Raw genomic sequence first — 141,675 nt, forward strand, 5'->3', positions numbered from 1 at the left:
TCCCCTGAAACCAGAGTTACAGACAATTGTGAGCTGCCATTATGCCAAGGGCTAGAAATTGAACCTGGATCCTTTGGAAGAGCAGCCAGTGCTCTTAACTGCTAAGTCATCTCTCCAGGCCCTACATACTGTTTTAAAATTACATTTGGGGTGTGTGTGTGTGTGTGTGTGTGTGTGTGTGTGTGTGTGTGTGAGAGAGAGAGAGAGAGAGAGAGATAGAGAGAGAGAGAGAGAGAGAGAGAGAGAGAGAGAGAGAGAAGAGACATCAAGGCCATAATGAGAAGACCAGAGGACCTGGGTTCAGCCCCAGCACCTACATCATGGCTCACAACTGACTCTAACCCCAGTTCTAGGGACTCTAATGCCCTCTTCTGGTCTCCGTGGGCCCTAGGCCCGTGTGTGATGCACATACACACATTCAGGCAAGACACCAATATACATTTAATTAACTAATTAATTTTTTTAAATGTAAGGGAAGGTAGTGCCTTAGTGTTTCCTAAAAGAAAGCTGAAAATTAATGAGCTTATCTAAGAAAAATTTAGTATAAAGAACAATAGAAGACCAAATAATATAGAAAAAGATAGGGAAACAATTAACAATTAAGTAGAAAAAAATGACTCCATACAGAGGTGAACAATAATCCAAGAATAGGGTCTTACAAAACATCATACACTATCTTAAAATCTTCAGGGAAAAATCTTTTTTAAAAAAATGATCAAGCCAGGTGTGGTGGCTCACACCCTTAGTCTCAGCACTCCGCGATGCAGAAGCAGGTTGATCTATGTGAGTTTGAGGCCAGCCTGCTCTGCAAAGCATTCCAGGCCATCCAGGACTACACAATGAGATGCCTTCCAAAAATAAAATAAAACAGTATACTACAAATGCAGACAGCTATGTTTTAAAGATAGAGGTACAAAACTAGAAATAACTTCAAGCCACGAGTCTAAAATTTTCTACTAGAAATGTCATTTGCCAAAACTGATAGTAGAAAAAAAAATGAAGAAAAAGCAAAACACACAGAGAGAGAGAGAGAGAGAGAGAGAGAGAGAGAGAGAGAGAGAGAGAAAGCCTAATTGTGCTATAACTATTGAAAGTCTGGGCTCAGCAGGGCATGGTGGCTGGCGCACACCTTTAACCCCAGGGGAGGCAGAGGCAGGTGGATCTCTGTAAGTTCGAGGCCAGCCTGGTCTACAAAGTGAGTCCAGGACAGCCAAGGCTACACAGAGAAACCCTGTCTCGGGGGGGGGGGGGGCAGGGGGGGCAGGGGGAAACCATCTGGACTCATCTGTAAGAGCCGAGTCCCAGGCTTCCCTTCGGCGTAGAAAAGGGGGAATGATTCTCCACTTCCTGTACAGGAGCCAGGGAGACAGAGCAGAAGTGCAGGCTGCACAGTGAAGGGCAGAGAACGGGCACCTCAGCTTCACAACCCTGCAGCCAAAAGGAGCCGGAGAGAACTGCAGGGTAAAGCAGCACCAATGCACAGAGCTTTCAGATAAATATGACCCTCTCCTCTCAACCCTGCTTTGCAAAAGGATGCACTGTTACTCTTTTGTGGCTGCAGTTTGTGCCTGTGCATGCAGTAAAAGCTACACGCAGGCTCAGACGTTCCCTTATGCACTCTGCACAGGCACTGTCTTAGCGTATTTCTGACTGGTGTCTTAGGCCATTCATTCTCGTAGTTGCTATAGCACAATACCTGAGACCAGGTAAATGATAAAGGACGGAGAGTCATTTGGCTCACTGTTGCAAAGCCATGGTGTTGGCATCCTTGAATGCATTTCTTGCTGCAGCACCACCTGGCAGAGAGCATCCATCCCATAGCAAGACACAGAAAGTCACTTGTCTGGTCTCTCCCTTTTCTCCCTCTTTCTTTCAGACAGGATCTCACATGGCCCAGGCTGACCTTAAATACACTATCAAGCTGAGAATGACCTTGAATTTCTTTTGGTTTTTCGAGACAGGGTTTCTCTGTGTAACAGAGCCCTGGCTGTCCTGGACTCACTTTGAAGACCAGGCTGGCCTCGAACTCACAGAGATCCGCTTGCCTCTGCCTCCCAGAGTGCTGGGATTATAGAGAAACTGGAACCTGTTTGGTGCTGGGGATGGACTCTGGCCTTTGTGTATGTGAGGAGAGAGCTCTACCAACCGACCACATTCCCAGCCCCTCCCCCCCTTTTCTTCTAAAGACATTAATGCCATTATTGAGGGAGAGGCACCTTGATGATCTTATTTAATTCTAAATACCCCTAAATACCATTAACATAAGACTCTGAAGACTGTGTTTTCAACTCATGGATTCTGGGACTCTGTAGTGACTGAATAGTTTACAAATAATACATTTTATTTCCCATGGTTACTTAGACTGGGACCGTACAAGAGTCAGGACCTAGTAAGAGTTTACAAAAAGCACATTGTCACTTGTGTCTTCACACAGCAAGAGACCAAAAGAGCAAACAGACACAAGATACCTCAGAAGCCCTTTCAGAAGGATTATAATCCTGTTTACCTTCTACAGGGCCCCACTGAGCACTCTCACATTTGCAAGTACACTTCAGCATGAATTTTGGAGGGACATAAACCTTAAAATCATAGCTGGTATCTATGGAAGGCTTTCTCTTTGTTGTTTGTCTCTTTGTTTAATCGAGAGTAATTATTGCACACACACACATACACATACACACACACACACACACACACACACACACACGGGGGGGGGGGGGGGACTTGCTACAAAGGTACAGAGACAGCATCTTTCTTCACACAACAGTTACCTCCAAGGAACCAGAGGACTAAATGTAAGAGCTGGACTGTAAAACTATCAGAATTTTCACAACCTTGGGTTGGTGAGAGCCAGAACATTAGAACTATAAGCAACGAAAGAAAAGTAATACAATTGTACCTCATCAAAATTGAACAAATTTGTACCTCAAAAGTGCACCATCAAGAAAGAAAAAAAAATTAAAGGAAACAAAACGAAAATGGTTCTGATGGCGCAGACCTGTAATCCCAGGTACTCATTAATCTGAGGCAAAAGGATTGCCAGTTCAAGGCTTGCCTGAGCTATAGCATGAATTCAACACCAGCTTAGGAGCAGGAGAGATGGCTCAGTGGTTAAGATCACTGGCCTCTCTCCCAGAGGACCTGGGTTCCAATCCCAGCACCCACATGGTAGCTCACACTGTTTGTAACTCTAGTCCCAGGCGGTCTAATGTCATCTTCTGGCCACCATAGCTGCCTCCATAGCCACCGCTTGCACATGATGCACAGACACATGCAGGCAAAACACCCATGCACATACAATTTTTAGAATTTTGATTTTTTGGGGTTTTCTCTGTATAGCCTTGGCTGTCCTGGAACTCACTATGTAGACCAGGCTGGCCTCAAACTCAGAGATCTACCTGCCTCTTCCTCCTGAGTGCTGGGACTAAAGGTGTGTGCCACCACTCCCTGGCTCAGAAGCAAGTCCCACAGCCGAACATTAGGTGCAATTCTGCAGGGAGTCCTGCTGAGGAGGCAGAGGAAGGATTGGGGGATCCAGAGGGGTCAAGGACACCACAAAAACACAGCCCATGGAATCAACTGACCAGGACTCAAGAGGACTCACAAAGATCACAGAGCTTGTATGGGTCTGACCAAGGCTCTCTGCCTATACGTTATGGCTGAGTAAGTAGCTCAGTGTTCCTGTGGGATTCTTAAAAGTGGGAGTGGGGCTGTCTCTGACTCTGTTGCCTGCCTTTGGAACCCTTTTCCTTCCACTAGGTTGCCTCATCCAGCCCTGACGTGAGAATATGTGTCTGGTCTTACTGTAGCTTGTTACTGCCATATTTGGTTGATGTTCCTGAAAGGCCTGCTCTTTTCTGAGGGGAGGTGGATCCAAGGGAAAGGAGAGGTGGAGGTGGGGGGTAGTGTAGAGGAAACAGGGAAAATTGCAGTCAGGCTGTAATATATGAGAGATGCATAAATAAAAAAGGAAAATGTTAAAATTAATAAATCTCAAAAAATTTTGCATTCACGTTCTTTTTCTATTTTCTATGTATGGGTGTTTTACCTGCCTGTGTGTCTGTGCACTGTGTGCATACAGTGCCTGCAGCCCCCCAAATTCATTTAAAAGAAAGAAAGGTCAAAGAGGAGGCTGAGGATATAGCTGAGTGCAAGAACATGTCAGAAGGCCTGCCTTCGACTCCTAGAACTGCAGAGAAGGGAAAGAAGGAAAGGAGGAGAGGCGAGGAGGGGAGGGGAGGGGAGGGAAGAGGAGGGGAGGGGAGAGGAGAAAAGGAGAGGGGAGGGGAGAGGAGGGGAGGGGAGAGGAGGGGAAGGGAGAGGAGAGGAGGGAAGGAGAGGAGAGAGGAGGGGAGGGGAGGGGAGGGGAGGGGAGGGGAGGGGAGGGGAGGAGAGGAGAGAGGAGGGGAGGGGAGGGGAGGGGAGGGGAGGGGAGAGGAAAAGAGACAGAGAAAAGATGACTCAGAATAGAAATATTTGTAAACCATGTGCTGGGAAGAGCTGATTCCACAGCTTTTTCAGAGAACTTGATAAAAAGGGAACACTCTTGTGTGCCTGCCCAGAGCAGACTTGGCAAGATCTGATCTGGTCCAGGGCTGGGGCAGGACCTGGAAAGAGTTAAGTTATTTGTGGTTCCTGGGAACCTGGCTTTTCCTCCTTGAAGAGACTGAGGTTATTTGTGGTTCCTGGGAACCTGGCTTTTCCTCCTTGAAGAGACTGAGGTTATCAGTCCCCAGGCCACCGTGTGCTCAGTCTGTGATGCACTTGAGACACCCTGTGCTCCTTTAAGCAACACTGCTCCATTAGCTTCCTGCAGACTTCACCCACTGTATGACAGCTTTGTGCTGACACTGTCTCATTTCCTCCCTACAAATCGTATATAAGATGCTGTACTTCTCAATACATATGCTTTTAATCCCAGCACCTGGGAAGCAGAAGCAGGCGGATCTCTGAGTTCCAGGCCAGCCAAGGCTACTTACTCAAAGAAACACTGCCTCAAAAGACAAAAAAAAAAAAAAAAAAAAGACGAACAAACAAACAGAAGATCTCCGAACCCCAAATCCCCCAAACTTTGCTATCTTCTTTATTCTCTGACCCCCTGGTCATTCCTCTCAGGAACCTGTCACTGAAGAACAAGCTGCTGGTCTCGGTCAACTGTGTGTCTGAGAAGGGTCTAGAAGCTATATATGTGAGGAACTCTCTATCACAACTCAATAATAAAAGCATAAGTTAGTTTGAAACTGGGCAAAGGATTTGAAAGGCTGTTTTCCAAATACAAACAAGGCTGGGTGTGGTGGCGCATGCTTTTAATCCCAGCACTTGGGAGGCAGAGGCAGGTGGATCGCTGTGAGTTTGAGGCCAGCCTGGTCTACAAAGGGAGTCTAGGACAGCCAAGGCTACACAGAGAAACCCTGTCTCAAAATAAACAAACAAATGGTCCATGAGCACCTGCAAAAGGATGCGTCTCTTGGAGACCTGCCAATATGGGCAGCATTAGCACCAGGACTGTGAAGAAGACAGCAGGAGTCATCCTTGAGAAGTACTACATGTGTCTAGGTAATAACTGCCACACCAACAAGTGCGTGTGCAAGGAGATCGCCATTATCCCCAGCAAAAAACTTCAAAACAAGACAGCCGGCTATGTCACACATCTGATGAAGCGATTCTGAGAGGTCCTGTGAGAGGTAACGCTATCAAGTTGCAGGAAGGAGAGAGAGAGAGAGAGGAGAGAGAGAACTGTGTTCCTGAGGTCTCAGGCCTGGACCAGAAGATCATGAGGTAGATCCTGACACCAGGGAAATGCTCATGCTTCTGGACCTCGACAGCCTCTCCAACCTGCAGGTCACTCAGCTACAGTTGGGATGAATTTCAAAATACCACGTGGAGCCATTTAAATCTGTTCTATCATATTTTCTTTCTTTCTTTTTTTTTTTTCCGAGACAGGATCTCTCTGTGTAGCCCTGGCTATCCTGGACTCGATTGTAGACCAGGCTGGCCTTGAACTCACAGAGATTCACCTGCCTCTGCCTCCAGAGTGCTGGGATTAAAGGCATGCGCCATCACGCCCAGCTGTTCTGTCATATTTTCAATAAACCTGAAAACAAGAAAAAACAGTATACATCTCTTAACTGAATGAAAAAAGAAAGAAAGATAAAGAATGAAAGGAAGGAAGGAAGGAAGGAAGGAGGAAGGGGACATGACTGGTCCTAAGGTATAGTGGAGGAGAGCACAGCCAGAGGCCTGGACAGCTGGGAGATCACAGAGTGGACATGGCTGGACTGAGCTGGGCCATTGGTGAGAAGGGAAGGGAGAGGAGAGGAGAAAGAGGGGAACCAAGTGCGGCAGCCAGGAGACCCAAAAGAGTAGATGAAAAAGACCAGATAGAGCCGCGCGTGGTAGCACACGCCTTTAATCCCAGCACTCGGGAGGCAGAGGCAGGCAGATCGCTGTGAGTTCGAGGCCAGCCTGGTCTACAAAGTGAGTCCAGGACAGTCAAGGCTACACAGAGAAACCCTGTCTCGAAAAACCAAAAAAAAAAAAAAAAAAAAGAAAAAGACCAGATAACCAAAATGGTTGGATTATATAGGGAAGGGCAGCTGGGGGAAGGGCAGCCCAGGGCCTGGGTGGAAAATTCAGGGTAGCAGACAGTGGGGCATGCAAGCCAGGAGGGCCTTGTAACAGGTAGGGACCAAGGGACGAGGGACGCTGTGAGAACTTGATGGCCAAGTTCGCTTTGATATGATAAAAAGTCACCTCAGCCTTGGGGAGGTGGGGGTTTTGGGGGTGGGGGAGGGGGAGGGTAGCTGAGCTCTAACATTAGTGATTAGGGAAATCTATCATTCCTGGGAGGGCAGCACAGTTAAACAGTCCAAAGGGTGGGGACCGGTGTGGGAAAGCTGGAGCCCTCACACACTGCTGGTGGGGACAGAAAATGCTTCAGCCGCTTGGGAAAACAGTTCCTACAAGAATAAAATGGGGCTGGGTAGTGGTGGCGCACGCCTTTAATCCCAGCACTTGGGAGGCAGAAGCTGGTGGATCTCTGTGAGTTTGAGGCCAGCCTGGTCAACAGAGTGAGTTCCAGGACAGCCTGGGCTACATAGTGAGACACTGTGTCAAAAAAAAAAAAAAAAAAGTTATCACACAACCCTGCAGTTCTACTCCTAGGTAATAAACTGAAGGAAATGAAGACATATGTTCACATGAAGAATTTTGTACAGAAATGTTCATACTAATGAGTTAGTGGGAAAATATGACCATCAAATGATGCATACAGTAACAAATGTGGTTATGCTCATATGACCATATATCATTCAGCCATGGAAAAGCTGACACACGCCACAACATTAATGAGCCTTAAAATTATTTGGCAAAAGAAGCCAGACAGGAACAGCCATATTGCATGGTTCCACTTATGTGGCAATCAACACTTTAGTTAAGTTTCTGTTGCTGTGATATCAAGACCATGGCCAAAAGTAGCTTGAGGAGGAAATGGTATATTTGGCTTCCATAGCCAGCATCACAGTTCTTTGAGGGAAATCAAGGCAGGAACCTGGAGGCAGGAGCTGAAGCAGAGGCCGTGGAGGAGTGCTGCTGACCTGGCTTGCTCACCATGGCTTGCTTGGGCTGCTTTTCTAATACAACTCAGGAGCACCCACCCAGGGGTGCCACCTCCGACAAATGGGTCTAGGCTGGGCCCTCCCACATCGATCATGAACTAAGAAAAAGCACCACAGACTTGTCTACAGGCACTATCTGATGCAGTCATTTTTCTCAAGCGAGGATCACCTTCCCAGATGCCCCTCAATCTGTAGCAAGCTGACAAAGAAGAAAAGAAAACAAACAAACAAAAAGCAGCCAGGGCAGTAAGAAAACCCAGAGGTGTAAACCAAGTTCATGTGTTAAAGAAGGGTGAGAGGTGACCGCCAGTGAGCACACGGTTTCTTTTGGAGAGTGGCAAACATAATTCTATAGTCGGCTATGGAGGTGCACGGAGAGCCCACTGACCATGGCAAAAGCCATGGGTCAAATGCTTTCAGTGGGTGTGTGTAGGGCAGGGGACTTGCATCTCAACATAGCCAGAACTTGTGTTTCTGAGGAAAAGCTATGCTGGTGCACTCTTCAGCACTGTTTCAACTGACAAGACATACAGAAGCCCAGAGCTGTTGGAAACATGGGTGTCACCATGGATTTTATTGGAAACCCCCAATGGGAACTTTTGACACTCATGTCTTGTCATTTACTAGGGTTTTTTAAATATATAATTTAATTTTATCTTATATTCATTGGTGTTCTGCCTGCATGAGCTGCACGGGGTGTCAGAAGACCTGGAACTGGACTTACAGACAGTGTGAGCTGCCATGTGAGTGCTGGGAATTGAACCTGCGTCCTCAGTGTTCTTAGCTGCTGAGCCATCTCTCCAGCCCCTGCTAGAAGGATTCTTTTTTGGGGGTAGGGGTGTAGCGTTGGCTGTCCTGGACTCACTTTGTAGACCAGGCTGGCCTTGAATTCACAGAGATCTGCCTGCCTCTGTTTCTCGAGTGCTGGGATTAAAGGCGTGCGCCACCACCCCTGGCTAAAGGAGTCGTAAGAAGACAAAGGTTTCCTCATGGTTATGGTGATGGTGATGATGTCCGTGATTATAATATGATAGTGATAGAGATGAAGATGATGATGGGATGGTGATATCAGTGATGTGATGGTGGTGATGTGACAATAGTGAAGACAGAAGTCATGATCATGGTAATAACAGAGATAGTGATTATGGTCCTGAAGGTGAGACACAAGGCTCCTCACACGCAGGGCAAGTGCTCTACCACTGAGCTACATCCCCAGCCCCCCTCCCTTTGATTTCATAGGTCAAATTTGGAACTACAAAAGAGCTAAAAACCCAGTAAGAGTTAAGTGTCTGGTGTAACTGGACTGAAACCTATTTGGATTCATGACTCGTTTCCTACAGGCTGGCTTTTTTTTTTTTCAGGTTTCCACACCTTTCACACACTGTCCTTCCAGCACGGCTGGGGACTAGATGTCGCTCAGCTCAGCTTTGGCAACCCAGTCAGGCCACCTGGGCAAAGCACCAGCATGAGACTGGACAGTTGCAATCTCTTGGAGAGTGAAACCAGGTGCTGAAAAGGCATCATAAACCCAGGTGAGATGTGACCATGTGGCCCCGGGGGACCTGTGGCTATTTGTTCCCATCATGTATACATTTAGGGGTGTTAAGAACTACCTGCCACTTTGCCCACTTTTACCCACCTCATAACCAGTATGATATTTATTTTTTTTCTTTTTTTTCTTTTTGCCCCCAGAATGTGCCTGTGAGTCACTCCACCCATGGAAACCTCCTCCCCTCTAACCTCAGGCAAAGCAGAGTGGGCCACACTCTGTCATTCTCTCCCATCTCTCAACAGTACTGGCTTGCTCAAACTAGGGCCAGGCCTGGGGTGTGGGTATGGACAGGAAGTGGGCACCGGCTTTAAGCATCTCTCTCCACTCCCCAGGGAGGAGGGGGCAGTCACATGTATTGAGAATGAGTGGCCATCAGGGCTGGTTCTAAGCACTGTACCTCATATCCATGTCCTGTCTCATGGGACGCTGTGATTATCAACACTTTGGGATGAAGAGCTGAAAGGTGAAAAGGCTAAAGCATCTTGCTAGCCACTTGGGCCCCAGACCACTCTCAACCCCTCTCCCTGACAGCTCCCCTCATCTTTGACACTCCAAGCGGAAACAGAGGCCAGTCAGTTGGCCTGTTGGACCACAGCAAGAGTCCCACACCCCAGTAGGGGCTCAGCAGATGAGCTCCCTGGCTTTCACAGCTGACTTCCTGAAGACTGTCACAGGCCGGATGAGGAGGTGACAACAGGGTGGGTGCTGGTGGGAACCTGTGACCACAGTCTGGGGGCAGGGCAGGAAGCAGTAGTGACGTGACCCTGACAAGGGTGGGCCTGCCTGGGGATCGATAGCCGCGCCGCACCATTTTAAAAGGCTCCATTGGCAATTGCAGTTGTCCCCTGAAGCCTGCGGCGTCCCTGTGGGACTTGAGGTAGGGAGAGGAAGGATGGGAAGCAGAAAGGTTGGGACACCCGGGGAACAAGAGTTGGGAAGGTAGAGCCTAGAGGAGCCAGGCGTGCCAGTACCCTGAAACAAAGAGCCTTGGGTCTCTGGCGGCCTTCAAGCCCATCTCTAATTCCTTTATCCATTTTGTGCCCACTCCGGGGCTCATGTGGAAGTGAAGACGGGCCACAGTCTCAGAGGCTGTTTTAGGTTCTGGCAGTCAGAGTCCTTAAGAGATGGCAATGGGCCAAGTGTGGAGCACTATGCTTGCGCCCTCCAGGAGGCAGTGAAACCCTGTCACAAACGATGCAGGGAAGGGGAGGGGAAGGGAGGGAGGGGGAGAGGAAGGGAAGGGAGAAGAGGAAAAAGGAGGAAGAAGAAGCAAAGCCTCATAGACAGACTCCCTGACAACACAAAGAGCGCCAGAAGGGACCTGACGTCTGTGGGTCAGTCAGGAGTGTGCTGCTCTCTTAAGCAGGGTGGCCAGAACGCTTGACAGGACTTCCCCCTTGCCTGTTTATCTCTCAGCTCCACAGGTCGCCTAAATTCTGCCTCGAAGTCACTGCTTTAGGTGGAGCGCGTGGAAGGCTTCAGGTAGGAGTGCGGGGTGTGTCCGCTCGCCTGGCTCCCTCACCTAAGACCTTATAGGCAGAGGAAGAAAATGACCTCCTCCGAGGGCCTTGGAAGGAGCCAGAGCAGCGACTCTCAACCTGTGGGTCTTGACCATTGGAAAACGTATTTCCGATAGCCTTAGGAAAACTGCTAAGTAGCAAAATTACATTTATGAAATAAGCAAAAATAAATGTATGGCTGGCGGCTCCCATGGGAAATATGTGGTTTCTGAGGGTCATGACCGATGGGTTGAGAGATAGGAGCTAGGAGATGGAAAAGCAGGCCCCTGAGCTACCTCAAAAACTAGGAAGAGCCTTCCAGTCAATTGCTGCTCAGCAATAGGCAACAGGTAGGTGCCTGCCCCTGCCATAAGTCCGAAAGAACTTGGCAGGCAGCGGACGGGGCTTGCAAGGGCATACTTTAAAAGTCCCCCACACTACAGCCAAAGGCATAGACACAGGGCAGCCGTCTGTCTTCATAGGATCAGGGATGGTGCCTTTCCAGGCAACTCAGAGCAGCCGCACGGGATATGTAGAGAGAGGAAGAGACTAGCTGCCTCTCCGTATCTGTGAGGGAGAGACAGCAGTCTCAGCACTAGAACCAGAGACAGGCAGAGAGGGTCAGCATTCGCTAGGAGCCATGCCTGGTGCCTCAGGAGGATCCTGCATGCAGGGCTAACCTGATCTAGAGATACTTTAAAGCCATGCCGAGCTACTTAAATGAAACTTTGTCTCAAAATAAAGAAAAAGAAAGGAGTAGGGTGTGGCCCAGTGGCACAGCACTTGCCTAGCACGCAAAAGGCTCTGGGTCCATCCCTGGATAGGGAAGGGAAATCAGATAGGAAAAGGTGCCCTGTTCTAGGCAGAAAATGACACTCCATAACCTAAACCTATTACAGGTGCACTGCGCCTCTGTCTATGATTGCAGCCACCACCACCAACCACACCACCCCTCCGTCCCAAAAGACAGTTGTCCAGGGTCGGGGCCTTCAACCTTAATTCTCACTACGTCTGAGAGTAAAATGTCAGCATGGGGCTCCTCCTGGCTCTGTGACTCTGGGCTATATGTTTAATCTTTCTGAGTCTCTCTGTACAATAGACCAAACCTGTGAGAGCTACTCCAGCTCTGGCATGCAGTCTCTAAAGAGATTTTCAGTCTCTCTCCTGGTGACCCCCCCACCCCACCCCCACCCGACATCGTGCCTGAGAGGTCAGTATCCTTCAACCCTGTTCCCACAGCTTTCCAGAGCTCACGGCTCCTGTGCCCACAGCTCCATGGCCACACACCTATTCCTCCTGGGCCTTTTCCTGCTGCTGCCACAACCTGCCCCTGCTCCCTGCTACACTGGCACTCAGTCGGAATGCCAACAGAAGCACAAGTTTGTGCCAGGTGCGTGGTCGGCTGGGGAAGGTGTAGATGTGACCACCCTCCGCCGATCCGGCTCCTTCCCTGTGAACACACAGAAGTTCCTGAGGCCTGACGGCACCTGCACCCTCTGTAAGAACGCCCTGATGAAAGATACTACACAACGCCTGCCCTTGGCAATAGCCCACTGGCGGCCTCACGGCTCAGGCTGCCAGCGTAACGTGGCCAGAGCCAAGGTCAGCTCCACGGAGGGCGTGGCCCGGGAGGCAGCTTCTAACATCAATAATGACTGGCGTTTGGGGCTGGATGTGAACCCCCATGCCGAGGTAAACATACAGGCATCCATGGCTGGCTCCCACTCCAACGTAGCCAACTTTGCAGCCGAGAAGGCCCATGAGGACCAGTACACCTTCAATACTGAAACAGTGCAGTGTCAACTGTACAGGTAAGAGTTGGAGCAGTGGAAAATAGTGGGGCACCCTAAGGGGCCTAGGCACTCTGAAATAGCACAGTGGAGTTCATCCGCCTGCCTCCCAGTGGGTACACCACATCCTAGTGGCTCCAGAATCATTGCTTCTCAACCTTCCTAATGCTGTGACCCTTTAATACAGTTCCTCATGCCGTGGTGACGGACCCCCCCCACCCCCACCCAACCAGAACATTATTTCATTGCTACTTCAAAACTGTAACTTTGCTTTCCGTTATGAATCGTAAAATGAATCTGACATATGACTTCTGTGGGGGCCAGGACCCACAGGTTGAGAACCACTGCTCTAGGTTCACTTCTGTTGCTTTGATAAAATGGCATCACCAAAACGTTCCCAAGGAGGGTTAGGGCTTATTTTAGTCACATTTCCAGTTTACAGTCCACTGCAGTGTGAAGCCAAGGCACCAGGAGCCTGAAGCAGCTGGTCACAGCATCCCCACAGTTAAGAACAGAGAAATGAATGCGCTCACGCCTAGTACTCAGCTAGCTGTCACCGTTCTTATACGGTCCAGGGCCCAAACAGGAAACGGTGCTACCCACTTTCAGGCTGGGTCTTCCCCACATCAATTAAGGCAATTAAGACAGCTCTCCACAGGCAGCACCACAAGCCAATCTGCTCTAGAGGATCCCCCTGAGATGCTCTACCCTGGTGACACTAGACTCTGTCAAACTGACACTTAAAACTAACCACTGCACTAGTCTTTAGGTGCCAGATCCTACAGCCCTATCTATCATCTATACATACATACATACATACATACATACATACATACATACATACATACATATATACATACTACTCTATCATATATATATGTATATATATGTATATATACCCGTCTGTCAGTCCATCCACCCATCTATCCTAGCTGTCTGTCTATCCATCCACTCACCCACCTACCCACCCACCCACCCACCCATCCACCCATCCACCCATCCATCCATCCATCCACTCACCCACCCATCCATCCATCTACACACCCATCCATCCATCCATCCATCCACCCACACACAAACCCATCCATCCACCCACACACCCATCCATCCACACAACCATCCACCCACACACCCATCCATCCACACAACCATCCACCCACACACCCATCCATCCATCCATCCATCCATCCACCCACCCACACACCCATCCATCCACACAACCATCCACCCACACACAAACCCATCCATCCATCCATCCATCCACCCACACACAAACCCATCCATCCACACACCCATCCATCCATTCATCCACCCACCCACACACCCATCCATCCACACAACCATCCACCCACACACCCATCCATCCATCCATGTTAGGCCTCCTCTATCCACAAGCACCCACATCAAAAAGGGGGATGGAAGCAAGATAGCTCCTGAGCCCTCGCTTGATGACATTTAGGTGCAGGCAATGAGCACCTAAACCCTCTCTCCCAGGCATTGGCAACCTCCTATAGGGTCCTTCCTGGGTAGGGACAGAGACAGGAGACCCTGAGGTGTCCTCCCTCCTCCCTGCATGGAAACTCAGTGACTCCGCATCACCAGCACTGGTTTCTCTGTGTAGCCCTGGCTGTCTTGGAATTCACTCTGTACATCAGGCTGGCCTCGAACTTACTGAAATCCGCCTGCCTCTGCCTCCTGAGTGCTGGGATTAAAGGTATGTGCCACCACCACCTAGCATTTTAAATATTTCACTTATTTATTGATTTGTGTGCTTATTTGTTTAGTGTGTGACTATGTATCTGTGTGTCACAGCAAGTGTGACGAGATCAAAGGACCACTGAGGCTACTAAGTGGGATCTGGGGATCAAACTCGGGCTAATAGGCTTAGGAGCAAGCCTTACCCACCGAAACACATTACCCCCCTACTCCACATGCACATGTTTTACATTTTTAGCTAGCATATATTAATTCTAAATAATTTCACTACATGTATGTATTTTGATCACATCCTTTCTCATCCCAACACTTGCTGGCCCCTTCTTTTTCCTAACTAGCCCCAGTCTACTTTCATGTCTGTGTGTATGTATTGGGGGAGAGGTCTTGAAGGTGCTACTGAATCAGGAAAGCACCCCCCACTAAGCTCACCTAATGCGCTCTCTCCCTACAGCTTTCGCCTAGTACAAAAACCCCCGCTGCACTCCGATTTCAGAAGGGCACTCAGGGACCTTCCCCCCAACTTCAACGCCTCGACAGAGCATGCTTATCGCAGGCTCATCTCCTCCTATGGCACCCACTTTATTACCGCTGTGGACCTAGGTGGCCGCATCTCGGCCACCACAGCCCTTCGTACCTGTCAGCTGACCCTGGATGGGCTCACAACTGATGAGGTAGAAGACTGCCTAAACGTGGAGGCCCAGGTCAGCATCGGAGCCAAGGGCAGTGCCTCAAGTGAACTCAAAGCTTGCGAGGAGAAGAAGAAAAATCACAAAATGGCCACCTCTTTCCACCAGACCTACCGCGAGCGTCATGTCGAAGTGTTCGGTGGCCCCCTTGATTCCACCCATGACCTGCTCTTCGGGAACCAAGCTACACCTGAGCACTTCTCGGCCTGGATAGCCTCACTGCCAGCCAGGCCTGCTCCGGTAGACTACAGCCTAGAGCCCCTGCACATGCTCCTGGAAGACCTGGACCCGAAGCGGAAGGCACTGAGACATGCTATCAGCCATTATGTAGTGAGCAGGGCTCGCTGGCGGGACTGTAACCGGCCCTGCAGGGAAGGCCAGCGCAAGAATACTCATGATTCATGCCAATGTGTCTGCCACGATTCGAAGGTCACCAACCAGGACTGCTGTCCACGCCACAGAGGCTTGGCCCATCTGGTGGTGAGCAATTTCCGGGCAGAGAATCTGTGGGGAGACTACATGTCAGCTACTGACGCCTATCTGAAGGTCTTCTTTGGTGGCCAGGAGCTCAGGACCAATACAGTGTGGAACAATAACAATCCCAAGTGGGTTGGCCCGTTGGACTTTGGGAATGTCCTCCTGACCACGGGGGGACCCCTGAGAGTACAAGTCTGGGATGCTGACAATGGCTGGGATGATGACCTTCTTGGTAGTTGTGACAGGCCTCCCAAGTCTGGATTCCATGGGGTGAGTTGTGGCCTGAACCATGGCAGTATAAAATTCTCCTACCATGTCAAGTGTTTGCCCCATCTCACTGGAGAAACCTGCCTGCAGTATGCCCCTCAGGGGCTTCTTGGAGATCCTCCAGGAAACCGCAGTGGGGCTGTGTGGTAAAAAAAACAAAAACAAAAAACCAAACATGCCTGAAAGCTGGATATAGTGACGCACGCCTTTAATCCCAGCACTTGGGAGGCAGAGACAGGACAGGCAGATCTCTGTGAGTTCGAGGCCAGCCTGGTCTACATAAGCAACCAAAATAGCATGCCCTGAAAGCACCTAAGTGCTCAGATGAGTTCTCCCAGGGTGATCCACCATGGCTTAATATGCAGTGAACCTTTCACTGACGTGGCTAAGTTTATACACTAGAGCTCCCCTGACTCTACCTGCCCACACTGCCTCAGTCTCCCAATATCCCCAAGCCTGGAAGCTACTTCTGCAAAGCATAAGCACTGGCCAGAAGTCCATCGGAAGGCCAGAAGCTGTCTCCACCTAGCTTTAAGACCCTCGCTCCTTGGCAGAGCAAGGTCATCTGTTAGAGACAATCCCTGTGGGCCAATTCCTGTGTTTTGTTTGTCCCTCATTCTGCTGCTGACAAAGCAAGACCTATGTCACCAAGCACATGCTATGACAGAGGGCCTATAAACGTGACGTGATGGTAAGCATGCTGGTGGCAATGTGGCAGAGAAGAAGGGACAAAAGATGCTTCAGAGATAGGCTTCTATGCAGTTTTATAAAATGGGCCTTCAAGTGCTGTAAGCGTCCTGGGTTTGTTGGTTTGTTTGTTTTGTTTTTTCCTTCTAATTTTGCTGGTTATGTAGGATCCTCAAATACTTTATCCTCTGAGACAAGAAACAGAAGCATAAAACCTGGTAATAAATACTGATGAGCATTCAGTTTCTGGCTGAAAGACAATGTGGATGGTGGGGACTGCGGGGACCTGGCAGGGGACCTGGCACGGGACCTGTAAGTGACACCACGGGGTCTTCTTGGTTCTTTTATTTGCACGTGTGTGTGTGTGTGTGTGTGTGTGTGCGCGCGCGCGTGCGAATGCGCGTGCATGTGCCTATAGATGCCACAGCACACATATGGAAGTCAGAAGACAACATGCAGGACTCAGTTCTCCACTCCCATCGTGTGGGTCCCAGATAGCAAAGGCAGAAATGTCACTCAAGCCGCCCGACCTAACAGCAAGCACCTTAGCCCACTTCTCACCAGCCCTTCTCACTCCTCCTCCTCCTCCTCTCAAGATTTATTTTTATTTTATGTGTATGAGCGTTTTTGCCTGCTGTGTGTGCGCCTCATACCCGAGGAAGTCATAAGAGGCATCGGAGCCTCAGGAACTGGAGCTGCAGATGGTTGTGGGCCAGCTGCTGGGTGCTAGGAACCAAACCTGGGTTCTCTGGGAGAGCAGCAAGTGCTCCAACCACTGAGCCATCTCTCCAGCCCCTTCTTCTCACGTCTTAAGTAACCAGGAGCCTCAACCTGACTTCCACTTTACAGAAACAAACTTGCAGACACAGTATAAGACAGAGAAAGAAAGGGAGTGTGTGCATGTGTCTGTGTGTGTGTACGTATATGTCTGTGTGTGCATGTGTTTATGTGTTTGTGTGTGTGTGTGTGTGTGTGTGTGACATATGCACACGCTGTCCCTGGCCCAGGGCTACCCATCAGCTTCTAAGAGAAGCAATCTGCAGAGGTTAAGTGCTCCTCTACTTCACAACTTGGAGGAAACAGTGGTTCTAACGGGGTCCAGCAGGTCAGGATCTGATCATCAAGCACAGGCAAGATCTGTGGCAGCTTCAGAACCATGGCAGGACTTGGCTATAGATGTGTGTGTCTATGGGTGCATGTGTGTATATGCATGTATACATGGCTGTTTGTAGTCAGAGGGGCTCAGAGGAACCACACACAAACCCTGAGTGGGTTTGAAAGCCCCAACAAAATAAACTGTGAAGTACATGTAAGATCCAGAGACTCAAACCTCAATCCCTGACATTGCAGTAACCCTAAATCCCCAGCAAGTGGAAGGATCACAGGATCTAGAACACGCCTTTAATCCCAGCACTTGGGAGACAGAGGCAGGCGGATCGCTGTGAGTTCGAGGCCAGCCTGGTCTACAAAGTGAGTTGCCAAGGCTATGCAGAGAAACCATGTCTCGAAAAACCAAAACCAAAACCAACAAGACAGAATCTAGAAGCCTGCTGAAACCACTGTTCTTACATGTTTCCTGTCTCAGCCACCACACAAACAAGAGCACAGGAGACCTTGCTTGACAGCCTGACAGGTGACACTATCTGTTGCCCTGAAGGGAAATAAAGGTGGTTGGGAGCCAAACCCCATTGAGAAAACAGATCTGCAGAAAGCAGGTAGGGCAAGGACTCACTCAGCAGGCCCTTTACCATGCCTCAGTTTCTCTCAAAGGATAATCTGTGTTCTTCTCCTTTCTCAGGACTGCTTGAAGGGCATCACTAGCCTTTGTAGGCTCAGTAACCCTGAGAGGTCATCCTACCAGCCCTCCTGGTTTCATAGAGAAACTGAGGTCAGGGGAAATGGAGACCGTTGTTTGAAGAGAATTTGGGGGCAGGATTTTTTTTTCTCTTTGTTTTGTTGTCCGACAAAGAATTTAACGGTGGTCATGACATTAATGGCAGAAATAAGACCGCCAGGTCTCAAACTTGACATGTGGCCTAGAATGACCATGACCTCTAGTCCCTCTGTCTTCAGGATGCGCCACAGGCACCCTCACATCAGTTCTATCTGGCCATTCGCAGTGACTCACCAACCACACATGTGCTTCCCCCACTTTGCCCCGCCCTATAGCGGGACTTTCTTGGACCCACCAGCGGTTAAATAAAGACTTAGTAATACTTAAAAGCTTAGGTCTCAGCTAGCTCATCCCTACTCTAGCCCACGAACCGTCACATGGACAGTTCTTTAGCTCTCTCTCAGCCCCGCAAGTCAAGTGAATTCTTCTCCCAGAGACCCCCTCTCTGGAAGTTCTGCCCAGTCATTGGCTGTCGGCTCTTTACTAAAGCCACATATTGCTTTAGGCAGGCGGGGGAGGAACAAATATTTACAAACTACGAGGTGGCGATGGGCCATAGCTCTCTGCCTGCCGTACAGAATTAACAATTGAATGTACAGAGATGCACCTTCCCACGGTGCACTCCAACACTACCCCACCTATCTTCCCATTCCTGCTGCTGTTTTCTGAGATCACGGCCCATGGGTGCTGCATGGCCTCATAGCCCTGTTATTGGACCTGCCTCTGGGGAAACCAGCTACTGCACACATTGGCCATGTTGCTGCCATATTTTAAACCCTTCCTTGAGGCTGGGAGAGGTATGCCTGTTGGCAGAGTGCTTACCTGGAAAGGATGAGGCCCTGAGCTCAGATCCCAGAAACCATATGAAAATGCTGACCTTGTAAGTAAGCCCAGTGGTGTTAAGGCAAAGGCCGAGGGTCCCTGAATATCATGGCCAGCCATTTCAGCCTAACTGGGGAACTTCAGGCCAATAAGAAGGCCTGGGTCAAAGAAGTAGATTTTGTTTCGGGGGATGACACCAGGCATTGTCCTGTGGCCTCTACACATGCATACACAGATACACATGTGTATGCATGTACACAAATGCATACCACGCACACACCACATACATACATACATACATACATACACACACACTCACATATCCACATATCCACATGCACTCACATTCATGTACACGCAGCACACACAGACACATATGCATATACACACACATACCATATACACGCATACACATGTATTCACTATACACATATACATATTCACACATATGCATGCATACACACATACCACACACACTTGCACACAAACACAAATACACACATGCATATATACACATGTGCATACACACGTGCATGCACACACATCCACACACATGCATACATTCACACTCATACATACACATGCATATACACACACACACATACACACACACACACACGAATACACTCACACACTTCATTTTTATTTTAGGTGTGTGAGTGTCTTGCCTACATGTATGTCCATGTACCCTATGCATGCCTGATGCCCACAGAGACCAGAAAAGGGTGTAGGGTGTTAGAGCCTTTGGAACTAGCGTTACAGACAGTTGTGAACCACCACGTGGGTGCACCTGACCCAGACATGTACATGTAAACTCACCTCCAGTTTGTTCCTGGTCCTCTTCAGCCCCCAAGCTGCCTGATACGTTCCTTCAGGATTGCCTTCCACTTAGAGCTGTCCCTGCCTTTCCAGGTCAGGAAAGTCCTATACCAAGTAGGTGCCAGTGATGGGCACTGTCCAGAGCTGTGGCAGACCAAGGTCATGCACATCGAGAACCTTATTGGAGGTTAGGATTTGGGCTACTTGCACAGAGACAAGACTTGGCTGCAGGAAGGACTCTGGAAAATAATCAAGGAGCGACTTGAACAAGTTAAAAGACCCTTACCCCCACTCTCCCCACACAGACCAGCTACCCAGACTCTCTGGTCTGACACTGAGGCTTTTTCAACTCAATCAACACACCCAAACCACATAAGTCTGCTCCTCCAACTCCAGGGGTCTCAGCTGTGGTGCAAACTGGCTCAAACAAAGATTTCTACCCAGCTCTGGAGCTCAGAGGGTCTCAGCCCAACTCGCAGTCTGTGGCATCACCTCATCAGTCTGCGTGGCAGCTACTACCATCCCTGGGCCTGGGAGACACCTGAATCCCACTGCATCACTCTTCCCATAGGCCAGCCCTCAACTCCAGCTAGCCCAGACCAGAACAGCTGCTGTTGTTCTGCAGGCTAAAACCAGGCTTTGTTGTTCACTGTGGGGCCTCTATAGCACATCTGGACTCACTGTTAATCTCCCCCAACATCTGGTTCTTGGTTTTGCCTTAAAAGAGCAGTGACGTCAGCTTTCTGACAGAACCTTGGGCTTTTCTCTGGGAACCCCAGCCTCCCTATGACCATGAAATAAGGCTGACCCCAAGGAGGACAGCCTCATCTCTCTGTCCTCACCGCTCTCAAGATTCAGTCCCACTGGGCCCCAGTGTCCTACAAAGGGCAGAAGGCAGTAATTGAACAAGCAAGGAGCCCGCCACCACCCATGCCTAGCCCTCCCCAGGCTGGGTTCTAGGACACCGTATGAATTCATTTTGTAAAATGTTTTTCCAAGCTGGAGAATGGGAAGAGGGCCCTCGCTGCCTTCCCTGCCCCTTCCTTTCCACGCGGCCTCTCCTGACAACTGTAGAGTTTTAGGCATTGGGAAGGTTTTAATTTCTCTAATTTCTTAACAGCCTAGTAAGGTAGATATATGTCTCCCCATCACAGAAATGGGGTCACCCATTAAACCACAGTCTTCCCCCTTCACTTTTGCTTTTGTTTTTGTTTTCTTGTTTGTTTGTTTGTTTTTCAAGACAGGGTTTCTCTGTGTAGCCTTGGCTGTCCTGGACTTGCTTTGTAGACCAAGCTGTCCTTGAACTCACAGCGATCCACCTGCCTCCGCCTCCCGAGTGCTGGGATTAAAGGTGTGCGCCACCGAGCCAGCTTCCCCCTCACTTTTATAGACAACGTAAGACCTCAGACTTCATGTGCAGCATCCCTATGGTCCTTCTTCATGGACTCCATGGGCTCCTAGTGCCATCAGGGGCTGTAGCAGCCCCCACCGAAAGACGTGTTCTCCAGGAGCAACGTGCCCATGCCACCCTGCCCTTCAATTTCCTAAAACCATGATAAAGCACATATAAGGGAATAGTTCTGGTCTATGTGCCATTCAGTGGCATCCAATAGACTACACGGTATTGCGTAACCATCACCGCCAAGCAGTCCCCAATTTTTTCACCCTCCTCAAGGCAATGCTGGAGGCAGAGGCAGGTGGATTGCTGTGAGTTCAAGGCCAGCCTGGTCTACAGAGAGAGTCCAGGAGGACAGACAGGACTATACAGAAAAACCTTGTCTCGAAAAAACAAAAACAAAACAAAACAAAAAAGACAATGCTGTGCCCATGATGCTAAAATTCCTTCATGAGTGTAGGGGGGTGGGGTGCAAACCACATGTGTCCCCTCTCCTAAGGTATCAGTGAGATACCTGAAAAGCCTCACCTGAAAAGCCTTACCCAACAAAGATGTGGCCTCTCTGTTCTTTCCACCAAGCTACTCCAGCCCCTCCCAGCCCAGATGCAATCACGGCAGAGCTGCATGCAACGGTGACAGGGAGCCGCTGTACACTCAGATGAGGCTCTCATGCCCCTCCCACCCCACCCATGAGGGCATTCAGACAGTCAACAAGCCCAACTGGGATTATCATTTTTGCAAGTAGGTACAGCTGAACTCCGCCCCCCCCCAACCCCCCCCCCCCCCCCCCCGCCGCCCAAAGATGGTGGTTGCTTGACTCAGGGGATATCTCACTCACAGGAGCTTGAGGAATTGTGCAATTTTATGTCCCGTCTCTGGCTTCTGTCACTGTCCAGCTGCCTTGGATCAAAATGGCATTCCATTTGTGGCTGAGTAATGAGTTTTTGAAAGACCACCAGATGGCAGGGCGCAGTGGTGCACGCCTGTAATCCCAACAGAGGGGATTGATCGCTGTGAGTTCGAGGCCAGCCTGGTCTCCCACCTGTCCGGTGCAAACTTGCCACAGGTGTCTGGGGACCCCAGCTCCCTCCCTCACCTTTCCCTTTTACTCTCCCCACAATAGTGAGACTCCTGTCTGGGAGCCCACCTCCTCTGCCACTGGCCCCTCAGTTCTGGTGAGGACCTCTCTGACAGGAAGGAGGGTGGCTCGCTCTAGTCCACACAGACTGGCCAGAGGCCCTTCCTCACCAGCCAGCCATTCCCTTCCATGCCAGAACTCCCCAGGCTCAGCATGACTGCTAAAAGTCTCTCCACAAGTGACAGCAGGAGCCAGCCCCTGAGTGGCCCTGGCCCTGGGACAGATATCCAGCCTGGGCTCCTCTCCCTCACCCCAAGCATAGCAAACTGGGCAGGACCGAAAGGCCTGGGTTCCGTTGTAACTGGCAGTGTAAATACGCATCTGTTTATAATTTTAAAAACACAACAAAAACAACCTCTGCGGAACCAATTGAGAGGGCCAGCTGGTTAGTAGGGAATTACACAAGTTTTTTGTTTTGTTTTTTTAATTGCTTCGCATGTGGAGGTCATAGGAGAACTTGCAGGGACTGTTTCTCTCCACCTAAGGTCTCCGGGATCAAACACAGGTCATAAGTTTTTGTGGCAAGGGCCTTTGCATGCTGAGCTATCTTGTCAACCCTACATAACTTTCTTAAGAAATGAAAATGCAGGGCTAGTGACATGGCTCAGCAGTTAAGGGCACTGACTGCTCTTCCACAGGACCCAGGTTCAAATCCCAGCCCCCACCTGGCAGCTCACAATTGTCTATAACTCCAAGATCTGACACCTTCACACAGACATACATGCAGACTAATGCACATAAAATAAAGGTAAATAAGTTTTTAAAAAAGAAAGAAAAAAGAAAAAGAAATCAGAATGCAGCCTCTGTGGTGGCACACGTTTTAAATCCCATCACTCTGGAGACAGAGGTAGGAGGATCTCTGAGTGGCCAGCCTAGTTTACAGAGAGACTTCCAGGACAGCCAAGATTACACAGAGAAATTCTATCTCAGGAAAACAAAACAAAAAAAGAAAGAAAGAAAGAAATCAAAATGCTTCTGAAGTCATTCCAACCAGGTGCATTTACTAAGCAAAGCATAGGGAACGGCCCCTGAGCCAGGAGCAGTGGAAATGCCTCTTACCTGTGCTTTACAGGCGCTGTGGCCCTGCTGGTGGCACTTGACATTGTTCTCTGTCATCTTCAGCTGGGTATCTGAACATTCTAGAAAGGCTTTGTTTGAAAAGCTGGAATGAAAATAATAATAATAATAATAATAATAATAATAATAATAATAATAATAATAATAAACAAACAAACAAAAAGAAGAAAAGCTGAGTGATGCATTTGTCAACGACTTTCACTAACTATTTCCAAAAGCCTCCCTCGCTGCCTCCTTTACTGAACTCAGGGAACTGGGCAAGAGTCTGTCTGAGTCAGATGCAATGCCCCCCTCCCCCACCCTGGTGATTCCAGCCCTCTGGAAGCTGAGACAGGAACACTGTCTTCAGAAGACTTCAGAGACAGCCTAGGCTATCTGGTAAGAGCTAGCCCAGGCTGGACCCTGTCTCAAAGGAGCATGTAGGAAGCATGTAGGTAGGTCCTTACGCTCACAGATAAGCCTTAGGGAAATCAGGAATGTTAAATTGTTATTGCTATCTCTTCAAAGCGGGCTATACAAAGATGTAAAACTTGTTTTCTGCCCAGAAGGCTGGGAGTGGATGTGGTTAACAGCCTGGTGATTTCTGTGCTAGCTGTTTAGCCAGGCCCCACCTGAGTCTTGTTTACCTCAGCACAACCCTTCCCGAATCCCTTCTCATAAGCATTTATCCATCTTGAGCCAGTGTCTTCAGCTAATCTATAGAATCTATCTTTGTGGAGGATTCTCCGCATATACTTTAACAAGAGTTTTGATGTCATCTCATCTTAAAGCTTTGTTGTGCACATGAGGCTGAGTTAATTATCACCAGGCAACTTTTTTTTCAATATTGTGCTGCTGCTTAAACAGGCCTGAAACAAACTACCTGGTGTTAGACTTGCAGAGTTTGAGCCGACACTGGCCAGTCAAGTTGAACCAGCCTTCTTTCTTGCCTCTCTCAGATGGACATTCAGCTGGCCATAGTGTCTGCAGAGGCCCTCATGGAAAAAAAATCACATGAATAAAAGAATCCACTCAAAGCCACAGCAGGCCAGTGTGCGCTGCTTGTGTCCCACGCTTGGTTAATGGCATAGAGTGAATAGCCATGACTTCGAGTTCTCCTTTTTTTTGGAGGCAGAGTCTCATTATGTAGACCAGGCTGCCCTTGAACTCACAGAGATGACCTAGCTCTGCCTCCTGAGTGCTGGGATTAAAGATGTGCACCATCACACCCAACCTGATTAAAATAGACTCCTTTTTGAGCTGGGTGGTTGTGGTGGTGGCGGCAGCAGCATCCTCTCCCCACTGCCCCTCCCCCACACACACACTGAGAGGCAGAGGCTAGCCTGGTCTACAGTACAAGTTCCAGGACAACCAGGACTACACAAAGAAACCTTGTCTTGAAAAAAAAATTTTTTTTGTTTTTTTGAGACAGGGTTTCTCTGTGTAGTCTTGGCTGTCCTAGACTCACTTTGTAAACCAGGCTGGCCTGGAACTCACAGCAATCCACCTGCCTCTGCCTCCCAAGTGCTGGGATTAAGGGCGTGCGCCACCACGTCGGCTGAAAAAAAATTTTTTTAAGATTTATTTATTATTATGTATACAGTGCTCTGTACACCTGCAAGCCAGAAGAAGGCATCAGATCACATTATAGATAGTTATAAACTACCATGTGGTTGCTGGGAATTGAACTCAGGACCTCTGGAGGAGCAGACAATGACCTTAACCTCTGAACCATCTCTTCAGACCCCCCCCAAAAAAATTTTTTTTAAATAAAGACTCCTTTTTAATCAGTCTGGGACCCTGGCCCAAGGGAGAGTGCCTTGCACTTTGAGGGTGTGGTCTCCGTCCTCAGCTAACACTCTACGGGAAATTTCTTAGCAACATGGCAGAGCTGAGCCTCCAAGGAGCCTCTAAATACTGCCAAGTTGACAATAAACATTAACCATCATGGCAGGTAGGCCTGAAGACGGAAGAAACTCCACGGGAAATGAGCTCTGCTCAACAGAGTGGCACCTAGTGGGGCCCAGATCCGCTGAGGGCTGAAAAACCTGGGGCGTGCTTCAGGTGTGTGTGTGGGAGGGTTTCCACTCCCTGGAGATGTGAAAGCACAGGGTGAAGGAGGTGGATTTGTCAGGCACATACAGGAGGAAGGGAGGGCCAGGCCACTCTGAGGAGAAAGGTCACCTTACTACCACTTATGGCTCCATGGGTCCCCTCACTCATGGCTGGGAAAGGTAAGCATTTTAGCAAAATTGACCTGAGGAAAATAAAATGCCAAGATATAAAAGTAATGAAATTTCTCTATTAAAAAATGCATATAAAACCAGGCATGGGCCAGGCGTGGTAGCACACACCTTTAATCCCAGCACTTGGGAGGCAGAGGCAGGCAGATAGCTGTGAGTTCGAGGCCAGACTGGTCTACAAAGGGAGTCCAGGACAGCCAAGGCTACACAGAGAAACCCTGTCTGAAAAAAAAAAACAAAACCAGGCATGGTGGACCATGCCTGTAATCCCAGGACTCAGAAAGGCAGAAGCAGGCAGATCGATGAGAGTTTGAGGCCAGCCTAGGTCAAAAAAATGAAAACAAAAAGAAAAAACAAAAAAACAAACAAGCAAAAAAACATACTAAAATAATAAATGCCAGCCCATGTATAGGACTTCTAGGAAACCTCCCAGTAGCAGATAATTTATGGTTATATAATAAACTGTTTTAAAAGCTGAAAATAAGCCAGGTATGGTAGCACATGCCTGTAATCCCAGCACTGGGGGAGACAGAGGCAGATGGATCCCTGTGAGTTTGAGACCAGCCTTGTCTACAAAGTGAGTCCAAGACAGCCAAGGCTACACAGAGGAAACACTGCCTTGAAAAACAAAAACAAAAACAAAACAAAAATGCTGAGACTATAGAAGGTGTCTCACACGTTTATAAGCTTGGCATAACTCTACAATGGACTGAAAGTAAGGACAAGAGGGGAAACATTTAAAAATACAGATGTGGGCTGGAGAGATGGCTCAGAGGTTAAGGACATTGACTATTCCTCCAGAGGTCCTGAGTTCAATTCCCAGCAACCACATGGTGGCTCACAACCATCTATAATGAGATCTGATGCCCTCTTCTGACCTGCAGGTATAAATGCAGGCAGAACACTGTATACATAATAATAAAAAAATTAATTTAAAAAATACAGATGTAATTTTCCAAGCATATTAAAAGACTAAGTAGTAGCATTTATCTAGGACTGCAACAATCATCAACACTGAAAACTCTGTTCATATATATCCCAATATCACCACATCAGAAACCAGGTATGGTGGCTCACACAGTAATCCCAGCATTTGGGGAATGGAGGACAGATGTTCAGGAGTTCAAGGGCACATGAAGGCCTAGGGCACATGAGGTCTTGTCTCAAAAGAAAGACAGGAAGGAGCAGGGATGGAGGTGAAGAAAGGAAGAAGAAAAAATTGTGAACTTGAAAAAATAATACGCGGGGCATGCTGGTATACACCTTCAATCTCAGGGCTCAGAAAACTGGGATAGGAAGACTGTGCACTCAAGGACAGCCTGGGCTACTAGGCAGTACTATGGGAACCTAGCCCTAGGGTCATGGATGGCACTTCTCTCATGTCATGGCTCAGAGACAATAGCCCATCATGTGCTGGGTCCAGTACCCAGAACAGCAGGACACAGAAAGATGGACCAGGGGAAAGGTCAGACTGGCGTCCTCCTTCTCTGTCTGCCTGGCAAGCATCTATCTATCCAGGGAACAGGTGGCATTACCACGTTCACATCCAGCCTACTGCTTTAACAAAAACAGCAGAAATTGGGCAGCTCCCTGAGCATCAGTCCAAACGGTAGATAAATAAACACATGGGCAGGTGCTCCAGCCTTGACAGTACTCTGGGTAAATGACATTAAGATAAAATAAAAGTCCTCGGTTTCTTGTTTTGTGTATTTGTTGTTTTGTTGTTTTTCTTACCAGACTGACAAAAATTGCAGACTATGACCTTGGGTGCCCTTCTGGGAAATGAGAAAACAGTGCTTCCGAATCATGGGGAGGAGGGACACAGAGGCTGCTCTCCCAAGCTCCCTTATCCTGGAAGCATGATGTCACTTCCTGGAAGAATGATGCCAAATCCTGGAAGCATGATGTCACTTCCAGGTAGGAGAGTGTTTGGGTCAACCCACATGAATTCACTGTGACTGATGTGGGAGGGGCAAGAATGTACTGAAAGGCAATGCAAATGACACTTCAAAGGCCGAAGTCATCAGTGTGGCTCCAGATGAAAGCACTTTGGGTGTGGAGGGGACCACTTGAAGAAACCCAGGCCTTCAACCAGCATCACATCAGAACCTCAAGAGCCTGATAGAGGCTTTCATAAGTCAGTTGTCCCCTCAGTCCCTACCCTGTCACTCCAGCTTGCCACAGGGCTTAAGAGCTCTCCTTTTTTCCTTCTTCAGGGCAGTATGCCCTGAACTCCTGATATTCCTGTCCCTGTGTCTGGAGTGGTGGGGTTACTGACACATCCAGTTTTATTTGGTGCTGGGAACTCCCACAGGCTAGTTGAGCACTGAGCCACACTCCCAGACCCTGGCAAGAACATTTTAAGAGACGTGACAGACGGCGATAGCCAAGTCAGGGAACAGCACTCACTGCTGACTGAGACTGTTCAGAGGCATTGCTGAAGGGGAACAAATCGAAGGTGGTTATGGAAACCCCTCAAAGTGGGCACCCACTTATTTGATAAACAGCCAGAGATCGGCACTGACAACCTGGTTGTCAACCCAGACTGCGAAAGCCTCTTCAGTACCCGCTCCCTCCACAGGATAATAACAATCCCCCCACCCCTTGGACAGTCTGCAGGAGAGGCGGTTCCTCACTTGGTGCTGGGTCGGGGGAGAGGGGAGCACTAGTTGACTGCAACCTATGAAGTTGGACACCCACCAAGCACTTTTACCAAGCAGAGGCAGAAAAGGGCCACCCTCTGCAGCAAGAACACACAGAGCAAACACTCTGAGACAGCTGGAACAGCATAAAGGTGTCACTCAGGCCCTCAGAGCTGCATCACAGAGCAACTGAGTATGCAACATGGTCAGGGAAAGGCCCCCAGGCTGAAATGTTAGTCTGACACCTTCACAGAGCGAAGAGAGGGGGAGCCACATGCTGCTGCCACGTAGCCAGGCCACTGTTCAACTTCTGTCATGGCTGGCCCAACCAGGCTTTCAGACAGAGGCACTGGGAAAGCCAGCTAGCTGTGCGTCCTCTGAATAGCCAGTGGCTGGCTGGTCAGAGCAGCCCAGAGTAGACTGTGCTGGGTAGGAACTGGCCTGAGCATGAACGAGGCAGAGGTCTGAAAGGAGGATGCGGACGCTGGGCATCGGCTCTGCGTACCAGGTTGTCCTTGGATTTGAACAGCACTCTGGCAGGAGAGAGGAAGCTTCAAGGCTCCCTGGACAGCCTTCTAGACCCTACCACCATGGCCCAAGGCCCTGCTGCTCAGCTCCCAGAGTCCCTCTGCCGTGACACTTTTGATAATCCCCTTTGTGCTTACGTCGTCTGGAGCCTTTCCTCTGAGATACACCTCAGGATATTCTAATTATTTTCCCCACAAAAATCAACCTTTGAAGATAGTATAGTGAATTATGTTGTTTATGAGGGTGTTTGAAGGGCTTTTGTTTGTTTGTTTTCTGGTGCCTCTGGGGGATTAAATCTGGGTTCTCGTGGGGCTAGGTAAGAGCACCCCACCTACAGGCTTAAACATTAGAGACTCACCCCATGTAAGATATCTGTCCTGCTAGGCTTGTGCCCCGTAGGAATGCACATTCACAAGACACTGAACAGTCAGGTGGTACACACCTGTCATCCCAACACTTGGGAGGGGAAGGCAAGAGAATCCATTGAGGGTTAGCCTGGGCTAAAAAGCCAAACAAATTTTAAAAGCCTCAGCCCATGGATTGTTGATCTCCCCTGCCCTCCGCCACCACAATACTTGACAATAAAGAAATTAATTTTGAGAAGTTATTAAGTGGCTACACAACAAAATATTAGTCACAAAAGTAGTGAGAGATGTTTTCTGCTAAGATGTAGACATGAAGATAACATAACTTTCTGGGGCTGATGAGATGGCTCAGTGGGCGAAGGTGCTTGCTGCCAAGCCTGATGACCTGAGTTCAATCCCAGGACCCGCACTATGGAAGGAGAGAACTAATCTCTAAAAACTGCCCTCTGACTACCACATATGCACTGCAGCACATGGGCACCCCATACACACACACACACACACACACACACACACACACACACACACCAAGATAAAGAAGGTCTTTAAAACTCATCTTTTTAAAACTATATAAAAACTGAGCATGAGGCAGGGGATGGTGGCGCACACCTTTAATCCCAGCACTCAGGAGGCAGAGGCAGGAGATCTTTGTGGGTTCGTCTACAAAGTGAGTCTAGGATAACCAAGGCTGTTACACAAAGAGACCCTGTTTTGAAACAACAACAAAAACAGACCATGGAGGTTGCTAGCTGCCCAGCCTGACTGAGATGTCAAGCTCTAGATTCAGCGAGAGGCCCTGCTCAAAAGAACAAGGCAGAGAGAGAGTGATGAAGTGTCCCCTCCAGCCCCCTCCTCTGGCTTCTGCACATATACAATACACACACACACATACACACACACACACACACACACACACACACACACACACACACACACACCTCATACACATCTTAGTTTGGTTTCTATCGCTCCGGTAAAACACCACAATCCAAAGCAACTTGGGAGGAAAGGGTTTATTAATTAATCTTACAGCTTGGAGTTCATCATCTGGAGAAGTCAGAACACGAACTGGAGGCGGGAGCCTGAAGGCGGGAACCTGGAGGCGCGAGCCTGGAGACAGGAGCTGACGCAGAGGCCATGGAGGGGTGCTGCTTACTCGCTTGTTCCTGTGGCTTACTCAGTGTGCTTCCTTACAGAACCCAGGGGTGAGACCACCCACAATGAGATGGACCCTCCCACATTAATCACCAACCAAGAAAATGTACCACAGGCTTGCCCTCAGGCCAATCTAGTGAGAGAACTTCCTTATTTGAGGTTCCCTCTTCACATTTACACCCCAAAAGGCTGCTAAGCCCCCCACACACTTTTTTCTCTGATTTTTGTTTTAAGATGTGTGTGGGTATGTGTATGCATGTATGCATGTGTGTGTATGTATGTATGATGTATCTGCAGGTATGTATGTGTGTCAGGGAGGATTTCTCACAGCACAGAAACGTCACCTAGCAGCTGTCAAGGACAGCGACTGTCAGAGAGATGAAAAACAAGCCAGTTTGGACTGTGTGGAGAATGAAGTACACTGATGATAAAGGAAATTTACACAGCCTCCTGGAATCCAGGACAGGGGCTGCCTCAGAAAGTGCAAATGTCCTAGCGATTCTTTGTATACATTTATTTCTCTTGTTGTCGTGACAAAACACCTGACGTGATGGAACTTAAAGAGGATTGTTTGGGCTCACGGTTTAAGAAAGAATGTGGTCCCTCATGGTGACCAGAACAGTGGAAGCCACTCACATATCATCAGAAGCCAGGAAGCCGAGAATAGGCAGGAAGTGGGGCTGGGCTGACATCAGGGCCTGCTCCCAGAACATTTCCCAGTAGAGTCCACTTCCTCCAATGAGGCACCATCACCCAAAGGTTCTGGAATCTTCAGAGACACAGTGCCACCGGCTGGGGACCAGGTGTTCAGACACATGGGCCTATGATTGAGTATCTGACATTCAAACCAGGTGGCATGAATCAAAAGGAGATGGGAACAGTGCCCGCCCAGAGGTGCTGGGCAGGAAGGCTCATGGGTGACTGCAGAGGAAGTGGGGGGTGACATCTGTCCTCCTTAACAGGCCCTAACTCTACTTTGAGTGTCTTTCTTTCCTAAGATCTATAACAAAATCTGCAGCTCTGCTTCATCACAAGGCTAGTCCTGGAATTCTTCGTGTGTGTCTATAAATGTGCTGGTTGGTTCTATGTCAACTTGACATAAGCTACTGGCATTTGGGAAGAGGGAGCCTTAAGTGAGGAGACGCCCCTGACTAAGACCCAGATTGGCCTGAGGGCAAGCCTGTGGTACATTCTCTTGTTTGATCATTGCTGGTGTTTATTCAGTGGGGGAATCTAGTATAAGACGGTGGGCTGTGACTGGTGACACAGGAGGAGGGATGTCGGTAACACCCACAGCCTCTAAACATCTGGAGTGCCTGTAACAAGGACTTTCCATTCACCACACATCTACCCTTACTCTGGAGGAACAGAGGACCATTTATCTGTGTGGCTTCCATAATGGCTGCCTCACACTAAAGATAACTGGCGAAGAGGCATGTTGCGTGTTTAAACTGTTTTTAATGCTCAAAAGCTCTGTACAAAAACAAAAACCCCCCAAAAAAAAGAAAAAAAAAAAAACCAAAGGATTCCTCACAACACCCCTGTGAGGTAGGTAGGCAAGTATTATTCTCCCATTTTACAGATGGGGAAACTGAGGCAGAGAGGTACAGTGATCTGCCACTGGTCCCAGCATATCTCCAAGTCAGTGTCAACCACGGGAGTGTGAAGGATCTCCCTCTGGTCTCTGACACCCTGGCTAGACTTTATCTGAAAAGAGCTGACATGCGCAAAACAGGAACCAGCAAACCCAGAAGCTGTGGACAGACATCCAGCAGCTTGCAAAAGAATTCAGTTAAGAGGGTCACTACTTCACCGGGCTGGAAACAACTTTGGCCTCTTCAAATATCACAGCTAACAGCTGACAGGTCCTTCCCACTGAAGGACAGGAGCCCAGGGCACTCAACCCTGTCCCCCAAGGAATCAAGCAGGTGTTCAACCACTGGTTACATCAAAGTGCTTCCCAGCCTGAGACTCACTGCCTACCCCCCTCTTCCCACTGTGTGAAGGAAACTGCTCAGCAGGGTCCCTGAGAAGCAGCCTAGGGATCCTGGCAGGGGGTAGGCCTGGAATCTGAGGCCTGACAAGGCGCCAAGGCCCTCCCTCAGCTCCACTGTTCGCAAGAGTCTCTCCCAAGAGTCACCCTAGATCCTGCCAATAGGTTTCCAACAAACAGATCAGATGCTGCCTCTTCACTGCCTCATCGCGGCCTTCACGTTCTTTCCAGCTCCTCCTCGGACTGTCCACCTCTGCCAGCCTAGGGAAGGAGGAAGGAAGGGCAGGAGAGGCGGAGCCATCCTCACAGTCTTCCAGGCTGGCAGACACTCATTTGCTGGGCAGAGCTGCCTTACACATGGACCTGCCCAGCTCCTCATCCTCCGCACCTACCTCGACAGCTGCCTAGGCTGAAAAGACTGAGACGCAACAGCAAGCCAACTGGGGGAAGGGAGTGAAAACATAAACATGGCCGGCCCTCTGCCCATCTAGGCAGTCTGATGCCCAGCAGTGAGAGGGGACAGTGACGGTGACTGGCTGTTTGGAGAGCAAGCTCCCTGGAGGCTGTGCACCTGCTCCTCTAGTAGGTATCTGAGGCCATTACAAAAAATGGTTGTGCTGCCTATGCATCCTATGGAAACCTCTTTCCAAAGGCTCTCAGCGCCTCAGTCTCTCCAGGAAGCTGGCAGGTGTCCGTCTGAAGCAAAGAGAACCTCAGGCCACTAGCCCGCCTGGCAAGGAGCGAGAAGGCCTACAGGAAGTCCCCAGCATCACAGGGCTCTGAGTCTCGGCTCTCCTCCTGCCAGCGGTAGCGGAGCCTTGACAGGGGCTGGTCCTCCGTGCTCTCCAGCTCAGGGAAGCCCAGCTGGTTGAGGATCTCATAGATGCCAGCTTTGGTTGCCACCTGGAGAGGGCAGAGACGGGGCAAAGCTTCAGGGCAGGAGGCACCATCGGCCCACTGTCCTCATACCACCCTTCCCTTGATGAGTTCTGACCCAGAGCTGCCCTCAGCCAGCTCAGCGGCTACCACAACCCTGCGTGATCATCTACAGCCACGCTGTTATGGGGTCACTGACAGTCTTCTCTCCAGGGACTGCATGGGGCAGGCTGGGCAAACACACGAGGCACTGGGCAAGCCTAGGAGACCTCAGCAGCACTGGCCTGGCCACTCCAGGGCAGCGAGGCTGCAGAAACAGTATGGATGCCAGAGCCGGCAGTTGCCCTTCCCTTCTGCTCTGGACACTCAACATGGAGTTGGTGGCCCAGCAGCCTAGCTCTTGGCCCCAGGCTCCAACCATTCCCTACACCTTCCTGGGGACAATTCCACAGCCTGGAGTAAAAAGATAAAGCTGTCCTTGCTGTCCCCAGGCATGCTAGATGAAGAACATTAGCAAGCATGTGGGATTATGGATGGGAGGCAGCTTGATAGACATTATTAGAAACAAATGGCATGGGATTGGGCCAGGTATAGGATACCTGCCCCAGGTTAACTAAGGCTATTTTAAAATATAGCAAATGTCTGTGTCTTGATTGATTGATTGCTAGCCAGGCATACTGATAATACGATAATTAAAAACAACAGGGGCTAAAGTCTCCTGAGTTAGAATCACACTCCTGGCTGAACCAGCAGCTCTCTCTTGATATCCTTCCACACCCAGCCCTAAAAGCAGCTAGAGACTGAACCAGTGTGCCCCCAGCCCCTGGCTCCCCAGAGCTCCTTTGTCTAAGCGGACTGCAAGCAAAAAGTGTCCTTGTCCCCAGGCTGGGTATGTAGCTGTTAGTTAAGTGACTGCCTGGCAAGCAGGAAGCCTTCAGGTTTGAGCCCCAGTAACTATATAAACCAACTGGGCGTGGTGATAAGCCCCTGTCATCCCAGAATGGTGGGACCAGGAAGATCAGAAGTTCAAGGTCATCCTCAGCTATATAGTGAGTTTGAGGCCAGCCTGGGCTACATGAGACTCTCCCACGTACATTCTATCCTGGGGCTCGAAGAGGAAGGCAAGCCTGGCCCTACTCCCCAAGGTGGTCTCAATATGGCCTTCTGACTCAGGTCTCCTGACCCAACCCTCACCTTCAAGTACAAAGATTTACTGCACAGGCTTTCCCACACTGACCCCTGAGACCAGCGCCCAGGAGCGTCCTTAGCAGCCTCTTGCCTCCCTGCCTCTGTTCCCTGTAGTTCTGGACCTGTCTCCATCCAGTCCTGGTCCCCTGCAACTGTACTATACCCACTGGCTGAGCTCCTGGCTCCAGCCCTCCACCCACTCATATCCAGATTAGAACCGGCTGATGGATGATGAGGTTGGCAGGGGCCAGCTTCCCAGCTGAGGGCTAATTACAGGTTGCTTTCCTGGGAGGACAAGAGACCTCTCTCTTGACCGCCAGGAGCCAGGTGGGATTGGAAGTCCAAGCCACCAGGGATCACAGAGGTCTCAGGGAACAAGGAGCCAGCAACCAGTTCCCATGACAACTGTGAAGAAGTCCCTGGACCTCTGCACAGATCCTCTTAACCTAAAACACACCTGGCTCTTGCCAGGTCTGGTAGAGGCACTACATATATGACACGGAGTCGCCACCACCTTCCCAGATGACACTAACACTACTGACATTATTCTAGTGCTTACAAAGCCCACGGTGGACGGAGACAGGATCAGGACAAACAAACCTTGCCCTTCGCCTTCATAGGGGACAGATGGGACAGGCGTCTAGGCAGTGCTGATCCTAGACACACAGAACAAGCTCCCAGTAGGTGCCCTCCTAACCCGCATCTCTCCCTCCTCCATCTGTCCATTCATTACCAACTGTCTACCCAGTGAGGCCCTAGGCAAGGGAGCCAGAAGCTGAGTGGGACACAATCTCCTAGGGTGAGTAGCCCATCGGGGACTCTCAGGGACCAGGGGGAAAGATAATAGTCTTCCTTGTGAGCCCATCACTCCCAGGCCTATCCATCTCAGCATCTTCTCTCACCTCCTGCATCCAGGTGCTGAAGGGCCTCTGCCAGGAGCTGGCCTTCTCCAGGCGGAGGTAGGCATTAAAGAGGATTAGGTAGATGTAACGCTCCAGGTACTGAAGGCTCCGCAGATGTAACCTCCGAGCCTCCTGTGCCTCTTTGGTGGCCTTTGCCTAGAAAACAAGGATGGTGTCATCAGGGAGATCCACTGTGTCTCTCTCTCATACACACACACACACACACACACACACACACACACACACACACACACACACACACTGCCTAATCACTGACCAGCAGAGCAGTTTTAATGGCAGGTCCTCAGATACTGCCTGGCCTGGTCACAGAGGAGACCCACAAGGTCCATCAGTTCCTAGGGGTGGGGGTGGGGTCTAAAACCCATTTCCTACTGAGAAGAAAGGCCTCTATTTCCTCTCTGAAGGCTGCCCCAAAGCCAGGTTGTCTGTGGGAAAGCTAGGGACACCTGAGGTATAGAGGATGAGATGTCCATCTCATGGTCCTCTGGGAAGGATTCTATTGCCAGCTCCTGTCAACATGGTCCCCAGTGTCCCAGGGCTGTCTCCTCTCTCCCAGGCCCCTAGCACCCCTGTGGAGGCATATGAGGCTCTGATCATGGCATGGTAAGGGACCAATGGCTTAGAGCTGACTTGAGGAGGCGATCTCTACCACCTCCTCCTCAGCCTGGGCTCACAGAAGCGGGGGGTTCAGCTCCTTTCTGATTGGAAAAGGGAGAAAGCCCATCTCGGTGTCTGACCCCCACCTGCCTCCTATCTGACTTCCTTGTCTATTTCTCCATGGTGCTGGATCTGCAGTGGCAGGGATGGACGCTCAGCCCTTCAAGGTCCACCCTCACGCTCTCCAAGTTTGGGGACAGATAAGAGAGAGGAAAAGGCCACCTAAAACAGAAGGGAAGTGAGCCCCGGGTGGATGGAGTAGGGACCTCTGACTTTAGCGAGTTCTGCTCCCCCCACCTCCCCCCACCCCCAACCCCCAGCATCTTGTTTAGAAATGGTGCCAGATTACATGCTAGAAAAAGGAGATGGCGAAACTGGTGAATGGAAAGTTCCCTAGGGAGAATGGAGTCCATGTGGGCATTGAGGACCTCATGGACCTGACAGTGAGAATGTACACCCAGTGAGGGCAGCAACAGGGTAAAGACAGTGACAAATATATGTGGAAGCTGTGGCACACTAGCCTGGAAGGAAAGAGGATGCTACCTGTGTCATGTAGGACATTAATCCTATGTATGGGGCTCACGGCATCCCTGCTCTTGAGAACCACGTGGTACCTTAAAATGCCAAGCACCTAGGTTCACCCCAGATCAGCCAATGAGGGTCTCAGAGGGGAGGAGTCTGGGCACTGGAATTACTCAAGGCCAAAGGTGAGCACCATGGGAATCAGCATTGAGACCCACTGTAGTGCAAGTAGCCTCTTAGAGGAAGACACTGGGGGAGAATTGTGTTCAAGAGAAAGGGGACATTAAAAAGGGAACGTTCTTAAGGTTCTCCTCGGCAGAGAAACATGCCAGGGGGCCTCAAGATCTGGCATGCGTAGCCAGCCTCTCCTGCAGGATGGTCTACCTCCATACCTGAGCCTCTACCTGCCATAGACACGCTGCCCACACAGGCAAAGGAAGGAGTCCCAGAGGGAGAGGGTCACCCATTCCTGAACTATCTCATCCTCAGCAAGCACCCTTGGGCCTCCACTCAGGAGCGAGGAAGCTCTCTGATTCTGAAAAATAGTGTGGCCCAAACAGTGGGGGTTGGGGGGGGGGGGCTCTTCAAGTGACAACACTATCTGTGGGAGGGCACAGTGAGCCCCAAGGAGCCAGAGAGGGCTGTTCTCCCAACAGCTGGGCCACAGATGTAAACCCGTCCACGGACACACACAGTGCTGGCCTACATACTCGGGGAAGACTCCAGAGTTGCCCCTATCCCAGACATGACATGGCACAGTGCCCTAAAACTCACAGCTGGAGAGAGCCTGCACAGTAACAATTGCGCTTTTGCGGCATTTGAGGGGAGGGCAACTGGCAACGCTGGGGACCCTAGGGAGGGAAGCTGGAGAGAGAGCGGGGACAGTGCCCTGGCTCCCTGGGAGACTTTGAGACTCACAAGCTGGCTGTAGTTTGGCCGTCAGCCTCTTGGCCTCCGTATTTCAGAGACCTGGTGAGAAGGCGCCCATGAACCACGCTACCCTGAGGACTGACTGAACAAGTCTGAAGTCACCGAGATGGGTCCCACCTGCCTGCCCCACAAAGCAGTGAGGTGGCTATGTCAAGAAGAGAGGGGGAAGGGCAATAGAAGGAAAACGACCTTCAAGGTGGGTAAGGAAGACGAGGCAGTGGGCACCAGGGAGTTAGGCTGGGGCCAGGAAAGAGGCATGTCCCCAGGGTAGGAGTCAGGGCAGCTTGGACAGTCAGGGGGCTGGTTAGGTTTGGTTCTGTTTTCAAGACAGGGTTTCTCTGTGTAGCCTTGGCTGTCCTGGACCAGGCTGGCCTCGAACTCACAGAGTTGCGCCTGCCTCTGCCTCCCTGGGTGCTAGGATTACAGGCACGCCACGGCACTTGGCTCAGGCTGGTCAGTTTTGGTTGCTATGAACTTGACCTGGAAAAGGAGCCTCAATAAGGAGTTGCTTAGATTAGGTTGGCCCGTGAGCATGCCCATAAGGAAATCCCCTACTTGAGTTCAGGGAGGTGGGGAAACCCACCCTGAATGTTGGTGGTCCATATCATGGACTAGGCCCTGAAATGAACGGAAAGGGGAGAGCTAGCTGAGCACTGCCATGGAGTAATCCAATGCTCTCTGGCCCTGACTGTGGCTGTCCTGTGACCACTTGCTTCAGATTTCTGCAGCCCTGACTCCCCATAGCGGTAGACTGGATGCTGGGGGCTGGGAGCCAATTAGACCCTTCCCTCTTCCCGTCCCCCTCTGCTTCGTTTTTTGAGACAAGGTTTCTCTGTGTATGTAGCCTTGGCTGTCCTGGACTCGCTTTGTAGACCAAGCTGGCTTCGAACTCACAGAGATCTGCCTGCCTTTGTCAGGCTATCTTACCATAGAAACAGGAAGAGACACTAAGACACGGGCTCAGAGCTCGGGAGAAGACAAGTGGGCCAGCGCTGCTAGCTGCAGAATTGGAGGGCTACATACTTTTTCAAGGATTAACATCCTGTGCGCACACACACACACACACACACACACACACACACACACACACACACACACACAAATGTTTTTCTTAGAAACTAGGCAGCGATGGGCTGAGAGTGGTGGCATACGCCTTTAATCCCAGCACTCAGGAGGCAAAGGCAGGCGGATTGCTGTGAGTTTGAGGCCAGCCTGGTCTACCAAGTGAGTCCAGGACAGCCAAGGCTACACAGAGAAGAAACCCTGTCTTAAAAAACCAAAAAAAGAAAAAAGAAACTAGGCAGCAGATGAAAGGAAGAAATTGTGTGTGTGTGTGTGTGTGTGTGTGTGTGTGTGTGTGTGTGTGTGTGTGTAAACTTAAATGTGAACCATGTGGCCAACTCAGTGAAGCTGTCTGCCCGCAGGGTTGTGAGCTGGCCCCACTGCATGGGTCAGGTAGCCCCCAAGCCTCAGCCTGCTTCTCCCCTCCCAGGCTCCTGGATCCTGGACTGTTTTCAGACAGGCAGGAGTCACCCACAGTGCTCCTTGGAAAAGCCATTTTAAACTGCTTCAAACCAAGGTTGGGATGCCTCGCTCTCACTTGGCAACAGCCACACCACACCAGCACTGTCCCAAGGATGAAGTCTGAAGCGCATCCGCTGAAAGGCGTGCTACCACCAAGGGTAGAATTATCTCTAAATTCAGACGCCGTAAGAAGATGATGCCTGACGCTGCGAGAGGGTCCAAGGGACACATCCTGCCTCTGGCCACAGGGCTGTGATTTGAGACAATGGCCCATCTGCCTGTCACAGCCAAGCTTCCTATACTGGCACGGTTCCGGGAGGGGCACCTGGCCACCTCTTGTGCATAAAAATAGCCAAGCTGTTTTTAAATGGTCCAGCAAGCCAGGCTGTCATTAACTGCCATAAAGCTGGACAAAGGCTTCCTGGACCCTTGGGATTAAAACCTAAAATAAAAGAGGCCCAGGATGGATGTCAGGCCTGCAGGGACCGCAGGCTTCTCATACCTCTGGCCTGTCTCGCATGGGTTGTAGGTCTAGCTCTGTCAGTGTGTCTGGAAGTTCTTTGCTGAGCCATCAGGAAGGAGTAAGCGGGAGGCTACGCCTCTGTGCCTTCACCTACTCTATTCCTTCTGCCCAAATGGTCCTTCCTCTCCACCTAGCCCAGCCACAGTCAGCTTGTCCCTTGGGCCCTGGACAAGCCACTCCAGGCCCTGGACAAGCCCCTCCAGGCCCCCTCAGCCTCCTCTGCCCTCAGTCTGAACCTTAAGGAAGGATTTCGAATTGCTTCACCGAGGTGGGTCCTGCCTCCCCCAACAACTATGAAGTCCAAGATTGTCACTGGTTTTCTGCCTATCTGTCCCTCACTCCAAACCCAAAAGGTCTGCATTAGAGCGTGGGGTGCAGCACTTGGCAGGCCAGGGAGCACTTTTCCCTGTCTGTCTCCTCCTGAGGCAGTTTCGAAATGAGAATCTAGATTCTAGAAAGATGCTGGGAAACTCCAACACACACACATGCACGCACACACACACGCGCACACACACACGCACAAGCACACAGGCGCATGTGCTTTCATACAGGTGTCCACACAATACTCCAATAAATATATCAGGTACCCCAATTCATCACTCATGTCCTAACAGTCTCTTGAAAGCCCCCCAAAACTGTTACACCCATAAGTTTGCCATCTTAGTAGCAGCTACCTCTTCTGGCTGCAGGGGCTAATCTCTGGCTCCACATTCAATCCCCCTTCTTTGATTTACGTCTCAACCAGGAACTCCCACAGACTCCCCTTCAAAGCCCTTCCAGAGGCTGCCCTCCCCTCACCAGCTGCTCCCAGCCACCCCATGCCAGGACAGACAGTGCCTGCCTGGCCTCCCTCCATGCCTCAGTGCCCTTTCCATAATTGGAGAGGAACGGCTTGTCCTGGAAGACCATCCCAGTGTGCTAAGCCAGAAGGGACAGTAAACAGGCAGATTTTTCTGTTCATGCAAGTATTTGTCCCACCTGCCTTCTACCTCCCACTCCCTAAATAAGACACTACAGGGCCCTGCTGTATCAGGCAGCATCCTGGGAGCTGGGCTGTGGAAGTGGGCCTATGCAATGAACCAGGCACCCCCCAGTGTTAGCTGCCCCCCCCCCCAGAGAGTAAGAGCTACAAAAGTACAGATGCAGGTGCCAGAGCCAGGGGATGCTGGAACTGACTCTGAGACTTCTTTAAGTCCAGTGGTACCCAGAGACCTGAAAGGCTTCCAGCCCAGCCAGCAGCGGAAATGAGGACTCAGCTGCCGACAGGGGCTGCCCTATATACACAACAACAAAAACACACTCATGATCACACTCAATACTCACATATACTCACACACAAACTCCATCTAGCAGTGGCACCAATTCACTGACTCTACTATGAGCTGGGTATGAAGAGCCTAAGGAAACTTATATGACACTTCAACACGCCCCCCCACAAGCTACTCTAATTGCAGGGGCTGGGGGCCCTGTAGACTCGTTAACTACTGAAATGAGGTCTCCCAGGAGAGCAAAGACAGCACTGGCCTGCATCTTAGAGGGGCTCAGCACCTGAGCTATCACACTTTCTACTTTTCTTAGGAAATGACCTTAGTCCTTGGGGCACTGAGCTGGTCTCTCTGCCTCCTGGCAGCTCCTGCTTGCTCACCCTATTCCACATGGCTTCCCCTACAACCCCGTCCTCTTACTGATACCATGAGACTGTCTGTCCCCTGGGACCTGAGTGCCATCACAGAGAGAAAGAGGTATAAGATAAAGCAGAAGGTAAGCCAGGCATGGTGGCGCACACCTTTAATCCCAGCACCTGGGAGGCAGAGGCAGGTGGATCGCTGTGAGTTTGAGGCCAGCCTGGTCTACAAAGTTAAATCTAGGACAGCTAAGGCTACACAGAGAAACCCAGAGCCTGACCTTGGTTTCTGTCATGGATATTTTTCCCTTTCCTAGTCCAAAAGCAAACAAGTGGTTCACAGATGGGTTAACCTGGGGGCTGGTGGCAATGCTGGGACACCGCACTCAGTAGGGCCTAGACTTCTCATACTGGTCACAGTCACCTCATGTCTACCCTAGTTTCATGAAGTGGTTCATCTCAGGAGACTGTCTTTCCTTTTCTTTTTCCATGTGAGGCAGGGTTTGGGTTTTTTGTTTTTGTTTTTAACATTTATTTGTGTGCATGTACATGTGTGAGTGTATACAGAAGTCAGAGGGCAACTGAAGGGAGCCTGTCATCCCCTTTCACAGTGTTAAGTCCAGGGGATCAAACTCACTGAGCCATCTCACCAGCCTTTGAGACAGTTCTTTTGTTTTGTTTTGTTTTGTTTTTCGAGACAGGGTTTCTCCGTGTAGCCTTGGCTATCCTGGACTTGCTTTGTAGACCAGGGTGGCCTTGAACTCACAGCGATCCACCTGCCTCTGCCTCCCGAGTGCTGGGATTAAAGGCATGCGCCACCACGCTCGGCACTCGAGACAGTTCTTAAAAGTCCCCAAGCACAGCCCAGCAGTGGTGGCAGTGCACACCTTTAACTTTAACAGGCGGTCACTGTGAGTACGAGGCCACCCTGGTCTACAGAATGAGTTCCAGCATAGCAAAGGCCACACAGAAAGACCCTGTCTCAACAAATCAAAAAACTACACACACACACACACACAAACACACACACACACAAACACACACACACACACAACCAACCAGGCCTAGATGTCGCCTCATAGTAGCCCCGAAAAATAGAGAGGTGTTGCTGAGCTGTGCCTCAGGCAACTGAGGCAGGTGGAGGCAGAGAAGGAAAAGACTGTCCTAGAAAGCCTTGTGTGCTCCCACTTGGCATCTACCACACAACATCAGCCACAGTGGTATAACGGGCCTTCAGCCAACACCATGAACTGCCCAGCAAAGGGCAGGTAAGAAGTGAGCATGTGCCGGGTGAACCCAGCCTCAGACACACAGACACAGTCCCACCTCTGAGAAAACGTGAGTGCGCATGTACAAAGATTAGAATGAGAAAACTAAAAGTCCCAGAGCTCAACAAGCCAGGGGGCCCCTCTGCACACCCCCGGACCATGGAAACATCCCACCTCCAACAAGCCAGCTGCATACAGACTTCCTTACTGTTCACACTCATGTCACACATGGAGGTGCACCATGGGAGAGGAGGGATTTCCCATTTTCCTACTTCTCTGAGGCCCCAAGTTCTTTTTTTTTTTTTTTTTTGGTTTGGTTTTTCGAGACAGGGTTTTTCTGTGTGGCCTTGGCTGTCCTGGACTCGCACTGTAGACCAGGCTGGCCTCGAACTCACAGCGATCCACCTGCCTCTGCCTCCCGAGGGCTGGGATTAAAAGCGTGCGCCACCACTGCCCGGCTGATTTGCTCTTATGTGCGCATGTATGTCTGTGTGAGTCTATGCCATGTGTGTGTGAGTACCACAGAGGAAAGAAGGAGATCAGATCCTCCGGCTGACCTTACAGCTTCTGAGATCACAACAGTGATCTGGGCATGGTTGTGGTATGAGTGTGAACAGAGTCAAACACAGACTCTCCCCTCCCCCACCATACAAAGGCACACTGTCAAGAATGGGGGTGGGGAGTGGGAGGGCTGGAGAGATGGCTCAGTGGTTAAGAGCGCCGCCTGCTCTTCCAGAGGTCCTGAGTTCAATTCCCAGCAACCATACGATGGCTCACAACCATCTATAATGAGATCTGGTGCCCTCTTCCGGTAAGCAGGTGTGCATGCAGGCAGAATACTGTATATGTAATAAATAAATAAATCTTTAAAAAAAAAAAAAAGATAACCGAGAACACCCGCCAGGGCTTGTGCACGTAGCTTTGTTGGTAGAGTACCAGCTTGCACACAACCCTAGGCTCCACCCCCAGCACTGCATAAAGCAGGTGCAACAGTGCACACCTGTGACCCCCCCCAATACTCGGGAAATGGAAGTAGGAGGACCAGAATTTCAAGGCTATTCTCAGATACATGTGGGATTTGAAGCCAGCCCAGGATATGGAAAAGCCTGTCTCAAAGCGAAAGAAGGAGACAGGTGCAGTGGCGCGCGCCTTTAATCCTAGGACTCAGGAGGCAGAGGCTGGTGAATCTCTCTGAGTTCAAGGTTAGCCTGGTCTACATAGTGAGCTCCAAGCCACCCGGAGCTTTATGAGTCCCTGTCTAAAAACAGAAAGAAAAGAAGCCAACACAAAAATAAGCACAATACATCACTCCATTATTATGGGATGCGCTACACACGGCCTGCGAGGCATCATTCCATTATTATGAGCCGTGTTAGGCAGACTGCTGTCTCTGTAAAAAGCCAGACAAGGAAATCCAGAAAGACTCAACAGGAAACACAGAGCTGTCGGTGGCTGGGGACCAACAGCCACGGGTGTGAGGTTTCCTTCCACGGCCCAGAGCTGACCCTGCTCTAACTTCCCTGTGGCAATGGCAGCCATGGGCCAGGGTACTCCACACACACGTGCATCGGGCAGTGTATGAACTGCAGCTCCACAAGCTCGGTTACAACAAAGCAAGGCCCTAGTGGCCCAGGCCCATGTCATTCCAATTCCAAGCCACAAGTACTGGTGCCTCAGAGCTATGGAATATCCAGAAACTTTGGGACGGCCCCAGCAGTCAGTTTTTTGGCAAGCCCGCAGGGGAATCTGAGGTACTGAGGGTGGCCGTCAGCCTAGACTCACAGGATGGGCGTGGTGGCTCACACCTTTAATGCAGCACTCGGGAAGCAGAGGCAGGCAGATGGCTGTGAGTCCGAGGCCAGCCTGGTCTACAAAGCAAGTCCAGGATAGCCAAGGCTATACATAGAAACCTTGTCTCAAAAAACCAAAACAAACAAACAAACAATAACTAGACTCACACACTGGGCACAAAGCAAACTACGCTTGACTCCAGGAGGAGACTCAAGGCTCAGATGCTAAAAGCCCCTCTGAGAGTCTCACAATCCCCTACTCTATAGTAGGTACTTTAAGGACTGTCCTAGGGGATAGAGAGATGGCACATATAGGAAGGTACTTGCACAAGTGTAAAGTCTTGAGTTTGAATCCTCAGAACCCATAAGGAGCCAGCAATAGCAGCTCTTGCCTTTATTTCCAACATTACTACAGCAAGATGGGAAGGCGGAGCCCGGAGAATCCCTAAAAGCTCATGGCCATCTAGCCAATGAAAGATCCAATCTCCATACGAGGTGGGAGGAGCCAGAAAGGTGGCATGCTCAGTAAAAGCATTTACTGTATAAGCCTGATGGCCCAAGTTCATATACACACTATGAGTACGTGTACACACACACACACACACACACACACACACACACACACACACACACACACACACACACACACACACACACACACACACACACACACACACACACACACACACCTTCACAGTGTTTCTGTTGTAGCTCCATGGCAAAGCACTTACCTAACACCAGTGAGGCCCTGGGTTCATTGGCAAGGTGTTAAGGAGGCATTTATCCTAACTTGGCTCACTGGGGCCACCTAGTGGCCACACAGATAACTGCATCTAGCTTCTGACCCCCCCCCCCCAAAGGACTCTGGGATGGGGCTCATGGAGATAAGAGGTCAGCACCAGACAGTGAGAGACTCAAAGGTAACAAACAAACTTAGAGGAACATGGTGTAGAGGAATATTAATTCAGAACATGGCTGCTCTGACAAGAGATAACATCCAAAGATCTTCTAGGTCTGTGTGATCTGACTGGAGTACAAACATGCCTTTAATCCAGGAGACAGAAGCAAACAGATCTGAGTTCAAGGCCAGCCTGGTATACAGCAAGTATCAGGTAAAGAAAAGCTTAGGTCCAGGCATGGTGGTACATGCATTTAATGCCAAACGAAGGTAAAGTTAGTTTGTAGAAGGAAGCACCCATGTTTGAAAGTGTCATCTAAATGAGTGGCAGAAAAGGGGACAAATCAGAGAAGATTTGAAAAAATAGTATACGCCTAACTCTCACGAGAAGAGAGAGGAAAGGGAAGATACTTAAGAGGCAGTTTTACCAGGACAGTAATAGAGAGATGGTTGCAGAGAGAGAACTCAAGTGAAGACAGAAAATGAGAAGCCAGAAGATCAGAGCAGATTGCTGAGTTAGTTTGAGGCCAAGCAGAGCAATTCTGGGCCAGGGGAAAGAGGCCAGATTGAGTAAGTCATCTGCGAGAAGAGTTTGAGCCAGAACAGCTGAGTTGAACCAGCCAGCCCAGAGCTCAGAAAGAACAATTAAGGGTGAGCTTATTAAGCAGAAAGTCTCAGAGGCTGAGAATGTTCTAGGCCTAGGTTAGATTGTACAGAGCCTAGAAGCTTCCAGGACTAGGCCTAGGTTAGCAAAAGGAGGCAGTAAAGCTCCCAGACAACAACTGAGCCAGGAGAATAAAATTACTTTTACAACCTGGAGATGGGGTTGTGCCAAGTCAGTTTTGAAACCTCCTGGGCCACCATGCCCTCCCCATATGCGGCAGCCTCTAGTCTGAACTTTGACCCAGTCTTACCCCCACACTCCCGGCCTGCCTCCAAACAGGGGCCTACCCTCTGACCCAGTCAGGATCTGACCCCCATGACTGCAAGCCAAGGCTGTTCTGGATTATTCTGGTCATGTGTCCCCAGTTGAGGCTGAACAAGTGACCTGACACAGCCATCATCTTACAAGCCACAGGCAGAAGTTGCCCTGAAAATCCTCCAGCCGTGGCGTACACTGCCACCCTCAGTACCAGGCAGCACTGCCCCTACCCACCTGCTACCGGGCTGAGAAGCAGGGCTTCCATCCCCATGCAGCTGCGAGTCACCACCTGCCTGGCCCTCAGGTCCTCCTCAGGCAGAGAAGGGAACACTGGAGACCCGGGCAGACTCAAGGGCACATTCTTCCTAAACAGCTGAGGGCCCAGATTCATATCTTAACTCTGAACCATTCTGGAGACCTTATTTTTACAACTTAGTGAGTTATTTAAAAAATAACTTGGCAGAGCTGTTACACAGAGAAACCCTGTCTCGAAAAACTAATAATAAGAATAATTTTTCTTTTTTAAGCTTGGGAGGACTGGCAATATGGCTCAGTGGGTAAAGGTGACTGCCACCAAGGCTGACCACCTAAATCCATTTTTCCCTAGCCCCATAAGGTGGAACCAACTCCGACAAGTTGTCCCTGACCCCCACACTCATGCTGTGTGCATACAAGTAAGTAAATATAAAATAGAAGTAATATGTATGTAAAAATATACGTAAAATAGCATGAACATTAAAATAAAAATAAATGTATGAATATATGCAAAATAAAATGTGTAAGTATACATAAAATAAAACGCATCTGAGCAGGCAAAAAAATAAACCTAAATGGAGACCAGACCCAGATCCCAAATGATGTAGACAAACCTGTCTGGGGTACAGCAGTCCTGAGCAGCATCCTTGCCACCTGTCAGTGACACTGCCACTGCCCCCCCCACCCCCTACCCCCCCACCCCCCGCGACCCGCCTGATTCTGCTTGGCTTCTGGGACCCCAGGATCACACACCATCCCACAGGGGTCTCAGGTGTTCCTCTCTACTCGGCTCCTCCCACAGCAGGCTTCTAATAAGTATGTTCTCGCAAGGGTAGGTCGGGGGGAGTGGCTTTGGGCTGCTGCTTTCTGCATCCAGATCCACATCCCTTTCAAAGAAGTGGGAATGTGACAGACCGACCAAAAACCAAAAACCTAGGAAGGGCCCACAGGAACCCCGCTACTACCCCAAACCTGCACCACCAACCTCCCCCACCCTCACCCCCACCATGTGAACCGCAGCCCATCCAGTGGAGCCGGGAGCCGGGGTGCCGGCCTCACCTGTCGGTAGGTGCAGATGATGACCTCCCGAAGATGGTAGTGCATGGGTGTCATGGTCTCGCTGACAGTGTCCAAGGCCGCATCCACCTCCTTCTTCACACGGTGGCCATCGGGCAGCAGCTGTACCACCTGCATTACCAGCTGCGGCCAGAGGAGGGGGTGAGTGGACAGAAAGCAAAGGGGAGCCTCAGCCTGAGCTCCCCCTTCCCCTCCTCCTCCCCCCACCCCCACCCCACCCGGACCTGCTACTCAGGCTGAGGCAGTAAAGGCATGTGGTATCCCACAGACCCCCCACAACCACATTTTCCCCCATTCATCAGCAAGATTTTGTTGAGTTGTTCTGGGAGTCTGTACATGTACCTCTCAATGCATACATTGTGTGTGTTTATGTGATATGTGTAAGTATGTGTGTGGGGTGTGTGATGTACATGAATGCGTGTGTGGACAGATGCATAGACCCGTGCTCACATGGAGGCCACTGGGGGACATGGAGTGTCCTGCTCTCTCTCTCCACCTTCTTAACTTTGAGGCAGGGTCTCTCACTAAGCCTGGCTCTAGGCTGGCCTCCAGCAAACCCCAAGGATCCATCTTGTCTCTGCGACACACAGTGCTGGGGTCACATGTGCACAAGGCCGTGCGTGGCTATGACACGGATCATTCCATTAATGTCCTATCCTTAAGAAAACACATCAGGGTCTAGGGAGACAGTTCAGCTAATAAAGTACTTGCTGCTCAAGGCTGACAACCTTAGTTCTATCCCCAGCACCCACATAAAAGGCCAGGCAGAGGGCAGGGAGGAGAGACAGGTAGAGCCCTAGGGTTCATCAGTCAGCCAGTCTAGCTGAACTGAAGAGCCCCAGGCCAGAGAGATCTTGCCTTGAAACAAAAACAAAACCCAGGTAGCTAGCTCCTGAAGAATCACACTCAAAGTTGATTCTGACTTCCACACTTAAGTGCACACAAAAATAATTTTTAAAAAGAGACTATCAGGGTAAAGAGATGGCTCAGCTGTTGAAAGCGTGTACCACTGAAGTAGAGGACCCGAATTTACTGTTGGGTACCTTACAAAAAGCCTGTAGCTCCAGTTCCAGGGACTCTAGTGCCCTCTTCTGGCCACCACAAGCATCTGCGCTCATGTGGACATAGCCTCACAGAGACTCACAGGTGTACATAATTAAATTAATGTCTCTGGCCAGCGAGTGGTGGCAACACTTAATCCCAGCACTTAGGAGGCAGAAACAGGGGAATCTCTGTGAGTTCAAGGCCAGCCTGGTCTACAAAGTGAGTCCAGGACAGCCAAGGCTACACAGAGAAACTGTCTCAAAAAACAAACAAACAAAAAACAAAAACAAAAGTGTATAGCATGTACTAAAGCTCCAAGCTGTCACCTCTATCACCTAAGTCACAGTTTAATGAAACACACACCCATAAGGGAATTCTCAGTCTTTTACACACATCAAAGCAGGACGAGGAAACCCAGGCTCCTACAACAGAAGGCACACACAGTGCTGACAAGGAGAGCCAGGGAGGTGATGGGAGAGCCGGGGAGATGGAGATGATGGGAGAGCCAGGGAGGTGATGGGAGAGCGAGGGAGATGATGGGAGAACCAGGGAGGTGATGGGAGAACCAGGGAGATGATGGGAGAACCAGGGAGATGATGGGAGAACCAGGGAGATGATGGGAGAACCAGGGAGGTGATGGGAGAACCAGGGAGATGATGGGAGAACCAGGGAGGTGATGGGAGAACCAGGGAGGTGATGGGAGAACCAGGGAGATGATGGGAGAACCAGGGAGGTGATGAGAGAACCAGGGAGGTGATGGGAGAACCAGGGAGGTGATGGGAGAGCCAGGGAGGTGATGGGAGAACCAGGGAGGTGATGGGAGAGCCAGGGAGATGATGGGAGAACCAGGGAGGTGATGGGAGAGCCAGGGAGATGATGGGAGAGCCAGGGAGGTGATGGGAGAGCCCGGGAGATGATGGGAGAGCCAGGGAGGTGATGGGAGAGCCAGGGAGGTGATGGGAGAACCAGGGAGGTGATGGGAGAACCAGGGAGATGATGGGAGAGCCAGGGAGATGATGGGAGAGCCAAGGAGATGGAGATGATGGGAGAGCCAGGGAGGTGATGGGAGAGCCAGGGAGATGGAGATGATGGGAGAGCCAGGGAGGTGATGGGAGAGCCAGGGAGGTGATGGGAGAGCCCGGGAGGTGATGGGAGAGCCAGGGAGGTGATGGGAGAGCCAGGGAGATGATGGAAGAGCCCGGGAGATGATGGAAGAGCCAGGGAGGTGATGGGAGAGCCAGGGAGGTGATGGGAGAGCCCGGGAGATGATGGGAGAGCCAGGGAGGTGATGGGAGAGCCCGGGAGATGATGGGAGAGCCAGGGAGGTGATGGGAGAGCCAGGGAGGTGATGGGAGAACCAGGGAGGTGATGGGAGAACCAGGGAGATGATGGGAGAGCCAGGGAGGTGATGGGAGAGCCAGGGAGGTGATGGGAGAGCCAGGGAGGTGATGGGAGAGCCAGGGAGGTGATGGGAGAACCAGGGAGGTGATGGGAGAACCAGGGAGATGATGGGAGAGCCCGGGAGATGATGGGAGAGCCAGGGAGATGATGGGAGAGCCAGGGAGGTGATGGGAGAGCCAGGGAGGTGATGGGAGAGCCAGGGAGATGATGGGAGAGCCAGGGAGGTGATGGGAGAGCCAGGGAGGTGATGGGAGAGCCAGGGAGGTGATGGGAGAGCCAGGGAGATGATGGGAGAGCCAGGGAGGTGATGGGAGAGCCAGGGAGGTGATGTGAGAGCCAGGGAGGTGATGGGAGAGCCAGGGAGGTGATGGGAGGACCAGGAAGATGATGGGAGAACAAGGGAGATGATGGGAGAGCCAGGGAGGTGATGGGAGAGCCAGGGAGGTGATGGGAGAGCCAGGGAGGTGATGGGAGGACCAGGAAGATGATGGGAGAACAAGGGAGGTGATGGGAGAGCCAGGGAGGTGATGGGAGAGCCAGGGAGGTGATGGGAGAGCCAGGGAGGTGATGGGAGAGCCAGGGAGGTGATGGGAGAGCCAGGGAGGTGATGGGAGAGCCCGGGAGGTGATGGGAGAGCCAGGGAGGTGATGGGAGAGCCCGGGAGGTGATGGGAGAGCCAGGGAGGTGATGGGAGAGCCAGGGAGGTGATGGGAGAGCCAGGGAGGTGATGGGAGAGCCAGGGAGGTGATGGGAGAGCCAGGGAGGTGATGGGAGAGCCAGGGAGGTGATGGGAGAGCCCGGGAGATGATGGGAGAGCCAGGGAGGTGATGGGAGAGCCAGGGAGATGATGAGAGAGCCAGGGAGGTGATGGGAGAGCCCGGGAGATGATGGGAGAGCCAGGGAGGTGATGGGAGAGCCAGGGAGGTGATGGGAGAGCCAGGGAGGTGATGGGAGAGCCAGGGAGATGATGGGAGAGCCAGGGAGGTGATGGGAGAGCCCGGGAGATGATGGGAGAGCCAGGGAGGTGATGGGAGAACCCGGGAGATGATGGGAGAGCCAGGGAGGTGATGGGAGAGCCAGGGAGGTGATGGGAGAGCCAGGGAGGTGATGGGAGAGCCAGGGAGGTGATGGGAGAGCCAGAGAGGTGATGGGAGAGCCAGGGAGGTGATGGGAGCGCCAGGGAGGTGATGGGAGAACCAGGGAGATGATGGGAGAGCCAGGGAGGTGATGGGAGAGCCAGGGAGGTGATGGGAGAGCCAGGGAGGTGATGGGAGAGCCCGGGAGATGATGGGAGAGCCAGGGAGGTGATGGGAGAGCCAGGGAGGTGATGGGAGAGCCAGGGAGGTGATGGGAGAGCCAGGGAGGTGATGGGAGAGCCAGGGAGGTGATGGGAGAGCCAGGGAGGTGATGGGAGAGCCAGGGAGGTGATGGGAGAGCCAGGGAGGTGATGGGAGAGCCCGGGAGGTGATGGGAGAGCCAGGGAGGTGATGGGAGAGTCCGGGAGATGATGGGAGAGCCAGGGAGGTGATGGGAGAGCCAGGGAGGTGATGGGAGAGCCAGGGAGGTGATGGGAGAACCAGGGAGATGATGGGAGAGCCAGGGAGGTGATGGGAGAGGCAGGGAGGTGATGGGAGAGGCAGGGAGGTGATGGGAGAGGCAGGGAGGTGATGGGAGAGGCAGGGAGGTGATGGGAGAGCCATGGAGGTGATGGGAGAGCCAGGGAGGTGATGGGAGAGGCAGGGAGGTGATGGGAGAGGCAGGGAGGTGATGGGAGAGGCAGGGAGGTGATGGGAGAGGCAGGGAGGTGATTGGAGAGGCAGGGAGGTGATGGGAGAGCCATGGAGGTGATGGGAGAGCCAGGGAGGTGATGGGAGAGCCCGGGAGATGATGCCAGTAAATCACAGGAAATACTAATTGTTTGAAATGCTCAGGGTACAGCAGAAGCATGAGTGAGGTCCCTTACAAATCCCTTACAAAGATGCATCTTATTCTTCAGTTTTTTAGCTGTTGGACAAGCATTTTACTCCTTGGACCATCTAATTGTCCCCTCTCCCAGCTTTTAAAGACAAGACCTTACAACTTCCAGGCAGTCTCCAAACTCACTATGTAGCAGAGAATGACGTTGAACTCCTGATCCTCCTGCCTCTCCCACCCAAATGCTGGGTTAGGGACACGAGATACCACTGCCACTCAGGGTATGTGATGCTGGGTTTAAGCCAGCACTTCACACATGCTCAATACACTCTGTCTGAGCCACATCCACAGCCTCTCACTTCCTTTATGTCTTCCTATTGCAGTGGTAGGGATCCAGTCCAGGGCTTTGAACATGCCAGGCAAGCATTCCACCAACTGAGCTACACTCATTTATCTAGTTGAAACATGGTTTGACTGTGTAGCCCTATCTGGCCTGAGAGCTGCTACACAGACCATGCTGGCCTAGAGTTTGATTTCCGTTACTGTTATTTTTGTCACATTAAGGCAAAGAAAAAAGAGGGGCCGGAGAGATGTCTCAGCAGTTAAGAGCACTGGCTGTTCTTCCAGAGGTCCTGAGTTCAATTCCCAGCACCCACATGGTGGCTCACAACCATCTGTAATGGAATCTGATTGCCTCTTCTGGTGTGCATGAAAACAGAGTGTTCTACCAAGAAGAGACTTGATACCCTATGAGCATATACAGGGGGAGGTAATCCCCCTCAGTCACAGTCATAGGGGAGGGGAGTAAGGAGAAAATGGGAGGGAGGGAGGAATGGGAGGATACAAGGGATAGGATAACCATTGAGATGTAATAAGAATAAATTAATAAAATAAAATTTTTTAAAAATGAAAAAAAGAAAAAGAAAACAGCGTTCATAAACATAAAGTAAATAAATAAATATTTTTTTAAAAAAAAAGAAAAAAGAGTGAGCATCAACCATAAAAGGAAAAGTTGTTCGATGAGCACTGTCCAAAGGCCCAGAGGTACATGCGATCGGCAGTCTTGACCTCTCTCACATAGGTCAGGGCAGCAGGACTGCCAGGAGGACAAGTGGCAAGCATGTGGCACAATTACCAGGTGGATAGAAACCAACTGTAAAGCCAGCCACTGGGTCAGTTCTAGGCCAAGTGTGCAAAGAGGTGTCACCTGTCTGAGATGACACATGGCGTGGGGCAGGTGCGTGATACTGGATCTGAAATGTTAATGGCTGCCCAGCCCGGAGCCTCTGAGCTGAAACAGTGAGGGGGACAGACCAGAGTAGGCGGCAGCCCTACCTGGGGCACCAACCACACCTGAGTAACTGTGAGGTAGTTATCAACGAGATACCACAAAGGACCCAACACCCTAGCCAGGCAGGGAAGGGTCCAGCCCCCATCCACTATGGCCGTTCGCAGAGGTTTAAGAGTCAAGCTGTTCTGAGCCATAGTCTGCCCACCTGGGAAGCAGAAAGCCAGTCTCACCCAACCAAGATGCCAGCAGGACCCAAGAATTCCAGCCCACGCATCAACTCCCAGGGACCCAGGGAAAGGGAGGGGGCGGCATACCCACCTGAAACTCGCCCTTGGTGAACTTGGCATCAGGCACGCTCACTAGCTCCTCCTCATCCACCTCGGGGCACCCCTGAGGGATGACAGGGCTAAGATGGAGCCTTCTCTTTATTTTAATCCCTCCCCACACCAGCTGAGGGTCTTTGAGGACTGATGGGAGGGGTCCCAGGATGGCATCAGGCATGACCTCTGACCCTCTACATTCGCCATAGCCAGTACCCACTCCTGCCTGGGATGACCTCTGACTTCACACTGAAGGCCACACCTACCCCGATGTGCCAGCAGGCCAGGACAGCCACCACCATGGCAGTTGTGGTTCGGCCCTGGCCATTGAGGCAGCTGAAGACAAAGCCTGTGCCTGGGTCCTTGGTGAGAGCAGCCCGCAGGGCCTCAAGCAGCCGGTCGAAGTCCTAGAGTGACAAGACCATAGTCTGAGTCTAGGGGGTGTCAATGGCTGTCCAGACTCACAGAGAGGACCCCCATCCAGATGGTAACCCCAAGGTTGCTTTCTCCAGGTGCCCCACCCATAACCTTGTCCATGTGCACACATAGCTCACTTAAGTTACACACGAGACCACATATGTGTGAATAGCCACATTATTGTGTGTGCCCATAACTGTCCCCATCACAGGCACCCAGGACTAGGCATATGAGCAAATACCACACATTTCTAGGACTATGCCAACCCTCCACCTGGTGGGTCCTGCACAGGCATTCTGGGGCTTGGTTCTCTACCTGAGAACCAAGTACTATCTGAGCTCATCCAAGCACTTAAAGAACAGCCACCAGGGGGCAGCACTCCACTGGCTATGAGCCCACAGAGAGCAGAGCAAAAAGAAACAGCAGGGACACACAATCAAAGCGACATCCACAGGCCACACAAACCAGGCACATACAGTCCACAAATACAGCTGAAAGACGAAATGCACAGACGGCTGCAAACACATATCTATCACAGGCCTCCAGCTGCCACGTGAACATACAGTCATTCAGTGGGATTCCACAGGGTTTTTTCCATGAGCTTCCCACGCCCCACCACTACCACCCGCCCACAACCCCCGTGGATATCCATCTACACACAGCCCACAATACAAGACAGACGCCATGAACCCTATGGGAACCTACACCCAACACCACCAAGGCACCGTGCATCAGATATTTCTCCAACAGACACGTGAACACACACTCTTCCCGGTATCATATGGGACCACTGCCTACAACACGTGACACACACACAGCCTGGCCCCACAACACAAAGCAGATGCACGCAATGGATACACAATGAATGGTCACGCGTGCACGCACATAGCACACATACACAGGATGGGAGCATGCCTCTGAGGCCACATCTGGACCCCATTAGACAATCCCCTGGCCCCACTGTGGAGCGGAGCCACTTTCCCCAGGCCAGAGAAGAGGAAGAGAGAGCTGGTCCCCAGAGACTTGGCCCCTTACCTCCTCCCGGGGGGCGCAGAAGTCTGGCACAGGAATACGGTGGTAGGTCAGGCCAAGGCAGGCCCCCTGGTGTTGGCTGAAGACCTCCTGTGTGGTCAGGCACTTCTGGAACTTGGGGGTGGTAGGGCTCTTGGTGCCGGGGGCTGGAGCACTCAGGTGGGCCTTCATCTGGGCCTCCAAGGCCTGGACAAGAGCAGGACAGAGGGCGGAGGCCACTGAGACAGGCCTGAGGGGCAGAGGCCTATTAGAGCCATGGGTCAGAGCCAAGAGTCCCAACCTCAGGTCAGAACCACCCCAGAGGCAGAAAAGCCACAGGAGTATGGGGACATGGGGACAGAGGAACAGAAGGCCTAGAACAGTGGTCCCCATCCTAAGCCTCAGCTCCTTCAACCACATAACTGGAGTGTGGAGCCTTCTGGTACTCTCTCTTGAGAGTACCTTTTTTTCCCTGAGTGCCTTCAGTGCAGACTTTGCGAAAAGACAGCAACCTCACCTCCAGCTGCTCCGGGGCCAGGGTTGGTCCGGGTGGCCACAGGCTGTGCATGTGACCGTCACACTCCAGCACCAGCTCCTCCCTCAGGTTGATCCAGACCACCTGCCGTAGCTTCCTCTTGGCATCAGACAGGTAGGCCAAAATGCTGCCTAGGGCCTGGGGACGAGGGACCATCAGGGCCAGGGCTAGCCTTTCCCCTGCGCCCCCATCCCCCATGCTTGGAGCTGGGCCTGGGAGCGGGCACCTTGGCACTGGGCTGGGCGGTACCATAGATAGGCATGCGAGGTACACGCCGGAAGTTGGCTACATCCATCTCTCTGATGGTGCTGAGCGCATCCGGGGAAATAAGATCATCTGCTTCCTGTAGGAGGACACCAAGCCCAAAGGCCATTGTCACCAACCACATCCGGCCTCAGTGGGAAAGTGGGAGGTGGGAACGGTTGTCGTACTGGGTGCAGGGCATACATGGCTGGACACCTGCAGCCTTATTGGTGTCCTGGCAAGGATGTGGTGGTGCCCGCCCTCTAGAGAGGCACCAGCTTGATGTCCAACAGTTCAGTCGACTGTGTCAAAGCTCTGGGCTTTGAGACTAAGGAAAAGGTGCTAGGACAGCAGCCAGGTCACGGTGCCTGAACGTGGCACATTATGCTCACACGAGAAGCCTGCCAGCCTCCTGGCTGCCTTCCCCAGCCCTACAGGAGATCCAGAACTCTGTGAGCCAGAGACCAGCCAACCCAGCCCACTCCAAGGACGCACAGCCACTCACCAGGGAGCCCTTGGCGATGAGGTCCCCAGGGACCATGGGCCCCACGGCATTCAGCATCACTGGCAGACGGTACAGCTCAGGGTGGGTACACAGCCATCGACTGAAACTGAGGGCAAAGGCCAGGGGGTACTGCGCCCGAGGCCAAGAGAGATGGGGCATTGAGGGGTGTGGGGCCACCCTGAGCCCTCCCTGACTAGCCACAGAAAGGGAATCCCAAAAGGTATCACTGTGGTCCAGGGGGAGAACAAATAGATGAGCGAAGATCAGGATGTTCGCTGCCCAGACCCTGATACAAAGCCTAGGCCTGGGTTGAGAGGGGAAATGGGGTGGGGGCCCCTCTTGCCCCTCCCAACCTTCCTCATGGACCAACATACACTATGTCACTTTATTCCCCGGTCCTAGGGTCCCTGTTGAAGGTATGAGAGGACTGCTGCCTCACCTGCTCATGCAAATAGTAGTTAAATAGGATCAGATAGAAGTACAGCTCCAGGCTCCACAGCGCCCTCTGTTGGACACCACTTTCCTGAGGACGGGGCGGGGAATGAAGAAAAGGGGTGTTAAATGTGAGGCTGCCCCCTAGCTGGGTCTAGAAGAGCAGAAAACCCCAGAACTGGCTGGCACTCTTCACTCTGCCAGGCTGGAAATCCTTTCATGTGTCTACCCCATTTGCCGTGATTTGTCTGCAGCACGGAACTCTGTGGTGACCACCCTGGGCACAGGTGGCTCTGGTGTAGATGCTGCCCCTCCAGGCTGGTTCCCACAGGGACAGGAAGCAGGGGGGGAGGAGTGGACAGCAGGATGACTACTCCACTCGGCATGTTCTATTTCCCCTGAGCTAAGGCCGGCGCACGCGCACGCGCACACACACACAAACCCTTTTTGTTTGTATGTTTTGTTTTGTTGTTTTTCAAGACAGGGTTTCTCTGCGTAGCATCGGTTGTCCTGGACTTGCTTGTAGACCAGGCTGGCCTCGAACTCACAGAGATCCGCCTGCCTCTGCCTCCCGAGTGCTGGGATTAAAGGCGTGCGCCACCACACCCGGCTTGTTTTGTTGTTTTTCTAGACAGGGTTTCTCTGTGTAGCCTTGGCTGTCCTGGTCTCACTTTGTAGATCAGGCCAGGCTCATAGAGATCCTTCTGCCTCTGCCTCCCAAGTGCTGGGATTACAGCTGTTCGCCTCCATCACCCAACTCCTTTCTCTTTGAGGGAGGCCCCCCCTTTAAAAACCAGAAAACATATACATGTGAGCACGCACATACACACACACACACACACACACACACACAAACATGGGGAGAGGTATTCCAGGAGACAATAGATAGCAAACAATAGGACTCCCCTCTCCTAACACCAGCCTGCCTCCTCTAGGCAGTGGGGTGTAAGAGAGAGTCCCAGCCCTTGGCCCTCAAGCTCAGCCAGGTCAGCAACCTAGAAGGCAAATGAGATCTGAGTCGAATTGCCTGAGAGAAGGCTCAGGGCCTACGGTAAAGCTGGGCACCGCGGCACCCCCACCTTTGGGAATCTGCACCTCCAGGGGCCTCACAGGTTTTTCTGTAGAAAACTGGAGAGTAAGTATGCTAGGTGTGTGGGTGGGTGGGGGTCACGGTCTCAGGCCCACCCCACTCTACGTTGCCATGGCAGCACGGTAGCTCTGCCATGCAGTTGACACGTGAGTCAACCACAAGACTATGCCAGTGAAACAAAGATGCGGCAAGAGCCCTGGGCCCTGAGCCAAGCTCTGATGGCCCCTGACCCCTGGTCTAGACTAAGGGATAACGCTGGGCTTTGATGACTACGCTGTAGACGCAAGAGGCAAATCCAGATAACACTTGATGAAGTGGCTCCAGACAAAATTACTGGATGGGGGTCCTAAAGCAGCTCATGTGTCAACAGCTGGGGCCTGTCTGGTGACAGCAGCAGGTGACATTCAGCCCTTTGCTAAGTGTTCCATGCCTCTTTCCTTACCTGACCCTCAGCAGCTTTACCGGCTACTGAATCCTCACTTGCCCCCACGTCGCAAATAGGGCAATGAAGGCACACAGTCGGTGCTCACGTCCCCATCCTTTGAAGTGACAACCCCAGGACTGTGACCAAGCAACAGGGTCGGGAGACCCCAATTCTGACTCACCAGGCCCACACAGGTTGACATGGGTCATAAGTCTAAGTGACAGGGCCATTAAAAAAAAATCTTCTCAATGACAAAACTCAGGGATTCACACTAAAACCAGACGCATGGGTGGCTGCAGAGAGAACCGCCCACAGTTGAAGAGAGGCCCATAGGCTCGTGCGGCTCCCGGTGTGAGGTACAGTCACTTTTCCTGTTTCTGATTTCTCAGTTCTCCCGTCATGAAAAGGTTGTAAGGCTTTAGATTTTTTCCATACGCTGTATACAAACACTGTCACCCCTTCTTTTCCCCGGAGCTCAGGATAAGAGCTGTGAGCCAGCCCCGCACTCCCCCTGGAGCTATGCAATGGACAAAGCCTGCTCCTTCCATCGGGGCTCCACAAGGCTCCTTTGCAGAAACAGTTTCTATATGGACCTTGAAAGCCCCCACCCATCCGCCCAGAGACCGCTGAATTAAAGGCTGGGTCCTGGAGTGACACTGTTGGAAGGTGACGGATTCCTTAAGAGGCAGGAGCTCTTAAGGCCACTGGAGATGTGCTCTAAAGGGAACTTCGGGATGCTGGCTGCCTCTTCCTAGCTTTTTGTTCTCCGGCCATGACGCGAGACGTGCTGTCCCAAACCTCATGCCCTCGATAATGTGCTGGCCAGAAGAACAGTGCTAAAGAGCCGCAGGCACTGGCTTGCTTGCTCAGGGAGCTCTCCTCTCCTTCCTCCCTCCCCTCATCTCTCTCACTATCCCTTCTCACTCTCTGCTGACCATGCAGCCCGGGCCACACAGTCCTCCTGCCTCAGCAGCAGCATGGGGTTCATAAGGCTGCACGTCCCCGGCCCTAGCCTTTCCTTTTTACAAGCCGAGGGCCGCAGCCCAACGCTTTCATGATTCTGATGTGAAACTGACTAACGTGATGATCTGGGAAACGTCTGAGTCCAGAGGTCTCAGCAGGCCCCTTCTGTCCCGTCCTGTTTATTCTACAGCCAAGGGGCCTGCTCAGAAAAAACAAACTTCCCTCTTCCTCGTCCTTTCCGTTGGTCCAGCTGCCCACCCCACCCCCTCCAGAAACTACTGGCGGAGAAGCCAGTGTCCGGCAGAGTCCAGCATGCTCCTGGCCTCCTCACCTGCTCTGGGGTCCCTGGCCTGAAGCCTCCTAGCTTCCTCTGGTTCTTTAGGACCTCTTCCTTCAGGTCGTGCAATTCTGCACAGGCAGCGACAGCTCGATCCACCTAGGACCAGATCAGGAGGGACAGGGAATGAGAGAGACAGAGAAGAAGACTGTCAGAGAGAGAGAGAGAGAGAGAGAGAGAGAGAGAGAGAAGGGGCGTGGGGGAGGAAGAGACCCACCCACACACCAGTGAAAGGAGTGACCACCCCCTCCTGACACCCCTCCACACTGACCCCCGACCCCCCCATTCTCCCAACCCCTACTCCCACCTCCCCTACCCCCACCCCACCCACCGCCCTGGCTCAGCCCCTCACTCACCTCCTCTATTATCTTTTTCCCCTGGGGCACCTTGCCGATGAAGCCATGGATCACCTGAAACTGCTCCATGGGCAGGGTTTTGGTCAGCAAGGAGCCAGCCCTGACAAGGTTGAGAGTCAGGTGTGTATGATCAGGGACCACCACGCAGCCCTCTGCCACCCATCAGCCCCTGGGAGACATTACACTGAAGGCTCCTTCTGCATTCTACTGGGGGGGGTGGGGAATGAAGACCCAGAAGGGTCCAGTGCCTCTCTCCAGGGCATCAAGCACATGGGTGGCAAATAATAAGGCAACGATGCCCAGTCTTCTGGATGCGGCCCCATCTTCCCGGGGGGCGGCTTCACCCTTGCCTCTTCCTGTCCTTCCAACCCTTTTGGCTGCCGGGACTTCGGCCACTCACTCTGGTTGGGAGGTGGTTCTACTGTAGTGGAACAGCACAAGGGTACCCAGGACCATGCCCAGGTTGGTCCTCCCGACACCCGACTGACAGCTGAACAAGAGGGCAGGGGGAAGACCTTGGTTATCTCGGAGCCGCAGAAGGCTGGGGGTCTCCTGTAGGAGGGAACGTGAGAGACTATCAGGCGATAGTGTCATGGGAACCAAAACCCTGAGGCTGAGGCTGAGGCCCCCTGTCAAGCTAATGACATCTGTAGCAAGCTGAGGTCAGACAAGTAGCACAGCCTCTGATGTCAAGCGCACAGCCAGATCTGATCCGTCTGCTCCCAGGGCCTCAGGTCCTGCCCCTGCCCAGCCTCAGGGGAAAATTCAGAGAACAGGCCAGGAACCGCACTGGGTCTAGAGTAGCAGCTATTCAGAGGGTCCCAGGCCCTACACTGACCTGACCCTTCCCCATATAACACAAATTAAGGCACTATCCGGAAATGGGTGGGAACAGAAAGCCTCACCCCACCGCTATGCCCAGGAAATAACAGCAAACAAGTCTGTGGGGGCAAGCATCTCAAGCTTGACTGAAGAAGGGAGGAAGGAAAGGTCTAGAAAGGAGGAAAGGTCTCCAACATCACACAGCGAGTGTGCAGCTGACCCATGGCTAGAGCCAGGTCCTCCAGACACTCATGATGAACTCTGGCATTAAAGGATTGCAGCATGTGTGCTCAGTTGCACATGCGCACACACAGACACACACGGCAGAAGGATGCTCTTGTGCACACATAAGGACACAGACACCACCCCCCCACACACACTCCAACATACTGAACCCCATATACAGCATGGATTGTACCTTCCACAGATGACGGCTAGACGTCACACCCACCCTGAGCATCTCCACGGAGACCAACTAGTGGCACCTGTTCCTCCCTGCCACTCCCAGGACTCCCTTCTAGGTCCCACTTACCCGGAGGACACTGACAAAGGCATCAAACTGGGCTTCCAGGGGGGCCCCTCGCTCTGGCAGGGGGAGGCGGTGGTATCTGCCAAGGGAAGAGGGCAGCCCATGAGCCAGGCAATGACCCTGAGTCTCGGCTCAAGCCCTTCTTCCCAAAGCACGGGCCTGATGGACAGACGGGGAAACGGAGGTAGCAGCTGGAGAGCCAGAGAGGACATCGGCTCCAGGTACCTGTAGGTGGGCTGCAGGAACAGCGGCCGCTTAAACACCTCCTCGGTCACGTGCACATCATCCTCACCTCGGATGGCCACGGTGTGCGGCTCCCCACGCAGGTCGCCTGTGTTGTGGTACACGTGATACACGTTCTCTCTCAACCGGGCAAAGTCATGGATCTAGGGCGAGACGCAGGAGTCAGAGGCGTAAGACCTGTCGTCGCCTAGGTCTCCCCAGTTGTCCCCCAACAAGCTCTGATGACCGGGTCACACAGAGTCCTACAAGTAGATTTATTTTCCTCTAAGAGGGGTCAAGCCCGAAGGCAGCCAGGCCTGCCTGTGCGTGACAACTGTGACTTCTACGGAGGTTGGCCAGGGGAGGGCTCTGCCCACTGAGCATCAGAGATGCGCTAAGCCAACTGAATGCCAGGGAACGATGGGGACCCACCAGCTAAAGCAGTAGGGAGGAGGGGGGTCACAGGCTGGTCCCCAGGAAAACCTGGACCCCCTCCTCATGCCTCTATCTCTAAAGCACTGTGACCCCCCACATTCCACTCATATACATCTGTGGATTGTCAGCTGTCTCGGAGCCCCCACCAAGCCTCTGTACCGAGAAGAGGAGGCCTCAGAATCTCAGAGACAGGCTCTCAGCAAACCCGACGCCTCAGGGCCCCACGTGACGAGTGAGGAGCTGAACTGCATCACGGGCCTCCTCCCCAAATCTCTTCTTGTCCTTTCCTAAACCAGGACTGGGCAGTGAGGGCGACGCAGGGTGGGAGAGGGACAGAAATAGGCCAGCTGGGAACGAGAGGTCAACTTTGCAGCCAACCACTCACCCAAACAGGGCACGAAAACTCCATGGAGACTGTGGGTCAGTGAAGGCTGAGTGGCTCCCACCCCAGAATGGCTTTTTAGAGGCATGTCAGGAGAGCTGGACCACAGGATGGAGAGGCCAGCTAAGGAGAAGTGTTCTCATCACATAACCACTCACAGGCCCCTCACCTCTTTCCGGATAGCCAGCTCCAGACTCTCAACCTTGACCCCCGGTCCAGAGCCCCTGAGGTTCTCGTGAAGGCTCTCCTTGTCTCGAGGTGTGTAGGACACAAAGTCCTCCTCAGCGCGCAAGAACAGCACAGGCTCCTCCCGCACGCAGAAGATGATGCACTCCTGGCAAAAAGAAGCCATTGCCCCTGTCCCACACAGAAACCCATCCCCTGTCCAACTTCTATGCCTTTGCCCAGACAGTTCCTCCCTCATCCAGGGTGAAGGGGCAGACCAGTCCTTACAGCAGGAGTCCTAAAGAAACTGACGTTCCCTCTAATTGCCACCTGCCCCCAACTCCCCCTCAATCAGCAGGAATCGCCTTCTGTGTTGCATTTTAACATGTTAACCTATCAGTAGATCTGTCTTTTCTCTCTGGGTAAACTATACATCACCCAGGCAGAATCATTCTGGTCATTTCCACAGGCCCACAATACCCAGCACAGAGTTCTGGGAAAAACCAGTTGCCTGATAAAGACCAGCGGAAGAAAGAAAGACTGAGCTAGACCATCATGTGGCCATCTTTGAAGTTGGAAAGCTCTCTTGTCACCTCTCATATCCTCTGAGGCTCTCTAGAGTGGGGTACACAAGAGGCGTCTGACTTTGGGCACGCCCCCCCCCCCCCCCCACACACACACAACCGGACGAAGCAATAAACACTCTTCAGTTTCTGCCCTGAAGTTCGAGGCCCAGCCCAGGCCACACTCCCCTCTCCAGCCCACTCTAGGAGACTCAGAAGTCACCTCTTACCATGGAGGGCCAGCCTGGGATATAGCAAGCTCAAGCTCACCTTGTGCCCATCTTTCTGGAGTTTCTGCAGGAGCCTCCTGAATCCCAAGAGGCTCGGCTGTCCCATGCCAAACACAGGGAGCCCGCCCTGCACCTGCCGGAAGTTGGGAGCCCCACAGCTCCCCAAGGTGCCCAGTATGTCCATCTTCTCAGTGACATCACGCACCAAGAAATAGCGGCCCTGACAGAGAGAAGAACAACAGCAGACCAATCAGGGGCCCGAGGGTTTTCTCCTCAGGTAGAACCCTGTCCTGGGCTCTAGGAACTGGAGTGGGGCTGGAGACATGGTCCTGCCCTCAAGGTGCTTGCAGGTTCATGGGACAGACATCTGTGATGGCAGTGATGTTTGGTTCAAAAGAGCCAGAGAAGGCTTCACGTGGAAGGTGGCCTTAGGGTCAGCCAGGCCTTGAAGTGAGCAGATATTGGAACTTTGGACAAAGCTGGCTTCAAAGGGGGCTCCCCTGGGGGAACAACAAGACACCTTAAACTCTCATCAAGGCTCTTGGAAAGGGGGGTCACGTCTGGGTTAGGACAGAAGATAATGAAGACAGTCCCTCACTGGAGCCCTTCCAGTTCTAAGGACTCCAGACTCGGGTGAGACGGCCCACAGTGACCACCAAGAAACAAAACAAACAAACAGACAGACAGAATACTGGCTGGTCAAGCATTCGTTCCTGAGCAAACCAGAGTCCTGGGTCATCTCCCATGACCCCTGCCTGACAGACAAGGCGTGAGACCTGTACTCCCAGAGAAGCCAGAAGCCCCCACAATAATTATCACACAGCCAGCCAGCCCGTGGCTAGTCATTCCTGCAGTGCTCCCTAAACTGACCATGGGACAACAGTACCAAACAACACAGGTTCTAAAACAGCACGAGACTGTTGAATTTTTACTCCCCAAGACACATGGAGGAGAGGGGAGAGGGAACAAACAAACATACAAACAAAAAATGAAGCTAAGACCAGTAAGTTCTGAAACTCTAAAACGAGAGTCTAAAACAACGGTTCACAACCAACCTGCGGGCGGCAACCCTGTTAGCAAACCTCTGTCTCCAAAAAATATTTACATTATGATTCATAACAGTAGCAAAATTACAGATATGAAGTAACTTTATGGTTGGGAGTCACCACATGAGGAACTACATCAAAGGGTCGCAGCATCAGGGAGGGTTTGAGAACCGCTGCTCTAGAAGGATCTTGAATGTTAGACAGGGCAGGGATGGGGAGCGGGAGTCAGAGTCCGGGGCCAGAGCCTCAAAGGGGAGAGGGGAGAGCGGGCTGCATGGGCGTTAAGAAGAACTGAGGGGCTGGGGCATGGCTCAGCAGAACCATCAGAGAGGGGCTGGGGATGTGACTCAGTAGGAGAACGCTGGCCTAAGCATATAAAAAAAAGTCCCTGAGTTCCAAAGAAGGACACAGAGGGGTGCGGGGGGGGGGGGGGGGGGGAGAAGAGAGAGAAGGTGGAAGTGGAGAGGAGGCAGAGGAGGGGTAAGGAGGGGGAGGGGCGGGCGGGCAGGGCTGGCCTCACCTGCACTAGGTAGTGCTCAGGGGTGGCATCTGAGAGCCTGCCCATCCTGTAATGGGCCTTGAGCAGCTCATCATGGATCTGGAACTCCTCCTTGCAATTGTACCTGCCAGAGGCACAGTGAAAACGGAGTCAGATGACCTTTGTTAGTCCCTTAGGCTGTCACCGGAACCCACACAGAACACCGGACCACCCACACAGCTGCCCCCTTCATCCTCATACACAGAACATCCGGAGCTCTACACTTCTCAGCCTCCCTTGCAGCTAGCTAAGGCCCTGTGACGAAGCGCTGAGGAATGAGACCGTGAGGGAGTAAGGTAGGGTAAGTTCTGGACCACTCCCAAAGGGAGTGCCTTCTAGTCTTGCTTTTTGTTTGTTTGTTTGTTTGTTTTGCTTTTTTCAAGACAGGGTTTCTCTGTGTAACCCTGGCTAAACCTGGACTTGCTTTGTAGATCTGGCTGGGCTCAACTCGTGGAGATCCACCTGGCTCCGCCTCCCTGAGTGCTGGGATTACAGGCATGCATCAGCACGCCTGACTTGTCTTTTGTTTTTTTCTCCCCCTGGCAGAAGTAGAATAGGCGTTCTGAAAGACAAAGGCAATGCAGACCGGGAATTGCAGCAAGCCCCTGGGGGAGCCCGGATGGTCATGAGCTGCAATACCAGCGTAGACACCCAAACAAGAGGTATCCGTCTTGATACAAGCATTCTGTGCGGGCGGTACTTTATTACGGTGGTCTAACCGAAACCCTTATTCGGACATCTTCATTGTACCCCTTAGGCTGTGACAGGAGCAGTCACCACACTTCCAGTCCCAGAGTCCAGTGCAGTTCAGCCCACAAGAGCTGAAGGGCAAGTCCCTACCCTGGCTGTTTACAGGTCTTCCGATTCCTCAGACCCCTGACCACACAGCAGCTGTTTAAACAAGCCTGTGGTGATGTGTGTAGACAGACAGTCAGCCAGGTAAAAGCACCATCACTGAAGCAGGATGTCTATATACTCAAGGCGCAAAGCTACACTGTCATTGCGCCAGTGCATGAGACCCACCTGCGGGCTCCGTACAAAACAGCTGCCAGCAGGAAGTAGGGGGGAAAGTGGGTGGGGTGGGGGAAGGATGCACAAGCAAGGGATCTGGCTCTTGCTCTGCCTCTACACATCACGGCGGCCCACCCTCTGCCTCCCTGAAACTCAATTTCCTGTCTAACTCAGTGTTCACATCTATCTGCCGTGACGAGGGCTCTGCAAACCTTTCCTACAAAGGGCTGAAAGCAAATACTTTCAACTCTGTGAGCCGGGCAGGCTCTGTTACAGCCTGGCCATTCTGCCTCCGAAGCACTAGGGATCAGCAAGTGATGTACAAGAGGATGGGCCTAATGGGGGACCAAGAAAACTTTATTTACATCAGCACGTGGTGGGTCAGATTTGGCCTGCAGGATGTAGTAAGTTGGTACCTTGAACAGGTGATCTTTAAGGTCCCTCCCTTCCACCTCCAACACTCTGCAACCCAAGGAAGGCTGCCTTGCGGCCCATTCCTGCTGCGCATTTTCAGGTGGCCAGTAACTGGGCCATATAACCCAGCTGCCATCTCTGTTTATGTTGATGAGGAAACTGAGGCCCAGAGAGGGAACAAGGAGCCAGATCCAGCCCTAGACGTGCGTTTTCCCAAGGCTGCCTTCAACGCTCAAACTGACTTCCTTCCTCCACCCCCTACCCCGTTTGTTTAGTTGGTTGGTTGACTTTGGCTTTAGATTTTTCCCCGCCCCATGCTTTATGTATGAGTGCTCTGCCTGCCTGTACACCTGCAGGCCAGAAGAGGGCATCAGATCTCATTATAGATGGCTGTGAGCCACCATGTGGTTGCTGGGAATTGAACTCAGGACCTCTGGAAGAGTAGTCAGTGCTCTTAACCTCTGAGCCACTCCAGCCCCCTTGGTTTTATCTTTTTGTTTTTGTGTTATTGTTGTTGTTCTTGTTCTTGTTTTGAGACAGGGTTCTCACTATGCAGCCCTGGCTATCCTAGAATTAACCATGTTTGACCATCTGGCCTCAAACTTACTACCTCCCAAGTACGGGGATTAAAAGTGTGTGCCACTATGCTACCCAGTGACGCAAATTAACTTTTCACTGTCTGTCAAGTCACTTTTGCATGACATTTCTTTTCTGTCTTCACCCCAAGCACAGCAACTTGTGGTGACTGCTGCTATCCTGCCAAGGCCCAGGGCAAGGAGCCTGATCGCTCACTCCACCCACAAGCTTCCTCACACGGAAGGCCGGTTTCCCGGGTCTCTGCCCGTTTCCCAGGTCTCTGCCCGTTTCCCGGGTCTCTGCCCGTTAATTGCTGTGTGAAGCATAATCTTAGAGCACCGTGTCCTCTTTCCTGCATTCCACAGAGGCCCAGAGATGAAGAAGCTCGTGGACAGGAACCATGAGAAGAACGAGGCTCCAGCTCCCCAGCAGACAGACAGACCCACGGTCGTGTCCCCACCCCCATCCTCCCATCTCCACGCTCAGAAGTGCCCACTCCTTCATCCACCCTGGCCCTCCTGGATGCTTCTGTGTCCAGGTGGCTGAAAGCATGCCAACAAGAGCAAACCCCTGCCTCCTCACTCAGTGTTCCTGAAGGCCCCGACTGGAGCACGGAAAAGGGGTTCCTAGCTTTCCAGCCCAAGGTGCTGAAAAACACCCACTACAGTGGGGACATCACGATGCACACCTTTAATCCTCAGCACTCAGGACGCGGGTGGGTGCTCTGTGAGTTCGAAGCCAGCCTGGTCTACAAAATGAGTCCAGGACAGCCAAGGCTACACAGAGAAGCCCTGTCTCGAAAAAAACAAACAAACAAACAAACAAACAAAATAAAGGAAAAAAAAAAGATGTTTCTTTGGCCATTCTTCCTTCTCCAGGTACTGTGCACATGGATAAGCCACAGGGCTCAGAGACGCACAAGAGACATGGCTCTACTACCAGCCTGCTGTGTGACTCCAGAAATACTGCTTAACCTTTCTGGGTAAGGCTTGGTGTTTTATCTACAAAACTGGAAGCAGTTTGTGAGCATTACATGGACGCAGGTTCTCCGCAAAGGCTGTGTCTTCCAGGAACATGATCACATGGCTCCTGATACTCACGTGATCACAACAGGGGCCACCTTGTTGGGGATGATGGACTTCGCCTTGCTGTTGTGCAAGCCTGTGGTGTGGAAAGACTGCACACTGAGTGACGGACGGCCGTCCATGGAGCTGCTGTCCTGCAGGCCCTCAAAGGAGGTACCAGCCGAGACCGTCTGCTGGGCTGCGCTTGCTGTTGTACCCATAGTCTGCCAGTGGCCTCAGGACCCCAGACCTGCAGGTGAGAGGGCACACAGTTCAGAGGGGCAGGGGGAAAAAAAAATCAAAGCAGGCCACTCCTGCCTGGCCATTCAGGAAGACGCAATTCCCACCATGGCTGTAGACAACTCTTGGGGCACCTGCCCTCATGCCTGGCTCTGCTGACACTTTGGGAGAGTTCTAAACAGAGAAACTTAAGGGCCAGCTCCAACTGCTTAAAGGGGCTTCTCTCAGGTCCTCATGGGACCATCGGTGTCCCCTGGGAAAGCAAGCCAGGACCCCAGATGGTGGAGGGAAGAGCAGGCTGTGTTGGCTACTAAGGACTAAAGAGATGGCTCAGAGGTTAAGAGCACCAGCTGCTCTTTCTGAGGACCTGAGTTCAATTCTCAATACCCACATGGCAGCTCACAACTGTCTAACTACAGTCCCAGGGGACCGGATGCCCTCTTCTGGCCTCCCTAGGCAACATACACACATGTCATACACAGACACATACATACAGGCAAAATACCATATACATAAAAATAATTAAAAATTTTTTTTAAAACTTGAACATGTTCAGAGAAGGGCTGAGGGACTGAGGTACAGCTCAGCCACAGAGCATTTTGGGGGTAACACGAGGTACAGTCAGAAAGGGCTAGCCATCCAATCCAGAGGTCATGGTGGTTCAGGACTTCCAGGCTCAAAGAGCAAGTAGAGAGGGCTTGGATGGGTACGGGCTGCAGGGCACACGCGTGCCCCTTGCATGGAGGTCCTGCTCTTTCCTTCTGTGTCACTGCGATAAAGCGGGCACACAGGAAAACATTCTACCCACGAGTTTCATACAACGAGGCCAGAAACACCCAAACTAGGTGAGCTTCCATCACAGGAAGCTGTCAAAGAAAACAGCAGCCACAGACAACACCACTGTCTGACAGCATCATGAGCCTCCGGGAGAGGGAGTAGCGCTTCCTCACCCAAAGAACGCTAGGCACCCTGCATTAAAGGGAAACAGGTCTCTCCAGTCTGAGATTAAAGACAAACCTCTTTAAAGCAATTGAAGGAATATCTCACGGATACAGTGGACGAGCCGGGGGATGGCGTGAGGCCTGAGGGGGATGGCGTGAGGCCTGAGGTCTGCTAGGAAGAGCAATGCTAGTTGTCCCACATAGAGGGTAGCAGACACAGCAGAGAGGATCATGGGAGTTTCTAGGAACTCAGTGGCCACAGGCCCCACACATGCCACAGAAAATACTGGGGGGGGGGGCTAATTCTGGTAGCTTCCCATACCCTTTTACCCTTGGGGAAATAGCCCACTAAATAGCCTAAAACATGGGAACTCTCTCAGTTGCAAATCATGTCTACTCTCTGCTCCTAAGCACACACACACCCGCCTCCTGCCCCCACACCACCCTTTATCACTGCAGTGGCACGCAGAGATGTGAACCATGGGGTGATGGGGTCAGCACAAAGCCAGGCCAAGTCAATTTACTGTTCCTAGGCCTGCCTTAGAGCTTACAGGGCCCAAGTAGACTCCCCTGTACCTCCCAACCCTGTATACAGGGGCTCCTCCCCGAGAGCTGTCTCTTGTCTTGGGCATTCAAAGAGAAACTGACCATCTCCTTTCCCCTTCTAGAACCTTCTTCAGCTCCTGACGGTTCCTGTCCCTGAACAAAAAGGGCTCCTCTTTTCTTTAGCTTCATCGTCTTTGAAAACTCCTAGTAGAGAGCCGGGCATGGTGGCGCACACCTTTAATCCCAGCACTCGGGAGGCAGAGGCAGGCGATCGCTGTGAGTTCGAGACCAACCTGGTCTACAAAGTGAGTCCAGGACAGCCAAGGCTACACAGAGAGACCCTGTCTCAAAAAAAAAAAAAAAAAAAGAAAAGAAAACTCCTAGTAGCCTCATGATAGTCCTGTGACTGTCCACACCAGTATGTAAGAGCTCATGCCCCTGGCTCTTAATACGCTGCCAGATTCCCCAACCCCTCAAAGAATGAACTTTGGGCTGGAGAGATAGCTCAGAGGTAAAAGCACTGGCTCTTCCAAAGGTCCTGAGTTCAATTCCCAGCAAGCACACGGTTGCTCACAACCATTTATAATGAGATCTGATGGCCTCTTCTGATGTGCAGGTGAAACACTGTATAATAAATAAATAAATAAATAAATAAATATTTAAAATAAGAAAGCAGGCAGCAGCCGGGCATAGTGGTGCACGTCTTTAATCCCAGCACTTGGGAGGCAGAGGCAGACAGATTGCTGTGAGTTCGAGGCCAGCCTGGTCTACAAAGTGAGTCCAGGATAGCCAAGGCTGTGCAGAGGGACCCTGTCTCAGAAAAATAAATAAATAAATAAATAAATAAATAAATAAATAAATAAATAAGCAGGCAGCTCACAAAGCAAGCCTTCTGAGCGGACCCCAGCTGATGAGAGAACTCCTCTCTCTCTAGCTGCCAGGCTCCACACCAGAGTTTCCCAGGCCTCCTCCCTGCAGCCTGGGCCAAAGGAATGTGAGTGCAAACAGCTCCAAGAAAAGGACACATGGGGGGTGGGTGGGAATGGGCACGAGTCCACAGCCGGCTGGCCACAGCTGCCACAGGCCACGCCCAGCCCCATTCCCACAGCACAGGCTCTACCCTACCCACCCTTTGCCTCTGCCTCCTACTTGCATTGGGCTCATAGACAATGGCAGGCTCCAGCTCCTGCAAGAAAGGGCAGCCAGCAGACAATACAGATGTGCACAGCTGGCTGAAGAAGCAGCATCCTTTGAAACCTGAAGGGGCCTTGAAGAGTATAGACAAGGGGGCAAACCCAGGGCCCTCACCACCAGCCCTCATCCAAAACCCTCTCCCCCACCCAGCCATAGTCCACCTTGCCGCTTAGGAGCCTCCGTTCTTCCCGTGACAGCTGGGAGCCTCAGACAGCTTCCTCCTCCTCCGGGTCCTATTACACAGTGACACAGAGGGTTTGAAGGTTGCTAAGGTCGGTGGTCCTGGTAATTATAACACTGCTGACCACAGTGGTCAGCATGGCAGAGCTGTAGGTGGGTTCTCGAGGGTCTGGTAGGACATCTTGGAGGTGGAGGGCTAGAGGGTGGGCCTAAAACAAAGCTGTTGAGGCAGCCCATTCACCTAAGTATGTAAACAGCCTGCTGTGTGTTAGGATAACAAACTATCCAGAGTTTAAAAAAAAAAAACTGACAAAGAGTAAAAGTTTCGTTCTTGCCTATGACTCAGTGGCTTCAGTCAGTGGTGGGATGGCACCATTGTTTCTGGGCCAGTGGAGCGGCAGACACACGTGGTGGAGGAGTGCCAACAGGTGGACTTCCTGACAGATAGGGTTTCTCTGTGTAGCCGTGGCTGTCCTGGACTCGCTTTGTAGACCAGGCTGTCCTAGAACTCTCAGCGATCTGCCTGCCTCTGCCTCCCAGAGTGCTGGGATTAAAGGTGTGCACCACCACACCAGGCACAAAAGAGCTTCTTAGAGATGGGCAAGAGCCATGAGGACATGAGATGACCGTGTGTGTTCCTTCATCTTTTGGGACAAAGTTTTAAAGACTAACTAATCAAAGCCCTGGAACTCCCAGGCTCTCACACAGCCGGCCAAGTGAAGTCCTGTGGCTACTTCAAAAAACAAGAACAAAAAAACAGCTCTGTAGTTCTGTTTGTTTGTTTGATATTCTATGTATTTATTGAGACAAGGTCTTTTTACAAAGCTCCAGCTGGCCAGGAACTCACTATGTATGTAGTCCAGGGGAACTCATGTCATCTTCTCCCTCAGGCTCCCACACACACATGCCCAATCAAGTCCTGGAATTATAATCATGAGCCACCCCAAGTCCAGAAGACGTTTCTCACCAAGGTCAGCACACGATCACCACGTGACTAGGCATGTCCACTTACAAGGCTCTAGCAGAGAACAAGTTTGGGGTGGGACGGCTCCTCTATAGCCTCAGGACTCATGTGGTCAGTGTCTGAAATCACTACTCGTGCCCATCAGCTAACAGACAAAGGAACAAGACGCTGTAGATGTGTTGTGAGATGCGCTCGGCAACGGAAGTTATTTTGGAAGACACATCGCCTTAGCAGAGTCACAGACATCATAGGAAGAGAAATAAGCCAGGTCCCGAAGACCTGTTTTTGTTACCCTATAGCAGCCCATGGCAATCTAGAAAAGGCAAGAACAGGGTCTTAAAGAAAGCAAGATATAGAGGCTCAGGGCTGTGCGGGGCCTCGGTGACACCTGAAAGAACAGAGCTGCCCTGGCTTGTTCAGACCGGCACCTGGCCAGCAGACATCAGCAAAGCCAACTGAGCTCTCAAGATCAGTGAGTACCATGCACCCAGCACCTGCAACCAGGGACCAAGCAAGAGGCCATCTTAGCCTGCCACAAGGTGAAAAGAGCCGCTCCCACAACACACTTCCCCACATTCTAACCAACAGATGCCCAACTCCTGCAAGAAGCCTCCTAACCCCCACAGCGTTTGCAGAGCACCGCAAAAGCCAAAAGCCTCGAGCCATCCTGCATCTTTCCCGACTCCGGACCAGGGGCTTGCCTTAAAGAAGGAGCAGAAGACCAAACTGCCCCCGGAAGGAATCAGCTCAGAGTAGGCAGGGCAGTCCCTCCATCACTGCCTACCCTGCCAAGTGAGCCCTGGAGTCCCATCTTGCTTCCACACCAAGAGTGAAGCCAGAGCTCCGGTTTTCCTTTTCATTTGTCTGTTGCTGTTAAATTTCCCATCCCCAACATGGTTCCTTCAGGAATTACTTTTTTTTTTTCTTCAAGACAGGGTTTCTCAGCTGTCATGGACTCGCTTGGTAGACCAGGCTGGCCTTGAACTCACAGCAATCCACCCGCCTCTGCCTCCCAAGTGATGAGAATAAAGGCGTGCACCATCATGCCCAGCTTTTTTTTAAGTGTAATTACGGTAGAGTTTCAAGGCTGGGTACAGGTCATGGTGCCTCCCCTTACTGCACCAGTTCCTGCAGCTCTGTTCCCGGTCGGCACCATCCATCCCCCTGTGGAAGGCCACTGCTGCAGCCCAGCAGACTTTCCTGTGAGCAGCAAGGGAGCCTAGGAAGTGAACAACAATGGAACAGGCAAAGAAGGACTCCCCAGAGGACTCATCTTGGTAAGGGGAGTGTCCTGTCTGGCCTGCGCTTCTGTTCCCCACTTGTGCCCTTTGAATTTTCTCCCTCCCACCTATCCCTCTTTAAAGCCAAGACAGCATCCACTGAAGACTAAGTGAAGCCTTCAGAGGGTTAGGAAGAAGAGAGCCCTTTACTACCTCCTAACTTGTCTTTTTGTTTTGTTTTTGTGTTGTTTTTTTTTAACATTTGTTTATTATTAATACAGTGCTGTCTGCACATACACCTGCAGGCCAGAAGAGGGTACCAGATCTCATTATAGATGGTTGTGAGCCACCATGTGGTTGCTGAGAATTGAACTCAGGACCTCTGGAGGAGCAGTCAGTGCCCTTAACCTCTGAGCCATCTCTCCAGCCCCTTGTGTTGAGTTTTTATGGCACTTACAGTTGAGCCTAGAGCCTTGTCAAAGCTCTAGGTTCCACCCCAAGCACTGCATATACCAGGCATGGAGGGACACATCTATAAGCCCAAAACTTGGGTCAGTAGAGGCAGAAGGATCATGGTCTCTGGGAGACGGAGGCACAGGACTTTAATCTCAGAAAGGCAAAGGCAGACAGATCACTGAGTTTGAGGCCAGCTTGGTCTACAGAGTGAGTTCCAGGACAGGCAGGGCTACACAGAGAAACCCTATCTCAAACAAACAAAAAGTTCATGGTCAGGGGCTTGAGAGAGAGCCCAGCAGTTAAGAGCGCTTGCTGTTCTTGCAGAAGACGCAGGTTCAGTTCCCAGTCCCGTCACAGTGGCTCACAACCATCTGGAACTCTAGTTCTAAGGGATCAATACCCTCTTCTGACCTAGAGGCTGCAGGCATTCATGCAAGCAGAACACTCACACACATAAAAACAAAATAAATAAATCGTTTAAATTTTTTTTTTTTTAGTTCATGGTCAGCTAGAGATCCTCCTTCTTGGCTTGAGCCACACGGCAAGTGGCTCTTTGGTGGGGACTGTCCCTAGGAGACCCTTCACACCCTGAGGTTCCCACCCAGGTTCTCAGCCTAGGATCATCCTTAAGTCTAATCAAAATGTCCATAGTGAGGGCCAGTGAGATGGCTCAATGGATAAAGGCACCTGTTGCCAAGCCTGAGGACCAGAGTCTGAGCTCTCCAGGATCCACACGGTAGAAAGAGATTCTCTTCTCTCCACCAGGGGTATGCTGTCTGTGTAGTGTGTGGCTCCTGGCGCATGCGCTCGCTCTCTCGAGCGCTCGCGCTCTCTCTCTCTCTCTCTCTCTCTCTGATAAACAGATAATACTTTTAACTTTTTGCTTGTTTTTTTATTGGGGGGGTTGAGACACGGTCTCTCTGTGTAGCCTTGCCTGTCCTAGACTCACTTTGTAGACCAGGCTGGCCTCTAACTCACAGTGATCCGCCTGCCTCTGCCTCCCAAGTGCTGGGATTAAAGGTGTGCGCCACCATGCCCGGCTTTTTTGTTTGTTTTTCAAGACAGGGTTTCTCTGTGCAGCCTTGGCTATCCTGGAAATCTCTCCAGGCTGGCCTTGAATGCACAGAGATCCCTCTGCCTCTGCCTCTGCCTCCCAAGTGCTGGAATTAAAGGCGTGCGCCATCACTGCCTGGCTTTAAATTATTTTAAGTGCCCAACTCCCCACGGAAGAGCAGGGACAACTACCTAAGCATAAGGCTACCCAAGACCAAGATCTTTCTTGTACATTCTTGAGCCAGGTGACTACACTCTAGCTAACAGGATGTGAGGGACAGCATCCCGTGCTGAATTTCAGAGCCCTTCCATATGAGAGCCTTCCCTCCTTCCTTCCGTCCTGTGGCCTGGGACACAGATGTGACAGCAGACATTTTGCAGCCATGTTGAGCCTACAGCTTGTGAAGCCACAACCTAGGAACGATGGCCATCCAAGATGCTGAGGTTCCCCATTGGAGTAGAGCCACCGCAGCAGGCCTGATCCCCAAAGTCCTGAGCTTGGACAGGGACGGAGAAATAAACTTCCATCTTGTATAAACTGTTATTTAGCTTTTCCTATGACTTACAGACAAATCTAATCCTGACTAAATGCGCCCTGTTATTTTTAGGCTGGACCCTCGGTGACCACAGACCAGATGGTCACAGGAATGAAAGTTTCCCTCTCTTGCATGACACTGTCAACCTTCCCTGGTGGTGGATGGGCAGCGCTGTAGACTGAGTCTGTCCTCAGGGTATGAGGTGGGGGGAGTCACAGGAGTGGGTGATGACAGAACACATGGCCGGTCCCCCACCAGGATCTTGGGAGCAACTGAGGAGACACAGACGTGAACCTACCTTCAAATCACCTCTGGCCCCAAGCTGCAGGGTCTCAGAAGTTCTGAGCAGGGATCACATCCCTACAGACACAAAGAAGCCTGGTCCCTGCTGCTCCCCAAGGCAGAGGAGCACAGCGCCTGTCCCTGTCCCTCCAGGAGCCCTGTAATTCATGAGAGCCCCCACAAGACAAGAAGTAGTCATCAGGGGGAGAGAGGCTCTCCCTTACCCCTGCATCTCCCAGGGGCAAGCTGCTCCGCCCCAGGTGGAGCTGGCAGGCAGCAGTTTCCCAGAAGAGCCAGCAACTCCAGAGAAGCAGCTATTCCCTTGGCTTCTGTCCTCAGCAGCGCCGCCCCCCCCCCCCGCGCCCTCCGCCCCCCAGTTCTGGAATGAACACACACCTTGGAGACCTCAGAGAGCAAAGTGAAGACAGCCTAGGTTCTTGTCTTTTTGCTGTTGTTGTTTAGTTTTAATTTTCCAGAATAGGGGTTTCTCTGTGTAGCCTTGGCTGTCCTGGACTCTCTTTGCAGACCAAGCCTGCCTCTCTCCCTACCACGCCCAGCTCCAGTCTAGATTTTTTAGGGTCAGCAGAATTCTGTACTGTCTTGGGGACCCATGAAGGCACCACCCGCCCACTTTCCTGAGGGCTACCTGGACCTCGGATGGCCGGCAGCAACTTAGACTCAAGCTCTGCTTTCCTCTCCAGCAGCCCCTGAAGGGACTCCAGGATCTGTTCCTGTTCTTTCCAACCCCACAGCCTCTGATCTAAACTGCCTTGTCCAGCATTGAAAACACCCCGTTCTGGGGCTGGGGCAGCAGCTGAGTGCTCTCCTAGCGCACTCAAGGCCCTGGGTTCCACACACAGCACCACATAAATGCAGTGTGGTGGTGCTCACCGGTAATCCCAGCACTTAGGAGACAGAGGCGAGAGGAACAGGAGTTCAGGGTGATCCTCCATACATACCAAGTTCAAAGCTAGCTTGGCTATATAGGACCCTATAATCATCATCATCATCAACACACACACACACACACACACACACACACTTCACTGCCCCATGTTCAAGATTCTAGGCAAAAACACACTATAACTGGACAAGCCCTGCAGTTTATCTCAGCCTTGCCTTGCTTTTATTTATGTTTTTGGTCTTTGGTTTTTGTAGAGAGGGTTTCTCTGTGTAGCCTTGGCTGTCCTGGTCTCGCTCTGTAGACCAGGCTATCCTCAAACACACAGAGATCCACCTGCCTCTGCCTCCTGAGTGCTGGGATTAAAAGTGTGAGCCGCCACCACCTGGCTTGCCTTGAAATTTCTGTGTAGACCAGGCTGGCCTTAAACTCATAGAGCTCTGCCCTCCTCGACTTAGGATGAAAAGTATGTGTCACCACGTCCAACACAACTTTAAAATTTTTTTATTTTAGTGGCGCTCTCTTCCCAGCAGCTGCCTTTTCTCACTAAGCCATCTTGTTGGTTCCTCAGCCCTGACCTCCTGCTGGGCGTTAGGGTCAGTCAGCCTAGCCCCTCTGTGGGCCATCTTTGTTCCCACACAGACAGTGAGGGGATGGACCAGATGGGTGGCTTCTGTTCATCTGCTGGCTGAATCCTTCAAGCAAATCAACATGTGCTGACAATGCAGTGTGCAGACAAACACACACGGAGCCATGGAGCTGGCTTCCAGCTCAGGGCGGAACTGCAGAGCCTCTAATCCCACTTCAGAGACGCTCCTGGAAAGAGACTCTAGCAGAACAGCCAACCTTTATGCCTTCTCTGGGCCACAATGGGTGAAGAATTGTCATGGGCCACACAGGGGTGTCCAACCTGAAGCTTACAGTTGTGAGTGCATACAAACATGTGTTGTGTGTGTGACACTGGGACATACCGCTGTCATCTACAAAGTGCACTGTACAGAACTGTGCAATTTAGTTGCCAGAAAAGAAAAAGAAAATCTCGAAACCTGGTGGTGGACCACAGTTATCCTACACAGAGCAGCAGGCCTCCCAAGACACAGGCTCTTCCTTGCTTCTGTGCTGTGGCATTCTTGGGTTTCACACAAGGAGTGCCACCCCTGCCCTCACTCCCTCCACCCCTAACCACCAGAAATGCCCCAACCCTTCCTACTCCCAGCCCATGCTCCAGCACTTACAACAAGCCTCCCCGACCCACACCCCCAACCCACACCCCCAACCCCAGAAGCCACTTAGCTTCTCACAGGACACAGAGAGGCTGCCAGGAGGCAGAGAGCATGATGGGTAAGGGGAGTGTCCTTCCCAGGACCACAGCCTCCCAAAAGCTCCTGGAAGCAGATGCTCACACCCTAACAATAGAGCTAAAAATAGGCTGATCCATCTTGAGGACAGTGGCTGAGTGAGTGGCCAGCTGCAGGAAACATCTGCCCCAGCTTCAGAACAAATGCAGGGAAGTCACCACACTACACGGTTCCCTGCTGGGGACTAAAGGACTGCTGGAGTCATAAAACTGCCAGGGTGGGAAGGGAATGCTGAGAAAATGGTTCAGTCTCACATCACACACACACAAACACAAACATACACACACATACACATGCAAATATATAACCATACAAACACACACATATACACACAAACATACAAGCACTCACCTACACAGACACATACATATACACACAAATGTAGAAACACTCACACACACAGACACAAACACACAGACACACATGTATACATATACACACAGACACACACACATACATACACAAACATACACTCACACACACACACACACACTTCAGTATTTTTAACTATTACAGACTGGACCCTTCCTTCCCAGGCTTGCCCCTCAACTCCTAACACAGGCACAGACACACGTGTGTGAACCCTCACAGTAGAGTCAGACCCTTTCAGGCACCGACATGTATCTTAGAACTGGAGCCAAAGGTGCTTTTGAGACTCCATTCTGTTCTGTTCACAGAGGAAACACTGAGGCCCGGGAGGCAGCCAGAGAGCCACCCACACTCACAGTGGGCAGTGGGACAGGGGCAAGAATCTCCTACCCACCTGCTTGCCTGCCCAGGTCCAGGGAAGGGCCTGTTATGGGATGCACACCTGTTTCCAGGAAGCTTCGAGAACAGATTCCCATCAAAAGGAGTTTGGGAAGAGCAGAGGAAGAGCATCCCTGAACTGGCCCAAATGCCTCCTCCTGCCTATGGCTCCCAGAACCCACGCAGCACCAAGACTGCAGCACAATGCGCTCACTATTCACCGTGGCAGAAACAGCAACATCAACAGGCCTTTGTAGACCGTCAATAACAACTGAAATACGGAGCGGAGGAACATCCCACGGCAAGGCAGGAACCAAGTCTTGGAAATCCCAGACAGGCCCAGCCAGCCTGAAAGGCACAGGCCCTCTCTCCAGCAGCCTCAAGGCTTATTCCACATCCTCCTGCCTCTCCCCCCCCCCACTTCCCATCCCTCAGAGGGTCCCCCAAGTCTCTGTAGGCAGGGGCTGGGGGCTAGCCAGGTATATCCCAGGGCCTGGCCAGAGTTTAGCACAAAGGGGTCACTAGACTAAATAAACCTGGGGCGATTTTTACAGAACAAAAGGGCAGACTTACAGGTGCCTCTCATGAGAATTATCAAAACACCACAGGTGAAGTTTTAGCCTGGGGTGGACAACACAGTGCCTGCACCACAGAGGGCCACCAAGTGGAACTACCCATCGAAAATGACAGGCCGAGGTATGCTCAGCCCTGAGTCCCACACAGCTAAGGACTGTGAGGAAGGAACACAGAGGCTACAGGCTGGGGACAGCAGAGGAGTAAGTGTCCCGTTTGAGACTATACCCCACCCACGGGGGTCAAGCAGCATGCCCTTCTCAAGTCACACACTCCTGTCTCTCAGGCAAGAAAAATGACCAAGCCCCCCAAGCTCCACACACACACACACACACACACACACCCTCATTCACACCCACCAGAAATGTGTGAGGCTCAGAGCAGGATTTGAAAGGTCAAGCAAATCTTTCTGTTGTCTTGCCTTGTGTGTGTGTGTGTGTGTGTGTGTGTGTGTGTGTGTGTGTGTGTGTGTGTGTGTGTGTGTGTCTGAGGAGGAGGTGTTTTGCTTCTGTTTTGGTTGTTAATGTTTGCAAGAGTGTGTAGTGATGAGTGTGAGGTCTATGTGCACAAGCACACGTATAGTGGTCCAAGGCAGACACTGACGTCACGTGTTTTCCTTAGTCACCCTCCACTGTAGTCAATGAGTCAGGGTCTGTCAGTTGAACCCAGAGCTTCTGATCTGACCAGTCTAGTTAGCCAATTTTTTTTTTCCCCTGAGACTCCCTGACTGTCTTCCAGGAAGGGGGCGTAACCACCAGCATTGGGTGCTAGGGACTCAAACTCCAGCCCTCATATGTGCAATGACAAGCATTTTACCTGCTGATCACCTCCTCTGTTGCCCAGGCTGTCCTTGAATTCCCTATGTACCCAAAGATGGACTTGAACTCCTAATCTTCCAGCCTCCGCCTTCTAAACGCTGGGGTTACAGTTTTGCATCACCCCAACTAACCAAACAACATTTGTTTTTTTTGTTTTTGTTTTTTGAGACAGGGTTTCTCTCTTGTAAGCCTTGGCTGTCCTGGATTTATTGACCAGGCTGGCCTTGAATTCACAGAGATCCACCTGCCTCTGCCTCCTTGAGTGCTGGGATTAAAGGCGCGAGCCACCATGCCTGGCTTAAACAACAAATTTTTAACACCGGGCAGTATAATGTGCTCTATCTGGGTTGACAGGAGACAGGATAAAAAAATATGACAGCTGGGGAGACATCTCAGTGGGTAAAGTGCTTGCTGCACATGTGAGGGGACCTGAGTTTGATGCCTAGCATTAAAAAACAAAAACAAAAACAAAACACAAAACTGGTACAGGTACTTTTATCCTGCCACGAGGGACACTGAGGCACAGATCCGTGGAGCTTGCTAGCTGGCCAGCCGGCTTGGTTATGGTTTTTTGGTTTTGTTTTTTGGTTTTTGGTTTTTTGGGTTTTTTTTGGATTGGGAGACATGGTTTTCCCTATGTAGCCTTGGCTGTCTTGGAACTCACTCTGTAAACTAGCCTGGCCTCAAACTAAGAGATCCACCTGCCTCTGCATCCCTGAGTGCTGGCACTAAAGGTGTGCACCACCACGCCTGGTTATTTGTGGCCACTTGCAAAGTCAGAGCTGTCAGTAGGAAACACCAGACTAGAGCAAACCTGCTCCAGACACCATGAGTGCACAGGTTCTGAAAGCATAAAGACTATTCAGGTGATAAATGCAATAGTAACAGTAATTAACTGGTGGCTGGGGGTGTGGCTCAGTTAGCAGAATGCTTGCCTAGCATGCACAAGGTCCTGGGTTCAACCCCCAACACCACATAAACCTGGCATAGTGGTCTGGAACTTGCAAGGTGGAGCCAGGAGGATCAGAAGTTCAAGGCCATCCTTGGCTATACCGGGAGTTCAAAACCAGCCTGAACTGCGTGGCCATGCCCTGCCAAGTGTGATGGTGCACACCTATAATCCCAGCACTCAGGAGGTAGATGCGGGTGGATCTCTTATGAGTTTGAAGCCATAGAGAGACCTTGTCTGGTACTTGCGGGGTTGGGGGTGTTGTGGGGGAGGGGGGAATCTGGGAAGCTGTCCTCTAACATTTACGCCCACACCACAGCTTGCTTGTGACTCCCAGCACTTGGGAAACAGATACATGTGAACCTGTGGTTCAAGGCCAGTCTGGTCACCAGCACTACATAACATACTGAGGCCCTTTCTAAAACAAATAAATAGACTCTACTGCTGCTACTATCAAAGGAATGGTCCCCAAGAGACTAAAACATCCCTTTCCACCCACGAACAGGCCGGTGAGCCTTCCCCACACACTTGAACCAAGCAGAAATGGACTCCCAGCTGGCTTCCCCTGGGCCAGACATAAAAGGGCCCTGGAAAGCTGAAACAATGCACTCCAGCTGCAAATGCACACACTACACATGTCTGCAAGGAAACTGCTCAAAAACGCTCGTAGTGAGTCCGGTCTCTGGGGTACAAGGACATCCCGGGTGATTTTTCTCATCTTTCTAAATGTCTTTTTTTTTTTTTTTAAATCTTCTCTGATTTTTTTGAGGTTTTTTTGTTTGTTTGTTTGTTTGTTTGGCTGGTTGATTTGGTTTGGGTTTTTTGTGGTGCGTGGGAATAAAGCCTGAAGCATCATGCATTCAAAGCTAAGGTCTCCCGACTCCCAGTTTTCTTCATTCCTCCTACCACAGGCGTACCCTAGACACACTAAGGCTGTTGGGACCAGCAGTCGGAGTCAGTATCAACTTCATAGCCAAAGATACGCTGGTACCACGCCCAGAAGTGGGTCCACCCACCAGTACGGCAGACAGACTCATAAATGCCTTCCTTTAGGAAAAACCCTGAAGTCAGCAGGAGTTGGGTTTTCTGCCAGCTCCGGAGGTCTGGCCACGGCCTTGTTTCTCTGCGCCCCATTTCCTTCAGGGTAGGGAAGGTTAAATGAGGTCACTCTGTGCTGTCCTGTCCAGGTCAGCACTCTTGTTCACATAGGCAGCCGAGGCTCCCTAGAAGAAATGGGCCCCAAGGGCAGCCCTGTAGCTTCCTCGCCTCACACCACAGGCCTGTGAGCGTAGCTCTGGACCACAGTCACACAACTTCCTTGGACCCCTCTGATGGAACACTCCAGGCAGGAAAGGTGGATGGCTTATTTAGACAGGAAGTGAACTCGCCGGATGAAAGACAGGGGCCAGCATTCCATCGGGAAACCCCACCTGCTAGTGACCCATGGGGTCATGGGAGCTGGGAGTGTGTGGGTACACGGATGCTGAGAAGGAAATAGGATTTTACTGCAACAGGCAGGCACAGGGCAGCTCCCTGGGCAGGGAAGTGACTTCACTTCACACTCTGTCCTCTTGGCTTCCGCCTCTGGCACAGAAGGGACTTAACCCTGAGAAGGCTATGTTTCTCCAAGCCCTGGTCAGCTCCACACAAGCCAGGGGAAGAAAATCCAGACTTTCTCCTCTCCCCCCATACCTAGTCATCCCCGATTCACAGATGAGGAAACTGAGGATCGGGGAGGCCAACAGCAGCAGGCCAGAGACTCCAGCACCTTCCCAGGACCCTGAGCTGCAGGGGGCATCCACTAGCCATCAAGGAAGACTCCAGAAGAAATCTAGAACAGCCTAGAAAAGAAAATACTGGTGTCGTTGACAGGTATCCTCCGCCCGATGAAATGGACCAACTCAAGCCAAATTAAAGTATAAAGGCAGGTGTATTGGGGGCAGCTCCACCGGTTCCCTCAGTCGCTTGTCCCAGGTCTGAATCCCAACAGTTCAGAAGGAACAATGCTCAGTGCTGTGCAGAGCCTCCTAGGAAATCACAATGATACTTGGGACTTGAATAGAGAGTAGAAGAGGGATCCCAAGTGCCTCGGGCACTGTACCAAGGCATCACGTGTCACTCTGGAAACGTGCTGCCAAGACTCCGCAACAGTATGGAGGCCACGGCCACAGCCTGAGTCAGCTGCAGTCCAGGTAAAGGAGGAAGGGGGTGGAAAGGTAGCCTAGCAAGGATCCGAAATTTCTCTGGAACAGGAAGCTTGAGGTTTGGCCCCTTCGTGCTACCACTCCAATAGCTCGTAGAGGAGAGAAAGCAATTCCAATTCCCATAGCAACAGTGGCCCAGGCTAGGTCTACACCTGACACCAGCCAGATCAGGGTGCTGGGTGGGCAGGCCTCCAGCGTCCAGCCTCCACCCCAGCACCTTGCAGCCGTGACTGAAGCACTCTGTCCTTCTGGCCAGAGCCTGTTAGACAAAAATAATGCTGCCTGGGGCTGGAGAGATGGCTCCGAGGTTGACAGCACTGGCCGCTCTTCCGGAAGACCAGGATTCAATTCCCAGCACCCACATGGCAGCTCAGTCTGTAACTCCAGTCCCAAGGGATCTGACGCTCTCTTCTGGCCTCCTGGGGGCTGGGGGGGGGGGGGGCACAGCCTGCAGGCATGTGGTGCACAGACATACATTCAGGCAAAGCACCCAGACACTGTGATGGTTGTTAACTTGATGACGTCTGGAATGAACTAAGACCTAAACACACCTATGAGTCTTTCTTGGTTGGATCATTCAAGGTCAGAGACTCGTCCTAAACCTGGGCTACAGCTGCCAATGGCAGCCCACAAAGGACAGAATCAAAGCGCCCAGCATTTAGCCTGCTTAACCTCACTCCTGCTGGCAATTTCCTTCTCTCGACTGAGCTGACAGAACCTGTTTCTTCAGGATTTCAAGGTATACTGATAAACCAGCTGAGACACCCAGCCACATGGATGAAATATCTACCGGCCCTCAGAGCCCCCAGCACGAACCTGAGCAGGGAAGCCCAGCCCAGAGTGGCCAGAGTGCAGGATGTCCCTCTTGGCAGGACTTTCTCTGAACAAACAGTGCCAGGAGCTTCAGGATGGTGAGGACAGATAAACAGGAAGAGGAGAAACCAAACCCCCATCTTCCCCCCTGCAGCCTGGCGCCCCTCCCTGCTGCTCCCTTGGCCTAGAGTTGGGAAGGGCAGACAGAGGCCTGGGGACTGGCCTTAGCCTGCCACGGTTTGTCTTGATGAGTTGGGTGAGCCTGGCATTAGGTGGTGCCATGTTAGTCTGAATTTGGTTCTGGTATTCTTTGCTACCCATGTATGTGTGGTAGCTAGCGGTGTATAGGGAACAACAGCATAGCCACAGACGTGTAGAGCGCTGGCTGATGCCTGGGTGAGCATCATTATTATTTTAAATGTTTGTTCGTTTACTTGTTTGTTTGTTTATTAGTTTTTCAAGACAGGGTTTGCCAGGCTCTGAGCTGTTCTCCACCGCAGCTGCCTCAGGTAGGGACACCTGGGCCAGGAAAGACAGGCCTGTCTCCCCCTGGGCCATGTACAGATAGATGGCAGAGGCGACAAGGATTCCAGGCAGGGACCTAAAAGCCTGCTTTGGAGTCAGGATCACAGAAGAGCCTAAGCTACGCAGTCAGGTAAACCTGGCATCCAAGCCTGCTCAGCAAATGTGACCTTGGCATCTGAAGGAGGCTCTCTCCCCTGTTGGGTGACAACACACAGGGAAGGGATGGCACCTGATAAATAATGCAGCCATCATCCTCTTCCCTGGTGCTGGCTCCTCACTCAGTCCTCAAGTGTGAAATGCTCAAAAGAATAGTTAATTACACTGGGCTGAAGGGATGATGGCTCAGCAGTTAAGAGCACTGGCTGCTCTTCTGGAAGGCACGGGTCTGATTCCCAGCACACACACGATAGCTTACAATCGCCTGTAACTCCAGTTCCAGAGGATCTGATGCCCTCTTCTGGACTTTTGTGTGCAGTAGGCACATGCGTACCACACATACATACGCTTGTACACACAGAATAAAAATAAATCTCTAGAGCTGGGTGTTGTGGAGCACACCTTTAATCCCAGCACTCGGGAGGCAGGGGAAAGTGGATCACTGTGAATTCGAGGCCAGCCTGGTCTACAAAGTGAGTATAGAACAGCCAAGGCTACACCGAGAAACCCTGTCTCGAACAAACAAACAAAACAAACAAACAAATAAATAAATCTTTTTTTTTAATTGAAAGAATGGCTACATGGAGGCAGAAGCAGAAGGATCCTTCATTCAGGGCCAGCCGGGGCTACCTAAATAAAAAAGACTCTCTCATGAACAAAACAAGGAGAAAAATTATGGTCCAAAAAGGAAGGACAATCTGGCAGGTGCTCCCACATGGAGGAACCCTAAGGACACTGTGCCGTTGGAATAAGCCAGCAACATGAGGAGGCGCACTGTGTGGCTCCATCTCATGCCATCCCTAGAGCAGTCCATCACGGAGCCAGGAAGCAGGACAGTGGCTTCCAGAGACTGAAGAAATAGTGTCTAATGGGCACAGTTCCTAGTTGAGAGGATGAGCAAGGGCTGGGGCACAGTTGGCAGGGTGTTTGCCTAGCACGCACAGAACCTTGGTTCATTCCTTCATGCCACATATACGAGGTGTGGGGGGGGGGGGCGTCCAGGATTGGGAGGAGGAGAAATTCAAGGCCAGCCTCTGCTACATAGTAAGTTGGAGTCCAGCCTGAGCTACATGAGAGCCTGTTGAAAGACAGGCAGGCAGGCAGGCAGAGACACACAGGACATGGGGACACACACATACAGATAGACAGACAGACAGATCGACCAAAGCCTGACCACCTTCCCTGCTTGGACCAGGGAGAGAGGCAGAGGAGGAGGAAGAAGGAGACTACCTCTGAGTGGGCATGTCTATTACCCCAAGACTCAGAAGTACAGTCCCCTCCCCGACCCCAGCTTGACCTGGAAGTTGCAACCAGGGTGGGTGTGGGGAAGACCGGAGAGTCCAACAGACTGAGCGACACTTCCCTTCCTGTTGAGGCCCTCTGGAAGCTCCTCAGCTTCCTTCTTGGTAAAACAAGGATTCTGGCCCTCAGGAAGCAACTCAGCCCTGGGCATCTCTCCTAGAGAGGTTAAGCACTCCGGGTTCTCTGAACACACAAGACAGCTAGCTTTATTCCAATGCCCAAGGTTAGAAACAAGGTTCACTCATGTCCACCCCAGGAACAAGGGGACTCGATTTGTGGCTGCTCTTGCAGAGGACCGAGGTTTGGTTCCCAGCACCCACAGGCAGCTCATAACATCTGTAACTCCAGTTCCGTGGACCCGGTGCCCTCTCTGACCTCGATGAGCACCACAAACACACATGGTGCACAGACATGCACAGGTAAGCCCTCATATACGTTTAAAAAATGAACCACGCTAGAAGCTGGGCATAGTGGCGCACGCCTTTAATCTCAGCACTTAGAAGGCAGAGGCAGGTGGATCGCTGCAAGTTTGAGGCCGGCCTGAACTACAAAGCAAGTCTAGGACAGCCATGGCTAACACAGAGAGAGACCCTGTCTCGAAAAACAAAAACAAAACAAAAAAAAACACCCACCCTAATTATAAGTACAACCTTGCACTGCTGTGCAACCTGGGCTGGAGTCTGTCCCCATGTTTACCACCAAGTCCCTTCTCCACGAAGGCCACATGGCAGCATCACACACAACACAGAGAAAGACTGTGGCTCAAGCCAGAACATGGAGTGGGGAGGGAAGATGAGGCCACCTCATCCCCACAGGAGCATGGCCATGCCCGACTGAGAGGGCCAAGTTTCCAAGCCGGCCGGACAGCGGTGGAGTGGAGAACATCTGTGCGTCCCGGGCAAAGCCCATGGCTGCCGTGCCAAATCCAGACTCCCACAAGAAGTGGGCTGAAGAGGCAGCTTCAGTAGTGCCATTCTTCTGCCAACAAACCAGCCTGCCAGGAGTCAAGGGTGACCTACTGAGACAGACATGCAACTGGGCTTAACTGGGAGGTCTGGTTACCCCAATCCACATACCCAGTCCCAAGCCCTTGATATGCACAGTCTGCCCACGGTGCAGGTAACAGGGGCAGTGGCAGGAGAGGCGAGGGTCCCAGTGCCACCCAGCAAGGACAACTCTGGGACTGACTGGCCCACTTCCCCACCCCAGCAGGGCTCCCAGTGAGTGGCTAACTTTCTAGTGTCCTTCTACGCTATGCGTGTTTACATAGGTGTTTGGTTTTTTTCATAGTGCTAGGGAAGGAGCCCAAGGCTTTATGCATGAGAGCCAAGTGCTCGACCACTGAATCCCACTCAGAGCACCTCAGTGTTCATCTCCTGGCTAAAGAAAACCGGAATGTTAAGGTGCTTGGGCCCACTGCGCATATGCAAGGAACGTGAAACAACACGTACTTTTCTATCTCTTTGAAGGAGGAATCTCTTTGAAACAGAATCTGGCGCTGAGATGTACCTATCTTGTTGGTGGAGTGTTTTCTTAGCAGGCACGAAGCCCCGGGTCCGACCTTCAGTGCAGCATAAGCCGAACAAGATGGTACAAGCCCGTAATCCCAGCACTTCGAAAGGGACGGCTGGAGAAGAGAGGGGGTTCAAGCACATAATAGCCCAAAGCCAGCTTGACAGACTCCAGACTCTGTCTCACCAGTTTAAAAAAATAAAACAAAATAAAATAAAATAAAAGCCAGTCAGTCTACAAAAACCCACCCATGGTATCATTACAGTTATATGAAATGTCCAGGATCAGAAAATCTATAGAGACAGATCGTGGGCTCACAGGTTGGGGTGAGGAGACATTATTAACAGTACAGGGTGTTGCGGGGGGCGGTGGTGGCACACACCTGTAATCCCAGCAGAGGCAGAGGCAGGTGGATCCCTGTGAGTTCAAGGCCAGCCTGGTCTACAATGCGAGTCCAGGACAGCCAAGGCTACACAGAGAAACCTTGTCTTGGAAAAAACAAGCAAACAAATAAAAAAGAAACAAAAAAAACAAAACAAAAAACCCAGTACCGAGTGTCTTTAGGGGTTCGTGAAGATGCTGTGACAGGTGCACCATCAGCGAAGATGCTGAGTAGAAGCTACTGAATTGAACCCCTCAGGGGGTGAGGTGAATGACAGGGGAATTGCTGTCCAGGCAGGTGTGGTAGCACTCAGAAGGAGGCAGGAGGGTCTTATAAGAAGTGGGGCGGGGACCCTGCTTTCAGCAGCTGATTGGAGAGCACCATCCACACAGACTTAACCACCCCAAGATGAATCACCGTCAGGCAGTGTGTACAGGGCAAATGCTTCTATTCTAAGTAAGTTTGGGGCTAGCCTGAGCTACACAGGGTTCCAGGCCAGCCTGAGCTATATAGCAAGACCTTGTTGGAAGGAAGGAGGGAGGGAGGGGAGAGAGGAAGAGAGGGAAGGGAGAGAGGGGGAGGGGAGAGGGAAGCAGGCAGGAAAGGAAGGGTTATCTCTCCATGATGCCAGTTAGGCAGTGCCAGGCTGTGGGATTTCTCCCTAAGAGCTCCCCCATCCCCTCTTGGTGTCCTTAAATTCCAAGTCGACCCCATCTGAGCAAGTAGCTAGCTACACCTAGATGGTCATCCCAGGCCAGAAGCCCTACCTGAAAAATACTTCCCACAGTAGTGTTCCCGACACTACACTGAATTACCAAAAACCGCGCAGCTAGAAGAACGAGCACGGCGAGTGAGGGCTGTGTCTAGGGCAGTGTCAGGGAGGAAGCGTGACCAGTGAGGAGATTCAGAGTCCCCAGAGCTAAGTGTTAGGGATTTGGTAGTGACATTCATGCCAGCAGAGCCCTTCCTACAGAGGTGCAGGCAGGCCCAGCCCTCCACCCACACACATGCCAGAAAACACTCCTGGGCTCAGGCCCCAACCAGTCACTCCCAGCAAAGAGCCGGCTGTCTCTAGGGCTTCCAGGAAACGCCAGCACCTGCTCCTCCTCCTCAGAGACCCCAAGGCTCTGACACCCAACCAATGGCTCTCCTTCTGCAGGGCTGTATTCCTTCTAGTAATGCCTCCCAGAGATGAGAAGTGGGCAGGAACCCTGCTGCTGACTAGAAGGCAGCTTCACACAGACCAGGGCTTTCAACTTAACCACCTCAGGATGAATCATCACCGAGCAGTGAGTTCAGGGCAAATGCTTTTCTGTTCTAATGCCTGGTCAGGCTTAGAGCAAGCACCTTAACCCACTGACCTCCCCCCCCCTTACCTTCCTAACCAGTTTGTTTTATGTTCGAGGAAAGTCACTAAAGAAGAACAGACTAGCCTTGCCGTGGCACGCACCTGTAATCCCAGCACCCAGGGAGGCAGAAGCAGGCGGATCCCTGGGAGTTCAAGCCTGGTCTACAAAGCCAGGGCTACACAGAGAAACCCTCTCTCGAAAAACCAAAGAGCAGTTTGGTTTGTTGTTGGTTTCCCCTTTGGCTAGCACATGCCTGTAATCCCAGGTCTTGAAGACCGAGGTAAGAGGAGTGCTGAATGTTCAAGGTCAACCTGGACAACTAACGAGTTCCAAGCTAGCCTGGACAATAAAAGTGAGATTCTGCCTCAAAAACAGCAACAAAAACAAAAACAAAAACAAAAAAAGGGAGGCTAGAGGGACAGCTCAGTCAGTAAGGTGGCTGTTACAAAGCACAAGGGTCTGAGTTTAAATCCCCAGAACCCATGCAAAAGCCAGACACAGTGATGCACATCCATAATCCGGGCGCTTCTCCTGGGAGAAGGGCGCCACCAGTCAACAGAGACCCTATCCAAAGACCAACATCAACATCCATGGTTGTGCTCTGATCTGCATGCACACATATATATACACACAAATGCACACTCACATGCAAAGGTGCACACACAAACTCATACACACACACACATGAACGCATGTGCACTCACACATGCACACATACAATCTCACATATATATATAATATATGTGCACACACGCACACAACACACACACACACACATACACATTCCATGACCTAAGTACTCATACTCACTGGAGGTAGGGGATGTAAATGCAAACACAAAAGGCGAGACCAGAGACAGTGCTCAGCTGATAAATCACCTTTCTTATAAGCATGGGGAACTGAAGTTGAACTCAGAAGCCAGGCAAAGAAGTTGAGCGTGAAAAAAAAAAATTAATCCCAGCACTCGGGAGGCAGAGGCAGGCAGATGGCTGTGAGTTCAAGGCCAGCCTGGTCTACAAAGGGAGTCCAGGACAGCCGAGGCTACACAGACAAACCTTGTCTTGGAAAACCAAAAAAAAAAAAAAAAAAAAAAAAAAAGATGTTGAGCATGATGATGCACAGCTGTTATCCAAAGGCTGGGGAGCCAGATCCTTGGGCCTCACCAGCCAGCCAGCCTAACCTCCTTGGGAAGCTCCAGGCCAGCAAGAAATCCTGTCTCAAAAACAAGGTGGGGGGCTGGAGAGATGGCTCAGAGGTTAAGAACACTGACTGCTCTTCCAGAGGTCCTGAGTTCAATTCCCAGCAACCACATGGTGGCTCACAACCAGCTATAATGTCATCTGATGTCCTCTTCTGGCCTGCAGGTGTACAAACAGGTGTGCAAAACACTGTATACATAATAAATAAATAAATCTTTAAAAACAACAACAACAAGGTGGGTGGTGCCTGAGGGAGGAGGCCCAAGGAATGACATCTGAGGTTATCTCCCGAACTCAACATTCATCCACACGCATGCAGATGAGTCTTTCTATTCAGAGCGAGCAGAGTAGTCCACCACCCAAGCTGAGGCCCATCACAGCCCACAGAGGAGAGGCCTGCCCCACACTTCTCTACAGCCCTATAGCTAATATCCTGAGGTAGCCTTTTGTCGTGGCCATCAGGGACCCTGAGCTTACGGATAAGTTGTGTGGGAATCAGGCCAAGCCACACACACAGGAAGCTACAAAGGTGCAGGACCCTTCCCTACCCCCTACACACTCAGGTGCCATGACCATGGAGACAGGCAGAAAACCTGGAAGCCAGAGCAAGGCCAGCCCACACAGCTGACCACGGCTGGCTTCAAAGCCTTCCAAATCCTACCACCAGAGTGAGGCACTGGTGGACGACCACCCCTGGGAAGGAAGCAAAGGGGTCCCCAGATGGAGGACTCTGCCACTGCCAGTGTCGGTCCAAGGGCACACATCCACTGACCCCTTCGTGACCAGCAAGAGAAGGGTTAACTCAGTCATGGGGGCCTCAGTCCAGGAAAAGGAAAACTAGGGGAAATTCCCCTTCTGCCTTTCCAAAGAAAATCTTCCAAAACACTCCAGTGTCCCTGTCCCCTACTTGTAGAGGGGAAGCCCAGGAGTACAGCCTGGATGTGGCACAGCAGGGGCCAGAGGTAAATAGAACAAAGGTTCCAGGCCATCTCAGGACACGCGCCACCCTCCCCACAGAGGCCTGTTTCTCCAGGGAGTTACAGGCAGCCATTTCCAAGTCCTCTCTTCTTTGGGAACTGCTGAGAGGCCCCAGAGCCTCATATTGGCCCCAGCTCTGGGCCAGACTACAGCCCTGTGCCACAGAAAGTTCACAGGTAATATATGAGTAGCCGTTGCCATATCTCACCTCTGACCTACCACACCTCCCTGGGGGATAAGCCATCCAGCCTTTGCCAAGCCTACCTAAGTGACCCGACTGACTACCCAGGCCACCGTGCCCTCCAGCTCCAACCATAAGCAGCAACAGCCTGCACATGCGTGTGCCTTGCTGGCCTCCTAGCCGATCAGTCTAATCCACCCCTAGATGGACACGGGTACTTCATCTGCGTATGTGCACATGGGTGTGGCCATACGTGAAGGCCAGAGGCTGACATTGGATGTCTTCCCGCACCGCTATTGTAAAGTTTTTTGAGCCAGTGTCTCACTAAGCCTGGTTCTCAGCAGTTTGGCTAGGCAGGCTGTCCTAGCAAGCTCCGGGAGTCCTCTTGTCCCCACCTCCCCGTCACTGCACATGACCTTTAGTGGGTTTTAGTGATGGAACTGAGGTCCCAGTGCTTGCATGGAACCCCCACTTTACCAAGCAAGCCCTACTCCCCGACCGCTACATCCTCCGTACTCCACATGGAACCCACAACTGAAGAACCGAGATCAAAAAGACATTCAGTCCCTGTCCCCATTCAACATGGTGGAGCGTTGGCTTCTCTGGTGTCACCAGCCACCCTGCTGGAAAATGTCACCATGATGACGGCTACAGCACACGTTGTCTCCCGTGAGCCAGGTCTCCAGCCACTCCATACAGTTCTTGTGACATTCTTAGAGGGGAACCCCTCTCCCAACCCCATTACATATGGAAAATAAGGCACAGAGATGTTAAGTGGGCTGCTAGGGGGTCACACAGGAATTTAGAGCTGGTAGGCTGCTACAGAACTGTATTCTTCAAGTGGAGGAGAGCTGGTCAGGGTTAAGATTGTCAGGACGCACGCACGCTCTGGGGGATGTTGCTCACTCATTTTTTTCTTTCCCAAGTCTGGGACAAAGGCTTTTGCAATGTGGCAGAGCCAGCTGCAAGCAAGCTCCCAGCTCCCAGGCCCACCCTATGCCATGCTGGCCACAGGAAACATGCTAAGCCTGTCTCCCAGCGCCTTGTTCTGGGCCAGGGAGAGGCAGCGCTGCCCACCGGGAGGCCAAAGCCATGATTTGGGACTATTCTTAGCAAACCCACTGGCTCCCTCCCAGAGGCCCAGCAGGCAGAAGGCCCAAGCTTCCACACGCCCAGCCTGCCACTTCCTGACCCTTTCAGAGGACCCCCGGGATGAGGAGGGGCTATGGGCAGAGAGAGAAGACAAAGGGGGCTGCCACTTCCAACAAAGAGGTGCCCAGTGTCTACAGGCCCAACTTGCCCAAGCTCCCGGCCAAGCACCTGGCTGCCAAAGAGACTCTGGGCCAGTCCTGGTCAAATCCTTGCTGACTGATGGAAAGTCACTAACTTTCCATGAATCGTCTCCCATTTAATCCTTCAGGGAGCTACGGTTCAAGATGAGGCAACCGAGAAACATTAGGTAACTGTGGAACGTCACAAGAGCATGTGGTGTCAAGCTGTATCGGGGCCAGGGCTGGCTCCAAGGTGCCAGGCTGGGCAGAGGAGGAGCACAGCCAGAACATGAGAGACTGCTCTGTCCGAGCCAGAGGGAGAGAGAGCTTTCATCCCAGATCCTCCATGTACCTCTGGGTAGAATACAGAGACAACTACCCAGGGCCCAAGGGCTTACTTAAGTTCACCAGGAAAAACCCAAAGCCAGACTCTGCTGGGGCAGGCAGCACACAGGTGGCACGGTGTAACGGGAAGGCTCATAAAAGCCCCAGGGACATGAAAGGATAGCATCAAAAGCTAAAGAAGCTTTTGCTGGTGTCTGGGGCAGACGCTCAGCCCTGTATCTGATGGGGCAGGAGGTCACAAGCCTTCAGAGTAAACCAGAACACTTAGGGGCTGGAGAGATGGCTCAGCAGTTAAGAGCACTGGCTGCTCTTCCAGAGATCCTGAGTTCAATTCCCAGCAACCACATGGCAGCTCACAACCTTCTGTAGTGGGATCTGATTCCCCCTCTGTTGTGCATGAAAGCAGAGCACTAGTATACACAAAATAAATAAATCTTTAAAAAAAAAAAAGCTGGGCATGGTAGAGCATGCCTTTAATCCCAGCACTTAGGAGGCAGCGGCAGGTGGATCTCTGTGAGTTTGAGGCCAGAGTTCGAGGCCAGCCTGGTCTACAAAGTGAGTCCAGGACAGCCAAGGCTACACAGAGAAGCCTTGTCTCGAGGGGGGGAAAAAAAACCAGAAGGAGGAGGAGGAGGTATCAATGGCTGAGCCATTGTGGTCCTCTAACCATCCCTAATACAGTCTAGAAATAAATCCACAATGGGGCCATTTGGTTTGCCAAGGATGCTTGAGATCCTGGGTTCCATTCCCAGGACCCTATAAACTAGGTGTGGTAGAGTATGCTTGTAACCTCAGTCCCCAGGAGATAGAGGCAGGAGCATCAGGAGTCTGAGGCTATCCTTAGCTACATAGTGAGTTCAAAGCTAGCCTACAATATATAAGGAAGGAAGGAAACCACAGGACACAGCATCTGAGCACCTGTCCCTCCATGCTGAACAAGATGAAGTCTGGCTCAGCTAACATTCTCACAGCAACAGTCACCTGGGACTATGTCTCAGCAGCTACAGCCACCCAGACCCTAGCCTTGAGTGGCAGGTGTTTTCCTGGGGGTCCACAGCTGGCTCCATGTCCACCTAGGTACCTGACAACCTTGAGACTCTCTGTCTTATATCTACAAACGTCAGTTCAAATTCATGTCTGTCCTTCACTGGGTCCACCTGGCTGGCCATGTACACACCTGCTGCCCAGTAAGACTTTAAGGCCAGGGACACAAGCCTGTCCATAAGTGTGTTTGTGGCTATCACTACACCTCCTTGACACCCTCATACCCACCTGTCCCCTCACATGTCTATGATTTCTGGGGTGTCCGCCCATCCCCTTTTGTACCTGTTCTCAGGTAAATATGTCCAGTCCTTCCCTGCATCTGCCCACACGGCTATACACCTGAGGATGAGCTCGCGTTGCACTCCCACCTGTGCCTAGATAGCTCCCACTGGAATAGCACCCAAGGCCTTGGACACAGGTACACTGCCACCTCCCCCAAAGTAACAGAAACAATTGGGAGTCACAGATGCTGCAGAGCCTCAGAGGTAGGGTCAGAGAAGGGAGCTTAGTGGGCCACCTCAGGCACGGTCTGCTCTCACAGGAAACGGAGTCTGGCCAATGCCTCCCATCCTCCGCTATAGTCCCCACCATGGAGGCTCTTCAAGAAGGAAGTCAGAGCTTCCTCCTGTAGGGTTGGTTAGCTCAAATCTCAGCGGCCCCAGACCTGTGCTCCATCCGACTGGAGAAAACAAATGGGTCTTTAGACAACTCCCCCCGCCCCCCGCCCCAAGTAAACAAAATCAGGGGGTGGGGTGGTCACACATAAGCAGGAAATCCTTGCCAGCCCTCCTACGTGATTAGTAATGCTAACACTAAGATGGGATTGGCTGCACCAGCACACTGAATGAAACACATTTATTAATCTGCAAGGTCTCAAGACACCCCAGCCAGTTTACCCTTGCAGCGCGGCTGTTTTGCAATTCCCATGAGTAGCCTCCTGGCACTTTCTTCTACTGCTCCCAACCCAGGGCTGGTATCAAACTCGCTATCTGAGAACTGGTTGTGCGGTTCTGTCTTGTCTCCCCTGGCAGGGCAGAGCCACACAAGGACAAAGCCCTTCCAAGTCCTTCCACCTCCTACACTGTGCGTGGCCCAGAGCCCACATCTCGCAGGTGCTCTGTCACTCACTAGCTGTGGGCTGGCCCAGACTCTGACTGGGAGAGCAGAGATGCCTCCAGCTTGCCCGGGGTCAAGCTTTTACTGAGGCTGGTTTCCAAAACAACAGTAGCCTGACCACTACAAGAAGCTGGGAACAGTGAGTCTCCCGGGCACTGTATCTTTTCTAACAGGTTCATGTTCTTCCCGGGGGGGTCCTCTGACGCTTGATAAAAGGACAGATGGGCACACACGGCCCATGCACAGGCACATGAGTGCACACACTGCATACGCACGCTGGCTCACACCAAGAAGACCTAGGCTCAGAAGAGACCAAACGGAGCACGAATCAAAACCTGTGTCTCCAAATGCCTGAGTTTGCTCCCTTGTCCCTGGGCCTCAAGGGCCCTGCAGTTAAGACTGAGGACCCCATGCCCGGATCCCGACCGGGCTATGTTTCCTAACTTTTTCGGAAGCCCAGCTGGCCAGAAGGACTCCCAGGACTGGAAGCGAAGAGTGGGTGTCGCCAGCCCACGTTGTTCCCACTCCGAAGTAAGCTAGGGTACAGGAGCTGAGCACAGGATCGACCTGCGCACAACCCGGGAGTAGCTCTGGATTTGGGAGAGTGTAGTGGCGTAGGCCTGGGTGGCCCATACGCCTCCGTCCCAGGCCAAGGGACCCGATCCGCCCTCGGCCCTGCCCTCGCGTGCTTACCTGGCAGCCGCAGCTCCGGGGAAGCGTTGGGTTCTGCGGCCGGGGACTGCCGGCGCCTAGGCAGGCTGCGGGCGCGCAAGGCGCGGGCTCCGGCTAGCTCCGCCCACCCTCCCGGCCCATCCGGGGGCGGACGCAGCTCCCGCAGAGTCCAGGCTAAGCAGACCCTACCAGCCCGCGGCTAGGGAGCCTAGGATTACCCCCGGAGCCCCACCCCGAGTCCGGATACCCCCTACGCCCCTGGCGGGCTGGGTCACTCCTCGCCCTCCCGGCTCGGCCTCCGCCCACAGGGAGGGGGCGCGGACTTAAAGACACACTCACCCCACCGCGTCCGGATGGGCATCCCCTACCCTCAGCCAGAGCGCCTAGAGAGCCTCGTTTTCGGACCAGGACCTCGTTTCTCCGGCCTCTTGCCTTGAGCCTGGAAGAAAAATCAGGGGCGGGAAACACTGCTCACAAAGCCAGTTCCTCTTCCCTTGTCTACTTGGCTCCTTCTGGAAGATACCCAAGGTCGGCTTCCAGCCTCCTTGGCTGGAGAAAGCAGCCTAGGCTGGTGGCGCCACACCCCCTCCCTGACTCCAGGGCCCCGTGATATCGGTAGTCTCTGGGTTCCTCTCCTTTCTGCTCTTCTCCAAACCAAGCGGAAGGCTTGAACTCTAGAATCAGCCTTTCTCCTGTGCAAGTTGAACTAGGGGACTGACATCTCTAGGCTTCAGTCTCTTCAGTCGAAGGAGGAGCCCCTTAAAGAAAAGATTGTCAGCTTGACCTTGTCTTAGGAAAACTGCAGCTCCCAGTCTTTGGAAGAGAAGGGGCCCCAATGCCCATACCCAACGCTTCCAAGTTGCAGTTGGCCCAGAGGCTCTGATGAGCACTGGGTCCTAGGTCCTGGGCAGGCTACCTGACCCTGGACCTCGGGTCATGCATGCGCACTTGCTTACCCCCCTCAAGAGACGCTCTTTGTTGTGTGGAGTGGGTTAACCTTCTCCCTCTCACTCTACACTGAGGAATCTCTCCTCACCCGCCTCTACCTGCCTTGGCTTCAGTCAGAGCTAGAGGGGGCCTGGGCACGCTATGCAGGGAAAGAATTGTGACCAGGATGAAGAAAATGTTGGCCTGACTTCTATCCAAAGTCAAGCCAGGCACTCAAATCATGCAGAGTGAGGGGCTTACAACCCTACAAGGACTCAGTAGGGATGGTCTGACCAGACACCGAACACTCTGTGGTGGTGTCTCATTTGCCTAATCTCTTTAAAGATACTTATCATTTCTTTCTTTTTTTCTTTCTTTGTTTCTTTCTTTGTTTCTTTCTTTCTTTCTTTCTTTCACACAGTGGTCTTATATACTCCAAATTGGCCTTGTTCAAAAGTTAGCTAAGAATAACCTAGACATTTGTGGGTTTGGTTTGGGTTTTTTTTTTTTTTTTTTTTTAAGACATGGTTTCTCTGTGTAGCCTTGGCTGTCCTGGAACTCACTCTGTAGACCAGGCTGATTTAAAAACTCACCGAGATTCTCCGTCTGCCCCTGCTGGGATTAAAGGCGTGGCACCACCACCACCTGGCTAACCTAGAAATTCTGATCCTCTTCCTGGATGCTGTAGTGATAGGCGTGTCCCTGTCTCTGTCTTATACAATGCTGGGGATTGAACCCAAGTATTCCTGTAGGCTGGACAAACAAGCACTCTACCCTATCCCCAGCCCTCACTATCCTTATTTTAATGCATGGGGAAACTGAGGCCCAGGGAAGACCTGCCCTCCATGTGAGACTCATTTCTGTCCACCCAGGGTATATGAGGAAGAGAGGAAAGAGAAAGCCCAAAAAGTCACTTTGCTTAGTTGGCTTACAGTTCATTATCTGTGCTGTGTGGCCTGAGGAAAGTAAACTAGCCTCTCTGATCTCTACCATCTTCATCTTTGGGAGTGATGTTTGAGGAGCCACTGAGCTAGGGACCTGAGGCCCAAGTACAGTGTTTGGCATGCTGTCAGGCTCCATCCTTGGGTAAAGTGTCCTTCCTTGTTCCTCTGTCACAGCTCTGTGTCTCTAGCCAATCAAGTCCTAAGTGGTTCCCTTGCAGCCCTGAAGACACATTTCAGGACAGTGTGCACTCATGGTCCCATAGCCAGGCATGTGAAAACACACAGTATAGAAGGTACACGTACACAGACAGGGCGTACATACACAAACACGCAGTGCCCCACACTGCACAGAAGAATCTAGATCCTTGATCCTTGACTGTCTGCCTCTCAAGACAGAGCCTGGAGGGTCAGAGTATGTGTGGCTTGTCTTTGGTCCCCAGCATGCACTTGGTGCGTCGTCAGTCACACATCCCTCTGCTCTTGTTGAACCAAGAAGAGAAGCCCTCTGTGGAGGCCCCTCAGGACCAGCTGTGATCACAGCCCTTCTAACAGACCGACAGCCTCACAGCTTAGTGGAAAGGCCCCAGGACAGGGACTTAGAGACTTGGTGATGTCTCAGGGACAGGCCACAGACTGTACAAGCCACAGGGCCCCAGCCGAGGGCCTAACCAGTCCCCACCTAAGCCCCTGCTCTGAGTCGTAAGCTCTGTAGCCCTGGCCGGGACAAGGGAAGTCCCACGAGCCATAAGAACTAAGTCAGGCCTTGAGGACCAGAGTCATCCCACTGGGGCTTGAGATGGGGAGAGAAGCCACAGAGCAGCTTAGGGCACCATGAGCAGACACTCTGTACTCTCTCCAGGCCCAGCAGAAGTCAAGGACCAAGATGCGGCTCTTCAGCTGAGACATCTGGACCCTCTTCAACTGCCTCAGAAGCTTCTTTCTTTATCTCTCTGTTTTTGTTGTTTTGTTTTTTGAGACAGGGTTTCTCTGTGTAGCTTTGGCTGTCGTAGACTCACTTTGTAGACCAGGCTGGCCTTGAACTCACAGCAATCCTCCTGCCTCTTCTTCCCAAATGCTGGCATTAAAAGCATGTGCCACCACACCTGGCCCAGAAGCTTCTACTATGCCAGAGCAAAGCTCTGTGTTCCTGAGAAAGGACCCATTGGTCACAGAATGGAACCTGAGGAAGCAGAGTGTTCAGGATATACCCCCCACACCCCCAGGAGCAAACAAAAGACAGTATGTAACACCTTGGATGCTCTAAGGAGTGAGGTTCCCTGGACAGATGTGTTTGTGTTGAACACATGTGCCCAGCCAAGGCTTGTGTTGCTCCTCTGCAGGGATATGAGGAAGGGCTTGTGTGTCTGTGCAAGACTTCAGTGGGAGTGTGGTCATGTGTGTGTGTGTGTACATGTGTATGTGTGTGTGCACATGTGTGTATGTGCATGTGTGTGTTTGCATTCATGTGTATGTGTACATGTGTATATGTGCATGAGTGCATGCATGTGTATGCTGTATGCATGTTTACATTTGTGTGTATGCACACATGTGAAAGTGTGTGTGCATGTGTGTTTGTGCACATGTGTGTACATGCACCTGAATAAAAATCCATAGAACACACAAAGCACCCAACTGGAGTGCAGAGTCAGCCAGCTACTGCTACTGCAAATACATGTTGGGAGGGTAGCTTGTGGGGCCCCAGGACCACTCAGCCCTAGCCAGGTTTCAATGCTCTTGAGAGCTCTCAATCCAGTCTGTAAGCAGAAGCTGCAGGAACCCAGTTTCCCTCATGGGAACACTCAAGCCACAAGTTATTTCCTGACAGGCACAAATGACTGTCTGGAAGGCAGAGGCACTGAGTCCAAACCAAAGATGACATTTGACAAAGGATAAGAAGCAGGGCCCACTGCTCCTCTCAGTTCCCATAAGCCCCAACAAGTCAGGAGTCACAGGACACAGCGATGAAGTCAACCTGGTCTTGGTGACTACAGTACTGTCACAATACTCCAGGATGGGTGTCAGCAGCTTCCCCCAGCCTGGTGATGTCTGGAACAGTTACCAGAGTCCCAACCCAGATGGGTCTGCTTTGACCACCCTCGCAGGCCCACTGCTCTGTCTCAGGATCTAGCCCCCCTCCCCTTGGCTGAGTCCTACTGTATGCAATGCATGTGCAGAAGACACTGGCTTGGAACCAGGAAGACCGAGACCGGGATAGAGCTCTGGGCCCACCTTCACCACAGGTCTGCCGCAGTCCTTGCTTCCTGGGACCATATGAAGGAAGAAAGGGGTGCTAGCGCTTAGTGGTGACAGCAGTCCCTGCCACTGTTACTGCCACCAGAACTCACACTGGGAACCCAGTCCTGAAGCCGCCAGGGCTGAGTTTAGAAGCCCAGTCCTCCTTGGATCACTCCCAGGCGCGCTTACTAGATCTGCATGCTTTGGACTCTGCCTCATTCCTGCTCTGCAAGGCTGTGCGACCCTAGACCTTAGGCACCGTTCGTAACTGACATCCTGAATCACCAGGATTCACACTCACACCACAACCCACCCCATAATTCAAACTGTTCAAAAATGTAAACTCAAGCCAAATTTTTTTCTCTTTCCAGTGCTAAGGAAGGAACCCGGGGCCTTAAGTTAGGCCAGGTTCTCCCACATAAGTACAGCCCCAACCCCTCAGAATGCTTAAAACTAGGACCCAAAATAAATACTTTCATCTGGTGGTTTCTCTTTTGTTCTCAATTTGGCTTTTGTATCTGAGACAGGGTCTCAGGGAGCCCTGGCTGGTTTCAAACTCCCTGTGTAGCTTAGGATACCCTTGAAGTCAAGGTCCTCAATCGTCTCTTCTTCCAGATTGATGAGCTTACAGGCAAGATCACGCCTGTTTATTCTGTGTTAAGGATGGGACCTCGAGCTCCGGCCATGTCAGATGGCTGAGCTGGAGCCCTGCCAGCCCTATAGCGCTGTTTTTCGAGAACCTTCTCTGTCCGTGACCCTGAGTACCTATGGGAGCAATTGGTCCCTCTAAGGAAGGAATGGGACCAGAGTAGTGGAAAAGCAAGGAAGGTGGCTCAAGCAAGGATAGCCAGCTCTCTAAGCCAGCTCAAGGTGACGTATATATCTGCAGGAGCCCTGCCAGCTCCCGCAATATGGGAGTGGTTTTGTTCCTTTGTCTGCAGGAAACAGGTCTGAGGTTTTAGTCTCTGACATTCATCTGTGTGACTTCAGGCAAGCTCCTAAACTTCCCTGAGTTATTGTTTCTGCATCTATAGAGCTGCCACACCTTCCCTGATAGCATTCGGAGATTAAGAAAATATAAGCCTCTTAGCCGACAGCTGTTTCAGATGAAGCCCGAAACAGAAAAACAGTTGAGGTTATTTGCAGCACTGGCAGGTTCTCAGACATGTTGCTCATCCTCCTCCTCCCCTCCAGGGTTCCCTAGACAAGGCACTTATCCCAAGCCCCTTCGGAACGTGCAAAATTGCTGAGGTCCCTGCCGGTTTCAGGCAAGACTCCAAGTGGCTTTCTGCTGGGTCTCAGTGCAAAATCCCAGACCCTGGACACTGGGAACAATGGGCTCAGGAAGGGGCCACCACCCTGCAGCAGAGAGACCATCCATCCCTGAATAAAGTGCTGTCACTCCGTCCCTCCCACCCATTCTCTCCGTAAATAACCCAGCTCTGTTGCCTAGTTGTCTCCAAGCAGCCCAGTCCAGGCTTCCAAGGATGTTTCATAATGGCCGGGCCATTTATAAAGATACCACAGGGGAAGCAGGGAACTGGAAGAGGTCACAGAAGCCAGGGAGGCCTGGCATAGCCTCCCCACGGCCCTCTTGTGACAAAGTCCCTGTCTCTAGAAGCAGAGCTCCCGGAGTGGGTGGCATCACCCTGTATCAGGGGCAGGGTGTATGGCCGCCTACCAGGAAGATGCCAGGGAGGCAGAAGGCCACGGGGAAGCTGACACTGGGACATTGGGAACCTGAGGAACCCAAACAGGAGCTTAGGAAGGTCGCCTGGGCTCAGCCTTGTAACCAACTCTTTTGGCCTGGTTATTCCAGCATGGCCCCCAAAGAGGCTCAAAGGCCACCTGAGCCTCAAGACCCCAGTGCTGGAAGACAGCAACCATAGGGAGCTAGAAGACATACTGACACGCCTTTTGTCAGTATGTGTCCAAATGACACAGGAAGAGACCCTCTGCCCTTACACTGCCACTCAGAAATGAGCCTAGAAACGTGTTTCTGTCACTGCAAATTGCCATAAGCAAAACTGATTGTAGTTTCTCCTTTCTTTCTTTCTTTCTTTTTTGTTTTTGTTTTTGTTTTTTTGTTTTTCGAGACAGGGTTTCTCTGTGTAGCCTTGGCCATCCTGGACTCACTTTGTAGACCAGGCTGGCCTCAAACTCACAGCGATCCGCCTACCTCTGCCTCCCAAGTGCTGGGATTAAAGGCATGCGCCACCACGCCCGGCCTTGTTCGTTTGTTCTTTCAAGGCAGGGTTTCTCTGTGTAGCCCTGGCTGTCATGGATTCACTCTGTAGACCAGGCTGACCTCGAACTCATAGCAATCTGCCTGCCTCTGTCTCCCAAGTGCTGGAATTAAAGATGTGCACCACCACACCTGGCTTCTGGTCATAGTTTTCAATGGTGTGAATTTCGATGAGAGCTGATGGGCTGGCTGGCTTAACAAGCATGAAACATGTGTAACTATTTTATTATGTCTTTAATTTTATTTTGTGTATATGAGTGTTTTGTCTGCATGTGTGCATGTGCACCACTTATTTGCCTGGTGTCTTTGGAGGCCAGAAGAGGACACTGAATCCCCTGAAACTGAAGTTACAGACAGCTGTGAACCACCAGGTGGGTGCTGGGTGTTGAACTCAGGTCCACTAGAAGAGCAACCTGTACTCTTAACCACTCACCCATCTCTCTAGCTCAACTATTTTATTTTTAAGAATATTTATACAGCCAAGTGTGGTGACTCAGGCCTTTAATCCCAGCACTCAGGAGGCAGAGGCAGACATATCTCTCTGAGTTCAAGACCAGCTTGATCTACAAAGTGAGTCCAGGGCAGCCAGGGCTGTTACACAGAGAAACCTTGTCTCAAAAACAAACAAACAAAAAAGATTATTTATTTATATGTGTATGTATTCAGGTATCTGGGGAGGCCAGAAGAGATCCCCTGGAGCTGGAGTTACAGGTTGTGAGTCACCTGATGTGGGTGCTGGGAACCCAACTCCTGTCTTCCAGAAGAGCAGTAAGGATTCCTAACCACTGAGCCTTTTCTCCAACCACAGGCAGCCATTTTAAGCCAGGAGGCAGGTGGATGTAGGCTGACAGGAGGGTATCTCTAGAGTTGGGATGAGGCCTGGAAGCGGACAGGGACGAGGACAGCCAGAATGGTTGTGGGCAGTAGTGGACATCCTGAAATCAGTCAGGGTCTTGTCCCTAGAGGAACTGATGATAACTACAGGTCATCGTCAGCTCACCGGAGCAGTTGCAGACACAGAGCAGAAGCCAAGAAAAGCTTGGAAATATTGTATCCATGGATGAGGGCAAGGAGTGAAGCTAGCTAGACATTTAACTATGTAGCACTATTTCTTTTCTTTCTTTCAAGATTTATTTATTATTATGTATCCAGTGCTCTGCCTGCATGTACACCTGCAGGCCAGAAGAGGGCATCAGATCACATTATAGATGGCTGTGAGCCACCACGTGGTTGCTGGGAATTGATCTCAGGACCTCTGTAAGAGCAGTCAGTGCTCTTAACCTCTGGGCCATCTCTCCAGCCTACTATTTCTTTTCTTAGGAAACAAGGTTTCTCTGGGTAGCCCTGGCTGTCCTAAAACTTGTTCTGTAGACCAGGCTAGCCTTGAACTCACAGATATCTGCCTACCTGTGCCTCCTGAGTGCTGGGATTAAAGGCCACTGCCCAGCATGTGCAACAGTATTGATAGACTGCATCACCTGTATAGACTAGACACTTGTATACAGGATGCTACTTTTGTTCTCTGCTAGACTAGCACTCTACCACTGAGCCAAAACACTATGTGTGTATGTATGTGTATATGTATAAATATATATATATATTCACACATGTATGCTGGACACTCTCTCAGTATGTGCAATGCCCTGGGTTTTAGGTTCAACCCCCACCCTACAATGCCACACACAAATAAATAAAACACATATACCATATATATATATATATATATATATATATATATATATATATATATATATATATAAGTTTTACTTGAATCAGTGTCTCACCTTGTTGCGCATCCTTGTCTTAAGCTCTTGCATTAAAATTATCTCCCTGGCCTTGCACCTCACCTGGGCAGCACAGTAGAGCTGGCTCTGGATGTGTGCAGATTAGTTGGCCTTACCTCTTATCTGATGGGGTGGGGAGCAAGGACCAGGGAGAGATGCCCTCCTCCCCTCCCTAGTCCCTGGCTATCTATGGTAGGCTGGAGAGCTGGCTCTGTCCCTCACCAACTGCAACACAGAGGGGGCCACAGCTGGGGGTGTTGCAGGTGAGCCGGCCCCAGGGCCCTGTCTTAGCCTCCCAAATACTGGGACCACCACATATACCACCATGTCCAGCCCCGTCATTTTTATTTTATTTATTTTTTTAATTAATTAATTTTGTTTTTTGAGACAGAGTTTCTCTATGTAACAACCCTGGCTGTCCTGGAACTCAATTTGTAAACCAGGCTGGCCTTGAACTCACAGAGAGAAGTCTGCCTCTGCCTTCCAAGTGCTCGGATTAAAGGTGTGCACCAAGATCAGCCTTTGGAAGGCTCTACAAGTGGGTGTAATGTCAGTTTATCCATAGGAGGAGAGCTGCATGTGGGGGCAGGGAACAGAGCTACCTTCTACCATCTTTTCATGTAGATGATTATTTTTAGCCTCATGCACTTATGCCAAATTCTAATTATTTTTCCAAATTCTAATTATTAAGGCATTTTAAATTTTGACCATTTTCATACATGCACAGATACAAAGCAACATAATTGTCTAAATATGATGGCTGTCAAGCTTTTACCTCTTGGAGTTGGAAAGATGGCTAAAAGCTTGTACTGCTCTTGAAAAAGACCCAGATTTGATTCCCAGCACCAACATGATGGCTCACAACTACCTGTAACCCCATGTCATAAAGGGACACCTTCTTCTGTATATAATATATACATGATATATTATATATGCATGTGTATATAATCTCTCATGATTTCTCAGACATTTTTCTTTTTCTCTTCCTGTTGGTCTGGAGTGTTAATTTTGTTGTTTGGGGTTTTTTTGTTTTGGTTGGTTGGTTTGGTTTTTGTCTGTCTGTCTGTCTATCTGTTTTTGGAGTCAGGGCTCAAGATGCAGTCTCTAACTTGCAGCAATTAGCTTGCCAACCCATCCCAAGAGCTAGGATTACAGACTTGCACTACCACACCCAGTTCCCACTGGGTTTTTTGCTGGAGTATTTGAAAGCAACCACAGACCTCACACTGGCTCACAGACCCCACATCAGACTGTGAGGCATGTGACACACCCATTCAAGAAGCAAAGTGTGAGAGCCACTGTGTCCCACCACACCTGACTTTGACCCTAGACTAAGTTACCTAGGGGTGGCAATGCCTGCCCTCCCCCCTTTTTTGGGGGGGGGGAGCGGGGATTCAAGACACAAGTTTCACTGTGTATCCCTGGCTGTCCTGGAACTCACTCTGCAGACCAGTCTGGCTTACAGAGATCCACCTGCCTCTGCATCTCTAGCGCTGAGACTAAAGGTGTTCACCACAGCTGCAGCTACTCGGCTAATCTTGGCTCAGCCTGACTTTCTTGACTGTTCCCAGCAATTCATTACCAGAAAAATCTTTCCTCGCACCACCAAGAACCTCGTGTAGGGGCTGGAGAGATGGCTCAGAGGTTAAGAGCACTGCCTGCTCTTCCAGAGGTCCTGAGTTCAATTCCCAGCAACCACATGGTGGCTTACAGCCATCTGTAAAGAGATCTGGTGCCCTCTTCTGGCATGCAGGCATACATCTGGCATGCAGGCATACATGCAGACAGGACACTGTGTACATAATAAATAAATAAATTTAAAACAAACAAAAGAATCTCATGTGACTCAAGCTAATCAATGAAGTCCTGATCCTTCTGCCTCCACCTCCCAAATGCTGGGATTACAGGTGTGCCCCAGTAAACCTGGTTTGCCCAAGTCAATGTCTCCAGTCCAGAGGCTGGGAGCTATGTCCCTTAGAAGAGATTGGTGCTTCCTACCACTTTGCCAGCTAGCGAACACCTATCAGAGGCAGGAACAACTCGCAGGCCTGTCATCCCCGAAATAACCTCAGCTGCACTGTGGGCCCCACCCCCACCCATCTCCACCCCACCCCCACGACATTCACAGTTGCTGAAATCAGGGCTGTGCTAGAAAGCCGTCTAGAGGCCTCTCAAAGGCGACTTCCACGGTCCCTCACGTTCCGGAGGAAGGGGCAAAAAGGACAGGGACAGACAGTTCCTCCTTACCTCAGTCACTAGCAGAAGCCTTGGACACCTTCCCAGGATCCGTGGGGATAGCGCTGAATGAGAACCACGTGGCCAAAGGACTCTGGGCCCCTTCCTGACTATACCCAGCTAATACAACTTAGTGACACGCCCCCAAGCCCCGCCCCTGCCCCTCCACCCCCGACACCTCCGGTTTGTTAATCTGAATCACTGGCAGGAATGGGGGTGATGCCAGTTCCTTAGAACCTAAGGCTGCCCTGGTCAAGGCTCAGAGGGCTACCCAGGGCTGAGACAATGGTTTACGAGGGCGTCTCCCTCACCTCCCGCAGAGCCAGGAACTGTGAAGCATGCCCAAGATACCCCGGCGACGCAAGGTAGTTCACCTGCCGGAATCTCAGCTTCCACTTCTACTCAGGGAAGAGGGCTGAAGTCCTGCCTCACCGGGTCATCATGAAGGAAGGAGAGGAAAGCTTAGCACAATGAACTCTCCGTGCTCCTGTCTGCTCCTCTGCCCTTCTGACACAGAGCCTACCGTGTCCTGCACTCTACTCATCCAAGACCAGCTCGGTGCAGGGGCTCCTCCACGAGCAGGTCAGAGAAGGGGGCTCCATGGCTGGGATCTAGAGGGAGAGCATCCCTGCCTTCCTGTCAATCAAGCAGTCAGCCCTCCCTCCACTGAGGGAAGGCTTGGAAGAGCTACAATCGGACTTCTGAAAACCCAAGTCACAGCCCAATTCCTCACTCCCTGAGATTAGGCTGGTGTCTGTTTGTTTCTTGAAACAGGGTTTTTCTGTGTAGCCTTAGACTATCCTGGACTCGCTTTGTAGACCAGGCTGGCCATGAACTCACGGTGATCCACCTGCCTCTGCCTCCTGAGTGCTGGGATTAAAGGCGTGCGTCACTACTGCCCGGCTAGGCTGGTGTCTTAGTCAGGGTTTCTACTGTTGTGAAGAGACACCAAGACCACGGCAACTCTTTATCTATTTATTTGTTTGTTTATTTATTTATTATGCTTGCGCAGGCCAGAAGAGGGCATCAGAACACATTATAGATGGCTGTGAGCCACCATGTGGTTGCTGGGAATTGAACTCAGGACCTCTGGAAGAGCAGTCAGTGCCCTTAACCTTTGAGCCATCTCTCCAGCCCCCGGCAACTTTTATAAAGGAAAGCATTTAACTGGGGATGGCTTGCAGTTTAGTCCATTGCCGTCATGGTGGAACACATGGTGGTGTGCAGGCAGACATGGTGCTGGCGAGGTCGCTGAGAGTTCTACATCCTGGTTGGCAGGCAGCAGGAAGAAAGAGTGACAATACTGGGCCTGGCTCGAGCAACTGAAACCTCAAAGCCCACCCCCAATAGTGCCATTCCTTATGATCCTACGGGAGCCATTTTCATTCAAACCACCCCCAGCGGGGCAAACCAAGGGACCTCCCAGCCTCAGTCTCCTCATCTGTGCAATAGGAACAAACATCCTTGCCTTCTGCTCTTCTCAGCTCCACCTATGAAGAGGGGGCAGGGCAGATGCCCATTTGGTGTCGGCGTCAAATGTCAGGTGACTTAGAGGCATTGTTGGAAAGCACCCGTGAGTCCACTTCCACGGAACCTCAGGCCAGGAGGACAGCTGGAGAAGATCTCCCCCACTTCACCCCAGAACCCCTCCAGCCCCTCCCTCCTTAAGGTGCCTCTCCTTCCTTCCCTGGGTCATAGACTTCTTAGTGACCATCCCCCTCCCCCAGCCCCCAGGCCGACTCTGTTACTCACTTCATCATACAAATGGACAAATTGAGATTAGGAGTAGTGGCGGAATTTTCCCCGGCAGCCCGCAGTCCACCCAGGTGCTCTTACTCGGTTCAGCCACAGGAATGCTGAGTGATTTGGTTCCTCCTGGAGACAGAAAGCTCACTCCTGAAAGCGGCCCTCTTTGCTGCAGGACTGAAGGTGTCAGGGTGGCCTGCATCCTTCCTCTCAGCGAATGTCACAACCACTTGCAGCTGGCGCTCTCTGTCTCTGTCTCTGTCTGTCTCTGTCTGTCTGTCTGTCTGTCTGTCTGTCTGTCTGTCTGTCTGTCTCTCTCTCTCTCTCTCTCTCTCTCTCTCTCTCCACCACCACCATCACCACCACCACCAGCAGGAGCAGCAGCAGAGTCTCAATAGACTAGCTCTCAACTATTTGAGAAATGCCATCCTATAACCAGCCCCCCCCCCCCAGACTCCCCAGTTAAACACCCGGCTTTTAAAAGTTGTGGAACCCTGGGAACAGGAGAGATCAGAGCTCTTTCCCTACCTCCTCTGTGGGATGCTTTCCCAAGATGGTCAAGAATAGGGTCTTTGTCTCTCCCTCCAACGCCTGCCTCCCACACCACCACCGGAAGCTCACTCCTGGCTCTAACTTCACACCTAACTGGTACTTTGCATTAAAAAAAAAAATTAAGGTCTAGTCTTGAGTCTCTTCACCTGCCTCCCAGCCTGCCTGTCACCCGTTATCCCCTTACTTCTGCTTTAATGAGGGTTCAGCACTGGTTTGTAGCAAGTGGGAGGCCTAAGAGTGCTGCTGTCTGTGGTCCTGTCAGGGCAACAGGCCAGGCCTGGGGACAGTCAGAGCTAGGAAGGAGGAGTGGAAGCCGACAGGTTGGAGAGCTTCCCACTCTAGGGTTTTGCAGGCATGCACAGGTTAAGTGAGTTTTCTCACTTCCTCTCCCAAGCTGCCTCCCCATCCCACAAAGCCCCTACACGTCATCACCGAATGCCTGTGACGTTTCGGTTTGAGAGGACGGGAGACGTCTGCCTGTGGACAGTGGCCGCTGAGGAGACACAGAAATGCAGTTTGCGCGGGTGTACAAATCAGCTGAAAATGCTGGAAAGACTGGAACAGTGATTCAGCAGCTAGGAATCTGTCCACTCTAGGACTGGGCAGGAGTCAGTTCCCAGCACCCACATGGCAGCTCTGAACTGTCTTCAACTCCACTCTCAGGGGATCCGGTGCCTTCTTCTAGCTTTCGAGGACCCAGGGCACACGCATTTGTGCACAGGCGTTCTTGCCCACAGACGCGCACACGGGTAAGAATGCACGCACATAAAATAAAAAGTAAAAACGAAATGAAAAGGAAGAACCTACCAGAAGTCAGATGTGGAAGCACACACCTGAAATTCTAGCAGCTAAAAAAAGACAGAGAGGTAGGAGGGCGGGGATTGTGAGGTCATTCTCAACTGCAAAGTAAGTTCAAGGTCAGCCTGGATTACATGAGACCCTGCCTCCCCAACAAATATTTAGCTGGTGTGGCAGGGGTGGGGGGGTGGGGGGGCAGGGATATAGGTGTAGCTTACCTAAGACCTGAGCAGAGTTAGAATGCCTGTGGTCCCAGCACATGGGATCAGAAGTTCAAGGCCAGAGCTGGGCGGTGGTGGCGCACACCTTTAATCCCAGCACTTGGGAGGCAGAGGCAGGTGGATCTCTGAGTTCAAGGCCAGGTTGGTCTACAAAGCAAGTCTAGGACAGCCAAGGCTACACAGAGAGACCCTGTCTCAAAAAACAAAAACAAAAACAAAGAAAGCATTCATTCTGTACTGAGCTACACCTCCAGCCTGGTTACACATCTTCTTTCACCACAATTGGAAACAAACAAACAAACAAAAAAGACAACCCACAAAATGGGAGAAAATAATAGTGAAAAAAAAAACAAAAGTAAGCCTCTCCAAAAAAAAGAAAAAGAAAAAAAGAAAGCCCCAGGGGTCCTGAGGTCTGGCTCCAAGCCAAGCAGGCCAGCAGAGGTGGAGACCCCACACAGCGTGGGAAAGCAGCATGATTCTGACCGCCCTCCTGCCACTGCTGTCTTCCGGCACAGCCCCGGGACAGTCAAGAACCCCTCATCTCAGTAACACCTCAGGGGACCAGAGCTGGACTGTAAGGATGGCACAGAGAGCAGTGTGGTACCCAGGCCCCAGAGCTGCCGTCAGCAAAAAATAAAGGCCTGTGGGCGCCAGGTGGGGCTCCAGCACAGCCTAGACCTCTCCTACTGCTCCCCCATTCTACAGGGCCCCCCTCGAGCACTTCATCTGGCCTCTAAAGCCAGGTGTGTGGTCCTTGGCTGCAGGGTGATGATGTGAAGGGCAGGGCACTTTGGAGTCTGACAGGCTGGACCACAGCTGTGAGTCCGTTTCTTATAGTCAGCCCCTCATCTGTAAAATGGGTGCAATAATGCCCGCTTCAAGGAATGTGGAGGATCCTGACAAATGGTTTGTTTTTATTTTGTTTTGTTTTTAATTTTAGTTTATGTCTGTTGGTGTGGGGGTGTCAGATCTTGGAGTTACAGACAGCTGCCATGTGGGTGCTGAGAATTGAACCCAGGTCCTTTGGAAGAGCAGGCAGCGCTCTCAACCACTGAGCCATCTCTCCAGCCCCCCCCCCCCCGACAAATAGTTTAAGTTGACGGAGGCCAGCCTAGAGTGGGTGCCTATTAGGTGGTCTTTCTCGTTCATTTCTACTCTAGGACCCAGTGAGCTAGCAGTGTTCCCCCTCCTCAGCCACTAACTCCTCGGTGTAACTGGTGTGAGCCCAGTGCCTCCACAGGGGCCTCAGTTTACCTCACTGTAAAATGCATGAATACAAGTATTAGATGTTTTCAACTACCCAGAGTAGAGGTCAGCCTAGGGTACATGAGACCCTGACTCAAACAAGCAAACAAACAAACAAGGCATCGTGGTGTACACCTTTAATCCCACCAGAAGGAAGGCAGAGTGAGGTGGATCTGAGTTCGAGGCCAGTCTGGTCTACAGATCGAGTTCCAGGATAGCCAGGGCTACACAGAGAAACCTTGTCTCAAAAACAAACAAAACTAGCCAGGCACTGTGGCATACAACTTGAGTTTGAGGCCAGTCTGGTCTACAAAGTGAGTCTAGGACAGCCAAGTCTACACAGAGAAACCCTGTCTCAAAAATAAAATAAAATAAAACAACCAAACAAAACTATTAAAAGTTACTGACCAGCTGAATCTGAGGCATCGTGAAATGTGACATCACAGAAAGTCCTAGAGAGCCAGATGCCAGCTCCAGAAGCCTCCACCACAGTAGCCAGTTGGGATAAAGGCTATGAGAAAGGTCACCGATGGGTGACGATGACACTGGCTTAGAGGCACTAAACACCCTTCTGGGGTGCTGGAATGTTCTTCAGAGCGGTCTAGGCAGCGGCTACCCAGGCCTGCACCACAGTTGGGAAACTCAGGGAGCTGAGCCACTAAGGTTCTATTCATGCATGCAGCGCCCCCTGGTGGTTCAGACCTGTCACTCCATCTGCTCCCCAGGCTGAGGAGGAAGGATCATTAGTCTAAGGCCAGCCTGGCATAAAAAGTGAGTTGGAGGCCCAGCCCAGACAACGTAGTGAGACTTGTTCCTCAAAATAAGCAGTAAAAGAAAGCTAATCATATAGCTCAGGGTAGAGAGGCTTGTGTGAGACCCTATGACACTCAGTCCCTCGTACCAGGCCAGCTCACTCCCTCTCTCCCCACCCCCATCTGTGCATTATTCTGTCACCCCATCACCCACTAAGCGTCATTTCATTTAGTTCCTTAAGCCATCCAAGTGTGCCGCTCTCCCTCTGTGCCTTTGCAATTGCAGGTCTTTCTTCCTAGAATGTCCTTCCTTCAGACCCCGCTTCATTCTGGTAGGGTGTTTGCTTGACTGTCACTTATTTGAAGAGGTCTTCCCTATCCCCAAAGTCATGCCTCAGCCCCTCACTATTGCATCACACTATGGATCCCCCAGTTGTTGACCAGTGTTCTCTGACTCCCTTGTGGAGGTTGTGAGCCTCAGGGCAAACCTTGAGTGTCTAGGTTTCTGGTTTTGCTTAGTTTTTCGAGACAGGGTTTCTTTGTGTAGCTTGGGCTGTCCTGGACTCACTTTGTAGACCAGGCTCCTGAGTGCTAGGATTACAGGTGTGTGCCACTGCACCCAGCTGACTGTCCAGGTTTTAACTTGAGTGACAAGAGGAAATTCAATATTTGGTTTTTATGAGAGAGAGAGAGAGAGGTGCTAGCTAGGTGCCTGGGTAATCTGAAGCCTGGGCACCAGGGAGCTGGGCCTTGGCACTAACCTACCCCATTCTAGATCAGAGAGTTCCAGTCAAGGCCGGATACCTGTTGCTGAGGCAACTGTCCCAAGTCATTGGCACTAGACGCAGGGGCCACAGAGCCAGGAGGTGGCAGGCATCTGCCATGCTCCCTTTCCTTATGGGGGAGGCTCCTTGGCCCATGTAAGCTGCAGGCCACAGAGCTTGGTGTTGTGTGCTTTTGAAACAAAGTGTCACGTAGCTCAGGCTGGCTTCCAACTTGCTATGTGGCCATGGATGACTTTGAACTCCTGATTCTCTTGTCTCTGCCTCCCAAGTATTGAGACTCCAGGTATGCCTCACCCAGCTTGGTTTTTGTTGTTGTTGTTGTTGTTGTTGTTGTTGTTGTTGCACCATTGTGTATTTGCCTGTATTTGCATGTATGTGTGTACCAGATACAACTGTGTGCAGTGGTGCTAAGTACAGTGGGCAGCTTCTCCCTGAGGTGGGTTAGGGGTTGTGTAGCACTGAGCATTTACTATGTCCATAGGCTACTGTCAATTCCTTTCAGGTATTTTGTTTTATTGAATTTGTATTGTTTTATTTTACTTACAGAATCTTGCTATATAGCCCAGGCTGGTCTTGAACTCATTATGTAGCCTAGGCTGGCCTTGAACTCATGGTATCCCTCTTGCCCTATTGCTGGAATTACACCTACGAGTCATCATACCTGGCTACCAAGAATTTCTCCGTTACGGGTCACACAAGCCCTATGAAGCATATGATGTTTTCCTCTCACGGAAGAGGAAAATAAAAGAGAATGATGAGGAGAGAGATAACTCAGCAATTAAGAATGCTCCCTGCTCTTCTGCTTTCCTCCGCCATCACCCACTGTGTGTCAAACTCGGCTTCTCGTTATGTCTTTTCACAAGACTTTCAGAATCAAGCGGTTCCTGGCCAAGAAACAAAAGCAAAGCCGGCCTATTCCTCAATGGATCCGGATGAAAACTGGTAACAAGATCAGGTACAACTCCAAGAGAAGACACTGGAGGAGAATGAAGCTGGGACTGTAAAGATTCAGAGTGGCGAGACTGAGGCTTTATACTGAATCAATCAATTCTACCAGATGGAGTTTAGCATTTTTAACCCGGGGAGGGGGGGGGGGGAAACGGGACTTAGTCCTGTCTAAATTGGGGGTGTGGCTTGTCCAGCAATAAAATGTAGACCGTTTCAAGCCAAAAAAGAATGCTCCCTGGGGGGCTAAAGAGATGGCTCAGAGGTTAAGAGCATTGTCTGCTCTTCGAAAGTCCTGAGTTCAATTCCCAGGAACCACATGGTGGCTCACAACCATCTATAATGACATCTAGTGCCCTCTGCTGGCCTACAGGTGTACATGCAGGCAGAGCACTATATACATAATAAATAAATAAATAAAATAGTATTTGTTTTTGTTTTGTTTTGTTTTGTTTAGACAGGATTTCTCTGTGTAGCCTTGACTGTCCTGGACTCACTTTGTAGACCAGGCTAGCCTCAAACTCACAGAGATCCACCTGCCTCTGCCTCCCAAGTGCTGGGATTAAAGGCATGCGCCACCACCACTGGGCCAAAATAGTATTTTAAAAAATAATTTATTTATTTTTATTGTATGTGCATTGGTGTTTTGCCTGCATGTATGTCTGTGTGAGGGTGTCAGATCTTGGAGTTACAGACAGTTGTGAGCTGCCATGTGGGTGCTAGGAATTGAACCTGTGTCCTTTGGAAAAGCAGTCGGTGCTTTTAGCGGCTGAGCCATCTGTCCAGCCCCAAAAGAGGTTTTTGTTTTTTTTTTAAAGAGTGCCGCCTGCTCTTCCAAAGATCCTGAGTTCAATTCCCAGAAACTACATGGTGGCTCACAGCCATCTATAATGTGATCTGATGCCCTCTTTTGGTATGGAGGTGTACACGCAGATAAAGCTCTCATTTACATACACACACACACACACACACACACACACACACACACACAAAAGAAGCCAGTGAAGTAACTTCCCAAAAGTCTCCTAACTAGATGTGGAGCCAAAACTATAATCTAGGCAACAGGGCTCCAACATAGGTGAGCTCTGCAGGGAGATGTGCAGAAACAGCCCCAAGGAAAGCTGCAAGGAAGCAAGAGAAGGTGCCTGGGGGAGGGGGGAGGGGCGCTTCCAGGGCAGGGGAGTAGAAGAAGGCAGCCTCACTCTGCACCTGCCCTGAGGCTCTCAGCTGGGCCCAGCACTGGGGAACAAGTGTTCTCAGTAAGGACTACTGTGAGGACCAGACCTGGAAGGCGCCTGCTAGACCACCTCAGGGGCCAGTTCCAAGCTTGCTCTCCTTTACTAAGGGTATTCCTGGGCCCGCCATGAGCCTGGCACCATGCTAGGCACAGAGGATTCCGAACTACACAGATGGTAAACCAGAGTGCCCTTCTGGGACCTGTTCTGTGGGGAAGCAGATGTCAATCAATAGCCTTTTGAAGCCAGGCGTTGCTGACACACATGGTTAATGCTAGCACTCGGGAGGCAGAGGCAGGTGGATCTCTCTGAGGCCATCCTGGGCTACAGAGCCAGTTACAGGATAGCCAGGGCTACAAAGAGAAACCCTATCTTGAAAAACAAACAAACAAACAAGCAAAAACAATAGCCTCTTTGAGCCAGGTGTGGTGAAGCACGCCTGTGATCCCAGCTCTCTGGGAGGCAGAGGCAGGAGGATCTCTGTGAGTTCGAGGCCAGCCTGGTCTACAAAGTGAGTCCAGGACAGCCAAGGCTACACAGAGAAACCCTATCTCAAAAAAATGAAAAAAAAAAAACAAAAACCAAACCAAAACAAAACAAAAAATCCCAAAACCAAAAACATACTCCCCTCCCCCAAATAAACAACTTGTTATTTTAAATGACATATACTCTGTGGACCATAATGACATCTCCAGCTATCCCATGCCCAGGAGATGAACTGTCCATTCGTCCAGGGTAACCACACAGTATACCTATCTGTCCCTTGGGCCACCTAGCAGCCGTCTCAGGTCAACTCTCACTGTTTGCCACTGTTTGTGTTCATGTAACCTTTTTTGGCTCTTTCCTTTTTGTTTGTTTGGGTTTTGTTTGTTTGTTTTCAAGCCAGGGTTACTAAGTAACAGAGCTCTGGCTGTCCTGGACTTGATTTGTAGACTAGGCTGGCCTTGAACTCACAGAGATCCAACAGCCTCTGTCTCTCAATTGCTAGGATTAGAGGCCATGCTCAGCCTAGTTATTTCCTTTTTTGAGAGAGGGTCTCATTATGTATCCTTGGCTAGCCTGCTGCTTGTGGGAGCTCTCTGTCCTCCTCTGCCTCTCAAGGCAGGGATTGTAGGCTTGTAATCAGCTCTGTGTGTATATAAGTGTGTGTGTGTGTGTGTGTGTGTGTGTGTGTGTGTGTGTGTGTGTGTGTGATGACAGTCTCACTAGCTCAGGCTAGCTTCAAACTCACTATCCAGCCTCGGCCTCTTGGGCTGGCCTTACAGGCATGCACCACCACAGCTCACTCAAGCAACCCTCATCAAGCAAAGCATGCTGGCTCATGTTTAACCCCGCACTAAGCTAAAGTGGGAGAACTACCGTCTAGACTACACAGTGAAGTGAGTACCTATCCAGAAAAAAACAAAAACAAACCACAAAACAAAACAATTTAAAATTCAAGTAATCCTTATTTCACTTAGTACAATCGATATCTATCTTTTTAAAATTAATTTATTATGTATACAGTATTCCGCCTGCATGTATGCCTACAGGCCAGAAAAAGACACCAGATCTCATTATAGATGGCTATGAGCCAACATGCGGTTGCTGGGAATTGAACCCAGGACCTTTGGAAGAACAGCAGGTATTCTTAACTTCTGAGCCATCTTCCCAGGCCCTAGATGCTCTATCTTGTCATTGGTCATTCTTATTAATCGCTTACGGTGCCTAATTTATACATTTTTGTTTTGTTTCTTAAGGGGTCTCACTGGCTATGTAAACCAGGCTGTCCTGGAACTCACAGAGCCTGCTCTGCCATCTGGGTGCTGGGATTAAAGGTGTGCACCACTATGCAAGCCTCAACTTATAGCTTTAACATTTATTGTTACTAGTATTTTATTATTTTGTGTGTATGGGTGTTTTGCCTGCGTGTACAGCTATGCACTACCTGCATGCAGTGCCCTTGGAGGCCAGAAGAGGGCACTGGATCCTCCGAGAGTATTTATGGCACGCTAGCAAGTATCCCAGAGTCTTGAAGTCACTGTGTCGAGGAGGATAACCTTAAATTAAACTTCTGATTCTTCTGCCTCTACCTCCTGAGTGCTGGAATCGCAAGAGTGCGCCACCACACCCAGTTTTCCGTTTAGTACCAATGTGACTTTGGGCAGAAACTGAATCAGAGGGATCCTGAGTGTTTTCACCTGTGAAACAAACGGGACTAAGTACCCCTCGAGGGAGCAGCCGGAGAGCCGCTCCTTGGAGCTGCGCAAAACGCGGGTTTCCTTTCACCAGTGTCAGGATGAAAATGAGGCGTGGATCCCAAGCATCTGGCACGGAACTCATGCAGCTGGCTTTGTTGTTATTTGAGAAAATTTCACTGTGAGGCTCGGGTCCCACACGTCTGGCATGGTACTGACACAGCAGCCTTCATGGTGTTATATGACAGCCTCTCACTGTGCATGTTAACTGCCCCGGAACTCTCTATGTAGACCAGGCTGGCCTTGAACTCACAGAGATCCTCCTGCCTCTGCCTCCCGAGTGAGTGCTGGGTTTAAAGGCATGCAGCCCAACAGCTAGCTTCTAACAGGATCTTCTTAAGTCCCGCGTGGAAAGGACACAGGTTTGGCACAGCCCCATCTCACCCTAATACCCAAAGTCTGGGGACCAGGAGATACTAGCCCTAGAATAAAGGCCTCCTGGCTGGTTGGGGTGAGAACGCATTCTCACTTCCAGGGAATTAGCTGTTTCTCTAAAGTACTTCCTGCCCCATCCAGAGCCTCGAGCTAATCGCATTAGCTCTCCTGGGCTTCTCTGCATTTTCAGCCCGGTATGTGTACCTCTCCCAAGATGCCTTTGAAGTCCTGAGCCCTTTGATGTGAGTGGTTGTGTGTGTGGGGGGGGGGTGCATCTGCCTGGAGATCTTGTGACTCCTGTGGTCAGTGGCCCACAGAGCAAGGATGCTGGGAGTCTGAGCTGCAGGTGCCCCCCTACCCCTCCACCACCACCCCAACCCCCGCCTGAGGTGACCCAATGTGGGCTTTGGAGCCAAAAGTTGGACGCTAACACTAGTGCCAGCCCTGCCATTAACCATGTGACCTTCTGTCAGTCACCCTGTTTCTGAGCCTCCCACCTTTTCCTTTCAAATGAGGAGTATAGCATCACCTACTGGGGGGGGGGGTGAGAGAGAGAGAGAGAGAGAGAGAGAGAGAGAGAGAGAGAGAGAGAGAGAGAGAGAGAGAGAGCCATCCCCCATCTCAGCAAGACTCTCTCTCTTCTCTCTACTGGATTCCCTAAACCCCGAAATGAGCCAGCCTTCCAAAGACCTTAGAGGATTCTAAGCTTTAATCTAAATATCCTTTACCATATTTTTCTTTCAGAGTTGTAGACAAACATACAAAAAAACATCATTATAATTATTTTCCATTTTTGACAGTTTTAGGAACTTGTTTGTTTAGTTTTACCTGGTTTTTTGTTTTTTGTTTTTACTTTTGAGAGTTCTGCATAATCCTGGAACTTGTTATGTAAACCAGGCCGGCCTTAAATTTATGGCGAACCTTTGCCTCTGTATCTCAAAGGCTGGGATTATAGGCATGAGCTACCATGTCCAGCTTTATTGATTTGAGATAGCATCTTGCTGTCTAGCTCTGGCTGGCCTCAAACTTGCAGCAGTCCTCCTGCCTCTGCCTCCCAAGTGGTCTTCTGACCACCACACTCATACCTTAGCACACACATATCCTAACACATATACACACAAATATAAATAAATTTTCAAACAAAATTACTGGGCTGGGGCGGTGGCTCAGTGGTAATGTGTTTCACCATAGCATTTGTGAGACACTAGTTCAATTCCCAGCAACCACATGGTGGGTCACAACATCTATAATGAGATCTGATGCCCTCTTCTGGCCTGCAGGTGTACATGCAGGCAGAGCCCTGTATACATAATAAGTAAATAAATCTTAAAAAAAAAAAAAAAGAGTGCTTGCTTGATGCTCTTCAAGTGGGCTTGGGTTCAAGGCCCAGCACCCATGTCAGACAGCTCACAGCAGCCTGTAAGTCCATCCCCAAGGGATCTGCTACAGGCACCTGAGCACACAGGAACACCCCCCCCACACACACACACAGTCACACACATTCACATAAGGAAATGAGAATGAAATAAATTGCCTTTTCGAGCTGCTCAAGTATGGATCCATACAGCGTTGTTTTTTATTGCCGTCTTAACTTAAAGGGAAGCTTATGCAATGTACGGAGCCCTTGATGTCCTGCAGATGAAGGAGGAGGATGTCCTCAAATTCCTTGCCTCAGGAACCCACTTAGGTGGCACCAACCTTGACTGCCAGATGGAGCAGTGCATCTACAAAAAGAAGAGTGATGGTGTCTACATCGTAAATCTGAAGAGGACCTGGGAGAAGCTGTTGCTTGCAGCTCGGGCTATGGTTGCCATTGAGAACTCTGCTGACGTCAGCGTCATCTCCTCCAGGAACACTGGCCAGCGAGCTGTGCTGAAGTTTGCTGCTGCCACCGGAGCCACTCCCATTGCTGGCTGCTTCGCACCTGAAACCTTCCCCAACCAGATCCAAGCAGCCTTCAGGGAGCCACAGCTTTTAGTGGCGACTGACCCCAGGGCTGACCACCAGCCCTTCACACAGGCCTCTTATGTCAACCTGCCCACCATCGCTCTGTGCAACACGGATTCTCCTCTGCGCTATGTGGACATTGCCATCCCATGCTACGACAAGCGGGCTCACTCAGTGGGTCTGATGTGGTGGATGCTGGCCCGGGAAGTACTCCACATGTGTGGCACTATCTCCTGTGAGCACCCATGGGAGGTTATGCCTGATCTTTACTTCTACAGAGACCCAGAGGAGATTGAGAAGGAGGAGCAGGCTGTTGCTGAGAAGGCTGTAACCAAGGAGGAACTCCAGGGCGAATGGATTGTGCCAGCCTCTGAGTTCACTGCTGCTCAGCCAGAGGTGGCAAATTGGTCTGAGGGTGCCCTCTGTACCCATCCGGCAGTTCCCTACTGAGAACTGCAGCCCCCAGCCAGCCACTGAGGACTGGTCAGCAGCTCCCACAGATCAGGCCACTGAGTGGGTTGGAACCACCACAGAGTGGTCCTGAGCACCTTAAAGTTCCTAAAACTTGCGGTGGTGGGGAGGGGGAATGAAATAAATCTCTTCATTTTAATGTGGTTGAGTGTTTTTCTTTCGTGCATGTATGTGTACCACATACATGTCTGGTGTCCATGGAGACCAGTAGAGGGTATCAAATTCTCTGGAACTGGAGTTATAGATGGTTGTGAAGCAGCACATGACTGCTAAGAACCAAACCTGGGGGCTGGAGAGATGGCTCAGAGGTTAAAAGCACTAACTGTTCTTCCAGAGATCCTGAGTTCAATTCCCAGCAACCACAACCATCTATAATGAGATCTTGTGCCCTCTTCTGGTGTGCAGGTGTACATGCAGGCAGAGCACTGTATACATACTAATAAATAAAGAAATCGAAGAAGAAGAAGAAGAAGAAGAAGAAGAAGAAGAAGAAGAAGAAGAAGAAGCAGCAGCAGCAAACTTGAGTCCTCTGGGAGAGCAGCCAGTGCTCTCAACCACTGAGCCATTTCCCCAGCTCCCAAATGAAATAAATCTTTTGAAAAGTTTCGATGCATGCAATAAACCTAGAACCCCTATCCAGATCTAGCCAATGGACAGCACATTCTCCACAGTTGTGTGGAGAGCAGGGACTGACTCTGACATGAACACTGGTGCCCTCTATTTGACCACTTCCCCTTGGTGGGGAGGCCTGGTGGCACTCAGAAGAAGAGTAAGCAGGCTACCAGGATGAGACCTGATAGGCTGTGATCATATGGTGAGGGAGGAGGTCCCCTTCTGTCACAGGCCTAGGGAAGGGGAATAAGGTGAAAGAGGGAGGGAGGGGGGAATGGGAGGATACAAGTGAGGGGATAACAATTGAGATGTAATCTGAATAAATTACTTAAAGGGGAAAAAGAAGAAAAAATTCAGTAAAGCATTATAGGAAGGCTTCATTTATGCTATTGTTTATGCTTTTGAAGTTAGTAAAGGTTGAAAGAATGCTTATAAAACTAAAAAGTAATCCACAACTCTGATTGACAGTCCAGGTTTTTTTCAGACAGGTCTTATTATATAGCGCTGGTTGGGCATGGTGGCACACGCCTTCAATTCCAGCACTCTGGCAGGCAGAAACAGACATATATCTGTGAGTTTGAGGCCAGACTGATCTACATAGTGGGTTCCAGGACAGCCTGGTTTACATAGTGAGACCCTGCCTCACAAAACAAACAAACAAACAAACAAACAAACAAACAAACAGGGTCTCACATACAGCTCTGACTGGCCTGGAATCCCCTTACATAATTCAGGCTAGGTTTAAACCCATGACAGTCCTCCTGCCTCAGTATCCTGAGTGCTGAGATTTTAGGCACAAGCCACCATATGGCTCTGTCTTTTTTCTTTTCTTTCTTTTTTTTTTTTTAAATATTTATTTATTATATATGAGTGCTTTATCTGCAGAAGAGGGCATCAGATCACATTATAGATGGTTTTGAGCCACCATGTGGTTGCCAGGGAATTGAACTCAAGACCTTTGGAAGAGCAGGAGGCGCTCTTAACCACTGAGCCATCTCTCCAGGCCCTGTCTTTTTTCTTTGTGTTTGTGTTTTGGTTTTGGGTTTTGAGACAAGGCCTTGTGTGGCTCAGACTAGTCTAATGAAGGACTAAATAATGAAAGATAACCTTTAACTCCTGGTCCTCCAGGCTCCACTTTGAAGGGCTGGAGGAGTTGTAGGTATGGACCACCATGCCTGCCTTGCCTTGCTCTTAGTACATGCCCTAACTGATCATTACGGTAAAGCAGTTTTGGGGACGAAACAGAGAGAGGGTCCTCTCAGCTCAGCTAAGAGCTGAGTCATCAAATTGCGCCAGAGGACAAGGGCCGTGGGAGGCATCAGATAGAGGCTGTGAGAATCTCAGAAACTCCAGGATGGGAGGAGAAGCCACCCTCCTGGTGGTCTCTGTGTTTGTTTCACAAAACCTTCCCACTCCCTGGGGTTTCCCAGGCCAAGGGAGCCTTCACCTCCTGACCCTGTGGGAAGCACCCAGCTGGGCTCCTGGAGCTAAACCAGCTCAATCCAGTTCTCTATCTGTAACGTTTAAAGTAGTAGCTAGCATCCCAATCACTTCCTGGGACTGATGGGAGGGGTCCCTACTTAGCACGCTTCTAGTTCACCCAACCAGGACCGTATACATATAGTCTAGGTGATAGTCACCATGGGTACAGTGAGCCCTGGCATGGACCATCCAAACACTCCTGAGTCTGCATTTCCTGATTCCAGGCCTTTCTCAAATACAATATGCAGCAGAGTTTTGGCTTTGTAGCCGGGCATGGTGGCGCACGTCTTTAACGTCAGCACTCGGGAGGCAGGCAGAGGCAGGCAGATCATTGTGAGTTCAAGGCCAGCCTGATCTACAAAGTGAGTCCAGGACAGTGGAGATAACATAGAGAAACCCTGTCTCGAAAAAACAAAAACAAAACAAAACAACAACAACAACAACAAAAAACAAGTCATTTGGCTTTGTTGTTGTTGTTCTTTGGTTTGTTTTTTTGGTTTTTCAAACAGTTTCTCTGTGTAGCCCTGGCTGTCCTGGATCTAGCCTTGTAGACCAGGCTAACCTAGAACTCAGAGATCTGTGTGCCTCTGCCTCCTGAGTGCTCGGATTAAAGGTGTGTGCCACCACCGCCACTCATAGGTTTTCTACCATGAATGATTTAATAATACACAAGAGTGTCTGATAAAACACTGCTCTCAGCCAGCTGGCTTCGGGCAGAGTCTGCCATCTTCACCCACCAAGTGCCAGGCCCTTTGCCCCACACTCAAACCATGTGCCAGGCCTGCTGGCAGGAAGCTCTTGCAGGCTCAAGGACTTACTTGCCTCCTCAACAAAGACAGGCAAGGATCAGTCCTGAAAGACAGGGTGTTTGGAGGAGTAGGGGACAGGGATGCTGGATTCTGAGGAACACATAAGAATGCGTTTATATTTAACCCCAGCATTTGGGAGGCAGAGGCAGGTGGATCACTGTGAGTTTGAGGCCAGCCTGGTCTACAAAGTGAGTCCAGGACAGTGAAGATAACATAGAGGAACCAAGTGGGAGGTGTTAGGTTTCTGCTTCAGTCCCCCAACCTGTGGTGTCAATTGCTTACCTGCCACTGGGGGCGGGGAGGGGGGGACCACATGGCCTTACCCAGGGCTATATAAAAGGACAGTCCCACCTTGCCCCGCCCTCTTACTTTTCCTCTCTCTACCCCCTCCCTCCTCTCTCTCTCTCTCTCTCCCTCTCTTCTTCTTCTTAACCTTCCTCTCTCTGTCTCTGTCTCTCTCTGGGGCACCCCTCCCCCCTTCCCTTCTCCCCCCATGCTCATTTAATAAACTCCTCTACAACATAATATCTGCTGCCTGACATCTTATTATCTTATTTTCTTTTTATTAATCGCAACAGGAGGACTGTGAGTTACAGGCTGGAGAGCAGGAGCTGTTAATACCTCAAGACCACAGGGCCTGGGCCCAGCAGGAGCCTAGACGGGACCTCTCAGCTCTGGGTGTCAATCCCACAGAGGGAAACAGTTGGGGTGGGACATACCGAGGGTGCAAGCAGGAAGCAAACCTCTGCCAGGTGGTGGTGGTGCACTCAGGAGGCATAGGCAGGCAGATCGCTGTGAGTTCGAGGCCGGCCTGGTCTACAAAGTTAGTCCAGGATAGCCAAGGTTACACACAGAAATCCTGTCTTGAAAAACCAAAAGAAGAAAAAGAAGAAGAAGAAGAAGAAGAAGAAGAAGAAGAAGAAGAAGAAGAAGAAGAAGAAGAAGAAGAAAATGATGATGTTGGGGCCCCAACCGCCAGCCCCTGCCACCCTTCATGGGGTTCCTTCATTTTAGGTCACGGAAAGCAATGATGGTGGGACTGGGGGACTTCAGAAAGCAATCAGAAATTGTCCTACTTCCAGAGAACTCCATCTGGTGGCTGTCATGGATACAACTGGTACACGGTGTGCTTATTTTTTTGAGATGAGCTCTTACTCAGCAGACTCCGCAGGCTACAACTCAGAAAGACCGGCCTGCATCAGCCTCTGGGATGTTGGGGTAAAAGGCACTTGCCACCGTGCTGGCTGGCCGATGCTTTATTTAGGAGCTTTTCTGTATAGCTGGCGACTGTACAGAGAAGAGGATGCCCCCCTTACCCACCCTGAGTATTGGGGAAACCTAGGGCCTTGCACACGCTAAGCAAAAACTCTGCTACTCATTCACATCCCAACCTTTTTTCCTATTTTAAATTCTGAGACAGGGTCTCTCACAAGTTGCCCAGGCAAGCTGGGCGTGGTGGCGCGTGCCTGTAATCCCAGCACTCGAGAGGCAGAGGCCGGTGGATCTCTGTGAGTTCGAGGTCAGCCTGGTCTACAAAGTGAGTCCAGGACAGCCAAGGCTACACAGAGAAACCCTGTCTCGAAAAACCAAAAACAAAACAAAAAAAAAACAAAAAAAACCCAAGTTGCCCAGGCAGGCCTTGAATTCATGATCCCCCAGCCTCAGCTTCTCTAAGAGCTGCTGTTACAGGCCTTCAGCCTCATAGGCTTTCAGCCTCAGATCCTGGAGGATTTTTTTTTTCTTTTCCTCTTCAGAGACAGGGTTTCTTTGTGTAGCCTTGGCTGTCCTGGACTCGCTTTATAGACCAGGCTGGCCTCGAACTCACAGAGATCCCGCTGGCTGTGCTTCCCGGAGTGCTGGGATTACAGGTGTGTGCCCACCGCCGTGCTGGGCTTGGAGGGAGACTGTTAATCTGGGTTGTTAGATGGGCTGGGATTGAAGGAGGAAAAGCAATGGAAGCAGCAGACAGGTGAGTGTTCTGGGGCCTTGGTTCCTAAATTGGAGTCCACTGAGTCACGTGGCAAACATGGCAACTGGATGCTCGAAGCTTCGCCAAACACTGGAGGGACGCAAGAAGGCAGATGTTCTCCACCTTCGCCAAGAACTCGCTATTGAGCTCTTCCTCTGTGGCTTTTGGGCGCTAAGCCTGAAGCCCTGAACCTACATGGGAAAAAATGAGAGGAAAGACAGCCCCAAGTTTTCCTTTGACCTCTATATACAGGCCATGGCACTGGGATGGCCTGTACACACACTGGAATAAATAAATCAGTGTTTTGTTTTGTTTTAAAATAGTGAACAATTGATCCAAAACACCAGAGTGGTGAGAGAAGGATCCAGATTTGCTTTCTGACACCTGACTTCAGGGGCCTAGAGCAGGACTCAGTCAGGAGAGCAAGATCAGCCAGCTGGAAGCCTTTGCAATCTCAGGAGACTTTGCCCCCGGCCCCCTCCCTCCCACCCCGCCTCCCCAGCCCGCCCCCAGCAGCTGTGCAGGCGGGCCACAGAGGTTATCTTTCAGGTCAGTCTGTCTGGGGAAGTGAGAAAGTGTCACCCTCCGCCTCAGAAAAGACCACTTCTGGCTTTTCAGGAAACATCCCTGAGACTAACTAGTGTCCTTAATTAACAGAGGAGGGTGACCTGCCAGTGACAGTCGGCCTGTGCCCTGAAGAGGCTGCAGAGACTTGGGTCCTCTTCCCGTGGAATGACAGAACGCTGGAGATGGACAAGCTATGTCAGACAGCCCAGGGAGAAACCCCAGATGCCCAAACAGCTGGGGCCAATACACACAAGAAATGAGCTCTGTCTGCAGGCCTGGTCATAGGAGGGCAAGCCTTGGGAAGCCTAAAAAACTCTTACTACAAGACATATTTATTTGCACAAGGTTTTTGTTTGTTTGTTGTTTTGTTTTGTCACAGGGTCCCATTTATTTCCTTTAGTTTATTTACTGTGTAGCTGAGGCTAGCCTTGAACTGCTGATTTTCCTGCCTCCATTTCCTGGGATTCTAAGTATTCCCCCCCCCCCTTTATTTTATTTATTTGTTTGTTTTTTGCTGGCATGCTGGCATGTGCACTTAGGAGGCAGTGGCAGGTGGATCTCTCTGAGTTCAAGGCCAGCTTGGTCTTCATAGTGAGTTCCTGGACAGCCAGGACCACATAGAGAAGCCCTGTCTTGAAAAGCAGAGAGAAAGCTGGGTGTGGTGGCGCATGCCTTTAATCCCACTACTAGGGAGGCAGAGGCAGGAGGATCACCTCTGTGAGTTCGAGGCCAGCCTGGTCTACAAAGGGAGTCCAGGATAGCTAAGGCTACACAGAGAAACTCTGTCTCAAAAAACCAAAACAAAGAGCAACAACAGCAACAACAAAAAGTGGGGGGGGGGGTAGAGAGAGAGAGAGATTGATTGATTGATTTGTATATTTGTGTGTGCCATGCCATGGCAGAGGACAACCTGCAGAGCTCAATCTCCTTTCACTCTATGAGTCCCAGGGATCGAACTCAGGCCCCCAGACTTGGGGGCAAGTGCTTTTATCCACGGAGCCATCTCACCAGTTCTTTTCCTCTCCATCTCCTTCTCTTCTCAGCTCTCTTTTATGGGAAAGCACCAAGAGTTAAAACTTGGATTTGGGTGGCAGGTGGGCCTTCCTTTCTCTTATTGGCTGCTTCTTGTGTATCCTGGGTCCCCAGCACCTTTCTCCTCCACTCTGCGTCATCTTCGTGTCTTGGACGTGGGGTAGACGATGACGTCAGTGGAAGCTTTTAGCAGAATGTCCTGTGCAATAAGGCATTGGTATGATCATTAACTGCAACTTAGTTCTTAAGGCTCCCGTGTGTCACACAGTGCAAGACGCACAGGATGCCAGTACTGACGGCAGACACATCATCTTTGTCATTCCTTCTTGGATCTTGGTGGGTAAGGCTGCCCTTAGCCACCTAGGTCCCAGGAATACAGAGCCCAGCAAGCCCAAGTTCCACAGTTCCCATCTCTATAGCTTCCCTCTGCATCGCCATACTTGGTGTTCACATTTTTGTTGTTGTTGTTGTTGTTAGTTAGCATCTCACCATGTAGCCCTGCTGGCCTTGAACACTACCCCTGCGACTTGTTTTGTGGATCGGGCTGGCCTTGAACTCCCTCAGAGATCATCCTGCCTCTCTGCCCCTCTGCCTCTCTGCCTCTCAGAGTGCTGGGATTAAAGGCAGGCACTGCCATGCCTGCCAATCTGTCCTTATTTGACTTTTACCTGCTAGGATCCAGGTGCTGTCTGCCTCTGGGGCGGAGTCTGCTGCCGAGGGCAGGACCTTCTCATTCCGCACACTGGTAACCATGAGATGTATAAATAATCCTTTCAACAGGGTTGAGAGCTTTCCAAGCACTTTAGTTTTCAGTGGGCAGGAGGAGGATCTCTCCAGCTGTTTGACTGAGGACACAGCCTACACCGTTAACCTGGCCCACCCAGGTTTCCAAAGCCTTCAGATAAGAATCACTGGGGTGCTTTTGAATATGCAGATCACCACACGCCCTCTCTCTGAATTCTAATCCTAAAGTCTGGAGGGAGCTGTGGACTCCGAGGTGTAACAAACAGCCCAGGAGTCGGGAATCCTTAGGCAAGTTAGGACGTGGTGCCCAGTGCTGCGGGCCTGAAGCTGCAGCTCACTTCGCCTTGTATTTTCCTAGCATGCAGGAGGCCATGGGTTCAATCCGTAATACCACATAACCCAGGGCATTTGTAATGTAATCTGAGTATTTAGGAGGTGGAGGCAATAAGACTAAAATTAAAGGTCATCCTCAGCTACAAAATGAGTTTAAGGCTGGTTGTTGCTACACGAAAGCCTGGGGTGTGTGTGTGTGTGTGTGTGTGTGTGTGTGTGTGTGTGTGTGAGAGAGAGAGAGAGAGAGAGAGAGAGAGAGAGAGAGAGAGAGAGAGAGAGAGAGAGAGAGAGAGAGAGATCAGGACCTGCTGCCACTCCAGGCTCCTTCCAGCTGGTTAAAACAGTCCCTACACGCCCCAGGGAGTCTGCCCACTTCTAACACCTGCTCACATCCAGCCAGTGAAAGAGGCCAAGTGTGTAAAGAACCCCGCACATAGTAGGTGTTCAGTAAATGTTAGCGAGCTGTTAATGTGCTAGTTTGAAGGCTTGAAAAGAACAGGATGGGGGTGGGGAGTAGCTGAGGAGAAAGCCTGGCGTTGCCGAGGAAAACATGGGGGCGGATTTCGGGACAGGAATTTACATTTCTTTAAAGGTAATTCCAATCCCGCCTTTCCTTTTGAGAACACAATTCCTAGGGTCTTTCCATTTCCAAGACTCTGTCCTCAATAGCTCCATTCCTACAAACTCAATCATTTTCACAGTGTGAAAGATGCTCACCTCTTAACATAAGCCTTGCGCAATACAGCATATGCATTCTTTTGAGTCCCCGCACAAACACGAAATATGACTAAAGTTAGTTACTTTGACTGAGAAAATAAAAGACGCTCAATTTTATCTTGTGACTAGGCTTCAGAGAGATGGAGCAATGGTCTTGAGGTGACTAAGATCTCCCAGGGCCCTGCCACCGCTGACAGGAGACGCGGCCAGCAAACTCCACCCCACCCCCCTTCAGAAACTCCCATAACAAGCCGAGAAGGGCCTGCCAATACCCCAAACACCTAGGTTAGATATAGCTAGGCCTTCGGCTTTCACGGAGTATTCCCTTTGCTCCCCAGGAGGCCACTTTGGTATTTGAAGCTGGCATCCGTCACCTTTGTTCTCACAACTTCCCAATACCTAGTAGTTGCCTAGAGGCCTTGCCAAATGAAGGCTGTACAATCCCCTCCCTACCTGCTTTTGGATGAACGGGAAAGAGAACCGCCTGGGGTCCACAAGAGGCAGAGTAAGGAAGCCATTGTTGAGGTTCTGGGGTTGGCGAAGCACAATTCAGAACCAAGTACGAGCCCGCATTGTTTCAGCAGTAAGACTTCCGAGGTAGGGGGCAAGGTGAGGGGCAGCCTAGATCCAGTCTTTGTATCCAATCTCCGCCCCCCCCCCCAATTTATCTGTCTATCTCATCACATCACACCTTCCCCCAGCAGGGGCTCCCCTGCCCTGCCCCTCTGGGGGGGGGGGGAGTATAGGTTCTTAAGACCTCTCGGGAGAGAGGAAGGGAGGGGGCGGGGCGGGACGGCGGCTCAGATATAAGGGACTTAGACGCTGTTTGCGGGTCCAACCAGCCTACCATGCGTACCACCTGCTTTCCCATCCTTCTTCTCCAAGCCTGCTGGGCCCTACTCGAGCCGCGCGCCGCGACTGTGGCCGCCTTGCCTGTGTGGACACGGGGGCAGCCCTCGTCACCGTCCCCACTGGCATATATGCTGAGCCTCTACCAAGACCCGCTGCCTCGGGCGGACATCATCCGCAGCCTCCAGGCGCAAGGTAGGCTGCAAGTCTGGCCTCGCCAGCACCCAAAGGTGCACGGCTAGGAGGCGGGTGGTGATTACGGCGGAGATTGGGCACCGAAGGGCATGCATGCAGAGTCTCGTCTTAATGTTTCCGCGTGAGCAGGCTCAAGGCACAGAGCTGGGGGACGGGTCCGAGAAGAACCCAGCGTCCAAAGGCCGCCGCCCTTCGGGTCCGGTACCAGTTTAGACAGCAGAGGATAAAAAGGTTAGGGCGAGGGAACCTATCACGCCACTGAGTATCTAGGAGCCTCAGTTTGCCCATCTGTAGTTTAAACTAGAAGGACTTCCTTCACAGACTTCTGGAGGGGACTAAGTGACACCTCCCCCAGAAACGCTCTGCACAGAACCGGGCGTACAATAAAACAAGTCGTTGCTGAGTTTTGTCCCTGGTGCAGCAAATGCCACCAGGAAGTAGGGCTCAAGGACCCGAAATTAGAGATCGCATGTCGGAAGTCCAGAACTCAGGCAGCTCTTCCAGGTTGGGTGGTGCCAGGTGTCTTAAGTGACCCCAGCGTTGGCTCGAGGTGTGCGAGTGTGTAATTGGCCCGGTGACCTGAGTGACGCTCACCAGAGCAGGCCGACAGGTGAGTGCCCAGGAGAGGGTGTCCGGACTCGGGAACGCGGGGGCAATCCACATCCCGTCCCTTGGGCAGCTTGGCCAGCCCGGGCCTGTCCTCCCGGGCCAGACGGCCCTCCGCGGGACCTGGACGCAATCCACATCTTCTAATTCGGTCTGACCTGCTGCCCGCCGGCCCTAGCGACCTGGAGGCGGAGTCCCTAGTCCCTGCCTGGGGCGTTTAGGGTGAGACTGTCGGTGACCCTCTCCTAAAGGGTCATCTAGGGACCACAGACCAGGACACCCTGGAAGCCGAGGCAAATGAGAAATTAGTGGAGTGCTCAGCCCCTCCGCCTAAATGGGACGGAGGCAAAGCCGGGAAAGCATACTTTTCCAGTTCACTTCCCTTCTAGAAAGCTCTGCAAGGTTTATCTAGTGATGGGGCAGACTGGGGGTTCTGTTTCTCAGTCGCCTGCGTCCACGGCAACATCACATCACTTTTTGTTTGCTTTTGTAAATCAGGGGACTGCTGTCTCCTGGTCGGTTTGTTTAAATGTACACAATCAACTTTAGCGTTTTAACTATTCACCAATGGTGACAACTGCCTCCATTTCAGCAAAAAGACTCTACCTGGAGGGAGCCTAGGGGAGAGCGGCATCCCGGGTTCCTCCTTTCCCTCTTGAGTCAGCAGGTAACCTGCCCCAGCATAGTGGTAGTGGGGGCTGTCAGCTGGAATCTAAGCGTCGGGCCCTACTTGTTCAGCTTACTCATGTGCAAATGGCTGTACGAGGGGGTGGGAGGTAGGGAGACACTTCGGGTAAAGCCTTGGCATATGGGGAGCAGAAAATGACAAGGACCTTATGACAGCCCCCTGTCTCTTGGGCTAGGCAAATGGCCTGCGTTTGAACTCTTTCCTTTAGAATTGGAGGCGGCTAAATGTGCTGATGATTCTTGCCAAATCCACACTGAGAACACAAGCGGGGTTCAGGGTGTCTGTGAACCCCTTCCTCGTGAATACCATCCCATCGGAAGATATAGTAGCAGTTGTTTAATGACCTGGGGCTATATCTGGAGGACCCTCCATCCCAGGGAACTCTGAGGGTCACCAGAGAGGAGCCAGTTTCTTCCTGGCCTGCCATCCCAGTCACTGGTGAGTGTGGCTCAGTCCAGGGCCTTGTGCCTGGCTACCTGGGTACCTGGCTTCCTGCCTACCTGGCTACCACATTTCATTTCCTAGTCCTCCACACAAGCGAGGAAAAGCCCGACACAGCCAACCTTTGAGAACTCGGTTGTGCTGGGCAAAGCGCAGAGCATCTTTTTGAGTTATATAGCACACACATCCCTTCTACTGAGAAGGCAACTGAAGGCCCCCAGAGAAGGAAAACCACCTGACCAGCATCAAACTGGAAGCCACCCCCCCCCCCAGGGGAACTCCTCAGGTCAGGGGGGACTCAGGCTGCTGCTTTCAGCCTCTAGTGACCATTTGCAGCACCCAGGCTGTGGCTATCACGGGTAGCCAGAAGAGACTAGGGTATCCTTCCTAGCCTCCAGGGTCACTGGTGTTTGGGGAGAGTCGTCCAAAGGGCTGATTATTGTCTTCTGGTGTGACTAATGAGGAAGGGAGTGGAAACTCAGTGAAAAGACAGAGAAGGGGAGGGAGGGGAAAGGAAGCTTCCAGAGGCTGAAGCTGGGAATTGCCTTGGGCAGCTTATCTCAGTCCTAAGATACTCACTCAGTGGTTAGGAGCGCTGGCTGCTCTTCCAGAGGTCCTGAGTTCAATTTCCAGTAACCACAGCTCAGGACCATGTATAATAAAGGGATCTTGTGCCCTCTTCTGGTGTGCATGAAAACAGAGCACTCATACATTAAAAATAAATAAGTACATTAAAAAAGCAAAAACAGGGGCTGGAAAGATGGCTTAGAGGTTAAGAGCACTAACTGCTCCTCCAGAGGTCCTGAGTTCAGTTCCCAGCAACCACAAGTTGGATCACAACCATATACAATGAGATCTGGTGCCCTCTTCTGGCAGGCAGATGTATATGCAGGCAGAACACTGTATACATAATAAATCTTGAAAGAAAGACCAAAGCAAGGACACTGTGATGGGGGTACTGAGTACTCCTTCAGGCACCAGAGATCTGTGGTGCTCCACCATGGCTACTCGTTTTGTTAGTTTTTGCTCATTTACTTTTTTAAAAATTTATTTCTGCCTGTAACCATACACACCAGAAGAGGGCACTAGATCTCATTATAGATGGTTGTGAGCCACCCTATGGTTGCTAGGAATTGAATTCACCGTCTTTGGAAGAACAGACAGTGCACTTAATCTCTGAGCCATCTCTCCAGCCAAAGCCTCCTGTTTCTATGTATTCCCAATGTTGGGATTAAAGGCATGTGCCACCACAAGTGGATGTAATGCAAAGGAGAGGAAAGTAGGATTGCAAAAAGTGAAAGATTACATTTTTTTTTAAGGCAGCATAGTGTCTCATACTGTAGTCTGGGCTGGCTGCAAACCCACAGTTGAGCGTTGGGATTGTAGGCATGAGTGGCCACGCCCACTCACTTAAATCACTTTCTAAAAATCCATTCATGCACATTAGCCCCAGATATCAGAAAAGATTCAGCTAAAAGGGATATACTACCTCAGTACATCTCACTGAGTGAGGGTTCTGGTCTTGGGTTCTTGTCACTGGGCTGTGTATCTGCCCCACCTGTGTGACGAACGGGGCACAAGTGAGCAGGATGAGCATCTTGCAGGTACATAGGAAAGACTGGATAGGGAAACCGAGGGCCCGTAAGGCTGTTCTTCCCTGAGAGTTCTGGGGTATCTGTGATATTTACAGCTACCCAGTGTGTCTGAAGCAAGCGGCCCTGTCCACTGAGGAAAAGCACAAGCCTGAGACAGTGGTGGCTTGCTCAAGGCTCAACAGGGCAATTAGAAGGCCACGGTCTAGGTATGATGGCCTCAGCCTGAGGCTGTTTGCTGGTGGGGGGCGGGGGTGGCAGAGCCATCTAGTGCTCTTTTTCTGCTTGTTTTTTTGAGACGGTTTCTCTGAGTAGCCCTGGCTGCCCTAGAACTCACTCTTTAGACCCGACTGGCCTCAAACTCAGAGATTCTCCTGCCTCTGCCTCCCAAGTGCTGGGATTAAAGGTGTGTGTCACTACTGTGTGTGTGTCACTAGGTGGTTCAGTCCTTACTTGCTGTTCTCTGACAGCCCAGGGTCTCTTAAGGATGAGTGCAAGAGTGATTTGGAGTCTGGGGTTTGGGCTTCGCAGTCGGGCGGTTTCAAACTTACCTGTGGTTCTGTCCTTCCTTCCCTCGGCCCCCACCCGCCCAGCCACCCAAATTTTAGCCCAACTTCTCAATGAAGTTGTGGATGACTTTGAACTTTGACCCACCTATTCTACTTCTGGAGGAAAGAGATTGCATACGTGGTCCACCCCACCCATAGTTTATGCAGTGCTGGGGATCAAATCCAAGTCTTTGAGCTTTCCAGGAAAACGTTCTGCCAACTGAGCTACTTTGGTTACTTTACAAGAAAGAGTCTTAAATAAGACTTTGTGCCTCTGAGGCTTCTTTTTTGCTTCATCTCTAAAATGGGCTATATCTGAACACACACACACACACACACACACACACACACAAATAATTTTTTTTTAAAAAAAGGATGAAAGAAAGACGGAAGCAAGAGTGTATTGAGTCTCTTCAGGGTTAACTTGTAACCCTAGCACTTGAGAGACTGAGACAGAAGGAACGGTTCCAGGCCAATCAAGGATAAACAGCAGGTTCCAATTCTGCCTGAGTTAGTATGAAACTCCTCTCAAAAAGCCAAAATAAATACAATAGACTCAATAATATTACAAGCCAATATGGGGTGGGTGAGATTGAGAGGTGGTAGGCAGGCAGGCAGCCCTCCTAGCTAGTGGCTAACACAACTCCCTCTTAACCCTGTTTCCTTCCTTGATTTCTCCCCTAGATGTGGAAGTGACTGGACAGAACTGGACCTTCGCTTTTGACTTCTCCTTTCTGAGCCAAGAAGAGGATCTGGCACGGGCGGAGCTCCGGCTACCGCTGCCCAGCCCTATGAACCTCCCCATTGACGGTCCACTCACTATTGAAATTTTCCACCAGGCAAAGCTGGACCCAGAGCAGGACCCAGCTGACTGCATGGAGCGTGTTCAGATGGAGAGTTTCACTGTCACTCCGTCCCAGGTCACTTTTTCCTCGGGCAGCACAGTCCTGGAGGTGACCAGGCCACTCTCCAAGTGGCTAAAGGACCCCAGGGCACTGGAGAAGCAGATATCCAGTCTGGCAGGACAGTGTTGGCATCAGCCCCATTCTCCACCTGTCGCTGACACCAGCACCAACGTGCTCATGCTGTATTCCAACCGACCTCAGGAGCAGAGGCATCTGGGTGGTGCCACTTTGCTCTGGGAGGCTGAGAGCTCCTGGCGGGCCCAGGAGGGACAGCTGTCTGGAGAGAGGGGTCGATGGGGCAGAAGGCACCGGAGACATCACTTGCCAGACAGAAGCCAACTGTGTAGGAGGGTCAAGTTCCAGGTGGACTTCAGCGTGATTGGCTGGAGCTCGTGGATCATCTATCCCAAGCAGTACAACGCCTATCGCTGTGAGGGCGAGTGCCCTAACCCTGTGGGGGAGGAGTTTCGCCCCACCAACCACGCCTATATCCAGGTGCGATGCCCGGCATGGAATGAGCTGCTAGGAAAGGGGATGGGGCTCAAGGTTTGCCATCAGATAACTAGGGTTGGTCATTCAAGCCACCACCACGCTAGGTCCTGTGAGGATGTGGAGGTACAATATCAGAGCACTGCGTCCTGTTCCGTGGGGTTACCCTGGGAGCAGGCGCTCTCGCTCTTGCTCTCTCTGTCTCTGTTTCTCTCATGTCAGGCTGGCCTCAAACTCATTACATGGGCCAGGATGACCTTAAACTCCTAATCGTTTTGCCTTCACACTCCTGGTGCTGGGATTGTAGGCATGCACTCCCCCCCCCAACTCAGTTATTACAATACTGGGGAACACACTAGAACCTCATGCATGCTAGGTAAAACAACTGGGCTACACCTCCAGCTTTTCCTTGTTCCTATAATTAGCTGATGGGAATAGAACAGAGGACCTCTGCTCCTGCAGCTCTGACATTCTGGAAAAGAGACATTCAGAATTGGTCTTTGGGACTAGGCGACCCTCCGCTACGCCTGTTCATTCATTACTTGTGTGAATTAAGCAGCTTATTCTCTGAAGCATGTCTTTTTGCCAGGCCAGTAGCACCTATTTCACAGATGTAGTGTGGGGGCTCATGAGCTAGCTGCATGTGCAGCATTCTATTTATAAAAAATTTTTTTTTCTATTTTCGTACCAGATGCAAGGTTTTCACTTTAGCCAGAAATAGTAATTCTGCCTTTGCCCCCACAGTGCAAACTGACCCCCTCCTTCCTCCCTTTCAGAGCCTGCTGAAACGCTACCAGCCCCACCGGGTCCCTTCCACATGCTGTGCCCCTGTGAAGACGAGGCCCCTGAGCATGCTCTACGTGGACAACGGCAGGGTGCACCTGGAACACCACCAGGATATGATTGTGGAGGAGTGTGGGTGCCTCTGACAGAACCAGGGGATGGTGCTGAATCGGCTTGCTCTCCACCATGCTGGTGAACTCCAGGGAGACCCCACGGTGTCAATCCAGGGAGCAAAAAAATGGAAGAGCTCTGCCTGCCAGGGCTAACAAGGAAGGCCTGCCCCCGTGCATACAGGGCGTTTAGATGTGCCAAACCAGAGGCTACTGCATGAAGGCAGGATGGAGAAGCCTTGCAGGGGCTGGCTGGGCTCCCTGGAAATAGGGGCTATGAACTGCTTGAAATTGTGTGCAAAGGTTGGGGTATATATGTATTTATTTTGGACCGTCTGTAGCTTTCCTGTATTTTCAGGTGGTCTGTGACCCACTGTCCTCCTCGAGTTTAGTATAATTTTATTAGATTAAACTAGCCATTTGGCTTTCTTTGCTGGAAGCTGGGCTGAGGAGGCCCACAATTTTGTGGCTGGCTGGCTGGCTGGCGCTAACATGTTGGCCTGGGCTAGGGGCTTCCTGATCTCTACTAATGAGTTGTCTAAACAAGAACGCCACTGTCCAGTTCTTACAGGGCCAGCTGGTGCCTTTAACCAGAGTGGTGGGCACTTGTTCAAGAGGGCCTGGCCATGGTGGACTACAGAAGCCAGAGCCCTCATGTGTCTGCCTGGCAGACACAACCCAAGTCTATTAAAGCCATTGACAATTCACCTCAGTCTCAGTGTTTCTGGGGTCCTCCACGTGTAAAATAAAGTGGCAGAGCACGAAGCACTTGTGACTGACTGGCCCAGTGGCAGACACTTGCTTAGTATACAGTATACATAGGACGACCCTGGGTTACAGCCCAGCAGGCGTAGTGGTACACACTTTTAATCTCAGCACTTGGGAGTTCCAGGACGGTGAGAGCCTGCCTCAAAACAAAACACCAGCCATGGCCCTTAGATATTCATGGACTGCCCTCTGGGCCTTCTCCCATCTCTGAGTCTTTTAAGTTTAAGGCTTGCTAAGCCCCACACCTGTTGTAAACATCTTCTCAGGGGGTCCTAACTCTGGGTTCTGCAAGACAGCATAGCAGAAGGGAGCAACTGTGTGGTTTTTGTTTTTGTGAGTCAGGGTTTCTCTGTGTAGCGGTGGCTGTCCTGGACTTGCTTTGTAGACCAGGCTGGCCTGGAAATCACAGGGATCCACCTGCCTCTGCTATGCGCCACCAAGCTCCGCTATGTTTTCTTTTGGCTAAATGAAAACATTTAGGGGGCTGCTTTGAGAGGGGAGGGGATGCAAGTCCACAGAAGCTCCCCCTTGCTTCCATCCACTTTGTTCCAACCTTGGCTGAAACAAAGCAGTGAAACTGGTTCAAGCAGGGATCGGATTGGCTATATGGCCTAGCCTGGGCTTGACAAATGAGCGCAAGCCCTGAGCAGAGTTCAGTAACCACAGGGTTCTATCTGCATTGGGTTTTCAGTCAGGGTCTCACTTTAAAAAACAAAAACAAAAAAACAAAGCTTAGATTATCAGGGTCTCATTCTTTAATCCAGACTGGATTCAAACAAAAGGCAGTTCTGCTTCAAGACTCTCAAACACTGGGGTTACTCAACCTCTACCACCATGCCAACCAAATGACTTTATTTTTGAAAACAACCTTAGAATCCCAGCACTCTGGAAGCAGAGGCAGGCAGAGCACTAGGAGTTCAAGGCCAGCCTGGTCTATAAAATGAGTCCAGGACAGGCAAGATAACATAGTGAAACCTTGTCTCAAAAAAAACTGAAAACAAAACAAACAAAACCAACAGAAAACAGCCTTAGGAGGTCCACTTGTATCTACCTTTCCTGAATGCTACCTAGGAAAGACCTCCTAGATGCCACAGCAGAGCTAAGAGGTCCTGGGCACTTGGATGGTATTGAGAGGCTGTAGCCAATCTAGTTGAGACCAAAGCTTTGACTTCCAGGACGCAGGTACCTGCAGTTCTTACACAGCCCAACAGCAGCGCCAAAGGCCATTCTATTTGTGGCTCCAGCTTGTGGAAGTCTTTACAATTGGCTGCTGTGTGAATTTGGGATGAAGCTCCCTGGTGACAAGGCACTGCCAATGTCAAGTGGGTGATGTGGGCACAAAGTGACCAACTACACATGCTGACTGCAGGAACACTGTGCTGCCCTCCTGGCCAGGGAGTATCTGGGTACCAGTGTCTAATAATGGCTCTGGCTCTAGTCTGTAGATTGGCTAGAGTCCTTGGACATCCTACAGGGTTGTCTCTGAGAACTGTCCTATCTGAATGTGGGCCTTTAATAGTTATTCGCTCTCAGCTGGGCACAGGGGGCACGCCTGTAATCCTAGTACTTGGGGAGGCTGAGGCAGACAGATCTCTGTGAATTCAAGGTCAGCATGGTCTATAAAGTGAGTCCAGGACAGCCAGGGCTACACCGAGAACCTTACCTTGAAAAACAAACAAACAAACAAACAAAAAACAAACAAAACAAAAAAGAAAAAGAAAGAGCCGGGCATGGTGGCGCACGCCTTTAATCCCAGCAGCAGAGGCAGGTGGATCGCCGTGAGTTCGAGACCAGCCTGGTCTACAAAGTGAGTCTAGGACAGCCAAGGCTACACAGAGAAACCCTGTCTCGAAAAACAAAACAAAAAGAAAGAACGAAAGAAAGAAAAAGAAAACAAAGAGGCTGACTGTGGCAGTACATGTCTTATCCTAGCACTTGGGAGGCAGACAGGTGGATCTCTTTACATTCAAGGTCAGCCTGGTCTACATAAGGAGTTCTAGGCTGTCTCTGTGGGAATTTCCCCTTAGCATATGTGAAATGCAGTGTTCAATGCCCAGCACCACAAAACACCAAGTCAATATTCAAGGACTTTATTTAACTGTTAACAGCAACCGTTGGTGAGAACTTTTTCCCTAGTTCCAAACACCTGCTAGTTTGGAAGGACAGTAAGAAAATAAACTGGTCATGGAATCACACACAGGATTGCATTGCTAACAGGGAGGGAGGGAGGTGGTGGGGGGGACAGCTCACCAGGGGAACAGAGGGGAGGACCCAGGAAAGCGCTGGCAGCCTCTGAAATCCCATTCCACGTGGTTAGGACTGCAGGAGCGAACAGCGAAGGGTTATCGTAAAACACATACAAAGATTCTTAAAATGGACAGCTGGGGATTAGAGTCCTTGGGGGCTCTTCAAGTCACCTTCTTTAAGGCTTCCTGGAGCTGGCCCAGGTGCCATTTCAGTGGGGCGGGGCCAAGGCGTTGGCGTGAGCTGGTGTGGTCCTGACCGGCCCTCTCCTGCTGGTGTCCCACCATCCTGCTCTCAGTCATAACTCCCAGGCCTAGACTGGGCAATTTTTACAGCGCTGAAAATGGAGGGGACAGGGGCCATCGAGGTCAGAATAGACATGGAATTCTCTAAGTTTGCAACGCCCAGGAATTTGGGTCTGAAGCCCTGGCAGGAGCTCCCTTTGGAAACACAACAGCAGCCAAGTGTCTCCCGGCCATCTGACCACTCGCTGCCATCCTTCCACCTCAAAAAAAGCAAAGAGGAGTTTGCATCCGCTGGGAAATGTTTCCACTCAGTAGCCCTTTTCTACTGGGCACACAGTATGGCCCAGTAGGACTGCAGGAAGTGCTGAGCAGAGAGAAACCAGGGACCACCTGAAGACTTCCAAAGTTAAGCTCTGCCAATGGGCAGCAGGCTCTAGGACCTGCCTAAAGGAGAGCTACAGCTTCAGAGGGTGGGAAGGTATCTTGATTGGTCTACTGGAAGAATGAGGACCTGTCCGTCAACCTTACAGACCTCGGTCGCGTTTCTGTAAGCTAGCATCAATAAAGCCCACCACTGGCGTTAAAACCCATTACCAGAGCAGGACGCACGCCTGGATGGCAAGCACTGAAAGGCTGACTCAACTGCAGGGACCCAAATTCCTGTCACTACAGGCTGAGAGGACAGGGGCTGTGGGTAACCACGTTCTACTCACAAGTTTAGACAAAACCTTCTACCCAAAGAAATGGTGCTCCTCCACTACAAAGCCCACCTTCCCGAGGGAAGGATGGGTTGCTGATTGAGCTTCGCAGATTAATAAATAGCTGCCGTGGGCATGGAGTCCAAAAAACACACCTAAGGACCTAACTACATGAAGACAGTGGTGCCTTCTCTCTAGAGGGAGTGAAAAGGGTTCCGCCAGCCCCCCATCAAGCAGCCACTGCTCAAGATGGAGACAGGAAGGAGGGCCCGTCCCTGATACATGGCTGCCAACACCCGAGCCTTGTATACAAGCTGGCTAGCTTGAACCCAATGGGACTGAGAGGCCTAAGAGGCCCAAGGAGACAGTACCCGAGAGCCCCCTATTCCCTGCCCCTCCCTCTTCAGATTAGAAAGAAACCCACAGTTCACTAGTACCTCAAGTACATGCTAAAGTATGGCTGCAGAAAAGAAAGGACAGCGCACCAACCCAAACAAGAGCCTTCGTCTGAGGATGGTGAGAATGGCTAACAGGAACGAGCAGACGTTGCGGGAAATTCGAGGCACTGGTGAGCTACCTCCATGGCTTCCCTTACGGGTGAAACCAAAGACTGGTTCTTTCTTAGGAGCACACTTCCATCAAGGCACCCAGGAGGCGATGGGCTAATGCACATGCTGCGCTGGCTACACATTGACACCTGCTTTCTCTGATGTTGCTGGCTTCAATACCATTGTTCAGAACTGGAACCGCTTCTTGTTCTGCATCTCAAGAATGTAAAATCTAACATCCTTTGATGCCCATCTGACAAGCCCTTCTCCAGTTAAGATGGCTTGCATGGCTCCACAGAAACAACCCAATTACTTTTGTCAGTTTTTGGCTAAAGGAAAACAAAAGTGGTAAAAGATGTTTAAAGAGGCCACCTCAGAGAGACAAGTGTGATGGCACACACCTTTAATCCTGGCACTCAGGAGGCGGGAGGACTCACAGTGGTGAGTTCGAGGCCAGCCTGGTCTACAAAGTGAGTCCAAGACAGCCAAGGCTACACAGAGAAACCCTGTCTAGAAAAACCAACAAAAAGCCAAGTGGTGGTGGTACACGCATTTAATCCTAGCATTCGTGAGGCAGAGGCAGGCGGATCACTGTGAGTTTGAGGCCAACCTGGTCTACAAAGTGAGTCCAGGACAACCAAGGCTACACAGAGAAACCCTGTCTCAAAAAAAAAAAAAAGAAAAAAGAAAGAAAGAAAAAAGAAAAAGAAAGAAAGAAAACAAACCAACAACAAAAACAAACCAACAAAGCATTCTTGAGAAGACTGGCAAATGAGGATACAAGAGATCTGCCACCTTAAGACAAGCACATAGCTTTGGGAAAAGAGAAGTCAGTCCATCTTCTATCTCAATCTGGTTTCACCTTAGAGGGCTGTTTAGTAGCAAAGTGCACTCAGTTATGGCTGTGACTAGCTCTTCCTCCTCCTCCTCCTCACCTGTTTTCCTCTTGTTAGGGTGTGGTTGTTTAAAGGCACTGCAACTTTCATCTTATCCACCTCCTTCTCTGGGATCATTCAGGAGGAAGCTGGGTGCTCCTATCCCAGAGAGATCCATGTGGGGAGGGACCAAGAGAGGCATCCTTCAGATAGCCACAAAAGGAGGACTCCAGCTCCCAATGAGAGCAGCCTCCACCTGCACCGTCATGAGACCCTATGCTAAAATCTCCACGCTAAGCAGTCCCATTCTCTACTGAGAAAAGACCCTAAGCTTGCAGGTAATTTGTTACACAGCAATAGCTGATATAGGGGGAGAGGCAGGCCTCTTGCCAGCTCCCCCTTTCCTGTGTGCACTGCTGTAACCTGTGTCCCCTGTTGGGCTGGAGGCTCTTCCTCAGGAAGGCTGGTTGACTGGGCGGGAGGCTGGCAGGTTAGGGCTTCACACATCTCCACTATGAGGCTCTCTAAACACCCAGAGGTGAGCCCCCTCCCCCACACTGGACTCTTGCTTACTAGAAAAGAGCTGATGTACAAGGACGCCACCGTGACATGGCAGTGAGGAGCCCTGGCAGAGGACACAAGGCTAGACGGCTCCCACACCATGAGGACGGCACTCCAAAGAACAGTACAACTGTCCTCTCAGTGGGGGAGAGGAGGTGCACATGCAGACTCCCCAAGATGACAAAAGAGACAGCTTCTTGTCCCTAATTCCAAGTCCACTCCCTGCTGTGGGTCCAAGAGGAAGCCACTCTGCTGCAGACAGCGGCTTGATGAGGAAACGGTGTCTTTCTCCCATTCACAACCTCCTCACTTCAGCCAACGCCAGTGTGAGCAATCATGAGCCTTGCTCCTGAAGAATCAAGCCCCAGGGTACAAAAGCTGTCCTGAGCAGGCTTCTTATGGCAATGTTAGCATGACTTAAGTGTTTCCAAGACTCCATATGAAATGAAATTTGGAGTTTAATTAAAAATACAACAGATACATTTAACAGAAATCAAACTCTTTTGATTATCACCTTGGAGACTCCAAAAATCTCCAAGCATTGGAGACCCAGCTTATTCCTGAGACAGTGACCATCACAGAGGGTTGCACCCCAAACTATTCACATTGTGTAGCAAAAAACAGAACCAAAGTCTGAGGATATCCTTTCTTTTTCCTAAAGTTTTCATAGGATCTTTACATGGTTCAAAAGAAAAACAAACAGCTTTCTTTCCCAGCCAATGGGGATCTAAAACATTAGTAAGAGGGCTTAGTATAGGCATCCAATCCAACCAGAGACCAGTGGTTGCTTTACTGTCTCCTATAAGATAGATGAACAACAGCCTGTCTATGGGAGCCTCTCTCCTGTGATCTCCGTGTGACGATTGTTCAAGGAGAGGAGATGGAGGTGACCATTGTTCAAGGAGAGGAGATGGGGGTGGGGGAAAGAGCAAGAGAGCAGAGGGAAAGGAAAGGAAAGGAATGACGCTTTCCTCATTCAAC

The 141,675-nt window shown here is 51.1% G+C and overlaps 5 protein-coding genes and 2 pseudogenes across 12 annotated transcripts in view; 5 read left to right on the top strand and 2 right to left on the bottom strand.

The window, feature by feature from the left end:
• Nucleotides 1-5,483: 5,483 nt before the first annotated feature.
• On the top strand, nt 5,484-5,894 carry LOC311580628 (small ribosomal subunit protein eS17-like; annotated as a pseudogene). The gene has a single exon. The product of its transcript is annotated as a small ribosomal subunit protein eS17-like (transcript).
• A 4,072-nt stretch (nt 5,895-9,966) lies between these two features.
• On the top strand, nt 9,967-16,532 carry PRF1 (perforin 1). 2 transcript variants are annotated; one of them, XM_084754140.1, is made up of 4 exons: nt 10,001-10,045; nt 10,585-10,650; nt 11,907-12,478; nt 14,625-16,532. In XM_084754140.1, the coding sequence occupies exons 3-4, from the start codon at nt 11,943-11,945 to the stop codon at nt 15,751-15,753; spliced, it is 1,665 nt and encodes a 554-aa protein (XP_084610266.1). In that variant the 5' UTR covers nt 10,001-10,045; nt 10,585-10,650; nt 11,907-11,942; the 3' UTR covers nt 15,754-16,532. The 2 variants fall into 2 exon arrangements, with proteins under 2 accessions (XP_084610267.1, XP_084610266.1); XM_084754141.1 differs by lacking the exon at nt 10,585-10,650 and having other exon boundaries at nt 9,967-10,045.
• Nucleotides 16,533-31,786: 15,254 nt separating this feature from the next.
• Nucleotides 31,787-96,105, bottom strand: PALD1 (phosphatase domain containing paladin 1). 5 transcript variants are annotated; one of them, XM_084752290.1, is made up of 21 exons: nt 95,945-96,105; nt 70,681-70,752; nt 67,635-67,848; nt 64,516-64,618; nt 62,990-63,169; nt 62,161-62,325; nt 61,178-61,338; nt 60,956-61,031; nt 60,002-60,153; nt 59,602-59,701; nt 59,240-59,344; nt 56,439-56,522; nt 56,000-56,128; nt 55,478-55,594; nt 55,234-55,389; nt 54,741-54,923; nt 53,555-53,695; nt 53,287-53,358; nt 47,301-47,441; nt 35,308-35,463; nt 31,787-33,244 (listed from the first exon to the last, which is right to left on the bottom strand). In XM_084752290.1, the coding sequence occupies exons 3-21, from the start codon at nt 67,817-67,819 to the stop codon at nt 33,092-33,094; spliced, it is 2,559 nt and encodes an 852-aa protein (XP_084608416.1). In that variant the 5' UTR covers nt 67,820-67,848; nt 70,681-70,752; nt 95,945-96,105; the 3' UTR covers nt 31,787-33,091. The 5 variants fall into 5 exon arrangements, with proteins under 5 accessions (XP_084608416.1, XP_084608417.1, XP_084608415.1 ...); XM_084752291.1 differs by lacking the exon at nt 95,945-96,105 and adding an exon at nt 95,627-95,835; XM_084752289.1 differs by lacking the exon at nt 70,681-70,752.
• A 16,764-nt stretch (nt 96,106-112,869) lies between these two features.
• On the top strand, nt 112,870-113,178 carry LOC311580560 (large ribosomal subunit protein eL39-like). Its single transcript, XM_084752207.1, has one exon. The coding sequence runs from the start codon at nt 112,923-112,925 to the stop codon at nt 113,076-113,078; it is 156 nt and encodes a 51-aa protein (XP_084608333.1). The 5' UTR covers nt 112,870-112,922; the 3' UTR covers nt 113,079-113,178.
• Nucleotides 113,179-118,456: 5,278 nt separating this feature from the next.
• Nucleotides 118,457-119,357, top strand: LOC311581293 (small ribosomal subunit protein uS2-like; annotated as a pseudogene). Its single transcript has one exon. The product of its transcript is annotated as a small ribosomal subunit protein uS2-like (transcript).
• Nucleotides 119,358-133,136: 13,779 nt separating this feature from the next.
• NODAL (nodal growth differentiation factor) lies at nt 133,137-135,447 on the top strand. Its single transcript, XM_084753397.1, has 2 exons — nt 133,137-133,868; nt 134,639-135,447. Exons 1-2 carry the CDS (start codon nt 133,260-133,262, stop codon nt 134,789-134,791), a joined length of 762 nt encoding a protein of 253 aa, XP_084609523.1. The 5' UTR covers nt 133,137-133,259; the 3' UTR covers nt 134,792-135,447.
• A 5,687-nt stretch (nt 135,448-141,134) lies between these two features.
• Nucleotides 141,135-141,675, bottom strand: part of EIF4EBP2 (eukaryotic translation initiation factor 4E binding protein 2) — a 19,790-nt gene continuing 19,249 nt past the window's right edge. The window contains exon 3 of the mRNA XM_084752312.1: nt 141,135-141,675. This exon is cut by the window's right edge and continues 1,665 nt beyond it. The gene's annotated coding sequence lies outside the window, so the exon portion shown is untranslated.

Source organism: Acomys minous, assembly GCF_964271855.1.
Source record: "Acomys minous genome assembly, chromosome: 13".
NCBI lineage: Eukaryota > Metazoa > Chordata > Mammalia > Rodentia > Muridae > Acomys > Acomys minous.

Coding starts and splice junctions, on each gene's coding strand:
- PALD1 (XM_084752289.1), bottom strand. CDS start 67,819: ATGGGTACAACAGCAAGCGCAGCCCAGCAGACGGTCTCGGCTGGTACC. Junction 63,170..64,515: donor CTGAGCACTACCTAGTGCAG/GTGAGGCCAGCC, acceptor TCTCTCTGTCAG/GGCCGCTATTTCTTGGTGCG. Junction 59,702..60,001: donor AGAACCACCTCCCAACCAGA/GTGAGTGGCCGA, acceptor CAACCTTGTCAG/GGCTGGCTCCTTGCTGACCA.
- PRF1 (XM_084754141.1), top strand. CDS start 11,943: ATGGCCACACACCTATTCCTCCTGGGCCTTTTCCTGCTGCTGCCACAA. Junction 12,479..14,624: donor GTGCAGTGTCAACTGTACAG/GTAAGAGTTGGA, acceptor CTCTCCCTACAG/CTTTCGCCTAGTACAAAAAC.
- NODAL (XM_084753397.1), top strand. CDS start 133,260: ATGAACCTCCCCATTGACGGTCCACTCACTATTGAAATTTTCCACCAG. Junction 133,869..134,638: donor CCAACCACGCCTATATCCAG/GTGCGATGCCCG, acceptor CCTCCCTTTCAG/AGCCTGCTGAAACGCTACCA.
- LOC311580560 (XM_084752207.1), top strand. CDS start 112,923: ATGTCTTTTCACAAGACTTTCAGAATCAAGCGGTTCCTGGCCAAGAAA.